At 36.9% G+C, this 144,179-nt stretch overlaps 2 protein-coding genes across 5 annotated transcripts; one reads left to right on the forward strand and one right to left on the reverse strand.

Moving 5' to 3' along the window:
• Window positions 1-4,265: 4,265 nt before the first annotated feature.
• On the forward strand, window positions 4,266-119,739 carry ATP8A1 (ATPase phospholipid transporting 8A1). 4 transcript variants are annotated; one of them, XM_064652933.1, is made up of 37 exons: window positions 4,266-4,523; window positions 14,719-14,833; window positions 16,642-16,741; window positions 19,223-19,321; window positions 23,876-23,921; window positions 27,828-27,868; window positions 28,867-28,940; window positions 33,476-33,545; window positions 34,134-34,261; window positions 38,543-38,654; window positions 39,510-39,675; window positions 41,557-41,684; window positions 43,322-43,399; window positions 47,169-47,257; window positions 47,783-47,827; window positions 50,387-50,459; window positions 52,434-52,539; window positions 53,704-53,786; window positions 53,981-54,030; window positions 59,384-59,453; window positions 60,484-60,568; window positions 64,219-64,358; window positions 66,204-66,342; window positions 67,181-67,245; window positions 72,497-72,669; window positions 78,727-78,910; window positions 79,017-79,127; window positions 84,098-84,172; window positions 84,294-84,416; window positions 86,891-86,969; window positions 89,194-89,255; window positions 93,157-93,213; window positions 93,702-93,809; window positions 107,479-107,567; window positions 107,972-108,064; window positions 114,863-114,954; window positions 115,260-119,739. In XM_064652933.1, the coding sequence occupies exons 1-37, from the start codon at window positions 4,475-4,477 to the stop codon at window positions 115,355-115,357; spliced, it is 3,495 nt and encodes a 1,164-aa protein (XP_064509003.1). In that variant the 5' UTR covers window positions 4,266-4,474; the 3' UTR covers window positions 115,358-119,739. The 4 variants fall into 4 exon arrangements, with proteins under 4 accessions (XP_064509003.1, XP_064509002.1, XP_064509004.1 ...); XM_064652932.1 differs by lacking the exon at window positions 28,867-28,940 and adding an exon at window positions 31,516-31,589; XM_064652934.1 differs by lacking the exon at window positions 47,783-47,827.
• A 3,857-nt stretch (window positions 119,740-123,596) lies between these two features.
• On the reverse strand, window positions 123,597-126,171 carry SHISA3 (shisa family member 3). The gene is made up of 2 exons (XM_064652936.1): window positions 125,856-126,171; window positions 123,597-124,971 (listed from the first exon to the last, which is right to left on the reverse strand). Exons 1-2 carry the CDS (start codon window positions 126,154-126,156, stop codon window positions 124,520-124,522), a joined length of 753 nt encoding a protein of 250 aa, XP_064509006.1. The 5' UTR covers window positions 126,157-126,171; the 3' UTR covers window positions 123,597-124,519.
• Window positions 126,172-144,179: the final 18,008 nt, after the last annotated feature.

Raw genomic sequence — 144,179 nt, forward strand, 5'->3', positions numbered from 1 at the left:
ATTCATCTGAGCTAAAATGGTTGCTTCTCTGGAACTTTTTGAATTTTAGATGTAGCTATATACAAAATTCATTAGACACTCCCCGTGGTATAAGAGTATTTTATGTATTACACTAAAAAAGTATTGGCTGAAATATTATGCGAGTTTGAGATTAATTGCACTGACACCAGTTGCTGCAGTATCCTACGAAGCAGAAAAAGACATATGCTAGAAATCCTTTCCAGAAAACTCTGGGAAAAAAGCAGAAGTTACCGTGTTAATTTTCCCTTACACTATTGTATGAAACCTGGCCACCTATTTTTTGTCAGTATATCTTAAAAAGAAATTGCATCACTTCATATGCATTAATAGCATTGCTGGAAAAATCTAGATTAAAATTTTATATGTGTCAAGTTTGTGAAAACTTCAAGCCTGCAAATCTCATTTACCCTCATTTACACATGCAGTCATTTTAAATAGAGTATTTCTTACTCTGGGAGGCTACTACAGCAGATATTTGGTATATCAGAAAGAATGGAAACTTCCATATTTTCTAATAGAGTAGGTGTTTATACCACATGCAAGAACAGATTTCAGTTGGTTTAAGTAGCCTATGCCACTGAAGGCCATTAGAGATGTACTGGTGAGATAAGACTGGCTCATCACAGCTCAGTCAAATCCATCAAAATATGATGTAGTATATTTTGGCTTTTGAATAAACAGGTATCCTTTAACAATTTTCCTTTACTAGCTCAACACTTCAGCTGTCATTACAAGACATTTTCTCCATCTGAAATAACTTGTTCTTCTCTATGGATATGCAATTTTTCAGCATATATTTAAAAAATAAGGGGTTTGTTTTCTTTTGTTCCAAAAGGTAGTGTATGCTAATAAATTAACGCTAATAAATCGCTATCAGTTCCACCAGAGCTTCCACATATTTCAAAATACACACGGAAATCAAAAAGCAAATTCAATCCAGGGTGTCATCTACTCTTTAAAGCAGAATATAGCCATACTATTTCATTTACACCTGTGCTGGAAAGCTGGACAGCTTCTTCTGTTTTGCAGTCCTGTCATGTATATTCGAAACAAGTGATGATCCAAAACCAAATATTGGCTTCCTGAAATATAGAGCATGCTCTCAGTGTAAACTGAGCATACTCTCAGCTTAAAAAGCTGCAGAAGCCTTTCCTGACCTGTTTGTATAAAACTAGAAGAGTAATGTGTGGACATGGAAACTGCTTGAGTGATATAGGCTCTATTTACCACAGAAGAGGTGAAGAGATGAAGCTCATACATTTGTTTTCCAAAGGAAAGAAATAAATACAAGAGCCAGTTGGTTCTGCTGGCAGATCTCAGAGCGGGGAAGGAAAAAGAGATAGAGGCTACTGGGCTTCTGGAGTAATGTTGCAGGTGGATGGGGACTGCTAGGAAACACAGCAGCTGAGTTTCATATATTTGGATGACATCTGGATGAACTGTCTGTTGTGTAACTAAATGGTTAAATATGTTTAGCTTACCATTGAGGCTTCATAGAATAAACACTGGGAAACTGGAGAATTTCTTAAGTGATGGTAAGATTTAATAAACTTACTCCTTTTTTTCAAATTACTCATACTATAAATTCAAAAAAGGCTTTTTCTTTCAAAAACAAATTGTGACACTAAGCTTTCATGATAACTCAAGAGTACACAAAAGTACTCAACAACAAAGCTAGAAATTTGGTTACTCTGCTATTTTGAGGTGGATAGTTGGCATTGTTAAAATTCAGAATTTCAAATAACACTTGGCAGCATTGTTTTAGTATCTTCTGTACTGAAGTGGGTACACTTCCAGCTGCCCGAAGGTATCAGTAATAAGCACGACTCGCCAGGGATCTTACAGCCAACAACCTCAAATTTAGACATAAAAAGTAATCCAAATGTGGATTTAAGTGGCAATCCTATTTGTCATCAGCATTGCAGTAATTTGGGGGGAAACACATGCTCGATGGCGTGTATATAGATTTCTAGTGAGTTTCACAGTTTCACTGTGGTCTTTTAACAGTAGTATAGCTGCTACAAATTGCAAACCAGCACCATCACCCAAGATCCTTTTTCACAAAAGGGCCTTATATATGCTGGGAGGTTTATATATACACACAGACATAGATAGATAGATAGATAGATAGATAGATAGATAGATAGATAGATAGATAGATAGATAGATAGATAGATAGATAGATTAGATAGATTAGATAGATAGATTAGATAGATAGATAAGATAGATTAGATAGATAGATTAGATAGATAGATAGATAGATAGATAGATAGATAGATAGATAGATAGATAGATAGATAGATAGATGGATAATGTTGAGTCTCCTAAATGACTGCTTCAGGCTTCAGTGGAATCTCAACAGAAAACTAAAAGCTGTTTCTTGCAGAAAGTAACTTGCATTGGCAAAGACTGCTCACGGCTGACTGACCTACACTGAGTATTTCTTAAAACTGAATGAGCAATGCATGTTGTTTCCAGGCATTTTGTTTTACCAGTAAAAACACATGAAGAGAGATCTTTCTACAATCTTTGTTTCTGGTTCTGAAAAAAAAACACTCAAAACCCACAAAAACAAAACCACAAACAATCCACTCAGATTTTTGCACAGGATGATGCAGAAAAGCATTCTCTTTTGAAGGAGCATCTCCAGAAGGTTTTTTGGCCTTTGGCTTGAAAGCAATCCACTGTATTTATTTTCTAATGCAGTTGTCTCTTCTTCCTCTTTCCTGATATCTGAGCTTGGCATTTAAGAAAAACAAATTCTTCGTTCACTTTTCTCCAAGAATGAAGCATTGCTTCACAGAACCACAAAATCCTTAATGCTGGAAAAAGCCTCTAAGACCACTGAATCCAACCATTACCATGATACTGCCAGGTCCACCACTAAACCATGTCCCTAAGCACCACATCTACATGTTTTGCTTGCTCAATTTATGTAGATTAAATTTATACAATTGTATCAAACAAAAAGACTGACTCTGTTACTATTAAGAAAGACTATGTATCTTCTCATAGTATGTGTGTATGCTCTATAATGAAATCAGCAGCAATGCTACATCTGTTATCTGTGTTATGTACTTTCTGGGAGACACAATGGTGGCCTTTAACGGACACGTCAGCCTCAAATCCGCTCAAGATTCATGGGACAATAGTAGCTTTATTCCATTTCATAACTTCCATTGTCCCCTAGGTAGTCAGTATGCTTTATGCCTGACTGAAACAGATGCAAAACATAATTACGCCAAGAAAGCCTCCAAATCCCATCACCTTTCATATTTTCCTCTCCGTCCTGTTTTCACCGAGGCACAGGGACAACCTGCCGCAGCCGCATTGCTCAGCCTGTTGCAGACATCCCCGTGTCACCCTCACTGGCTTGAAGCGAAAGTGCCGCTGCTGCTGCCTCAGCCTCGAAGCATCTGCGGCTGGGACCTCCTTTCCAACAGCCCACACAGGAGGAGAGCTTGGATTCACACTGACTCACGGCTGTCAAACTGCGGCATCCTGACTTAGGGGAGATTAAAAATAAAAAGCTGGGCGAGAGTTTGGAGGCGGCCTGTCAAATAGAGCGCGACACCAACCCTCTCTTCCACGGAATGAGGGCTGTGGAGCACCGTTTCAAATTCCCTCTCTGAATGAACGCCTCCCGGCCCCCACCGAGCCCCTCGCTCCGTTTACACCTCTCTCAGCAGCGTACGAGACCGAGGGAGTGAAGGAACACGCTCTGCACATAATCAGGCCGGGCAGCTCTGCACGCTCCGCGCCGGGCCTGCTGCCCTCCGCCCCGCTGACCTGTCCAGCCCGAGCCGCCGGGCTGCGCACGCCTGGCGAGGCCCCCCTCGCCCCGCCCGGCCCCCGCTGCTCCCTCCCCCGGTCACGGGTCCCCGCCCGCCCCCGCAGCCGGAGGCACCGGCCGACCTTCCCCGGGGCTTCCCCCACCCGCCCCCAGGGCCGGGCAGCGGCCCAGGGCTCGGCGCGTTCCATTCCCCGCGCGCAAGGGGTGGGGGGCGCGTCGGAAACCCTTCGCCTCACTCCGTGAGCGGGACACAGAGCACCGTAGTGCCGGTGCCCGCTTAGGCGCAGCCACCCGGCAAACCCGAGCCCGGGGGAATGGGGAGATGGCGGCGGAGCGCCGCGGGACAAGAAGGCGGGGGGGGGGGGAGGAGTTGGTAGGTTCCGGAGGGGGCCGGCGAGCGCGGAGCGCGGGCGCCGCGGCTGTCAGTGAGCAGCGGCGCCGCCAGCGGGGAGAGGCGCTGCTGGGGCGAGCCCGGCGCCTCGGGCTGCAGGAGCCTCGGGCTGCAGGAGCCGCCGCCTCGGGCTGCCGGAGGAGCCGCCGCCGGGACTCGTAGCAGTCGCCCCGGACCTCGCTGAGCGCAGGGCGCGCTCCGGAGCGCGGCAGGTGCAGGGCGCGCTCTTGGAGGGAAGCGTCCGCGCCAACGCCCCTCGCCCGGCGACGATGCCGGCGGTGCAGAAAACCGTGTCCGAGATCCGCTCCCGCGCAGAGGGTAAGAGCCGCCCGCCTCTCCGCGCCCGCTGGGAGGGACGGGGGTTCCGGCCAGCATTCGGCTCGGACCCGCGGCGGGGTCTGCGCTGCCTGGCCGGGAGGGGGCGGCGGTACCCAGTGTGGTGGTGCTGCCGCCGCGGGGCTCCGCACCGCGGCCTCTGGTCGCGCCGTGCGCCCCCGGCGGGCACCGACCCCAGCGCTGGGGCGTGAACGGTGTCGGTGTTCGTGTTCTCCGGGAGGTCTCGTATTTATGGCTGTCGATGCCATAACTCGATGTCGATGCCCAGTGAGCCCCGGGCAGCGTTTTGCCCCTCGGTGATTGCAGCGTTTCGGGGCGAGCGGTGGTTTCCTTTTCCCCGGGGCTGCACAGCCCGCCCGCCCCGAGCGGCAGCGGTGGTTGACGACCTGGGGTCCTCGGCCCGGGAATAAGCTGGAATCCCTCTTTTGTGTGTAGGATGTACCTGTGCACTGATCATCAGAAATAAAGGTTTCTGATACAGGGTATGTGCCTGGAAGCTTCGTACCGTGCTGGTATCTCGTGCCTAAGTGAGAGAGTGGGATTGCTCAGCCTTCAGATAAGGACGTGTCAGCAGCTGCCTTGTGAAAAGAACCACTGCAATGAAATTACCATAAGATTTATTGCACGCAAAAGTAAAATTTGAAATCACGGACCCCAAAGCAGCAGCCTCTAGGGACAACACAGCAGTCTGTGATTTTTGATTGCTGTAGGTAACAGTAGCAGTGTCCCAGTAATGACACAACTTCCTGAGGCAGGTGTGCAGGGTTTATCCCCTAGTCTGAAAGTTCTCGCACTTAAATCGTACATCAGGTTGATTTTTTTTTTTTTCTTTGCTTGGCTGTATGAGGAGGCAAAAACTTTCTCCCTGTATCTTCTTTCAAACAAATGATTTTTTTTTTTTTTTAATACTAGAAAAAGCGGGAAGAAACATAGATTGCAAATAGGCTGTTAGCTTGATGTTCTTTTTGGTTTTACTGTGTTACATGCCTTCCTCCCCCAAAAGTAGGTTTGTAGGAGGTCTGGCTCTTCCTCTGCCTGGGAGATGTTAGCTGGCAAAGAAATAGAAGAATGCATTTTTGTAAGAAGAAAGGAAGAATGTACATCCTTCCAGGGATGCCTTTGAAATGTGTTTACAACCAGAGCACCCATCCTGCTATACTCACAGTGATTAGTAAATGCATATAATGGGACTAGTTAAATTTCCAATTTTTCAGTGCTTAATTTCAGTTCTTTTCCACTTATTCTTGTTCCAGACAGTTGGTTTTCACTACCAGCTGAACAGTGCGTAAATAAATTGGGAAAATTGATGCTCTTTTTAAAATGATCTAATTACAGGATTCTTAGTGATTATTGTGAGCAAATGTGGTGTTCCCTAAAGGTAACTGACTGAGATGTGCAATTGCAGTAAAAGGAAAAAAAAATAGTCCAGTGTATTTGTTCAAGGTTGAATGACTGTGAAACAGTTGAATACAGAATTTAAGAGGCTTCTGAAAAATACTTTCTTTAGGACTGAAAATAGATATGAAATGTCTTTTAAGAAACTTAACTTTTGCAAAATAATGTGATGGTTTTTCCATCCTACCAGTAGAGTTAGACTTACACTATACTTTACTATACATGATACTACTTGAAGAAAAATAGTTTAAAATCTGTTACTGTTTTCTTAATCTTATATTAATGTGACACTTACTAGCTCATTTTATTTATTTTTATTTAGTTTATTTATATATCATTCACAATGAAACCAACATCAATGAGTCTCTTCCTTTTTTCTTTTTGAGATAGATGGCTTCCAAGTCTAGTTAGTCCACACATTTGGACTATGTAGCTGGTATTTCTAAACAGTTCTTTGTAAGTAAATGTTACTGTTTTCTAAAAAGAGAACTTTAGCACTCTGCAATGTGGGTCTCATCCCTAGCATCTGATAGGGACATATGGGAACTGTAAACCCCTAGCTCTGGCCATCAAGCAAGTCTCTTAGATAAGCACTGTGCAAAGTGATGATAAGGCTGCTTTCAGAGAACTCCACCGAAGTTGTACCTACAGTGCAGAGGTTTTACTGGCAGTGTCTCTCTGTGTTCTTTGGAAGTCTCTGGTAATACTGTAATCACAAACAACAGCTTCCATGAGTGCTGTTATGGTGTGGACCACTCCTTAGAGTAGCCCGAGACTTGTGGGGATCTGACAGACAAGCTTAATATTACTTTCTTTATTCTAGAATTTTTGCATTGTATCTTTGAGATTAAAACCTCATTTTTCTCTCCTGTCACTGCAGCAACTGATTTCTGTTTCAGAGACCTTTTCCGTGGATCATGAACTACCTTATTAGGCTGGACTGTCTTGACATCATCTCAGAACTAATCTCGTTGTCACATGAAGAGATAGTAATACTTATCTTAGTAAAAGTCAACTGTTATGCTCAGATAAAAGAAATCAAGTCAAAACTGACAGAACGATGTGCCCATGTATCATACCAAAGAATTGGTCAACAGTTGCACAGAAGTATTGACACTGCAGTCTGTAAATGATTGCAAAATAAAAATGGTAGGTGTTCTAAGGTCTCTAAGACAACATGTTACCTGCATAGAGAAAATAATTGGAATAAAAAGGAACTGCTGATTGTAAGCCGTTCTTCCAAACCTCTGCAGGTTCTTCATGGCTGATAAAAGAGAACCAGGCACGCTTAGAATCTTGTTTTAATAGATTTTTGTGTCCGTTATCCCTGTTGCAAAGAACACCTGCTGCACACCATTAGCCTAGGAAATGCTACAGTTCCAAAGTGGTATGTGTATCAATAAAGTCTTACTCAAGGCACAGAGGATCTGGCCCTCTTAATCAAATTTAGGAAATTGGTGTCATGTATTCTGCAATTGCAAAACACATGGGGAATCTTTGAGTAGTGTGGCCTACATCAAGGTTTATTAAATACAGTAACTGACTGTGGGTATTTTAGCTATATATAGCTTCACAGTTAATATATGCATCTATTAAATAATATGAAATGGAGTAATTCGAAGCATTTTTTTTCTTTTGAGAGGTTCTGGGAGAGTGGAATTGTTCTTGGCAGTTCTTATTAGGTTTCTCCAAAGATTGAAGCATTAATCCTTTTGCTCTGTGTGTTGGTGGAGCTCAGTGAACTATATTAGGTCATTTAGAAAGGGTAGAGATTTGAGATGCCATCCTGCTGTCTACCAAAAACAGTAGGTAATAACTCGCTCTTCATGTTAGTGAAGGTAAAGGCCTGTACGAAAACAAGGTGAAGCTGAACTTGTGCAAGATGAGATGACTTTCACATGAAGAAGGAATGTGTTTCGAAATTCTGTACTAGTCATCAGATTGTCTTCATAAGACTATCTGGTTTTGTAGTGCCTAATATATCCTTAGGTGTTTCTATGCATGGTCTTGAGTATATAGCATTTTACTAGATGTAGTGGATAGAGCCTTCCCAAATCTTCGTTCGCGAAGCCTAGCCATGATGAGATGTAGTACTCATTATAGTCACTTCTGTCTGATTTTTTTCTGCCAAGTCTGTTTTGCAGACTATGTTGAGATCCCTATGTTCCACAACAGGGAAAAAACTTGGTCTGTTTTTTTCTAGAATAGGCTTAGCCATCTCAGCAGTACCAGCAGGCTCAAGCAGGTCATTTAAATTCCCTTCTGTGCTCTGACTCCTCAAAAGGACAGACTGATGGGTCTGGTTCCCATTGCCTGTTTTGTCACTGAAGGTCTGTCACGGTATTATAACAAATAACTCCAAAGGCATCTTCTTTTTCCCTCCCGGAACTGTGCCACATTTTCAGGAATAAGAGCTAGCAAACTGACCATCCTGATTTTGGCTGAGATAGAGTTAATTTTCTTCCTAGTAGCTAGTAGAGTGCTGTGTTTTGGATTTAGGATGAGAATAATGTTGATAACACACTGATGTTTTAGTTGTTGCTGAACAGTGCTTACACTACATCAAGGACTTGTCAGCATCTTGTACTGCCCTGCCAGGGAGGAGGCTGGGAGTTCACAAAAATTTGGGAGGAGACACAGCTGGGACAGCTGACCCCAACTGACCAAAGGGATATCCCATACATTTTGCATTATGCTGAACAATAAAACTGGGGGAGAGTTAGCTGGGGGCTGGCAGCAGTCGGCTGGGCATCGGTCAGCGGGAGGTGAGCAATTGTGCATCTCTTGTTTTATGTATTTTTTTTTTATTGCTATTATTATTTTCCAATCCTATTAGTCTATCTTTATCTCAGGTCACAAGTTTTATCTTTTTTCTGATTATTCCCATCACTGGGGGTAGGTGAGTGAGTGGCTGTGTGGTGTTTAGCTGACTGCCAGGTTAAACCACAGCACTTAGTTTAATTAGTGAGTTAAAATCGTTCTGGTTATTTTGGTGAGGGTTTTCTTTTCCCCCTCCCCCTTTATTTCCATATTACAGTCTATCTGTATGCACTTTTGTCCATTTCTTGTAATGAAAATGAGACTGTTTTAAGGAACGAAAGCTGAAAGGGTTAAACTATCCTACCTAAAAAAAAAAAAAAAATTGAGATATGGAAAATATTTGGACAGTGTTTACTCTTTAGAATTACTGTTGTGGTTTTACTAATTTGGAAACTTTAAATCAAAACTGGCCTAGGAAGAAACCCTGCAAATACTGTGTGTTGGAAGAGAGTTTCTTCTTCCAGATTTATTCTTGGAAACAAAATATGGTCTTCAATAGGCTCTCTTGTTGGAAGAAGCTCAAGTTGGTGTGGGGAATTTTTTTTGTTTATTTGTTTCATTGGTTACTTATTTATTTGGAGTTTGTTGTTGAAGATATTCTTTCGCTGGCAAAACTGAAAACATGTATTCTATGCAAAATACACATTTTTCTCTGAATATTTTTTCAGGTACAGCTTGTACCCTGGGAAATAATTACCCAGTCTCCATATTTTCAGAATTGACAACAATTCTGTTTCAAATTTTTTTCTTACCTTTTCCCACCCTTGCATATGATTTACCTCCGTTCTTTAATATTGAACAGATTGAAGGAAATTCTTAACCAAAACAAACCTCAGTTATTTATTGAGTGACTTTGAATTAAAGTTGTGGTGGTTTGTGCTTATCCATCAATAATTTCCAAATTCTGTGTCCTGCTAGCAAATAGCTTTCAGACTGCAGAACAAAATATTATGTATGGTCATTCTACATTATGCAACAGCTTTGTAAATGAACTTCTTGATTAGGGTAATAGTTGAAATCCTTTGATACTAAAGCACATTTTTAATTGGTTTTGGCCCTGTAGGGACATAAAATAATAAAATAATCAAATACATGAGCAGAAGGTCTGATTTTGAATATTAAGAGGGAATTAGTTTTGAAACTTCACATTTCTGCATAATAAATTGTCAGAGTAGTACGATGTCTTTGCGTTTCCTATTCTTTTTAAAGTTCTGTCTTGCAACTTTTTTCAAGTTAGATGCTTTTCTGTCAGTGGGGACACCTAAGAACATATGTCATAGAATCTTTTTGATAATTCAGCTGTGTGTTAAGTAACAGCTTAAATCTGATTGAATACTAACTGCTGCAAGCCACAGCAGAGGATTAAAAGTCTTGGAATATATTTGTTCTTCTTTCTGAATGGCAGATCTTACTAGTACAGCATCACAGTTCCTATCTGATCTGTGATAATTGCTGTTTTGCTAGTTATAAGACTTAAAAATTATTACTAAGAGTTACTTCAGAATTTGTTGTGACCTTAAATTGTTGCAGCTTTCAGGCCAAAATGAGTGATGCTACTTTTGATTTTAAGCCTTGGAGCAATGCTTTTCTTACAACTTAGTGCAATGAACAGACAAGAAGCAAGTTAGGTTGACATCAGTTTAATATCTCTAGTAATAACTGTGTAGTAATAACTACACTTTTTTTCTAAGAGATTAGAATGACTGCTTCATCTTGAGTTATTACTTTCATTCTTCACACAGATTTTTCATACTCAGAATTTTGTAATGACTGATGCTTTGCTGTTGTCTGTGCATGTGTTGTGGTCTTTTTATTCTTCCTGTCTTGATTCTGTAATTGAGGGTTTTATTTTGTTTGTCAACTTTCTGAACATTTGGGTAATGCTCTTCTATTGGCTTGGAACCTTTTAGTGGGTTACAGAAGGGCAACCAACTCTTTTTAATTCTTCCTGTGTGTTAAATGCATCCTTTTCAAATGCACCTTTATGAGAAGTGTAGCTACTTCCACCAAGGGATGATCTGATGAAATTTCCTTTCCATTTTCAATTTTGAGTCTGCTTTTATTTTTCCCTGTGGTTACTTGTAGGCAATATTTTTATGACAGGCCTGCTTCTGCTTATTTGATTAATAGGCGGAGTTCATACAAGTTCATAGAATCATAGTATACTCTGCATTGGAAGGGTTGGAAGGGACCCACAAGGATCATCAAAGTCCAACTCCTGGCCCAGCACAGGACAACCCCAACAATCACACCATGCATCTGAGGAGCATTGTCCAAATACTTCTTGAACTCTGTCAGGCTTGATACTGTGACCATTTCCCTGGGGAGCCTGTTCCAGTGCCCAACCACCATCTGAGTAAAGAACTTTTTCCTAAAACCCAACCTAAACTTACCCTGACTCAGCTTCGTGCTGTTCCCTCAGGTCCTATCACTGATCAACAGACAGAAGAGATCAGTGCCTGCCCCTCACAAGGAAGTTGTAGACTGCATTGAGGTCTCCCCTCAGTCTCCTCTTCTCCAGTCTGAACAGACCAAGTGACCCCAGCCACTCCTTTATGGCTTCCCCTCTAGACCCTTCACTATCTTTGTGGTCCTCCTTTGGGTGATTTCACACAAACAGGGAAGAAAATGTCATCTTCTAGATACTGAGCTTTGTGTGTCAGTCAAGTCTGTGGGTACTCTAGTGAATATATTCTAAAGAGTAGGTAGGGAGGTGATGGGATATGTGTAACCTTGAAAACTTTCAAGGTAGCATAACACCTGGGGCAGGAGGGCTGGTTTTGCTAAAGCTGCAGAGTATAGAAGGCTAAGCATGAAGCTCAGAACTTAACTCCTAAGATTGCTTTTTAGATGAAAATTGAAAAAAATTAATTCAAGGCAGTAGGAGGGGAGATAGTGAATGTTTATGAAGTTCCTCAACACCTCTTTGCTGTCATATTGATTAAAGAAAAAATAAATGTCATAATACAGAGATATGAAAATACATGTCTATAGTTTGGCAGTCTTTTTAACAAACAGGTAGTAGATAGTGCTTAATGCCTGCTAACATTTGGTTTAACTCTATTTCTACCAGTTTCCAAGGCCTATACTGGCATCAGTTTTTAAATGAATGCTTTAAAATTAAAGTTGTACATTCTACAAATGCGCAAACTCTCCTTATTTCCTGGGCTTGATCAGGTTACATTGGTACTTTAGACACAATAGTTTCCAACTTTTCCACCTAAGTACTCTCACAGGAACCATGTCTTGTGTTTGCTCCCTGATGGAGCAACTGGGCAATGAGTGTACTGTACTCAGAATGAAGGTATGCTCACCTTCATTCAACTAGAAACCAAATTGTCTTAAAGGTGTACCTGTATCGATTTCTCTTACAGGGATATTTATTTATGGAACTGTGTACTGGCGGTTGTGCAAAGCCAGTTGTATGATGATTGTCACCCTAAGGAGAGGTAATGACAAGGACAGGAAATGGTCTGCTACATGCACCTGTGTGGTTCCTTGAGTCAAGGAGTGTTGTGTGGGCAGCTGTTCAGGTGGGCCAGTCTGTTAGGCTGGCTGCCCTTCCTCTGAAGAAACTTCTTGAGATACTGAATACTTCTTGATATACTGAAATTTGAATAGAAGTGTGTTGGATGTGTGCCTTTCATTGGGTGAATTGAAAGGAAAAAAATAGAGAAATTGCAGTGGGTGAATGTAGTAGTGTGGATTTCCTCTCTCATAATAGAGTCTGTGCGTTTTGAGTGGCAAATGGCATTAAATTAGAAGTTTTTCTGAGCCTTTGCACAATGTGTGGAGACTTGATCTTGCAAGTTAGTGTTTGAAATGTATGTTCTGGGTATAATAGGTAAGAGGCAATGTAGTGGGCCAGTGAACTGGAGGACAGCTTGGATTTTGCATAACCTGTTTGTAAGATTTATAGAACGTGCTAGAAATAAGCTTGAATTTTTCAGGTACAACCTCAGTTATCCTTGACATGCTATACATTCTAATGTATTAAGTTGCATTATAACAGAGGTTTTTTTCCTGTGTCTTCTCATTTGGCATACAGAATGAACAGTGTTTATTTAATAATCAGCTATTACACACACAGATTATTGGTATCACATTAAAACTTTATGGTGACTGGTTTATGCCATACCTGTTTTTACTGTACAAGCTCCAGCCTGAATAGACTGCTTACGCCTGTTATCTTCAGTGTAATGGCTGAGTGGTTGATAAAACGTTAGTGAAAAGCCTTGAGACAGAAGAATACTTTGCTATCCTCCTTTACAGATGAAAGTTGGGATGCAGGTTGGCACAAGATTCCTCAGCATCTGTAGAAGAATATGCACAAAGCTCAGCTTTCACTGGCTAGTGGAGGCAAGTGCTGGGAATGTCAGTGAGTCTAATAATACTATTTCGAGTTAGGCACACACAAAATTAATATAGTGATGTCACTTCTTTGGGAATAATCTGGCTAATGTCATGAAGAAAATTTGTAGCAAGTAAAGGAATGGTATCTCATTAACCAATGACACCACCCAATTTAGAGGCCACAGCTTCCAGGAATCATGTCCTTCCAGCTCCAGACTGATCCATCACAGTGAGCAAGAAATCAAGCAGAGGTGGCAGTAGGACTGCATGAAGCAAGGCATTTGATACTGTCCCACACAACAGCCTTGTCTCTAAACTGAAGAGATATGGATTTGATGAATCGACTTCTTGGTGGATAAAAAAATTGGGTAGATGGTTGCTCCCTTAGGAGTTGCAGTCAATGGCTCAGTGGAAAGCAGTGACAAGTGGTATTCCTTGGGTTGGTATCGGGACTGACACTTTTTAACATCTTTATCAGCAACATGGACTGTGGGACTCAGTGCCCCCTCAGCAAGTTTGCCCACTACACCAGCCTGAGTGGTGTGGTTGACATGCTGGAGGGAAGGGTTGCAATCCAAAGGGATCTTAACAGGCTTGGGAGGTGGGCCTGTGCGGACCTCATAAATTTCCACAAGGTCTTAAACTGAAGGAAGGAAGGTTTAAATTAGGTGTGAGGAAGAAATTCTTTACTATAGTGGTGGTAAGGCACTGAACCCATGCCCAGAGAAGATGTGGACTCCCTATCCCTGGAAGTGTTCAAGACCAGGTTGGATAGGGCTCTGAGTAACGTGATCTACTGGAAGGTTCCCTGCCCATGGCAGGAGAGTTGGAACTACGTGATCTTTAAGGTTCCTTCCAACCCAAACCATTCTATGATTCTGTGAATTAGCAAGGAGTCCCTGACAAAACTCAAACATAAAGGGAACATACAAGAGGTGAAAGCAGGGACAGATGGCTGTAGAGGAATAGGGAGGATAGGTTTAGCTAGCAAAGTCAGAGCCCACCTGGGGTTTAATCTTGTGAGTGGCTTGTAGAAGCCCTTCTTGTTGTTCAGATGTAACAGCAGGAGATGATGACTGTGGGAAACATGGGCCTGCAGGGTGAATGTGGCAAGAGAAGAAACTTGGAAACAAAGGACACAGTCTTCTCACCTTTAGTTTCTTGATAAGATCAGCCTTCAGGATCCACAGGTTACTGATATCAATTGAAAAGTTTGAAACAAGAAAGGCTTATCTTGGTGGAGGAGGACCAGGTTAGGGAACACTTAAACAAACTGGCAATACATGAGTCTGTGGGATTTGATAAGATGCAATCGTGAGCGGAGGGATGTGCCCTCTCTCATGAGACTGAGCTGGCAGGTCTCACTATTGGGCCACTCTCAGTTATCTTTGTGAGGTAAGGATTGCAGGGGTGGAGGGTGTAGGTTTTTACTAAGCCTCTTGACTATATTTGGAAAAACTTTTATGTTTTTTTCAGAGGTCTTTACTTGTGAGAAATGCAAATACATTGAGTTCACATTTGCAATAGATGTCTTTTTTGTGTCCTGAACTGCCTTGAATCTTGTGTATTTAAATTTCTTTATATGTTAAATCATGCTGTGTTTTTACAGGCTATGAGAAGACAGAGGATGTTTCAGAAAAAACTTCCCTAGCTGATCAAGAGGAAGTGAGAACTATATTCATCAATCAGCCCCAGCTAACCAAATTCTGCAACAATCATGTCAGGTATTAACAAAAACACTGGAACACTGCATGTTTCATAACAAAACCAAAAAGATTCTGTTTATTCCACTTCTGTCATTTCCTCTGACCACTAATTGCAATCTTAGACTCTGACGGGGTGAGTGAAGTGAAATGAGGAGACAAGTAGAGCTGTTTCACTCACAAACCTGACCTTCTGAATTTTTAAGAATGTGGTGGGGGAGGTATGGATGTTTTACAGCTGCACCATCAGCATGTCCCTGGAGGACAGTTTATTTCTTTGGGTTTCTGTTCAGTTCATCTTTGAACATATTCATTGTAGCTGAATTCCAATGCAAATGTACTGCACTTAAACACAGCATTGTTTGTGCTTTGGAAACGCTTGTCTTTTTCAGTCAGCCAGTTACAAAGATGCTGTGGTTGCTTATGAAACTAGTTTTGAATTTAAAGTTCAGGCTTTAGGGGCTCTGCTGATGGTTTATGTTGTGGTTTTTTTGTTTGCTTTTGATGAATTTTAACTCATACACTAAATACTCATAAGTAATATAAGTTCAGATCTGATAACATTCTCAGTTCTGTTGTTAAAATTCAAAGGAAATGAATGGCAAAAATATCTGTGTCCCAAGTAGGTGTGTTTTCTGAAGGTACCTTTGATAATGTGCAGAAATTTTGTAGACATGGAGAATAATGTGATGGGATTTTCCATGACCTTGAGAAACTTTATAATGCTGTTTGGTGCTGTATACAACTTGTCTTTTCTGTCTTTTGCTTTGTTACTTGACTGTGTTGAGCTGTTTTGCAGGATACATTCGTTCCCTCTTTAAATTGACTGTTTTATGCAAAGTTAAACTAAATGTTACTGACTTAATTTTTATAAGTTAAAATATTCTTACACGTTTTTTACTCATAAGTTTTTGGCATGTTACTTTCACATTTATTGTTTTACGACCTTAGACCGTGGCAATCTGTTCTTAAACAGATGTAAGGCTGACAAAGACCTGGGAACTCAAGCATTTTGTGATGATGACTTAGCAAAGATTGTTACCCTAGGATAAATTATATTCTCTTCTTCCAGGCTAGCTAAACCACACTTAATATCCAATATTTGTCAGTTTAAAATAAAAAAGCAAACTTTCCATTCAGTGAAGGGTACAAGTTATGTATTTTAACTGATTTTTTAACTTAAATTATTTCTTAAATGCACCATTTCAAGTTAGTTGATCCTGTTATTAGGTTTTTTGCATTGCGTCATGCAAACTCATACCCAGCACAGAAACTCCACATCTCCTCAATCTTGACTTTGCACCCTCCTTGTTACACTTGTTACACCTCTTTCCCCAACAATTTTGTCTGATCTGGAGCCACTGTGCAGTTGCCAGCCATAACCCTCAGGGCAGGGTCCTTGTCCAGACGAGGTAGGTAGGTGCCTGCCCTGCCAGCACCCTCAGCAGGGGCAGTGTAATTGCTTGACTCCTAACAAACCTTTATTTTTTTTTTCTCTCCTTTTTGCCTGTAACTGAAGGGCAGCAGAGCTTGACTGCTTCCCATGGAGCAGGCTGAGATGAGGAGAGACCTTCTTACCTTAACAGGGCAGCTCATGACAGTCTCTGTGGGTGGCAGGAGCTTCCCTGGGTGAGCCGGTTCATGGACATCTGCAGGATGTCACTGTGGAAGTCATTTAGTTTCACTTTAGCCAAAACAAATGTTTTTAGCACAGGAATCACGGAATCTTCTGTTTCATTTGAAAGCTTGTGTAACTGATAGGAAAAGAGTACATTTGAAGAAATTTTTGTACTGTAATAAAAGCATGTGTTTTTGTCTCTTTCTCTCAGCACTGCAAAGTACAACATAATCACATTCCTGCCAAGGTTCCTTTATTCCCAGTTCAGAAGAGCTGCTAATGCATTTTTTCTTTTTATTGCATTACTTCAGGTAAGATCAACAATAAGATTCTAATGTTTTAAACTTGCTAAGAGAGCATTTATACCATAGACAATGTTTTACAGAGATACTGAGATTCCTGTACCATTCTTTCTGAGCTAGCTGGCCTCTCAGAATAGCTGTATTGTATAGATGTACCTTTAATAAATGTTTGGGTTTATGGTTTATTTACTCCTTGGAGATAAAAAAAGGCACACAAAGATTTTTCTGTAAAACAGTTTAAGTGTAGCTGAAATACTATCAGGTGAAAAAGACTGTTATAACAGGAAAATTCTATTTAAAAATATCTGGCATACACAGAAAACTGCTACCTGTAGTTGGCATTTCTTCTGATGGAGGGCCTAAAAACCTGAACTTGATGAATTTTAATCCTGTAGACTGTTTTGAGGGACAGGAATTGCAGCTGAGAAATGATCATTTATTCTTAGAGATAAGGATTGAAATTGAGGCTGGGCAAAGAAACCCATTTGTGGGGTCCAGTACTGTAGCAGCTATTTCCCATGTACCAGCTGGTCAGTGTACTAGCTAGTAGGGAAGTACACAGTCTTTTCTGTACCACCACTGTAGCTTCATTAAGTGTGTTTGTAAAGTGCAATGCCTGATCCAGCTTACTGGGACTTTTTTGAAGTACCTAAGATTTTGCACATCTATCAGAATATTTTAATTTTGTAGTAGTTCAAGTTGATAAAGTGGATTGTGGTTTTTTTTACACTATTCTTTGGATGCATTAGTTGATAATGAATCAAAATTTAACTGTGGTCAGGTGCACTCATAATTACCATTGACTAGTTCTGCATTTCAGACATGTTTGATAAAAACACATTTTCTGCATAATTTCTAATGCATTTTTTAGAATGTGTTGGTTTGTTGGTTGTGAAGGTCATTGTGTAAGGGATCGATGTATAAAAAAAATATTACTGAAAAATGACACGTAAACTACCATGTGTACTTTTTTCCCCCTCACTTCAGATGTTTCTGTAAGTGAAAGTTGCTTCTGCTTTAAGTGCTTGGGGCAGTTTCTTAGGATACATCTGCACAAGTAGCTTACACTGTTTTCTAGGGGGGAAGAAGGTTCAGGGTTTCATTAGGTTTTTCTGCCTGTGAGCCTGTGGCTTCTAAATAAACATCTGCTAACCCCATCTGGCATCTCAGGCTAATCCAGTGGTCCAGCACAGTTCCTAGTGGTGCCACTGTGCACCTCAAGCTAATGACACAAAATATGAGGTTTCAGAAGCTGTTTGAGACTTGGCATGACTGGGTGAGAGGCTGGCAGGTAGCTGTTGGGAGTGTTAGGAACTGGAATGTTAGGACTTTCAAGCCCACTTTCTTGTGTCAGGCTATCAGTGAGACCGCGGTGTCGGGAGAAAGGGATAGGGGGTGATGGAATCAGAGTACAGGCTGGTGACCCTTTTGCTTTAGTATTTTGCATGGAAAATAACATGCAATTGGAATGGGAGTTTGGACATACATATAGGGAGGAATGAAGAGATAGGAATAGCTGAAGTGATAGATCCCTTTCCTTTGTAGCCAACACATAGGCACTTGCCCAACAGTAACTTCCTGCCCCATTTCCACTTAATTCCTTGAAAAATGTGGTCTGGAGCATACATACATATGCTATGTATGTATAACATCCTGTTTTCTTTCAGAAGTACAATGTGGTGGTAGCAAAAAGAAATGTATATAATTCGTAAATAACATTGGCTGTTTTTCAGGCCATTTTATGGTAAATTGAGTATGTCTTCTAACTGCATTGAGGCACCACTAGTTAGTGAACTCTTCTTGCGGAGTTCTCATTGTCATCACACTGCATTACCCATTATAAGTCTGTTAAGACAGCAATCCATTCAACTATCCATGTTGCCATTAAGAACTCTAGTCAGTATAAAAATAATTATAGATAAGCATCCGTGTATATCGTATAAGTAGCTGTATTGTCTCATCATTTATTTTAAAGTATACAGTCGCTTGCATCATCTGTGGCCATACCTTCATAACAAAAATGGGTTTTTTACAGTAGACTGGCAGAAAGCAGCTATTTGAAATTTGTCAGTTAATATCTATTATGATACAAAATATGTCATAAGATATTATAACTGTAAAGAAGCAAATATACCTTGGACTAGCATCCACTCTAACAAAAATCTAAATTGACAAAATTAGTTGTGTTTTGTAAATAACTATTTTCATTTAATTTGAAACACAGAAAAGGAAGGTGAATTATCTACAAACACTAAAACCTCTGGAAATAGTGCCATTGAACACTGTACTATTTAAAATTCAAATGTTCTTCTATTGTATCAGCTGCTTTTGAATTGAAGACAGTAAACTTCTCTTGGAAATAATCAGCACCATGTCTAAAAGTGAATTCTCTTGTCATTATTTGCTCAGGAAGTGCTGCTTCTTGTATTAAAAATGTGTTTTCAACCAGCAGTGCAAAAAATTTTTTTCTTTCTCTTTTGTTTTTAATAGCAAATACCAGATGTATCACCAACAGGCCGCTACACAACATTGGTTCCTCTTTTATTTATTTTAGCTGTAGCTGCAGTGAAGGAGATAATAGAGGATATTGTAAGTATTTAATAGCAATATTTTTAAATAGTTTTCATGTTTTTCATTTATAATATTGGAGAAATTTTACTACATAATTCTGTGTTGACCTATTCTTGCCTTCTGGATGCTTTTGAAAGCTTCTGAAGGTACTTACTTCCGAAGATGAAATCTTAGAAATATGGTGTTACAATTCAGAAGTGTGTTTACTGTATATAAAAGTGGCAATAGCGTGACAAAACAGTGACTGTTGTGTTTATTATATAGATTGCTTCTAGTGAAATAGTTTTTATTAATGAAGTACAAGCATATTTTTAAAGTGTGAACTAGAACCAAAGACTCCACAGAACCCAGTCAAGTGCAGAATACTGCCAATTTTCTATCAAGCAAGGACTCTGCTAAAAGAAGATTGGAAGCTACTGACTTCATCTCAAGTGGAATCTATTTTAAAACCAAATAACTGTTAAATATTTATTTGGTTAGAAAATTATTTTTTTTCCTTCCTCCATGAGCAAAGTCCTTTACTCCCACTATTTATACTTGTGAGACAGATTTTAACTCATTCTGTGAAGGAGAGACTAGACTAACGTTTACAGAATAATTCTGAGAACTTCTGGCTTTAGTCATTGAAGAAGGTAGGATTAAAAAATCTTTCCAGAATACTTTTTTAAATCTTCACTTAAGGTGCCTTTCAAAAATAGATAAGCCATCTGGAATTCTGTTGAGGATCCAGGATGTTGCACAGTCTCAAGCAGCTTCACTTGTCCTCCTGTGGTCCTTTGACCTTGGCTGGACACCAGGTACCCACCAAAGCCACTCTATCACTCTCCTCTGAAACTGGACAGGGGTGAGAAAATACATTAAAAGACTCATGGGCTGAAATAAGGACAGGGGGAGATCACTCACCAGTGACTGTCCTGGGCAAATCAGACTCAAAATGAGGAAACTAGTTGAATTTAGTACTAATCAAAATCAGAGCAGGATAATGAGAAGTAAAACAAATCTTAAAAACTTCTTCCTCCCCCCCCCGCCCACACCGCCCTCCCTCCTGGGCTTAATTTTATTCCGGATTCTCTACCTCCTTGCTCCCCAGCAGCTCAAGGAGACAGTCCATCACATGTTGTTTCTGCCACTACTTCCTCCTCAGGGAGAGGAGTCATTCCCCTGCTCCAACATGGGGTACCTCCCAGGGGAGACAGTCCTCCACAAACTTCTCCAGCCTGAGTCCTTCCCACAGGCTGCAGTTCTTCACAAACTGCTCCAGCATAGGTCCCTTCCCACAGGGTACAGTCCTTCAGAAAGAGGCTGCTCAGCATGGGTGCCCCACAGGGTCACAAGTCCACCAGGAGACCTGTGTGGGCTCCTCTCTTGATAAGGCCACAGGTCCTGCCAGGAGCCTGCTCCAGCGTGGACTTCCTACAGGGTCACAGCCTTCTTTCGGCATCCACCTGCTCTGGCACAGGTCTTCTTCATGGGCTGCAGGTGGATCTCTGCACCCTTGTGGACCTCCATTGGCTGCAGGGACACAGCTGCTTCACCATGGTCTTCACCACAGGATGCAGGGGGATCTTTGCTCCAGCGTCTGGAACACCTCCTCCCCCTCCTTGTGCACTGACTTTGGTTGTTTCTCTCCCATATTCTTACTCCACTCTTCTCTGGCCATAACTTCTTCTGCACAATAACTTTTTTTTCATTCTTAAATACATTGTCTCAGAGGCTTTACTGCCATTGTTGATGGGCTCAGCCTTGACCAGTGTCAAGTCCGTCCTGGATCCTGATGGCATTGGCTCTGTCAGACATGGGGGAAGCTTCTGGCAGCCTCTCACAGAAGCCACCCCTGTAGCCCCACTGCTACCAGAACCTTACCACGTAAAGTCAGTACACCGGATGGCTTTTTATTTCCCAACAAAGTAATTCTTAGACCTTTCTAAAAAGTGTCCTTTAGCTTGCTACTAAAATTACAATGTTTCACTTTATTGTGTTTAGAAAAATAGTAATCTATTTGGTTTAATATATTTTGATGAATGAGTACAGGTCACTCGTGTAGTTTTTGAAGTTTTAAAAATGGATTTTCCCCAGCTGTCAAATCCAGGTCCAAGCATCTCTTTATTTCTAAAGTCATATGCATAAAATCCTTAGTTTTCCTGTTGTGACTTTGCATGGTTTTGTAGACAGCAAGAGGAAAAGGCCTGCTCAGTTCCCATTTCTCTGGTCTGCTGCAATTTACTGTTAGTCTTTCGTGTCTTGGTCCTAAGTGTGATCTGCTGACTCCTGGTGGCCTAGAACAGACATGAAATGCTGATCCTTGTTAGGGAAGTGCCTCCACCTATGCCAGGCTTCCTAGGCTCTTTCCAGTCAATTCTTCTTGCATTGAATGAAAACTTTAAAAGAGCTGGGACATTGTCAACATGGAAGTGTTCATTCTTACTTATTTTATTTTGAGGGGGGAGAAAGGAAATTCAATCGCTGTTTCACTTCATACAAAAGGTGTTGGGATTTTCTGAGTACCTTCCTGTCCTCTCTCCACAAAAAGCATATGATGGAACCTACCTATCTAACTTGGTTAAAATAACTGAATCTTTTAGTTGATGTCTTTTGTATCTAAGGAATTAGTCTTGATGATTTGCCAAATCACTCTAGATGCCAAGAATTTCTTTATCTGCTTTTGTTCTGTTTTGGTTCTGCAGGTATGTTGTGAGGAGGACAAGGCATTAGACATATAATATGGCAAAGTGCCCTGTCCACAGAGGAGTAACATTCCTGTTTGTGGGCTGTTCTCTTGAGTTTTGGAAAGGGTTGCAGGTAGCATAGTCTTTCCCTGCACACAAATAGTAAGCTCCCTGAGAGCATTGTATTTGTTGCATTTGAGCAGAATTACAATGTATGGGCAGAAACATGATCAAGAGGAAGAATGTGGAGCTGGAAAGGAGGTTTGAAATGGATAGTGGCTGGTCACATGCTGCCTTTCTTGCTGATACAGTCCACTCAGTCTTTTCCTCAGCTACGTCTGTGAATTGATGGTAGGTAAGGTACAGGCACCTGGGTTCTATCAAGCTCCTGGGTCATAGAGTTGAGTGGTCCTGCAAGACACAATGAGGTTTCCATTAAATATTTTTCTTCTACTTGTCATTTCTAGTTTTTGCTCTCCTATAGTCAGCTTCTCCTTAAATACCTTTGTTGCTTTCTCTTTACATAAACAAAACCCCGTTTGAAAAAAAACCATAAAATCAATTCATGTTCTTTCAGATATTTTTAACCATTCTGCTGTTAATGCTTACAGACTTACACCATCTGTCAGTGTCTAGGCAAATATAAAACTGAGGCTGCTGCTACTGTACAAAGTGTCCTTTTTAAAACTATCTCATCCAGTCGCTTTTCTTTTGTCATTTATTTCTACCATCTGCTCTTTGCAACATGAAGTGTGTGGTTTGGTGCGGTGGTGGGGCAAGACAGGGATCAATCAGAATTAGTGGGTTTTGCATATATCAGCTAAACCAATAAAGTTCTCATTACCAAATAGAGATACCTAAGAGCGAGACAGCTTTACTGTTTTTTCCTGGGAAAGCTGACCACTTGCTGCATAGTAAAAAAAAAAAAATCAGCATTTTCCCTTAACCTTTACTTTTCGTTATCTCTCTGTTTCTTTGCACAGTGAGATATCTAGGATCTCCGGGAATAGTAATCTTCATCTAATATTAAAGCTTCTGGATAGGAACCCTATATATTGATATCAATAAATATACTTATCAAATAAGACTTTTAGCTCAAGAACCAAATGTTTCTTTTTTTGGAATGAAATCCCAGGAAGAAAAAGATGTTAGCAAAAGACATTATTCATGAACAGCATGTGTTTCCCATATATGCTTCAAAAGTGCTAGCAAAATTTGTGACATGCAGTGCTAGATTGTCGGATGTTTCCAGTGATTTTCACCCATCATGACTCAGAAAGCAACTGACATTAAACTGTTACTTTTCAAACTGGAGGAGATTTACCCTATGGGCAAATAAACATCTGCTTTGGTCAAGTTATACTTTCCCACTGATCAAGGGTAATATATCTGTTCAGTCAGACATGTTTTTGAAAGGAGAATCTGTTGATAATCTGTGAAAATCTAGTAAAAAAATAATACTTCAACTTTGCAAAGTGATAAGGTGGCCTTCTAAGAGGTGATAATTTAGAGTCATGTCAGTATTTTATTAGCAATAAATTTCTCAAGTAGATTGACTTATTTTTCTTTCAATTTACAAGATTGCTTCTGATTTTGTATTTCAAAGGCATGAATTCTGTACTTCTGTTCAAAAAGCCTACCTACACCAATTAATTATATTTAAATTAATTTTCCAAAACACTTGATTAGATAGTGATTGCACACTTGAGAGGGCATTCTAGTACAACACAATTAGTCTGGAACAGGGTGTGACTTTCCTGTTGATCATAACTATGCAAGTAATTAATAGTTTAGTTGGTTTACTGAGTAGAAGAGTGGGAGGGGTAATAGATGGGGGTTTTATTGAAAGTGTGAAAGCTTTATTTTATCAACAGAAGTCTTTAACCACTGTGCATTTTTGATTTAGAAAAGGCATAAAGCTGATAATGCGGTGAACAAGAAAGAAACTCAAGGTAGGAAATTTTTTAACCTTTTTAAGGGGGTGTTGAATTTTTGCAAATGGTAGTAATGTAATTTGCACTGCTGACAGGTAATTGAATGGCAGATTGCATATGCAGATTGCTTCAAAATTTGGAATGTAAACAGCAGTGACATTAGCCCCACAAAATAAAATATGTTCTGGATTAGGGTGAGAGGTTCCTAAGAAACTTGGACATTTACTCATTTAGCACAGGTGATACTGTAGCTGTTAAAAGATATAATCACCAGTACATTTATTGGGCCTACATTATAACTAAAAGTCTGCATTTCTGAGTAGCATGATTTTTTTTCAACTGGCTAATCTTGAATAATTTGATTTTGGACAACTGTGCAATAGGAAAAAAGAGTCAAAAAAAAAAGAATTGTCTTTCTATGCTGCTTCAAAACTGTAGATAAAGATGAATGGAGTTTTTTTGGGGTTCAGGTTTGGGGATTTTTGTATGAAATGAATATAATGGTTTGATTAGAGATGATGAGATATTTCACCAGTGTACCCTAACCAAAGCTTTGGAATGTAATTATTTTAAATAGATTTTGATAAAACTAGTATTCAGTCAAGAAATTCTTGTAGCTCAGAAAGTGAGGGAGATATTAGCTAGTATGTCCTAAACAGTCTTGTCAGGTAGAAAGCCAAAGTTTAGGTTCCTGCTTTGCTGCCTTCAGCTTTTCATGTCATTTGTTCTGAGGTAGGCCTCGCTTGATAGAAATGGTCCTGTTTTTATAAACAGGAGGACAAATGAGTGGCATGTGAATTTGACTGCAGAAAGTACAAAAAATATCACAAAGAGAAGAATCTTACATGCAATCCTTTTTAAATAAATAATAAACTTAATTCTTTTAGGGAGGAATGATTAAACAAGTGTTTAGCATTGCTAAATACTGGAAACATAGATTTTAAAGCTTACCTAAATTGTACATAAATCAACTGTAAAATTTATGGGGAATGGGAGGGCAAGATAACTTATGAAACTACTGAGTATGTAGCTCAGTAGAAAGTATGAGGAGATTGCGACAGAGAGACAAAACTATTGACTGAACGCACTGGGAATAGAAACCTCCAGAGGACAGACCTGGAGAAACAGATAACCTCTTAGCTATACATAAAAAATTAAGGAAAACTTAATGTAGACATCCAAAATCCTTTCATTAGTCGTTCATAGCTTACAACCAACAGTTTTGTTGGCAGTGAATCTTGAATTGCCTTTTCAATTTTTCCTTTTGTTCAGAGCGTACAAAATTTTAATAAAAGACTTGTTTTACTCTCTTTCCTGACTCTTCTTGGTTACCTCTCATTAGGGTCTTTGGTAACTGTTCCTAAAATTCCTGAATGTTCCATGCATGCAAAACAGCATTTTGGAAGTTAAAGGTGTAATGAAGATACATAAAATATTGCTTGCACTGAGAAACATGTTTCTTAAGCTAATGCAGGATTCACATAAGTACAGCAGTGATCCTAGTGTACTGTCAAAGCAATATTTAAATGTATTGTCAAATATAGTCTATTGTCAAAGCAATAAATAAGTTAATCAGTATGGTATTCTCTTACTTTGTTTTCATGTATTCAGCAGTTCTGTAACTCTGAAAAGCAGCAATGTGCATAGTACATTGTATATGCAGCTCCACCTTTGGTTGTCTTTTAAACATGAAATTGTTAATGAAACAGCATGTGCATGTACAGATGCTGTATATGGGTTTCCCTTCATCTTTCTGTTCCTTAATGACTGTATCTCAATTAACCTTAAGTAACTAGCTTTATAAATTTCCATTAGTATAAAAAACCTTTTGCAGAGGATTTTGATTTATTAGGCTGCATTATGCATGATTATACATATACAATACAGTAGGACATTATCAGACATTCTGACGTGATGAAATCTGCATTTCTGCAGTGTGGTGAAGTAGCCTTCTGTAGGGCAGATGGAACATGCTTTGGAAAGTTTGTTGTTAAGAGACAGGTGAGAAGTGGGAGGTACAAATGCAAAAGTGAGGCTGCAGAAGACTTTATGGCACAAGTTCTCTAACCATTATATAAAAGACATATAGCAATACTTCTCTTTTTGTTCTCATAAGAAAATGGATTTAACTGAATATCAGTGTATATTAATTGTGCTTAAAAGCTTATCGGATCAAGCTAGGATTAGAGTACTCTTGAGATTACAGGTGGCTCAGCATATTTTCATGACTCATCCATTTGAGAGCTGATTTTAACCAGTTAAACCAGCAGAAAACAAATCCAGAAAATAAAAATTATAGTGTCCTTCCATGTAGTGAGTTAACTGGCTCATCAGAGGATCCAACAAACACTGGAGACAGCATGCATAGAGCAGTGAGGGCACGAACCTTTGCGTGGGGGGACAGCAGGGCAGGTCCAGAATCCCCTTCTTAAGAAGCCCCTGGCCATGTCTAGTGACTTATTTACATTTCAGACCTGCAGAACTCCACTGGCAGTTAGTCTGTTGTAGCTATTGTTGTCTGGATTGCTGCAAAGTATACTTTTAATTCTCATCTGCTTGCACGAAGAAAATTAATTTGCGTGGCCCCCCGAACAGTATTGCTGACAAAAGGGAATGGAAGTAAGTAATTGGTGGCACAATTACAATTACAATTGGGTTCCTTAAGACAATGTTACAACCACTGTTACAATCACGAGGAATCTGTAGTTTTCCCACTGAAGGGAAATGGTTTGTCAAAATTGATTTTGTATAATGATCAGCTGATTGGTGAGACAGTCATTAAAATATCTTGCTTACTGTCAGAAAGGGAGATTGTTCCATTTACCATTGTCCTGACCATATGAGCACTAAAAAATTTGGGGGAAGGAAGGGAAAGAGAATTTATCTCTTCCTAAAGAATTATTGGGATATACGAGAAGAGGGGTCAGTCTGGACAGAACCTCCAGGAAGACTTAAATGTAAAGGCTATATGTATTCCCAGATTTTGATCCACTTTTTTTAAGTCTACACATGCTTGTGTAAGAGCTTGATCCTGATCAGGTACTTAAGATAAGCTTCCTCACAGTTTGAAAGCTGGAAGACACAGTGAAAGAGAACAATCTCTTAAAGCTATCTGAGTATTGACACATAGCAATGTTTTCATTTTCTTCGTGCATATCAGTCTTCAATAGCTCGTAACTGGGGCTAAAAAAGGGGAATTACCTTTATTATTCCCTGAAAACACAGTTTTAACAATTAACGGGCAAACAAGGCATGGGTTTTGTATCATAATAGTAATACTTAAAACTAGAATAGTGGAATGTGGATGCAATGTTAATTTCAACTATCAGGGGGAAATTATACTAAATCTTAAGCTAAATAGTGTGAGTTGGTTTGGGGGATTTCCAGTATGTTTAATGAGGAGGTGACGATGGTGATCCTGAAGTTTCTCTGATATGCCCATAACAGTAAAATAGATGAACAATAATAAGCCTCTTGGACCTTTTTACAAATCTTTTTATATGAATCTTTTTTCTATGAATCTCATCAATATTTTAACTGAGGAAAAAAAAAATCTTGAATTTATCCCCTTTGCCTCCCCACTAATTTTGTAACTTTTTAAATTTGGAACTTTTTATTCCAGTTACTAATCTTTTTTGGAAAATACCACATTATCATAAAATCTATATCAGATTTATTTGATTCCCAGACCCTCTAAAATGTTCTGATTGACTTTGTAGTAAGATTCTATGGTACAAAAACTGTTATAAAGAATATGTGCTGTATAATTGAAATGCTTGACCCAAATTCATAGAAACCAGGCATGCTGTAAAATATTGTCTGTATGAGATGTCTGTATGGCTTTTCATAAGGAATCTAGCACATACCTGTATGCAGTTAGATTGTACTACTGGAAAATTCTTTCTTTTTTTCCTTTTTTTTTAGTACTACGAAATGGTGCGTGGGAGATTGTCCACTGGGAAAAGGTGTGTGTCTTTATTGGTGGCTTTTAGAGCATAATGCATACTTAATATTTGCTTTATTTCTCGAAATAATTTTAAATTATAAAAATTAACTGATGTTATGGGAAATGTGTAATCTTTTGTATTTTATTTTTTGTTTATTAAGGTTTGCTATTAATGCCAAGGTTGTGGGTGGTCGATCCCTATATAGGCCATTCACTTAAGAGTTGGACTTGATGATCCTTGTAGGTCCCTTCCAGCTCAGAATATTCTGTGGTTCTGTAATTTGTCTCTCAAACATACTTTGAAGTCAGGTCAGTTTTGATGGCATGAGTCAGGCAAAACTGGTGGGCTTTAAGTTCAGTGAAAATAACTTCAGGAGTCTGGTGGCAAAATTATGCACTTGCTTGGTATTATTTGGTTTGCCAAGGCAAAACCTCTTTCTGGAAACTAGTTACTTTGTGTATTTGTTGAACTTCCTTGGCTTAAGTCATGAGAACTTTAAAAACTATTATGCAATACTTAGGAAGGAACTCTTAAAGGTAACTTCCAAGGACTGAATGTTATACTGCCTATCTAGTCACGTAGTCTTATTGGTTTCCATACCTAAAAGCTTGAAGAAAATTTGACCCACAGTAAATTGGAAGCAAGATTCAGATGAAGCTGGCTTATACCTTTGAAGAAGCAAGGATAAGGCATATAGTGTGATGCGACAAAATGGTGATCTTAAGTGAGATTAATTTCTTCTTTGGCTCAACTTCAGTCTTCCAATAAAGTATTTTACAAAACTAGCAAAAGTAAAGAGCTGCATGCAGAAGGTCAGGGTTAGGCCTATTAAAGATTAGGTTTCCAAAGAGTTCCAATGAATTTTGAGTACAACTCCAGCTGTACAATCTGTATTCTCTGTGTGAGTTTCTAACAGTCTTTTTAGCAAATTCAGCAGGTAAATATTTACTGTGCTTAAAACAAGGGGATTATATATTTTGTTTGAGACCATTAACCAATTCCCAGTTTTCTTTCAGGTAGATGTTGGAGATATAGTTATAATAAAAGGCAAAGAGTATATACCTGCTGACACTGTACTGCTCTCATCAAGGTAGAGATGCCCACTGATGCTTATAGTGTAGAGGCTGGTTTCTCTACCCTGCATTTATTTATTTGTTTATTTGTGATTGCTCCAAGGAAATAAAGAATAAACAAAAATGATGCTGTTTTGAAGTATAGTCTTTTGTTCATTCAGTCATGTATCATTTAAGGCAATGTTTCTTCTAACTGTGACAATTGCAGTTTTGAAATTACACTGGCATTCAATTTACCCCTAACAAAAATTTAGTTATTTGTTATTTTGTTGTTGGATATAATATAAAAAAAGCTGGTTTTCTGTCTAAAAATTGGACTTCAACTGCCATACTTAACCAGGTTGGCTTTTTGGTATGTACCCAACAAATTGCGTCCCACAAGTAAATCAAAATAGATGTACTACAGGGAACAAAAATGTTTTTTAACAGATATAGTCACCAATTTGATAGTTGAATCAGGAAAAAAAAAGTGAATATGAGATGTGAACCATCAAATTAGCACTCTCTTTATAAACTGAACATTCACTTTATTATCTAATATATTTATTAGTATGATTTCAGCACTGAAAGCAAGACTTAATTTATAGCATGTTATGCTGTGACTCTTTTACATGGACAATCAGAGGTTGTTTATCATCATTTCCTTGGACAGTTTTATTTAAGAAATCCACGTCTTATGTGGAAGATGCACATTTTTCAACATCTATTTGATCAGGTCAACAGACAACATATTCTAACAGTACTTTTTAATGAATAATATTTAAATGTGATCAGTTGTATTTTAATTTGTTTTCTGGCACAAGCAGAAACATTACATATATTATGACTATGATTTAGGTATAAACCCTCTCTGATCCCACTGAAGTTAATGAATCCACTCATACCTACAATTAATAAAGTTAGGATCTTACGTGTGTCTCTTGACAGACTGTAGTATAGACTAGTACATTGTTTATTCTGTCTTCCATTATATCTCAAAATTAAGTGTAGCTCTTTCTAAAACACTTCTATTAAATTATTATCAAATGTAAGCTAGTTGCCAGATAATACTGTAAATTTTTCCCACAGTCTGTCTTCAGTACTAATGTTTGTCATAACTTAGCTGGGTTGTTATTGAGTGTCCTCTATAAACCTTTTACTTCTGTACTTTGAGAAGCATTTATAAATTTTATTGGTGCTTCTCCACTAAGATCTTCATAGGCAATGCAACCATGCAGCAAGAACACTTGTTCTGTTGGCCTGATAATAGCTTCTGTCATGCTAACCCTGGTGTTTTGCAGGTGGAACAGATTACATCCTCTCTGAGCAGCTTCTTCATAATCTTCCTGAGTAATCTCCTAAATTTGAGTCTGTGCCTAGGTGTCTTCACAATTTTGCCCTTTTGGATTTGGAGGATGCTTGCATCACAGTGTTCTCCAGTTGTGGTTTACACACAGAAAAATACCAAATGCCTGAAAAGCCTACTTTACAAGCCTTGTTCCCCCTGAAGGAATATCACATGTTGATAAATTGAAATAATAGTTAGCTGCTATTTGACTTGGTCAGGACTGTTACCGTTTGTTTAACCTCACTTTAATGCCTTTATCAGAACGCATTATGTGTCCACCTATGACCATTACTCACCTTGAATTTTCCTGTCAGGTTTTCTTCTAGGATCCAGTTTACAGTGGGGACTCTTTGAATCATGATTGCTTTTCTGTGCCCAGTTCAGGCATTTCTTCCAACTAAAACTTCCTCATTAGTTATATTACTAGGATTCTGTTGCAGTCTTCCTTGCAGGAGAGAACCCTGTACTACTACATTACCTCTAATTCTGCCTGCATACCACCATGTACTCTCCTCCATCTCTCATCCCCACGTGGCCATGTATTCTCCAGGAAGACAGTCTCATCGATTTGCTTTTCAGGTGTTTACTGATGCCCAGTTACATCTTACGTTTCAGAAACAATGCAAGTCTATGGGCCTAGTTTTGGTTCAAACTAATATTTCATTCTTTTTACCAGCAATACTAGTTTTTGGAGAACAAGAGGATCTTAATTATTTTAGAAAATATGATTCTTACTGTGGAAGGACACAAACCACTGAGATTTAATTCCATATGGTTCTTGCTAGTTCAGTGTTCACAGAGATTTACAAAGCTGAAACAAAATACATAATAATTATCAGCATGTTTGCATGAAACAGGTAGTTGTCACTTGGCTTTTCTGAAAAGTTGATGGAAAATCTTTTGTTGTGACTTCTGTTTTTTTTATTGATGTATGGAGTGGCTAGAGACTTCATCAGTTGAGAAATAAGCATAACAGTTTTTTATTTTTACTGTACAATGTCATTGTGTTCTGCATCTTAAAATTGGTGCCTTACAGTAAAACAATCCACCTGAGTAAAAATGAAAGTGTTCTAGCTCTTTTCTTTATGACCTGATTAAAATAGATTTTGAAAAAATGCTCATCAGACATTTTAATTAACATGTATTTTTTCAATAATAATTTTAAACTCTGTCTTTTTGTCTTTGTTCTTTTGTTTTGTTTGTTGGGATTTTTTTCCCTTGTCACTTATTTTTCTGTTCTAATCATTTCAAACTGGGATGTGTAGGTGGCAGTAGGGGAAGTAGTGAAAGTGACCAATGGGGAACATCTCCCAGCTGATCTCATCAGTCTGTCTTCAAGGTTAGAATAAACTAGTTGCACAGGATATGTGTATGTGGGTCCTCATATACCAAATATGAACAACACTGCCATGTTGATAATCTCTGCTATGCTGTTCACCTTTCTTCAACAAAACCTACACATTTATAAAATTAGGAAGGGTTCAGTTGAAAGTACATATCATTAAAGCATAAACACATGCTAACACTCCAAGAAATGAGAATTTTTTTCAGTCATCTTTGTTTTTACACTATTCCCATGAAATTTTAGCAGACAAGTTTTCATTGAATAAACACAGTTAAACACCAGGAGAAATATATGTTCAATTCCTTAGAGCAAATTAAGAGACATATACATGTTTCTACCAACTCCCTATTTTCAGCAAAGAATATAGTTTAACGTTGGTAGGACTGGTAGAGGACCCTCTGCACAAACTTGGATATTGCACAATCTCTGCTGCATGCGATGACAAAAGCAGCGTTGTTGTTGTGTATTGTGACAAACTGCATGTTTCTTGGACACATCAGCTTTATGCTATTGTCTGCACTGTTACCACACTTTGTTTTTCCCTAACCAATCAATGGGCCTGCCTTGATCTAACTGTAACTTACTGTGGAGCAATCTGCTGCAGTTACTACAATTAAGCATGTGTCTCACTTGAAATGTCTTTGCTGCCTTATTCTGTTTTAAAAGTGCTTCAAGAAAATATTGTTTGTTTTTTATTGTTAACTAATAAAAATGCTAGAATTGTGATAATGTCTTATACGGGTGATTCCATCCAAACAATCCAAATAAAAGTTATTTATATTTTTAGAGAAGTTTGCCAAGAAGAAAACACAACCTGAAAGAATCTTATGATAATGATTTGTCACATTTTAATGCTTGTACTTTACCAAGTTATGTTAGAATAACCTACTTAACATGATCCTGCAAACAATCTAAAATTAGTTCATTTATCAGTAGCCACTGTTGCATTAATAAAGAAAATTTTAAAAAACATTTGATGCTTGAATTTCATGTTAGAAAGAAGAAAACATTAGAAGCTTTAAAGTGGTATAGAAAATAAAGCTTTATTCTTTTAAGTTTTATTGTTTATTTGGTCCTTTTCAGAATCAAAACTTCTTTCTGTCATAGATTTAAGTAGTAGGTGTTCTGTCCTCATGCCCAGAAAATGAGAGCTGACTGGAGTAACTCAGAAATCCTGACCTGTTAGACCTGTTCTTGATTATTATCTACTTGCAGAAAAGTAATTTTCTCCTTCTGCATCTCTGCTTTCCTAGTTAACAATTCTATCCTGATTGTAATATGATTTAAAAATCTGGAAATATTTTACAAAATCTAAAATTGCTGTTCTGTTACACATCAAAAACATTATATTGGAAAAGTTAAATCCAAGGAATAAGCCATTTCTGAGTATGTGTCAAATAGATGAAGTATTCAAGTAGTAATGTTGTAAAAAGTAAAACTTTTAGTTTGTAAAAAAGCTTTTGAAACTGCATGAGGAGGATATAATTCAAAAACTGTATTATATTATCCACAATGTAGACTTTTTTTTGTAAGAGAACCGTTTGCAAGAAAATTTCTGTGTCTGAACTACTGTTGCCTAGTGTAGTAGGCATTACGAATGCCACGATCACTTGTGCCCAGATCTTAATCCTGTGTATAAAGATAGAAAACTTTTGCTGTGCACAGCAATTTTATCAATGTTTCATCTAAGAAAATAAGGTTTGGCAAACTTTTCTGAAAATGTAAGGTACTGTTTGTTTTTACAGATTTGGCTGTAAATTATTCTAGTTCTGAAGATTTGATCAGATAAACCTGTTTGCATAAATAGGTATTACAAGATTACAGGAAGTTTATGGATTTCAACATTATAATTTAAATTCAGGAATTTTTTTTCTTAATAGTGAACCCCAGGCCATGTGCTACATCGAAACATCTAACTTAGATGGTGAGACAAACTTAAAAATTCGACAGGTAGGAATTTGACTTTTAAGAATATTGCTAATATTATTTTCGCCTATTATTGCTTATAAAAACATTTTATTACATTAATGCCCATTTTAGAAGACTGTGAAATTTTCATGGTTTGAATAAAAAGCTATGGGCTACTGGCACCATAAGAGCAGAAGAATGAATGGTTACTCCTAAGTCATTCTTTCTGCTTTGATTTAGGTATTATAGGTAGAAATGTAAGTAGTTTGAGTATTGGTTTTGTTTCTAGAGAATAGATGAGGCAGAAGCCCTGCAGAAAGCAGCTGATAGTGCCAGTATTGTCCATTAGGGACAGGTAGAGAATAGCAGTTTTTGAGTGGCTGCACTGTCTCTACGCAGGGACAGTCTTGCTGAGCTATGAGATGTATTAGACCCTGTCTTGATCGTGGTATTTTGAGATACTAAGGTGACTTTTTCACTGTAGCATCCAGCAGTGTTACAACAAAGTGTAGCTGGCCCATTTTGCTCCCACAGGGATACTTGTTTTCTGGTCTTGCACTATCAGATTTATACTACAAAGATTTATAATTACTGATTTCTAATGTCATGACAAATTAATTTTGTTTACAGGGTTTGTCACTAACATCAGAGATAAAGGACACAGAAAGCTTAATGAGACTTTCAGGCAGAATTGAATGTGAGAGCCCAAACCGACATCTCTATGACTTTGTTGGAAACATCAGACTGGATGGGCATGGGTATGTAAATACAAGGAGTAAGATTTCAGGAGATTCAGTCTATCAGTAGATAGCTCTATGTTGTTCAACTACTGAAGTTAAAATATGAATAATAAATCTTTTTTCATTTATTCCTTGCTAGACTTTATTCTTTTAAAAAACTAAGGGGATAAAACCTTGCTTCTAATGTCTACAGCTGGAGTTGTTGCACTAGTTGTCCTACAGAAAGCAATAGCTACTAATAATAGAAGAGAGTGCTAATCTGATAGTTCTGAAATATGTATGTAGTAACTCACTTAAGCATCTCATCTGTTATAGAAGCTGAATAGAAATAGTTTCTTGTCTGGTTTTTTTATTGTTGTTTTCTTCTGTTTAAGTCCAGAGTGGAATGCAGTCCATCGCTGTATACCTCAAATTCTTCTAATTTGGTAGCTGAAAGACGTTTAATGCCTTAGGTTACTGAAAGTATGTTCCTTTCAAAATAGACCACGTGCATTTACAACACACATGCTTGTAAAACTGCTTCAAAAATTCTTAAAATACTCAAGTGCTTACCAGCTACTGATATTTGGAGTCATCTGTGAGTTCACAGAAGATTCATTGCTAGATTCAGAATTATTGAGTTGTTCATTCCCAAAGATTTACAGTATTTCTTATTTATTTGGTAGGAATTTATTCCTCCATACCCAGTATTATTCATGTTTGTGATTTTAGACTAATACATGTAGTACTAACTAATTATTAAATACCTCTTTTTATCCCCCTTAATATACCATTTTTTATTTACTGATTTCTTACAGATCCATTCCAGGAGTTTTCAGTCGCAAGAGTGTGGATCTATTATAATTCCACTGTACTTGTCATTAAGAAGAGAAAAACATTTACCTGTAATTCTTCTCTGAAGGTAATAGTTATAACAGATCCACACATTCATTCTTCCTCCCTGGCTAGAGGGAAAAACACACTTTTCTTTTAAATCTAATAATTTAATTTTTAAAAATTGATTTAAAAAATAAATATTGAATGTGCTGATGGCTTTTATGGCTCAAGAATGTGTAGGAGTATGCCATCTGCTGGTCAAGTAATTTTCATTTGAGAAATTCTGTTTTGAAATATTTTCACTATAGCTCCTGTGCAGTAGGATAGTTCCAAAAGTGTGGCTCTAGTATAATATTTACCTTCAGTGAAAAAGAATTGCAGGTAAGTAACTCTTTTTGGATCCTGACCTTACTTCAACCTGAAAAATCAGGGATGAGTTCTTTTTCTGTCCATATTAGAGGTAGCACAAATTTATCTAATAGATATTTATTTATCCAGATCTTTAAGACCTTCCTACCAGATTATGTAGATCCAGCAGTTGTGATTTAAACTTTATCCACTACCATCTTAACATATTTGCAAAAGAAATAGAGGATACTGAAAATGTATCTCCCTCTTCTTTCACTTTTTGTAAGTCATTGGAGTGCCATAAATGTTGCATCTAGTTGACTTTTTCAGTCTTTTTCCCTTCATTGGAGAGCAATTAAAAAAAAAAAGTTTTGTTTTTTTCTTTTGGATACTCTGTGTTCCAGGAGGTAGAACACCACTACAGTTATTTTACCTTTAGCTAAATCTGTGGACTAAAAGAGGCAAAATTTCTCTTGCTATCCTCAGCTTTTGAGTGAGCTAACTCTTAACTCCAAAGTGTGCAACTCTTTATTAAGCTCGTGAATACAGAAGGATGTCAACTTGGTTTTACTCCATGAAGACAATTAGCTAGAGAAAGGAGAAAAGTTCTTTAGCCTGGATTAATTTGAAATTATGACTAGGATAATGGTGAGGGCATTGTGCAAAACAAGGGCAGATACTGGTTATCCAGACCTAAAGTAAATTCTTTCCTGAAGACATTCTTAAAATTTTTGATAAGAGTACACTTGTTAACAAAATCATTTTGGTATGTAAGCTTTCAAATGTGTCTTAGAAATTACCATCTCTTTATATACCCTTGACAGCTCTGTCAGGAAAGTATTCTGAAAGGATATTTCCCCGCTGAGAGCATCGCTTAGTGAATACTACCCAAACATGTTGCTGAGAGTCATTAGTTATGTCGAATACAAGAGAGATCAGATGAGTTGGATCAGTTTTGAGAACGCTGAGACTGGGAAATAAGACACTTGAGATCTGTCAAGTCATCACACCATGACCTCATTAGAGAGTGGAGTGTGATGACAGTGTTGAGGATTAGTAGCATAATATCTGGCAGATCTGAGCTTTCCATGCCCCTGGTTGCTTTGCCTTCTGTTTTCATCTCCTTGGTCTGTGCACAAGTTCTGTTGGAGACAACTTCCACTGGCTGCAATCCCAGTTCCCTTCTGATGTCTTCCCACTAAAAGACTTGAGGATGAAGTCCTGTCCAAGTTGAAGAATGGTATCCATCTGAGAGCCACTGTCCTGATGGAAAAAAAAATCAGTGTATTCTGCAATAGAAGGGACTTTACTACATATTCTTCACAGTTTTTAGAAAGAGAAAACAGAGGAAGATCAGGAAGTGGCAGAAAGAGTCTTAGAACTCACCTGATTCTTGAAGGAGTACAAGAATTAAGAGTTAAAGGTTTTGACTTCTGCTTTCCTCTCATTTATAGGAGAAGGGACAGAAAGTCTTTTGGCATTCCAGAGAAGGTCCACAGTTCAAAACGTTTCCAATTTATCTATGGGAGACTTGAATAAAGCCGTAGAGAGTTATTTTCCTTTCATCTTCTGTGGCATTTGTGTTAGTGTTAATACACTGAAAATATCTCATTATTCTTGGAATGATAGGTAATCCTTATTCCTTAACTGAAATGTCTGTCTTGTGTTGATGAATGATCCTAAAGCCTTAGAATGGTTCTGATCAAGGAATGCAGATAAATACAAGTGTAGAAGTAATCTTTGTTGGCAACAGGGGTCTCTCTTGATGATTCTTGAGTAATTCAAACCCCAGAGGTTCCTTTCATACTTGAAAGGACATTCAGTCTCCTAATTTTGCCATGATATGAACACATCTCAAATACAAGAGCAGCAAAGTTCAGTTTTAGAAAGTAAGTAAATATTGGTAAATATGTTTAATATCAGTAAATATGTTTTAAATTTCAGTTTTCTTTTCCAATACGTTCTTTTAATGCAGAGCCTGCACCTAGAAATTGTTTTCCTTGGCAATATCATTCAGCATTTCAGTTGCGGAGATATACTTTGTTGCTGGGGAGAACAATTCCTTAAACAGTCAGTATGCTCTCTGCTAGTTTCCTAGAAAGTAAGTGAACTAAGCTGTAGTGGGGTGGTGATTGTTAGTTGTTTGGTTTTTATAGAAAAGCACTCAAATATTTTTCCAGAATAATTTTTTCCTAGTTTCTCCAAGAACTGATTCCAAAAAACTTGTTTGTCATTGTTAATTTTAGGAGAGGAATAATGTATTGTTTCCTCTTTATTTGCAGTCTTTGAATCTTAAAAGGTTGTGTAAGAGGAGGGAAGGGGACATGATGATCCAGAAGAAATTATTACCTGACACTTGCTCACTGAGACTGACTGTACTCTCTGTGCTTCCCAAAATGTTACAAAATATCATGGCTTTCTCAGACACTTTTTATCTTATATATCAGAGATATAGTTGCTGTCATTAATCAGTTTATTTGTGAACTTCATAATGTGTTGGTTTAGAGACAGTAGTTTTAAATAAAAATGCCAAATATTAGAGCACTTTTGACAAGTCTGAACTGGTAGCTGGTATTTATGGAAAGAAAAGCGCCAAAATAGGGCATGATTGTCCAAAGAAAAGAGTAATAATGATCTAATATTTTTATATTTTAAGAAAAAATTGAGCTACATCATGAGGTCAGCTGTCTGAATTTAAGACAGTTAAATGTTTCCAGTGTCTTCTGAAGGTTTGTTGCTTCCTTACTCCATGCAGTTCTAAAAGAATAACGGAAAAAGGTTTACCTGGTTTTGCAGTTAAAAGAAAGTGCATGAAATATTAATGTGAATGTTAAATAATTGTGTTAATAAAGGATATTTATTTCACTGGAAGAGTGGATTAAGCTAAGAATTCACAAAATTACTTTGTGTGAAAATTGCTTTTAAACATCAGTTTTTTCAGGAGAAAATGTAGAAAAAAACTTTATAGTCATAAATCACAGGAAAATTAGACATTTTTAGGTTCAGTATGCTTACTTAGTAGTACCATATCAAAATTAGTAATCCATAATAAAAATTAAGTGGTAGTAATATTTTTGGAAACTTGTTTTAAGTTTGATTGGTTTAATGTTAAAATGACAAACTCCTTCCTTCTAGTACTGTTCCACTGGGATCTGATCAGATTCTTCTACGAGGAGCTCAATTGAGAAATACTCAGTGGGTTCATGGGATAGTTGTCTATACTGGACATGACACAAAACTTATGCAGGTTTGTCACTTGGATTTTCTCTAAACTGTTTTGCTACCCTAATTTACCATTCCACAGTACAGAAAATCCCTTCAGAAAACATGGCTTGATTCAATATAATAGTACAATGTCAGTAATAGAGTGTCTTTCGTATGAACTAAAACCAATAAAAAGAAAGCAAGTTCTTGGTTTTTTTAGTCACTTAGTCACAGAGTAGCTTTTCCACTAGTGAGCATATTAATTGATTCTGTTTTGTAACTTCTGTTTTGAAAACTGTTTTATTAGCAAGTTGGATCATCATAGTTTTCCGGTTCCTCTTTTTTTATTTTTGACTGCTGCTCCTAAAACTTTGGTGCTTTTCTTGTGGAGCTTTCTTTCAAGTACAAAGGTAAGCATTCTTGTCAGAAAACAAAATGAGGAGGGAAGAGACTGAAATTACTTTGCCTGGTGTGTTTTGAAATACCAAAATTGAGATGCATTTGTTGAGAAAAAAGAATGATTTCAGATTGGTCATGGATGTCTTATTTATTACTTTCCCTTTTTGTAAAATAGTTCCTTGGGAAAGTGTGTTTGTATTAGCAGTTGTCTTCTACAGCACTGATAAGGTATATGCACATTCATTTTTAATGCTTACTGATATCTGTTACTGTTATGAGTGTTCTGTGTGATTGTTTAAACTGCTTCTGACACAAATCTAAAGCTTTAATTCATAGATTTATAAGCTGCTTTTTTTTTTTAAGTAAAACAGGGCATTTTTATGATGATGTATTTGGGAGAATATTTAGAAAAGGATGCAGTAACATGTAATTTGAAAAGCAAGAACCATTTCACTGCATCTAATATTTAATAGCCGCTTTTGCTTTTTGTATTTTGCAGAATTCAACAAGTCCACCTCTTAAAATGTCTAATGTGGAACGAATTACGAATATTCAGATTTTGATTCTGTTCTGCATCCTTATTGCCATGTCTTTGATCTGCTCTATTGGTTCAGCTATATGGAATCGAAGGCATACTGGAAGAGACTGGTATCTTGATCTAAACTGTAAGATGTAAAATAATATTTTAGTATTCAATTGCCATTTGTATTTGGAAAGGAGGATGATTACCATCCTTTGCACAGTGGGTTTTTTTGTCACTCTCTGTTCTGGTTGTTGACTGAAGTCATTAGGCTAGGTATATCTCAACAAGTATAAAATTTACCTTGTTGTGCCACCTGAGGTCTTGCTGAATTCAGGATGGGTGAGATTTGTTGTTTGCCTCTACATCTTTCACTGCATCTCTGCAGCTCAGCAAAGGCTGTATCAGCACTCCACTGGCATGAACAGCCAGCTTCCTAAACATCAGACTAAAGCCACTTTGAGATATTAGCAATAGATTACATTTAAAGCTGCAGTGACTTTTCTGAGTTTTTAAACTCACTTCTCCTAAGAAGTGATGCTGTAGCTTTATGATTTTTAGTATACAGAGATATAGCTAATTATTGGCTGCAAACCTCAGATCTTAACAAATTTTTTGTAAAGACAGATAGAAGAGGCAAAAAGTTCTCATCTAACATATCCTGGACAGCTGTGCTTAAGACGGATGCAGGACAGTGTGATGTTATTTAGGCCTTCACGGCAGCATGCAACCTATTGACATAGTTTGACCCTCTGTGAGGAAACTAAATTTAAAGGAAGTTTTCATGAATATATTTTGTGGTCAATTATTTATGTTTCCTGAATTTCTTATTGTGGGCCTAAAGCCTTCATTACTTAGGCAGTAGAACCAGAACTAGACTTTCTGCTTCTGAAACAACAGTCTTGAGTACAAAGCTTCTGGATGTAGTCATCCAAGTAGGGATTATAGGTGTTTGGCCAATTTAAGAAGAAAAATCTTGGCATTCTGATTTGAAGGCACTCAAAGATTTTGTGTCTGCCTTTAGGATGAACTTTATTTACTAGAAACCTTGCTTCTTTTTAATGCTGAGGAAGAAACTTTTTTGTTTGGTTTTTTTTTTTTTCAATTAAGACAGTTTTACCAGTATCTGAATATTATTTTATTTACTAGTAGAAATAGGTAAATATTCTTCTTTAATCTTCTTTAATCTCAGTAGTCATTATTCAGAATATCAATGTCATGGTGAATGTTAGCTCTCTGTTTTTTTATGTATTTCATTTGATGCTGGAATTTATATTAATGAACATATCCAAAAGCTTCTCTCCTGAATCTTAGACAACCAGATCCACATTGCATAGGCAGTGGAAACCTATCTGATGCTGTTTTTCTGTGAGATATTTTTGAATACAGACAGGCAGGCTCCACCTTTTACCGTTTCGCTGTACCGGAGACCAGACTTTCCCATTCACATTCTCTCTGAGGTGCTACTGTTAGAGTTATCTAAAATGAATAAGTAGTATAAAACTGCTTGATATATATGCTAATATTCACATTTCCAGTTGTTTTAGAACTTCCATTAAACTCTCTAATTTCATCTCTTCCATTCATGGAGTGTGAATGTACCTTTCTCATAGTATTTGCTGGGTTGAGGGAGAGCATACAATGATGTGAGAGTGAATAGAGAAAAAATTCATTCCACTATGTATTTCCCCCTTTCACAATATAAAACTGTAAAATTTTGAGTTTGGCATTTGATTGTGTGTATAGATATTACCAGATTATGACCTTAAAATATAGCAAAAGAGGGAATGACTGGTAAGTTTGCTTTTCAGAAATAAGAGTAAATTTGAACTCCACTATTATAATAGAGATCCGTAACTCTGAGGAAGGTCATATTTATAGGCAAGTCATACTATAATTAATTCCAGAGTTTCTTCTTAAACTCAGAACATTTTAAAAATCAGCAGTTAATGAAATATTCTGAATACACTGTCTATATGTACTTCCAACTACAAATATTCATTTGATTTGCTCTGGTTTTTGGCAGATGGTGGAGCAAGCAACTTTGGATTGAATTTCTTGACTTTTATCATTCTCTTCAATAATCTTATTCCAATCAGCTTGTTGGTTACGCTTGAAGTTGTTAAATTTATCCAGGCATATTTCATAAATTGGGTAAATATTATTTTTATAATATTCTTTGACTTCTAAAATCAAGTGGTTTACTAGTAAATGAAATGATGGATTGCTTGTCTATGTATACCTTTTTTTCAGACTTTCTTTAAATGTACATAATAAAGTATGCTGTTTATTTATTATTACTGGACTCTGAGAAGGTAATAATAAATTGTTTTATTTATTACTCTTATACCTGCATGAGATTGATTTTTTGAAGCATGTTTTTGTGCCTTTTTTACTTTCTTGTTATTGATATTCAGGTATTAGTTTCATTCAGAATGATCAGAAGAAAGTGTTTTGCAGTCCTGGAGAGTTTTGTCCAGTTTCATTTCTTCTTTCTAAACTTACCCTGTGTTTTGATTTTTTTTTTGGCATTTTTCTGATTTTTTCCCAGCACCACCATAGTTTAATGGAGTGGGATTTTTTGTACAAACACAGTGTCTGTTAGTATTATCACTTAGGAAATATATAGACTTCATTTTGGCATCCTTTAATTTTTTTTCTTAATGAATTAATGAGGGAAAGAAGGATTTATTCTGTTTACTCTCTTTGGAGTGGGAGTGAGATATTCTCCTTAGAGCCACGTAAGCATGCCTTCCATTTTTCTGTTTTTTCCAAATGCAAATTAATCATTCCATTCAGAACACTTTAATCTGATTGCCTGATCAAATGTGTGAAATAGATTATTGTATGTGAGATATGTCACGAAGATATAGATAATAATGTATGTGGAGTAGCAGGTGAAGCATATGCTTTATTTTAAAAGTTAAATACTTTTGCGAGCGTCAACTGGTTTTGATTTCTTAATTTTTTTTGTCCTATAAAACAAATTGTGGACAAATAGGAGAATGCAGTTAAAATCTTCCTTTATATTCTGTATTTTAAAATAAATATTCAGTAAGACTCGCCCATTTTGAATGTGTAGATTTCAGCTGTTTATATCAGAAATATGAAAGGCAGTTTTAACTTCTCACCCCATTAACATTTAATTTGTCTTAATCTAGGTCTCTGGACATTTATCTTAAACATTTTCTCTGTGTGTGTGTGGATCATATTGGTGTGGAGAAGTTGGTCATCTGCAATCTATCGCACTATGTTGCTATACTTCACAATGTTTTAATATTTTACTGTATTTAAAAGTAAATTTTTATGTTTACTTTTTATCAAGTAAAAGAAAAAACCCACACCACTTACAATGTATCTTACATTTGTTGTGTAGTCTTAAATTTATCTTCATGTTTTTATCTCAAGATATATTTATCTTGATACCTAGAAATGCTTGGTTATGCATACAATAGAAATAAATAAGACTGCCTTCTTTCTAAGAATTAGTGTAGTATTTCTGCTTGTTGCTAAATTCATTTTAGATGCATGAGTACAACAGTTTTTCAATAATACAGATCACAAGAAATAATCTGAGTAAAATCTCTCATGAGAAAATCTTGTTTCTTCTGGGGACTCTTAGAAGTGACCTGACTGTGTCCGTGGCTTGCCATGTTGAAATAATCTTAAGCAGATCTATTCCTGTTTGGTCTTTTCTTCTACACTTGGCTTTTCTATTTATGTACCAGATTTTTTCTAAGAAGTTATGGAAGACTAATTTTTAAACACATATACTTTTTTTTTATCGGTAGGACATAGACATGCACTATGAACCTACAGACACTGCTGCAATGGCTCGTACTTCCAATCTCAATGAAGAACTTGGACAGGTAGAAAAAAAATTACTAGTTCTAACCCTGTGTATTGAAATTATTCATGTGAAGACTTGTTTCAAAGTATACTCTTGCCTTCATGTTTGCATATTTCTATTCTCATCGCTTTGTCAGATAGTTTTAAAAACACTTTGCAATATGAGCAAATTACATTTTTGAAACTAGTATTAAATGAACAATCACTGTATCAGTGTGGATGTGGTAATCACAGGAGATGGAAGTGCATCATTAAAATTACAAAATCAGAGGAATTTTGATCATTAAGGCTGTCTGTGGCATAATATTTAGTCTCAGTGTATACTGTTATGATGGTGCGTCTTCAGTATGTCATTTTTTTCCACACACTCTGCCTTGCTCAGAAGAGACAGTGAGTGTTCTCTAGGATTGAATCACAATTGTATACATGTCCTCATTTTTTGCCACTGAAGACTGGAAGCCGTGAATGGAATGGGAGCTCATGGCTGAATTAAGCCCTGAAAACTTGGGGTTATGGTGGGTTGACCTGGACTGGATGCCAGGTGCCCACCCAGCCGCTCTATCACTTCCCTTCCCAGCTGGACAGGGGAGAGAGTATCCATAACTCGTGGTTATGGATAAGGCAGTTGATTAAAGCAGAAGCAAAGCAAAAGCTTGCCCATGCAAAAGTGAAGCGAAAAATAACAAGTTTTATTCTCTACTCCAATCAGCAGCGATGGCCAGCCACTTCCAAGAAGCACACATAATGGTTCCTTAGCAGGCATAAAAGACTAGTGCATTGACCCTGGCTGGATGCCAGGCACCCACTAAAGCTGCTCTCTCACTCCCCTCTGCAACTGGACAGAGGAGAAGAAAAAAAACAACGAAGAATTCATGAGTTGAGATAAGAGCTGGGAGAGGTCACTTACAGATCACCATCAGCGGCAAAACAGACTCAAAGTGGGGATATTACTTAAATTTATTGCTGACAGGATCAGACAAAAGAGTGAGAAGTAAAATAATCTTAAAAACACTTTCCCCTCACCCCTCCTTCCTTTCATGTTCTCCCTCCTCCCCCTCAGCAGTGCTGGAGTTACAGTCAGTTGTTGTTTCTGCCACTGCTCAGGGAGAGGAGTCCTTCCCCTGCTCCTGTGGAGTCCCTCCCATGGGAGGCAGTCCTTCACAGACCTTTCCTGGTGTGAGTCCATCCCACAGGCAACAGTTCTTCATGAAACTGCTGTCCTGTGGGTCACTCCTCCATGGGGTGCAGTCCTTCACAGATGAGCTGTACCAGCATGGGTCCTCCACAGGGGCCACAAGTCCTACCTGGGAAAAACCTGCTCCAGCATGGGCTTCCCTCCCCACGGGCTGCAGGTGTCTGGCAGGACCCTGCTCCATCTTGGGCCTCCCACAGGGTCACAGCCTCCTTCCTGCATCCACCTGCTCCAGCATGGTCTCCTCTATGGGCTGCAGGTGGGTCTCTGCACCCCGATGGTCCTCCCTGGGCTGCAGGGGCACAGCTACTCCCCCATGGTCTGCACCATGGGCTGCAGGGCCTCAGCTCCGGTGTCTGGAGCACCTCCTTTCCTTCCTTCTGCACTGACTTCATTGTCAACATTCTGGTTCCCATGTTCTCACTCCACTCTTTCCTGGATGGAATTCTTTCTGCGCAACAACCTTCTGTTCTTAAATATGTTATCACAGAGGCATTATTACCATTTCTAATTGTCTCAGCCTTGGCCAGCGGCAGGAAGCCCATCCTGGAGCTGGCTGGCATTGGCTCCAGCAGACGGGGGAGGCTTCTAGGAGCTTCTAACTGAAGCCACCCCTGTAGCTCCCCCACTACTGAAACCTAGGCACAAAAACCTACTACAGGGGTTAATTTTTCATTTTGCTTTAGAGTTCTCTTTTAATACTGTAAAATCAGTTATACTTTTCACAAGAGATCACTTGTTGTATGTTCTTCCTGTTATGAAAGTATGACTTTGTGGAAGTGTGTCAGAGGCACAGGGTATTTCTAGAAACACTACACCTTATATTTGCTATTTCAGTCAATTGTGTTTACAGTCTTGCTTTAAAAACATGCTAAGCTTTTTGGTACACTGGTGATGGGAAACTGTTTCTCTGGAAAAATATTTACATGCTTGTTTAATTGAATTGTATTATAAACACAAGTATGCACATTGTTGTATTTCCTAGCCTAGAAGTTTTCATAACTAACACTTTATTGCATGAGAATGTAAAAGTTGTTTCTAGCTTTCCAAAAGCAATAAATAATAAGATAATTTTAGCCATATAGCCAAGAAGTCTTAGGGACTAATACTTAAGAGATGTACCTTTTGGGAAAACTAGTTAAAGGTTAACATGTTCTGTGACTGGTCTGCGTAGAGGACAGGGCCTGTGCCTGTACCTGCTGGGCTTAAGATTTAAATTCTGCTGGGCTGCAGAAAATTTTGTTCTTTCTTAGCCTTAAAAGGGAGTACAAGCTCCTCTAGTGGATAAGAGTCTCTGTTGAATCTTAACTTTCCTTCTCTTTCATTTTACACATTCTGTTTTTTCTGTCTCCGTAGTTGGTTATTCAGATTCCCAGACACATTCCTTCTTTTTGACTTCAGTAATTTTTGTCTTCATTTCTTAGGTTTCTCATAATTTTCCTTCACTATCAAGAGATAGCCAGAGTTCTTTGGATCTCCACTTTCACTTTTTTGACAGATTCTTAATTTGAGCAGATTTTTGTAGGGAGACCAGAGGACTCTATTAACAAAAAAGAGCAGGTTTCTGCTTCGAAATATATGAGGGCAGCACATAATGAAGAGAAGATTTACTCCAAGAGATCTTCAGGTTTTAAGAAAGCAAAAACTTTGGTGTTGGGAAAAAAGGTTTTCTTAGCTGCAATTCCCACTTTCCCAACCTGCCCCCTCCCCCCCCAAAAAAAAAACAAAACAATTTGAGGCATAAACCTGGCACAGAAAATTTCTTCTAACTGCTGATTTGGCTAAATCATAATCCCTTGGAAACATTATTGCTAATACATAGCCTTATTAGTTCCAGGTAAAATGTAGCTCATCCCTAATCAATAATCCTGGGATTTTTTTTTAATGAGAAATAAATTTTAATGAATTAAAGCTGAAGTTTACCTTTGACTAATAGAACCTTTGGTTCATCACAGATTACTTCATTTCTTCATATATTAACTTTTTTCTTAAAATTAGGTTTAAACTAAATTTAAATATATCACAGATTCTTGTATTTCAGCTTTGAATTTTAGAATACTTTAGTAGTTTCTGGAATGGATAATGTTAGGGAAATAGGAGACCTGGAGTAGGTAGAAAGGAATATATGTCCTCTATTCCTGTAATTTGACATTTCTAAACTGTTACTTTTTACTAATGTTTTGGCTTTAAGAAGATATTTCTATGTGAAAAAGATAGGTTTAGAAATGCATATAGATACTTTTTTTACCATATTGCCTTCTGTCAGAAATGTAATGTTTTGCTAGCAGAGTCATTGGTCTTCACTAGTTTCTTGCTCTTCAATAATGCATAGAGTGAGGGATAGTTAAGTATAGTGCCGTGCCCTGAAGCAGGTTTATGTTTCCTGACGTTTCAGTCGATTGATCTATTTGGAAATGGGTATGAAGGCTGTGCAACTGCCATGTTTATGTACTGGTTTTATTGTTGGGGATTTTTCTGTAAACTGTGAAAATTGCAGAACCAGTAAAAATATTTAGTGTGTTGATAGTCATGAGTTGTACTAGATGTGTCGCTAACTGCCAAATGTTGATGTATGGTGAATTTTATCATTCATTTAGGTCAAATACATATTTTCTGACAAAACGGGTACCCTGACATGCAACGTCATGCAATTTAAGAAGTGTACTGTAGCAGGAGTTGCGTATGGGTAGGTATTTTTATTCACTTTCTTTTATCTGTGTACCTCTGCCTGTTCATAGGCATCCATGCATTAATACTACTGTTAAAATAAACTTACACCTGACAACTAGCAGTCGGTTTGTTTGTGACTATGAAATGTCACTTGCAAGAAGTATAAGCACTTCTGTCACGACATCTCCTTTTGCAAAGAGGAACAAAAATAAAGTTGATATACCAAAGGCTTTCTGCTGTAAGGCAACTTCAGTATGCATGTTTTGGCTATCATATAGTCTGATTAATGTTGTTACAAAATAAAAGCCTGAGGGAAGACTTGCAAAAATTTGGAGTTTTTTAATTTATAAAGCCTCAAGAGAAACACCATATTTTTGCAATTTTCATTGCAACCTAGGCGCTACCAAATTAGTCTGTTGAAAAGGTTTTTTTTAGTAATTTAATTTCATTAACTACTTTTTTTTTATATGCAATCAATTTTTTTAGCATTTGTGATTCTATTTCCTCTCCCTGTTTCTATTTTCCCATGCTTCTTGTGCAGCCATTGCCCTGAGCCTGAGGATTTTAGTGTTCCTTCAGATGATTGGTAAGCTCTAAAAATAATTTAGTTTGTGGTGTTTTTTGAAGATTGAAGTTTAAAACCAGTGAATGATATTTTTAGAAACAGAGCTAAATGTGAAATATTTTACTACTCAGATGTTGTTTGAGCTTTGAATTGATGCAGACTGACAGTCTTAAACAAATTTGTGCCATCCGAATTCTGTGGCGTTAGGTTGTGTACTCTGAAATAGAATCGCTAATAGGATCACTGAAATACAGCACAGTTATTCTACTGGCAGTCCTGTACAATTCTGAATTGCTTATTAGAGAGAAACTTTTGTCGTTTATCAAAGTATGTGGTATTATGGTCACATGATCACACTTTTCTACTGTTAGTAATATGTTCGAAATAATTGCTAACATGTTTGGGAAAAAAATCCGTATTTGAAAGTGGAAAAACCAGTAATGTTATTTTTAATATTTTACTTTCTTCGGATAATTTTACAATATTAGTACTGCCTAGTTCTTAACCAAAACTGAGATTAGAGCACCCAAATACTCTTGGGACCAACATTAATCTCTAAATGAGGACCTCAGGAAAGAAAAAGTCCTGGTTTCCTTTCTGCTGCCATCTGCATGGTGCCTTCATCATACTTTCTTAGACTAAATATTTGCAATATCATTCAAAATACACTCAGATACTTCAAGGAAGAAATGTCATAATCAATATTGTATTTGTTGAAAGTGACAACAAGGTATGTCACACAAAATTATAATGTGTTGTCATCTTTTGTTTAAAATGTTTGAAGGAAAAGTAATCTTTGCTAAATTAGAATTAATAATCCTTTGTTTAGATAAAAAAGAAAAAAAAAAAGAAAAATTCCCCCCACAAAATGTGGTATGCATGCACACCAAAAATCTTACCTGACCTGAAATCCTCATTTGCTGTAGCAGCAAAATGTTTCCTAAAGATATGTGTGCCTAACTGCATGGGAGTGGTTCTATTAAAATAATGCAGTGTTTACATGAAATTAAGCATGCTTGCTTCTTAGCTATTTATGAAAATAGACTGGTTTTGACTAATATACACATAAAAATCTTTATAAGCACATCTGAAATGGATAAACTGGTATCTGAACTGTAGTTAAAGAAAGAACTCAAACCAGTACTTCACTTTTATAGGCATTGAACATCTTGTAAATACTTACAAAATAAGATACTTAGTAAATTTCTTTATGTATAAATCTATAGCAGTTAATAAAATCTGTTTGTGACAGTAACATTTCTAGTTCTAAAATTACTAATGTACTAAATCCCAAGGTTTTTAAATCTTTATTTTTTTTGTATTAGAAAGGTTTTCCAGTTTGATACAAACTGGATACTTGCAAATGTTTTTCCTTATTTTAGCACTGACAATCTGGAAAATTTCTGTCAGAAAGCTTTAAGAAAACAAAGCTTAAAGCTTAGACTCTGAACAAATATAACATGTCTAAAGATGTTAACCTTTGGCACTTCAAGATGTATTTGCCTTGCATTTAAAAAAGAAGTCTTGATGAATGAGAATGCTTCAAATTTCTCAGTTTAATTAGAGTTAGAAAAAGTAGTCCTTGTAGTGGCTGTGTAGAGGAGGTTCTGCATTTTCTATTCCTCCATGGTAATTAGTGCAGGATTAAAACAGCTCACTTTTGGTTTTCATATGGAATCTTTAGACTGCCTTTGATATATATGGCTTATCCTTGAACTTAAATCACCTAATGTGTTTATTCTTTTGTATGATTATGTGATCCAAGGCAAGACCCAAAGTAAATTGAAGAGGAAGAAAAAAAACAAAAAACCTTTCCTCCAGCTGGGTTCGCTGTTTTCTTTCACTCAAATTCAAATTCAACTAGATTGTCCTAGTACTCAACAGTAAGCTGCAGTAACAAATCTTTGTAGAAGTATCTACATTTTTGAACTCTCAGCTTCAGCCAGAATATTTGTGCATTTTGAGAGATGTTAGTGCATGGTTTTACTTCTCCAGAACCATCTCCTCCTTGCATCTCTTCAGTCCCTACTTCACCACTGTTGCTGTGTTTTCTTTATCAGTTTAATATGTTCCTTTTTGGTTGTAAGTAATAGAAAACAAACCCTCTCCAAGGAGACTTCTCTGATGTCTGAACTCATTTGTTTACCTCTTTCAGAAGCTATCAGACTTCCTTTTCTACAAATATTTAGAAACCTTTTCCAAAACTGCTAATTTTTTGATAAAATGTGATCTCTTTGGGCATTTATTTTCCTGAAACCCTTATACAATCTCATTCTAGAGATCAGAAGACAAGAGGGCACAGTCTTACATTGTAGATGTTATTTTTACTTCATCCTTCATTACCTAAAGTCAGCAGAGAGACTTTCCTGGGTTTAAATATATTTATATATATCAACGTTTCCTTAAATTAGATAAACTTTGGAGATGTGAAACAAGTACCTTTTCAATTCTTTTTCTTACAGTATGTGATTGCAGCCTTTACTGTAACAGCTATAACCCAAAATTTGTCTTTGAATTATTTGTATATAAATTGTTAAAATGATGCTAAAGGTGATCTCTCTTTTATTTAATTATTTCCAGGCAGGGCCCACAAAATGGAGAAGAAAAAACATTTAGTGACTCATCATTACTGGAGAATCTTCAAAACAATCATGTAAGTTATATAGAAACAATTATCATTGGTTTGTGAGATCAAACCATTGTTTTCAATAAGTTAAAAGATGATGCCCCTAGAAGGAAGATAAATACTGTATTTACACAAAATCAGCATGACCTCATGGATACTTTTATAATTGTTGCTGATACATGTTAATTAGGTCCAGCTCTTTTTTTCCCTCTCTTTTTTTTTTTTGATGGTGTGATTCAGATGTTATAAGTCTGAAGTAGCCTTGTGTTCTTCATTCTGTGTGTGTTTTAACGGTAATCATGCTGTTTATATGATGTCATGACATCCATTAAAGCTTTCAGGGTGAGTTAACTTACCATCCTGACATGACTTACCTAGGCTTATACAGGAGTCAAGAGTTAACCATATATATGGTAATATATAACAAGCATGTGTGTGTACATGCTTCCATTAGGTTAGACCTTCAGTTCAGATGATGAAATGAAACAGGCAATTTGGAGGCTGGCATTTGCCCCGAAGAGATAACACGTTTCTCAGGAAGTTAACAGCTTAGCTTATGAATGGACTAAGAAACAGTACCATTATTACCACTTTCTGTTTGTTGTTTGTACAAAAAATGTTTTTATCTAGTCATAACCAAGAACACCTACCTTAAACAGTGTGGAAATAAATTACTCTTTTCTTTCCGTGAAATGTTTCTTCCCAGGAGGCTAGTTCCAGTTTAACTGGCAGACCATGAAGCATTTTTTTGTTATAAATGGGGCAGTCTTTAATGGTAGACACCTGACTGCAATTCTTAAGTGTATCTAAAGTAGAGGGTACTCATACTTACATGCAAGGGCCATTTGTATTGTGTTAGCAATATAGATAGTAGCATTATTTGAAAAAGGCATTATCTATTACTGCCCTTGTTTAAGTGTCCTTGGTGTGCAAGTGTTGAATCTTAAAAGTTTTCTGGTAGATATGCAGTATTAAATGTGTATAATATAAACATGAGAGCTATAAAAATGCATTTTTAAAAATCTTTAAAATTCGGGCACACATTCGAAGAGAGGTTTCACCACTATTTTAAATGTGTTCTGAAGTGCTTTAGAAAAGAATGTAATTCAGCCTTGTGAATACCTCTTTGGGGATCTGGAGGCCCTCAGTGGAAGAGAACAGGAACTTGTTCCCATTAGTGTTTCTGCATTATGGAATTAAGTTAGGTTTTCAGAGATTATTGTATTTTATAGAGTAATTGTAATGTTATTCTTAGCCTGCTATTCTGAAATACTATAAATATGCTACAAGAAACCCTCAGCTGAGGTGGCAGCTGCTTTGAGGGGGAATGCTGGCATTTCTTTTAAACAACTATTCAGGACTCAGTTCATTCATTTTGCAAATGTCAGCTGTACTCATAAGATTCTTAGCTGTATTTTTCAAATCCAATCAACTACTCTGCTTATTTTCCCCTCTTTTGGCTTAATAATTTTAAATTTTTTTCAGCTTTGTACACTTTGGAGTGCCTGATACATTCATCTGAATGTCTGTCTTCAAAAGCAGACTGTCTGATTTTGCAGCATTTTCTCTGTGATTTTCGACTGCTACATCTTTCTAGAGATTCTTAAAAAGTGTTGTCAAATACAGTATTAGACAAAAGTAAAAAAAAATTCTTTTTAGTAGAAAACCCAACATCTAAAGAAACTTGTATGAATAAAGTAAAAATCTTTCAATACATCATTCAAACTTACCTTCCCTAAAACATGCTTCTTTTAATTATTCTATATTTCTTGTTACCTAATTTTGATTGTTATAATAGGAAATGCCACTAAATTCTGTTTATTTAGCCAGTATCTAAGTACAGCAGCAGGAAGTTATTCTGTATGCTAGAATTAGTTTTTAAAGGAAAGAGGAAGAATCTTTCATTAATTTTTTTTTTTACTATTATTTGTCCTTATCTATTATTACATTTTAGTTGTTTATTGCTTGAATGATTAATCCCACTCTCATGTCTTTTCTTAGCCAACTGCACCTATAATATGCGAGTTTTTGACAATGATGGCAGTGTGTCATACAGCAGTTCCAGAAAGAGAAGGTGATAAAATTGTATATCAAGCAGCATCTCCAGGTGAGACTCAAATAACTGAGTGAATATACAGTAAAGTATTCTATCAACTCAACAAGCAAATTTTATTCAGTTTATTGTTTTTTTGAAGTATCTTCCAAAATTAAAAAAGACCTATCCCTCAAAAAAGAATTGCTGTCATCTAGAAAATACATATGAATGTCCCATGGATTGTGTAACAGCAAAGAATAATTAACCATACAGCAGTACAAAGGTGTTGTCAGGTTGCTGTGGAATTCTAAAGGAACTGCTCAGATGTAAATAAAAATCCAGTCAGGAGACAGATTGACCGTGCTTGCAAACGTGTTCTGTACTTGGTAACCATGATATTGATTTAAAAGAGAGACTGTGTAATTGAAACAGGAATGTTTTTTGTAGGATAAAAATTGTGATAAGTTCCATTAGAGAGTGAGAAAAGATTATAGTGCAAAAGGTCTGATTCAAGCCTACTGTGGTTCACAGACAATTTTTGAAGTCAGGAAATGATGAAGCAAGGCAAAATGATTAAAATATGCTCAGCTCTGCTGAGCTTATGCATTATAAGTTATGATGGGAGAAATTAACACAAAGCTCAAAGGGTCTTCCCTGTCTTCCCCAGCTCCCAGGTGGCTATCTCTCTAAATTCTGTCCTTTAACAGCTGGAAGACAAGGGCAGAGGTAGGGCCATAAATAAAGCTAACTAGGTCATGGCAGTGTTTTATTGGGCATTGTAAGCAAATTCCATTGTGACATCCTGAGCCGCTTGGAGAGAACTGATGACTATTGGAGGCGAGGTTGCTGGTTGAAATGTTTCCTGACTGTAGACATCGAATTTATCTATGATTTACAGGAATAACTTAACACTCTTCTCTTCCAAAACAGAACTTAAAGAAAAACCAGGGCACTTGTCCAGTGCCCTGCTGAGGAAGGTTTGAAGAGGATGCTCTTCTTACTGAGCTGAGGGGGAACTAAAAAGTTCCTTTTAGGGCTTTTCTCTGAACTGTAAACTCATTTCATCGGTTTTAACAGGAGAAACAAAGAGTTCTTTCCAGCAGCACACCTAATTTTAAAATCCATAAGGGAAAAAGGAAGTCAAAAGTAGAAAAGCTTGGACTGTGTCGATTGAATCATGTGATGAACTAAGAGTTTTCTGGTACATTTGTAAACTAACTATTTAACTTGTTGCAGATGAAGGAGCATTGGTCCGAGCAGCCAGGCGTCTTCGTTTTGTATTCACTGGAAGGACACCTGACTCAGTAATCATAGAGTCTGTAAGTACATTAGAGTAACATTATAATTTAGTGTACTTACTTCTACTGTATTTAAATACTCTGTGAATAACTGCATCCTGATCCATATGTTTTGATATGTTGTTTGGCTGGTTTTGGTTCTTTTGCTTGAGTTGTTTTGGATTAATTCCTACCTTTTTTTTAATTTTGGGGTTGTGTTTTTTTTTATTCTTCAGTTGGGACAGGAAGAGAGATATGAACTGCTAAATGTCCTGGAATTTACAAGGTAAATGGCATGTTTTGTACTTAGTGTCTCTTTGTGAAAATACTTTATGAACCTCTCGCATGGATAAAAATGTTTGAATTTTTTATATTTTTACAGGCAAAGCATGCAGGTTGTGTAGCTTTTATCTCTGTAATGTGAACATACTATAGACAAAGCAGTGTACATGATTAAGATTACACTTCTGGTTTTATTGTAAAACATTCTCAGAGGCTTTTTCTTTTTTCCTGTTGTCTACTTTGTGACAACTATTTTTCAATTCTGCTTTTGCTCAAAGATTAAAAAAAATCTTTTATGTCAAAACTTAAAACATTTCTGTAAAAAGACCACATAGGAAAGTACTCTTAACTTCTAATTGTATTTCTGAAAGCCCTGGTGCCTTGTGATTTATTAAAAAGTAAGTGTATTTGTCTTGACTCATAACATTAAATTTTGCATTTGACCTTAAATAGGCTTGCATGATTATGACTTGTTTAAATACTCCATACTGAAACTCATTATCTTCTGAGCAGCATCACTACAGTGTTGACTAGTTAGTTTTCTTGGAAAATGAGTTTATCACAAACTTTGCTTTCAGTAAAAATGTTATGTGAAAGCTGTTGGAGTTATGAAGGTACACATAAGAAATATGGATGAAGTTTCACTTCTTAGGTAGAGCTGTTTAAACTGTATCCATGTATGCCGTCTGTGTTCTGTTTGTGTGGGCCCATTGCTTACTTTGGAACAGGATAGGGAAGGGATTTGCACGTAGAGGAAGCTCCTTTTTTTCTGATAATGATTACTTGTAATTGTGCCTGTGGAAAGTGATTGTTTTTTTCCTTCCTGTTCTATTATGTTTCCTGTGAGCTTAGCTAAAGAAGCGAAAATATCAAAAAATAAAACAATGCAAGGCAATATTGGAGAGACAGGCAGAAGATATATAGGTTGGGTGAAATCAGAGAAGTAGTTGCCTAGTAATACTAGTAGTAGTAATAATAATATGAAGCGCAATTAAAGATCACCGTAGTGAAAAAAAAAACGCTACAGAAAGTAATTTTTATAGTTTTGAATGTCTTGTAATGTCCGCTTGCAGTTAATTGGGTTTATATATTGTAGAGGACATACTTGAAATTTTTTAGATTTACACCATGGTTTCATTTTTTTGCAGGCATTGCTTGCACTTTCTTTTCTGGAAGGTTAGGAAGTATGTAGAGCAAAGTGGATTGTTGTTAACTGGACATCTGTGAAAGTTCATACTGCATTCCTGGAGTAGCAGTGAAGGATTCCTACTTTATTTCTGCTTGTGATTTCATAGATTATTTTTTTTAAAACTTCTGTATCAGTCTAAAATTTTAATTTAAACAGTGATACTTTATGAAGACAAGAGAATTGCTTTTAAATCTTAACCTTTGGAGGATTAGATATTTTTTGTGTACCAATCATACTACCTTATTAAGTATTCAATTTTTATAACTGGTTTTGTTATTATTCTGTAATATTTAGCTTTGCTTGGAACTGACTTGTTCACTAGAGGTCACCCATGCTCCACAGAAAGAGAGATTTTGACTCCAAAACAACACCACATTTGTATGGGCAGGAGCATGTACCTTCAGAGAAGTAATCTGTATTGAATAAAGTGTTAAGAGTTTGCAGGTGTTCCAAGTCTTTCCCAGAAAAAAATTCAAATTAATTCCTTGCTGCTTTCCAAAGCAAGACAGATGAAGACTCTATACAAGTAGAGTACAACAGTGTCAACATTTGATAGGATAGCCTTTTGGAGAACCGCTTTACAGAAGCAAAAATTGTAGGAATAATCAGTAGAGTTGTCATGTCTGGTATTCTCTTTTTTGCAGTGACTATAGTTGTGCCTGTGAAAAGAGAAGTAGACTTACACAACATGCTGATTATACTTTGTTCATAGCAAGGATGTAGCTGTCAGTCTTAACTGGCAGGTGAGCATACTGAAAGTATTGTACTGGTAGTCCTTAACCAGTTAACAGTTATTTCTAAAATGTAGTGCTAATCTCCGTGGAGCTGAGTTTAGGTTGGCTCCAGTAGTTAAGTCTGCTCATATGCCACAGCTGCTGTGGTACCTTAAGTTCTAGGAGGTGAAGAGTTGTTCAGATCCTCTGCTCCCCATACTGTTAGGGAAGGAACTGTGCAGTGTTGTGCCTGTTCTTTTATTCTGTCACCTGGAACCGTAACAAACAGAAAAACTGCAGCTGTCTCTTGGCTGCCAAAATCAGCTCCTAGGGTATGTATCTGCAGGTCAGGGGAAAGCAAGGCACTCTGTCAAAGATCCAGAAGCACAGCATGTCTTATGTTTGGTGTCATCCCTGTGCCAACTACATGCACTGTCTTTTCACCTGGGGCAGTGTGAAAAGGAATTACATTTTCAGTGTGTGATTCCTTGTGTCTTTAAGCATAAGTGGTGTCCACTATCAGTGCACAAATTGCACATCAGTCCTTGCATCAGCATGTCATTACTAGCAGTGCTACTGAATGAGGTTTTGATTTGTATTTGCTTGTTTTCTTAGAGGACTGAGTTACATTTTTAGCACCAGAATCAATTTTACTGGCAAATATTAAGTATATAGATAGTAATAATATCTCAATATCTGGAGTATGTACTGTTGGTTTAATGACTGATTTTCATCTGTATCCCTGGGGCATACCTCCATAGCCTAGCAGAAACTGTCTGTGATAGTTACAGTTTAAAGCTTCTTGTCTAAATTTTTGTATTTTTTATTTAGAATGCCAGTGTATTTACCTGAAGTACATACTAGTCTCTCCTGTCTTATCAGTTTTATGAATAATCCACATTGCCTTGGCTGTTGTACTGGGCAGAGAGAAGGCCTCCTAGAGCATTTTAGACCTTATCTCCTCTCTATCAAAGAGGTCCAGAATACACTTATCCTGTTTTGTGACTGAAGACTGATACTTTCTAAAAGTTAATAAAAGAATGAGTGGCTGACAGAGGAGGTACCAAAACCTCTGTAGCAGTGTTTGTCTTCTGTGGTTGTTTCATCTTAAACCAAGTTATTTTAGAGTAACAGGGGACCCATCAAGAGCTACTTCCTAAAGTGGCAAACCATGTGACTGAGGGAAGTGTTTCTGTCCCTTCAAGATGTTTCTGTACATTTGTGATCCCATGGCAGCTCCATGAGAATTGCCAGCTATTCTTCTTCCTTGTCACAGCCCAAAGGGTTACCCAGCCAGAAGGTATACAGAGATCACAACAGTGGGTTTGCAGGATTTGATAGCGCATAAGGACACTGGAGCTTTATTTTCTACTTTTTTTTTTATTATTACAAATTACTAAAAATTACTGTTAGTAAAGGCATGTGTACACACACAGCCCGAGAATGATTTGCATGGGGGTGGTTCTTAGAGAGTGAGGCTCCCTATTAGGTACAAGGAAGTCATTTGTGTGGGGTGCAGGCATAAGGGGGTGCAGGACACCACCATGTGCATCAGTCAATAGATGCTGCTAATTTCTGTTTATCACCTGGGATAGCCAAGAGATAATGGTGTGCTCTTTTCTCCCAGACCAGTTTTTCGTTTTCTAGATTGTTGTCAATTCCTACTTTCTCATAGTGTTTTCTCCCTTTTCCAGACAAGTTATAGTTACAGTTTCTTGTTTTGTGCATATTGATGGTATCTCAGGATGTCTCCAATTTCTAGGCTGGCAGGTGTTTTCTCTGTCACTGTTTCAGCAGACATCTTCTGTTCAGTATTTTTCCCTTATAACCAGGTCGCCTTTAGGGCTGCTCACATCACTTCTGTGGTGAAGAAGCAAAATAAAACAATGGTCTTATGCTGAGAGTTATTTGTAGTAGTGCAATTTTGGGGTTTACTGTAGTTCACCAGGAAATGGAAATAAAACTGTCACTGCAGTGAAAAGGCTCATAAAAAGTTAGAAGTCCTTGACAGTAACTCTTTGTCATTAGCATTATTGCAGTTTTACTAAGAAAGTGTATGTCAGTCAAGATTCAATATCTGTCTTCATAGCTAAAGTTTCAGAATGTTACAGGAAAACATTGGTTATTCTCTGATACATCTTCAGTAGAATAATAGGCAACTGTATGCAGGACTTTGAGTTTGCTGTCTTGTATTGCAACACAAGTACAAAACTGCTGAGTTTTTACCTGTCAAGAGCAAATATATCAAATTATTGTTTATACAAACCCTAAATCTGAGACTTGCTTTTATTTTAGGCAACTTAACTGTAGTTTAGATGATCTTAATTTTTCTACTGTTGTCTAATTAGATCTATAGCTAGAGATTGTGTCAAGGCTTTTGGAATTCTGCTTGTCTGAGGTTTTTTTGGATTAGGGGTTGAAAATGAAAAGGAGTTGCAGCAGTTAATGTCATTTGCGAAATATTCACAGTAACGAGGTAATTTAATATTGCTGTTCAGATGTCTTTACTTGAAGCAAAGTGCACGCACAGGTGGAATAGGAAAACATTTTCCTGAAGGTACTCTTCAGTCAGTTACTTCACCGTTAATTATAAAATTCTTTCCTCCACCTATGTCCATACATTCCCTTCACAGGATGTTTTACATGGCAGTCTGAACTTCAGGAACCATTCATACAATAATGCTCTTTGATGATGTATAAATGGGATGAAGTTCCAACAGGAACCAAAATTGTAAAAAGACCATTTATTTCCGTCTCAGTTCTGTATTTTACTGTGAACTGTTGTGTGAGAAATGTTTTGTTCCCTGAATAGTTTCTGTAGATTTATTTATAAAGTTGAAGTTTAAAAGAAATACATATTTTGACAGGACATGATCTCGAATCTAAGGAATGCTTGTTGGTGAACCTCAAAGGGAAGACAGAAGGCAGACATGGACATTCTCCATGCTTTCCTTCAACTTCTACCTCAGTTATAAGGACAAAAAAAATGCTTGGATCTAACAACTGAAAGCCAGAGAGTACTTAAAATTAGTCAAGTCCCTTTCCAGTTCTTAGCATACTGAAAACTTTGCATGATAAATGAAACTCTGGGATTACAGTAATAGGATTGCAGCACAGTACAGTGTGGGAAGGAGGTAAAAATGGAAACAGTCCATGATGCACTACCTCTTTATGATATTGGTCACAAGTGCTGTAAGATGCTTTTGTGTCATCAGTAAACAGTACTCAGACAAAGGTAAAAATTCTCAAATTTATTTTTATGGAAAAAAGGCCTACAGAAATATTGCCCCAAAAAGTAGCGTTCACTTTAATTATTAGACACTTGAGAACATAATTAAGAATAGATAGCCCTGACTTCTTATCCTTTGTCTAATATGTTGATATTATTAGGTAAAATATTGGTAAATGTTTATATTTACAAATCACCTTATATAGAGCATTTATTTCTCTTTCAGCTCTAGGAAGAGAATGTCAGTGATAGTCCGCACACCATCAGGAAAGTTAAGACTGTACTGCAAAGGAGCTGTGAGTTTTAATCTGTTTTCACTGTGACAGAATTTGTGCTATCGATACAAATACAAAGGCAAAACATTGTTATAATTGCAGTCAAAACGTTGAAAATGCAGGGGAAGGAATGTTGATGCCTCTTTCAATTTATATCATTTTGCTGGGTAGCTGTTTAATGTGATGAGCTAGTTAATGTCTTTTTTTACTAACTGCCTATGAAGTCAGTACAACAGACCTGTTCATCCTGTTCTTTGTACTGGACTAATACCTTTATGCTTCCTATTAATTGCTTCCTTCTGTAGTCCCAAGAAATTGGATGAACGTGTAAATGAATGTATTAGTTACTTGCTGGAGTAGCTGAGCATGAATTACTAGGTAGAAATAATAATCTAGCCTAACTTATTGGATGGGAATTTTAACCTACCATTGACATTGTGCCAGCAGTAAATTTTTCCAAAACCAGGACCTATGGAAAGGTATCCTAAACATAATGTATATGGGAATGGCAGAGTTGCTCATTTGTTCTCATTCTGTATTTTAAGTCAAGTTTGAGGGGGAGGGACAGGAAATCCAGTTCCTGCATGGTTTAAGAGAAGGAAGCTGATTGAATAAAAACGTCCATTCTGTATCATCTCAAGTGAAGAGAAGTAACTGTTGTTAATATTCTGTATATCAAGCTGGCTACTAAAAACTGAGAGTGGCATTTATGAAGCACTAATTTTACTTTATGGGCTTAATATCAAAAGAAGATAACATTTTGGCACTTTTCAAAATCATGGGAAATAACAGCAAAAAATGTGGAAGAGAAAAACTGCATTGTAGCAGAATTTCTAAATTTAGAAAATCTGAGGATTGGAATGTCCTTTTTTAACTTCTGAAACAAAATTACATCTGTTAATTTTTAATGCCTAAATAATACAGTGCCATATATTTTTCTGCCGTTTTCTTACATGATTTGTGTTGTCTACGCAAAAAAAGCCAACATTTTTTCTATGTGGGCTTTTATAAACAATCTAATGATTGTTCTGTGTTAATTTTTGTTTTGTAGGATACAGTAATTTATGACCGTCTCGCTGAAACTTCAAAATACAAAGAAATCACCTTAAAACATCTAGAGCAGTTTGCTACAGAAGGTGGGTTATATTATGTAATATAAAAATAAATATGAAATTTAGTTACTGCTCAACTTCTTAGTTTTTCAATTTTACATTCCTCTAGTGTTTCACTCATGTTAAGTTTGAAAATTATGTTTTAGTAATGCCTCCTTAAAAATAGAATAATAACTTCATGCTTAAAAAAAAACCGAAAACAACCCAACACACCCACAGAGTACACAGTGGAGTCTTTTAACCAAGATATATTTTTCCAGAGAGAGAGCAAACGCATTGTGCATTGTTTCTGTGACGATCCTATTTCCCATGGTCACCTTCATGTCCAACACACAGTGAATGCTGTAGTGATGGCACACAGGAAGAAGTAGCTTAAGTGAAGATGCTTGGAAATGATTAGTGTACCTTTTAAGATAGCTTTATGCTGCTTTGTTTCTGTCACCAGTCTCAATAAGGGAATTGCCAGCATTCTGTAATGGGGTGTTTTGGTATCTCTGCTGTTTAAATAACCACTTCTACAAAACAGTTGCCGAAGGTGGGGAACCCCTCTGTGAGGGTTCGTGAAGTAGGAATAGTAAGTAAAATTTAAAATACTGTGCAATTAAGATGATTGATACAGACAGCCAATTAGTTAATTACAGTGGATTCCACAGTACAGATGTGAGCAGAAAAGCAGACTGTAGAAAGGTTTCTGCATTCATGTAAATTGTTCTAGCACAGTTCCTAGATCATCCATGCCATCCCCCTTCCAGGTATCTTAGTAAAGGATTATAGTGTTGTACTGTGCAGTATAATAGTGTTTCAATTTATCAATGAATTGGTAGAGAGTAGCTGCAAGCAGAATTATAATAGTTATGGAAATCTGAATTGCAGTGGTTTTACCTCTTCATTTGTTTAATACACTTTTACTAGAACATTCAAATTATCCTTAATGTGTCTTAAGAAATAAGCTTACACTGGAAAGCAAACTTTATTAAAATACTTTCCTTCTAAAATACAGTCCTTACATTTGTTAAATGATGTCTGGCCAAATATTCTTATATCATCTAAGATCATTTTTAAGATGAGACTGGATGTGGCACTTAGTGCCGTGGTCTAGCAACCGCAGCGGTGTTGGATCAAGGGTTGGACTTGATGATCTCGGAGGTCCCTTCCAACCCAGCTGATTCTATGATTCTATGATCATTTTTCTGTCGTACATATGACTTCGATAGTTTTTTCTTTTGCTTTATAGTGGAACTTAGAGTTTTGATTAGTGCAGTCAGCAGCTTCAGTCTCTTGGTTCTATCAGTGACAGCAGAAGCAAGTCACAGTTTTGTTTCTTTTGTTAGTTTTTCATATGAAGATCTCTGCAGGAAACATTGGTTAGTCTTAAATAGTCCTAAAGTAGTAAAGTTATAATATATTATACAATAAAGTTGAAAGCAGAACTAAACCCGAACGAATTTGACTGATGGTACAACCCAAAGCCTCAGATACACACTGGGTTTCTATAAAGACTTAACCAGAATTGGTCAGGGAAAATTTACTCCAGTGTGAAGTTAGTTTGGGTCATAAGGCTATATATTTGGTTATAGAAAAGATAAAATTAGATCAATATCTGCTGTCCTGCGTGAATTGATGCAAAACTTTCAGTCCAGTTCTTAATTACTGTTCTCATTAAATCAGTGGTGAAACTCCTTACCAGTCATGTTGGACCAAATGAATCAACATAAAAAGTGAAAAATTCCACCCATCTTTAGAACCACTCTACATGCATATTGGTGTTAAGTTTGTTCAAGTACTTTTTGTATCCTTCTTTTCAACAGAGCGAATTGCTAACCTTTCAAAAGCATAGAATTCAATCTTTAAAAAAAAAAAGTACCTGTCTCTGGAATCAGTTAAAAAATTGGTATTTATTTTTGCATCAGATTTAAATTGCAGCCAGTGATGTTGCGAAGTTTCTTATGAGTATCCTTTCATGTGGCAGTACAGTATGTCCTTGGCATTTGCTGCATGCTCTTGGTGTGTTGTTCAAAAATGAAGTGGTTAGCATGGCTGGCATTTATAAGTAAGCATTTATTAAGCTTGAGTGTTAATGTCTGCTTGCATAAATAGAAAAAGTGTGTAGTTTTCCTGTTGTTCCAGTTTGTTAAGAAGCAGACTTAATGATATTTTTTTCTATTTTTGTTTTGGAAGATTCTTTTAAATCAAAATTAAAATAATCTTTTTAAAAATAGAAAAATTAATCAGGCTCTGATTTAAAAAGAGAAGGGAAATGTCTTGAAAAAATTGCTTGCTGACATTCCATACACTTGAATTTCTTTTCTTCAGTTTGTCGTCTGCAGAAAATATGCAGAAAGAATTGTGGAAATAGTATCCCTATTAGTCAGATATTGATTCTTTCCTCCCCTTCACCTATATTCATTGCTTTGGCCCTTGTTAGCATATCCTTATTACACATATTAAAAAGAATCAGTTGAGTTGTCAGCCTTAAGTTTACTCTCTTAAGTCTGGATGGTGAGACATTGTCTTCCTTGTCAAGGTACTAGGATTACACATGATTTTCATCCTGAAGATACTAAGTTATTCTTATATCTAAGGCACATCATGCCCAACCTCTTGATCATTTCAAAATTGCCACTGGTGCTGAGCTGTCCACAGTAGAAACCTGTGAACAAATAAAGATTGCATTTAGCCTGGTTATGGTGTTGTTTGTCTCCTAGACATTAGTCCTGCCTGTCCCCCTTCTAAATCTACCGGCCTGCAAGCTATGGCTTCATAAGACATCATTTGCCTAGAGCAATGCTCTTTTCAGTATATAAAAAATTATGCCAACTTCATGCTCTAGAAATCTGACAATTGTGAAAATAAACTGTTAGAGCATTCATACCTAGCTACTTCAACTGAATGTAAAAGAGAGTTGTCAAAAAAATAGGTATTTCTTAAAATCATAGAGTTGCAAATTCTCTCTGTAGTGCTTAATTCAGATTTCTGCTGAAGGAAAAAATCTTTTATTAATAATCAACTCAAAGATTGTAAAGTAAAATCTCCAAATGGTACCTGTACACAAAGATTTTATTTTAAGAATTTGGAAAGCTGAACAAATCTGTAAGATGGGAAAATTAAATTAGGGGATTCAAAGTTGGCTTCTAGATGATAAGTTTCAAACTTCAGCTGAGAATTTCCTAAGGATATTGAGGAGGGGTGAAGAGTGTAGTTGTTACATTATGCTGTATATTTTAACATCACTGCTTTCCAGAGTAGCAACATTTCAGTTCATAAAATTTTTACTCAGAAATATAATTCAATCTTATGGTTTTAATGTTCCTAAAAATCTTACGTACACACCTGTTCATCAAGTGTTGGAATTCCTTCGTGTTTTGTTTACAGTTTAAACTAGGTCTAATCTTACATAAAACTTTATAGATTTTTTTTCTCCTGAAGGACATCTACCTGTATTACATTCAACTACTTTGAAACTGTTACTCTGTTGAATAAATTTCTATTTATAGCACATTTTTACTTTATATATATTTTAAAAGTTCTTCAAGATGTGCAGCAGTATGTTGAAAATCAGGCACAAGCATACATAAAATACAAAGTAAATTCAGCTTTTAGTAGTTACATTGCAGGCATATCAGGGAAGGGACTAACAGATACTGAATCATACTTATTATCTGCTTTCTCTTTAGGCTTAAGAACTCTCTGTTTTGCTGTGGCTGAGATTTCAGAAAGTGATTATCAAGAGTGGCTAGATGTTTATCACCGTGCTTCTACAGCTATACAAAACAGAGCACTCAAACTTGAGGAGAGCTATGAACTAATTGAAAAAGTATGTGTAGCTTGCATAGCTTTCTGGGGTTTGGTTTATTTGGGGGGGGAAGATGGAGGGTGGGCAGAGGGATGAGCAGAAGAGTGGGTTTTTAATTATTATCCTTACTTTCTGTACCATGAAAAGTGAATCATTATTGAGGAATAATGCTTATTGAGGAAAAAATATCCAGCAACATACTGACAGTTGTATTGTGTAGTCCTTGAAGTTTAGATAATTAAAATGAACGAGATGTTAATTTGACAAAGTTTTTGCTGCAGGTAGCTATATTGCTAGAAAGTGTAGATTTTGAGTTGAACTACTGGTAAGCTTTTTTTCAGAGTTGCTCTATTATGTAAAAAAGTGTAATAACAGACAAACAACATTTGCTTAATTATATAATGATCTTGGAACCATGGAGTAGTCAAGATCAGAAGGGACTTCTGGAGGTCATTTAGGCACAAGTCCCTGCTCAAAGCAGGGCTAGTTTTGCTTGCCCAACATTTTGATGAAGTTTGAGTATCTACAAGGAGGGAGTTTTCCCAGCTGCAGCAGGTAACTTTTTTGATGCTCAACTAGTCTTTTTCCCTTTTTCTGAGTTAAAATTTTTACTGATGGAGGATGTGACTCTTGCCTCTTGCTCTTTCACCATGCATCATACATCTTGTAGGAAGATGATTGCTCTGCAAGCCCTCTTCAGTTAGCAGAAGGCAGCCATGGAATCCCTCCCTTAGCTGTATTTCTTTCCCATGTTAAATTCATCTTACTTCTTCAGGCACTCTTAATATAGTATGCTGGGGGGCCCTAAACTGTTTTTGTGTCCCTCTGTTGGACTTGCTCCACTTTATCAACCTGACTTGTACTGAAGGCCCACAAAGAGAGGTGATACCCAGATACAGCATCACAAGAGCAGAGCCTTGAGTTCCACTTGAGTTTCTGGCAACATTGCTGCTGGAGTAGCCAAGACTTCACTGCCTCAAGAAAAAAGAGTCCCATGACTCTTAAATTTATAAGAAAAAGAGGTGCATGAGAGCAATAGTTTTGATACTTACATTTGACGGGGGGTATTTTTGTTCTTTTCCTTGGAAAGTATAAGAGAGATTACATTAATGAAACTACTTAAAATTCAGAGCTTCAAGAACCTGCAGTGTTTAATTCATGAAAAAAGAATGAGGGTATATAGCTTCAGTCACTTGTGGGCCTTCAGTTTACATAGATGAGCAGTTTATCTAGGCATGACAAGACAGTCATAAAACTATGTAGCGTTTTAATGCCATAACAACCCTGCTACCATTACAAATTCTTGTATTAGCTGCACAAGTACTTTCTCAGTATGTAGTATGTGGGCCATGCTGCAACCAGGATTGCATGCTATTAGGTTTATAATGGTGTCATTTGCATTTAGCTAGTTTTAAAGGTATAGAAATGTGAAATATAAAAATGGCTGTATTCACAAAAACTGTATAGACTGCATAAGAGGTTAAAACCAAACATAATCAGGACTGTAACTGTAAGATTAGATGAATTGACAGGTGGTGTATTTTTTAAAAAAAACTGAAGTCATAATAAGAGAGAAATCAGAAAGGTGCTCCTCAGGAAAAGGTAGCTGTTGCTGAACAAGCTACTGAGCTTGTGAATAATTGGTTTGAGGGTCATGCTGTGCAGTTTGTCAAGCCACATAGATGTCAAAATTAAAGCTCGTAGGAATGAACTGGAAGTTCTTAATTGTTGATAGCAAATCTGATTAATGAGTTTAGAGACCATTAATCTTGTCGTAAATATGGGAAGTTAAATAAAATAAATGGGTGATTAAAACTGAATTTAAACCAAAAAAACCTGCACGTACAAAGTATTTTATGTTCACAGAACCTTCAGCTTCTTGGAGCAACAGCAATTGAAGATAAACTTCAAGACAAAGTGCCTGAAACCATAGAGACACTCATGAAAGCAGACATAAAAATTTGGATACTTACTGGGGACAAACAAGAGACTGCCATTAACATCGGTATTATATTTGCATTTATTTGATGGCTTTGTTACAGGTTTAGAAATAGTAGAAGCTTATGGAGTAAAATGTCTTTAAGAATGGAAAGTTATCTTTTAAAAATAATATTATATGTCATTCCATAATTTGAGTGTATATTTATTTTTCAGTCACTGGTAGGGGGAAAGTGGGGAATGATGGATTCTGCCTCTGTTAAAATAGTAAGAGCAAGAAAAGAGAGGAGGCAAAACAATAGGCCTTTGTACTTTTTATAGCTTATGAATTGAATTAAAAATACATTGGTTGGCTTTTGACAGTGAGAGGGGGTAATATTAAGAAAACATAAGTATTCTTAGTTTCCCTTCTCTATTTTTTCTTCTTTCCAAGAAAGCTAATAGCAACCATAATCTTAACTGAAGCAAAACTACATAGATGGTACAATAAAGTACTATAAGTTTTAGCATTAATCAAAGGTTTCCTTTTATTCTTTCTTTTTATTTTGAAGGAGGGGGGAAAAAGACTAATTTCAACAATGATAAATCTGTATTTTTAAATAGGGATACATAGATGTTGCTTTTAAGATTTAATATTATTTGCATGTGACTAAATTAGCACTTCTGCAGTAGACTAGATACATGCCTAAAATAAAGCCTTACTTTAGTCATATGGATCCTTCTTATTTCTGTTATTTCAAATCTTAAAGAACTTTATGTATGTGCATGATTTTTTTTACCATTGATTTCAGCTGGGGAAATCTTATGTTTAATTTTGTGTGTAGTTCTCTTAGAGGAAAAATGCCTTATTATATTATAATGGATTTTGTGGAACAGATTTTTGAACACCAAATCTTTTTTAACAGGTCACTCCTGTAAACTTTTGAGAAAGAACATGGGACTAATTGTTATAAACGAAGGCTCTCTTGATGTAAGTAAAATCTGCAAAGTTTTCAGTTAATGAAACAATATTTTACTGCTTAAAATATCCAGACATCATGATGGAGGTTGCCTAAAAAATAACTTGGAGTATCTGTTTCTCTGGAGAAACATAGAAAATTCTGCCAAAACCATAGTTTGGGGGTTGTTGTTTGTGTTTGTTTTGGGAGGTTGCTTTTTTATTCTTTTTTATAATCTTCATGCTTGGAAGACTGTATGGTCTTTGTGACCATACAGTCACAAAGTAACCATACAGTCACAGTAACAAAATGTTACTGAATAACTGGAAACAGTGTAGCTACTGCACAAATGAACCTTAGAACGATGGGCAGACAAATTCCAGGTGGTAGATTTCATCTGCGCAGGCACATGCTTCTACTAGCACCCACCAATACCCAAAAAACTATTCTAAGTTCCTTTCTAATGCTGTTTCTTACAGAATAGTTGGCATCTGGCAAAAATTGTTACTGTGTGATTAAACAGCTGAAATTGTACTCAGATGGTGAAGTACAAAGGTTAAAACTGCCAACTTCCACTTGTGCACTTCTGTACAGTGCTTTGTAGAGAATATATTATTTAGATAAAGTTGGAATGCAATATTAGTTGAAAAATCCCATGAGGGAAAAGAACTTAAATCCTTTCACCATCCTGTAAGGGAGACTTAAATGAACTTGGAAGAATTTCCTCATTGAGAAAACTCACTGTCCAGAAGGCTTCAGTAGGAAATCCTAAAATGAGGTTTGTTACTTCATATTGTGGTGAGGTTGCTCAAGATAAGACTTAAGGAGAGAAAATGAAAAGAAAATTTGAGAATCAGCGACAGTGCCTTAATTGAAGAATGCCGTGGTAGCATGTAAGAGTAGGCTACAACATGAATTAAAATACTTATTATTTTTTTAAATAAGTATTTCTTTAAATTTTTTATTCTCATTTAGAATAATATATTTCCAACATTAGTTAGTATGAATTTAATCATGATGCCTATATTTCAAATACAGATTGTCTTAAGGAACATATTTTTACTGATAACATTTAAAATTAAATCCCAAACACAGGACAGACAGAAGCTGTTGATTAATATCTGTTGATACAGTAAGCAACTTTTGACACAAGTAGCCTGTGATATTAATGTAGAGGCTCAAGTTTTCTTTTCTTAGTTTAGTTCATTGGATAGCTTTTGAAAGATTGCAATCATTGTTTGTTGAAAAAACAGGGAAGGTTTTTGATAAGGTCCTTAACTTTGCTTTATTTTTTCACTACCCAACAAATCTCTGAGTAAAAATTAGCCAATACACTTGAGACTTTGCTATATGAAAATGTTGATAGTTTCATAGGAGTTAGGAAGGTTGACTTTTCTTGGTTTGCATACTCTTCTGAAAAACAGTAAAACACTATACTGAGAACAGTGGCAGTAAGTGGATACTTCTTGTCATTGCTGTTAAAATAATAGTACATGTCCCTTGCATATCAGTGGCTTCTCCTAAAAAGTAGCTACCTCAGTTCTAATCCCTTTATTGACAGGCAGAGTCCCCTGTCCCTAAGACATGTAAAAACAGATTTAACCAACAAATACCTCCTCAATTTGGTCATTGTTATGACCTTAGCATGCAAGACAGAGGAGATTAGAGTAAAAAAATATATTTGTCCAGACTGTATCGCAGCTCTGTGAACTGAATTTACAAAGAATATGCTGAAATAAAAGATCCTCTTTTATATGAACCAACACCTCTATTTATGAAATTAAAAATATCCCAGACCCACCCACCTCTCTGCTCTCCAGTAGACATTGCTAGTATAGAATGGAAAGCATTTAGATATCTCAGTTTTTTGCATCATTATTTGTTTCGAGGCTCTACTTCCATGAACATCTGCTTAGCTTCACAAACAAAATGTGGTTTTTTGTTAGTAAGTTCTTACATAAAAGAGCACTGGATTTTATTTGCCTTTATAGTAATGTAATGGACTGGTAAATTTCAGTATAGTACTGTTAATTGTAGACAGAAGTTATAATATAACTTTATTCTTTTAATCATGAACTTAAACTGTAACTAGAAAACAGTTTGATTACCACTCAATTTCATTGAAAAATACTTTATGGAAATGGTGTCAAGTGAATAAGGGTCATTTCAGCATAGGGAGTTATCCCACAAAGGAATTTTAAATACAACAGTTTTACAGTTGGGGTAAGAGTTTTGTTTTCTCTTGGGGTTGGGGTAGGGTTTTTTTTATTTAATGTGTAGCATGCTTGGAGCTGATGGCATGTCTGCTTGTGATAAAAAATTACGGTCAGTTTAAACAGAGGAGTTCACCGCTAAACAATGTCTCTAAGTGCCACATCCACGCAAGTCTTCTGAATACTTCCAGAGGTAGTGACTCCACCAATTTGCTGGGCAGCCTATTCCAATGCCTGACCACCCTTTCAGTGAAGAAATTTTTCCTAATATCCAATCTAAACTTCCCCTGGTGCAACTTAAGACCATTTTCTGTCGCTTTTTCCCTAGGAGAAGAGATCAACCCCCAGCTCACTACAACCTCCTTTAAGGCAGTTGTAGAGAGTGATAAGGCCCCCAGACCTCCCTTCTCCAGGCTAAACAACCTCACTCTTGTGCTCCGGATCCTTCACCAGCTTCATTGCCCTTCTCTGAACTCTTTCCAGCACCTCAATGTCTTTCCTGTAGTGAGGAGCCCAAAACTGAACACAGAATTCAAGGTGCAGCCTCACCAGTGCTGAGTCCAGGGGGACGATCACTGCCCTGATCCTACTGGCCACACTATGACTGATACAGTCCAGGATGCCATTGGCCTTCTTGACCACTGGGGCACACTGCTGGCTCATGTTCAGCTGGCTCATGTTGACCAGGACCCCCAGGTCTTTTTCTGTCAGACAGCTTTCTAGCCAGTCTTCCCCCAGCCTGTCGTGTTGCATGGGGTTGTTGTGACCCAAGCACAGGACCCCAGCACCTGGCTTTATTGTACCTCATCCAGTTGGCCTCAGCCCATCGATCCAGCCTGTCCAGATCCCTCTGCAGAGCCTTTCTGCCTTTCATCAAATCAGCATTCTCGCCCATCCTGGTGTCATATACGAACTGACTGAGAGTGCCCTCAACCCCCTTGTCCAGATCATCAGTAAAGATATGAAAGAGAACTGGCCCCAGTACAGAGCCCTGGGGAACACCACTCGTGACTGACTCCCAGTTCCATTCACCACCACTCTCTGGGCCCAGCTATCCAGACAGTTTTTGACCCAGTGAAGAGTGCAACTGTTCAAGCTATGAGCAGACAGTTTCTCCAGGAGAATGCTGTGGGAGACAGCATCAAAGGCTTTACTAAAGTCTAGGTAGACAACACCCACAACTCTTCCCTTATCCACAAAGCAGGTCACCTTGTCATAGAAGGAGATCAGGTTGATGAAGCAGGAACTGCCTTTCCTAAACCTGTGCTGGCTGGGCCTGACCACCTCGTTGACCTGCACATACTGTGTGATGGCACTCAGTCTGTTCAATGACCTTCCCTGGCACTGAGATCAGGCTGGCAGGCCTGTAGTTCCTGAGACCCTCCTTCTGACCCTTCTTGTAGATGTGTATCACACTAGCCAACCTCTGGTCACCAGGGATCTCCCTAGTTAACCAGAACCGATGATAAATGATGGAGAATGGCTTGGCAAGCTCTTTGGCCAGCTCCCTCAGTATGCTTAGGTGGATCCCCTTGAGGTCTATAGACTTGCATGTCAAAGTGCCACAGCATGTCCCTGACCATTTACTCCTGGATTATGGGGATTTCATTATACAAAAGAAATAATAGACAGGAGGAATATGACTTTTCATGTGTTGCTTAAATTTCATTAGAAACTAAATAGTCCACTGAGATGGGAAAAAAATTAATACTTTCTTTACATTACAATATTTCTTAATGCTCTGGAAAATAGTTAATGGAAGTTATTGTCATTTTAAAGACTCTGTAACGTAATTCATTTCCATCGCAATTCCTAGTGAGGGAGAGTCAGGACACCTGAAGTTCAGAATTCTCCAACAGCCTAATTTCCTTCTAGATAAACCAGTGAATTTTTAGAAGACCAGTAGAAGCAAAGTAGTCAAAAAAACATGGACAACAGTGTGTGGAACTGGGAGGAGTACATTGGGTTGAAAAGGCAAAGCACTATCTTTAATTTCATTTCAGAGGGTTTTGAGATATTTAATTAGTTCAGTGTTTTATTTTTAGGTGCTTACACCAAATTTTGTTTATGTATACCTGACATCACTGAAGTAGCACAATTATTTGTTTGGTAAACTTGTAGAAAAAATAGCAACCTTGTTGTCATAGGATGTTACTGGCTTCCAAATTGAGTATTTTATAAGCAGAAGAGGGTTTTTTTCATCTTCCTTTCTCCTCTCCTTCTTACTTCTGGGCTATGAGGCAGGAAAAAATAGGAAAAAGAGTATGTTGTAGCTCTGTGAAGGCCTTTAAAAAAGAAATGCAACAAGCAATATTTTTTCCTCCTTCCTGACACTCCATGGTAGAGCTGTACTGTAGCTAACTAGATGTCAGTGACCTTTCCAAAACAGGGTGCTGCATAAATACAGATGAATGTATTATCTACTGAATGTAATCTGAAGTTAGTAGTGGACCACAAAACAGTGACTTGTGTAGGTGTGATTCGAACTGTCATTAGCAAATGAAAAATACAAAATACATTCCTTTATATAACATATACTTGATGTTATAATTGTTAAATTATGTTAAAATATACATTTAATGTGATAGAATTATCAGTTATAATGCATGTACTTATATCATGAATTATCTGTGTTTCCTTTTTGCTAAACATTTAGAACCATTTCATATAATAGTGAATAGAAGTTGTTTCTTCTGGTATCTATATATATCTGAATGGTCTCTTGCATGGATATATAGAAAAATTATTTAATAATGCCTTTTGGCAAATATTTATGGCAAGATTGTTTCCATTTAAAAAGCATTTAAAAGTTCCACCATAGCTTACGCCCTTCTTTTTTTTTTCTGCTGAGTGCAAGAGCAGTCATACACACCATTTCTACTGTGGTTTCCAATAGTACAGCTGTTGCAAATATTCTTTTCGTTCTATACTAATTGATAGCACAATCAATGAAAAGGCAATTTCCTCAAAAACCAAAATGCCAGTGTTTCTGATTTCACACCCACAAAAAAATCGGATTTAAGAATAGTAGGAATTAAAATTAATGGACACAATTTCTTTTGTGCAACAGGGAACAAGAGAGACACTTAGCCATCATTGCAGTACTCTTGGTGATGCTTTAAGGAAGGAAAATGATTTTGCTCTCATCATTGATGGTAAATCTCTGAAGTATGCTTTGACATTTGGAGTGAGACAGTATTTCCTGGATTTGGCTTTGTCATGTAAAGCTGTTATTTGTTGCAGGTAAGGCTTACATTGTTCTCTCTCTACATTATTTTTATTGACATACAAAAATTAAGAAACTAAAGTCATGAAATACAGTTGTTCAAGCTAAATATCTCCGTAAAGCAGTCTGCAATGGAGTCTACTTGTCAAAGTCATTCAGACTGCATATTTCCAGAAAAATAATTTGTAATCCATCAAGGGTAGTCTCAGCAAGGTTGAGACACTAATCTTGACCTTGAGTTGATGCTACAGTTAACTGCAGATTTAGAACATCTGTATTCTATTGTAGATCTTTCTCCACAGCCTTCTTCTCTGTAAATGGATTACACTGTGTAAGAAGTGCACAGAAATGTTAAAGGTACTACTTTGGCTGCTTTTTATTGCCTGAAGCTGATGGAAGCACCTTTTTAAATCATTATTATGCCTGGTTGTTATGGGATTCCTTTGTACAATGAAACCTTTTATCCTTTTCTGTAAACATCAACTATTACAGCTTCTATTATTCCATCAAAATAAATCAGATTAATTTGAAAAATCTATTCAAAATAAAGCTATTTTTCTGCCTTGCAAAAGGACAGGGAAAAACAAGTAAGGTTATAGTATCCAAATAATCATCTGGTTTATAGTCTTTCCATCCTTTCTATCAAACAATATGTTATGCAACCAAGAGATTTTTTTAATTAATTTTTAATAGTTAAGCTTTGTAACTGTGCTTTGGCCTGAAACACTCAGAATTTCAAACTAAGATCTTACTGTCTTTTAAACTGAGATCTTATACTGATACACAGTTTATACTGTGTATAAATATTTTCCTAATGGCAGTAGCCTTTCTGACAGGAAATTTAGAGCTTTGTGCTTGTTCTACTAAGTTGAGTTTTGCTCAGCATAATAACAAGCAGGAGATGCTTTCAAAAACATATTTCTTTTTCTTCTTTTTCTTTGATTTCAAAATATATTTTATGCCATTTGAAGAGATAATATTGCTTTTTCCCTTGAACAGTGGAATCTTTGAAGGATATTCTGTAGGTAAAGCTGTCTGTTAGTGTTTGCATTTTTGTAATGAAACAACTAAGTGCAAAATGAAAGTTTCTGGTCTGGTAGCATTCTCTCTGCCATTTTTACACTTAACACTTTTATAATATACTTAGGTCAGTTGGTTTCAATATATTTAGATATGTCTAAATATATGCTCTGACATATTTTGTGGTTGTTTAAAAATTGGCTACAGGTTTAAAACTAAAATACTTGCTTGTAACACACTCTGTTTTAATGTGTACTTTTTTAATATCACGTGCTTCCCAAAAGTCAAAATTCTGTCAAAATATTTATTCTGTTAAATGCTTTATCTTCAGTGACAAAAACTTAATTTCCTTTAAATAGTTAAAAACTGGCAATTTTTAATTAAGGTGAATCCCTTAAAAAATTATATATATCATCCTGACTAAACAAAAATATTGTCCCTTTCTTCCTCCATATAAAGGCAGTAAACATCTTAACCTCTCCTTGGTTCTAGAATTATGTATTACATCACTTTCTTTTAAATTTTCAGACAGTATTCACTTATTAAGAAGCATTTATTACTTATATCTACCCATAAGATTCACTGGTAACACAGATGAGACTGAGAAATATTCGGTTGACATTTCTTTTCAAAAAAGACCTGTATGGAATTCCAAGCAGATGTTTGGCTTAAAGACTTTGACTAACTTAATTCCAACTCTATATTAGTTTCAGAGCAATATTTGCGTGAAGAATGTTAAATGGATTATTCTGCAGAAAAAAAGTACAGCTAAGAGTGAGCAAAATGAACGAAAAATATTTTTTACTGATTTTACCATGAACTTGAGGCAATGAGAGTGCCATCTTCCAATTGCCCCTATAACATTGTCTGAAAGGGAAATAAGTCACTGTTCCTGTAAAGTTAAAAAGATGAAAAAGAAGTACTCGGATCAGGAATCTTCTGTATAAGTTGGCTGTAGCAAGTCTTGATACAATTCTCAACAGCAGTGTTCAAATAAAACGTGGCAAAAGATCATAGAAATTTTTTTTTCATGTACTTGAACCAGAGAATTTTTCAGAAGGGCTCTTGCCCAGAAGCTTTCATCCCAGATTTTCCGTGAGGAAAATCCTGAGTAGCTTTTTCAGAAGTCTGATAGTTTGAGTTGTGTTGGCCACTGAGTAATGTAATTACACAGCTACCTTTAATTTGAAGGCTTTATTATTTTTCTTTTTTCTTTTTTTTTTCTTTTGAAAAGTCAGACAATTAAATTTTATGCAACATTTTTCTCTGAGTCATTGCACTTAAAACCTAAGAATTTTACCTAACTGGCACAGAGTAGGATTGGGGTGGGTTTTTTTCAGCTGATGGATCAACACCCAAGTGTGAATCATGAGAAGGTGTCCTCCGGCAAATGGAGAGGAAAACCAGAAGAGCTACACAAACTCAGTACTAGTTAGAGTATCATATATGAGCAAAGACAAGCCTAGGTACCAGGTGCTCAGTTTCTCTTCATAACACAGGCTCAGTGTTAAGCACAATGGCTTAAGAAAGAGAGGCAACCACTTACTGTACCCCTATACTGGAAACTCAGTAATCTGTCTAATGTTGAGGTTTAATCTAGTTCTTAAAAGATAATTTTTTTACTTCCTAGAACTTTATAGGGTATGTAAAATGAAAAATACTGACATTTGCTTGAGAAAAATGGAAAATATATTCTTTTTTTTGTCTTTTCCAAGTGAGCTATGGACCTTATACTATTCCTTCGTATTTCTTCTGTGACACTAAAATTGAATCAAGTATGTCTGTTCCATAGTAAAAAGAGTGCCTTGGTGATGTGAACTGAAGTCGTGAAATGATACCATTGAAAGTATGATACCTAGTGAAATTGTGTGAATATGATGCATACATAAGATCTCATTCTACAAAAAAAAAGTAATATTAATGAATTTATAAAAAAGATAATGTGCTTTAATTTCAGAAGTTGCACATCTCTCTATGAAATACACACAGGAAGACAGATCATGGCCATTCAATTTTTTTCTTTTTTTTAAAAAATTTCTGTTTAAAATACGATGTTTTGAAACAGTTCTCTTTAATACATTTGTTGATTTCCTCAACATGGAGTCCTCTTTCAGCTTTTTAATCAGAGTTTCAGAGTAAGAGTTGTGATTGTTACTATAATTTATTGATTTAGACCAAATTTAATTCCTCATAAATGTTATGTGAATAAATGTGTGTATCAGAACATAAAAAGCATGTCTAGAAAACCTTGTTTTTCTCCTACAGCTCTAAGCTATGTTTCAGAATAATCATGTTCAACCTTGGGTGACTAACAAATAGCCTTTATATTAGTGGGAAAGACATTCCTTTCATTGGAAATTAATGTTGGTTTAGAGAAATTTGCATTTCTAAAGAACACATTCATCAAAATTTTTCAAATATTGTTTCTGCTTTTACCCTTATTGGTTAGCTTTTCACAAATCTTTGTAGCTCTGGATCTGTAGATAATAGCAGTGTGATGTCAAAGATTTGGGGTTTTTTCTGAACTTTTTCTCACTCTGCTGCATTTACTTTTTCAATGAACACAATGCAATTGGTCACAAGCTTCAGCTGTCAATTTTAAGAAAAAATTTTGTTTCCATTTTTAATGTTTGTAGCTTGCCTGTCATGTGATTTAGTTATGTTATCTCTGTTTTTTAAAATTGTTTTCTAATCATTTTCTAATTGCATTCGTATTCATACTGAATGGAAGGATAGCTAGTATGGCCATTAGTTTCAGCAATCATGTAATTGCTTGTTGTTTGTGCTTTTGGTAGCTGTGGTACAGTTTACTACAGATAGCTGGACAAAGTGATGGCCAAGCATTGTTATTGGTATCTACGTGCTTAATGGAAATAACATAATTGATGCCTCAGTGTTCTTTAAAAACATATTGAATATGGAGAATTGAATATCTTTCTTGTTTATTTGAAAAGAGATGGCAGTTTTGTTCCGTTTCTCAAGCTTTCTTTAAGGGGAATAGGAAGAAGTGTGATGAGGAAATTTATGCAACCAGTGGAAAAAGAAAACATTTCTTCTCAAATTGAATTAAGGATAAAAATTTTGGTCCAAATTGAGAGCAATGCGTTGTAACCTGTAATGTCAGTCTGTCCAGTGTCAAGACAGGCAAATCATTCAGCCTTAGCTGTAATGCCAGACATCAGTGGGTAGGCAGGAACATTTTATTATGCCACATACTGAAAAATAATTTGACTAATGTATATAGCCAAAGAAAAATTGTTTCCACAAGGTGGCTTGTTTTTATTATTGCCCTCATTAACACTGGTTTGTGATCTTAAAAGTCAATCAGTATAAATAGGGCAGTATTTTTTGCCACATACACTTACTGGATTTGATAGAATTCTTCGAACTATAAGTCTTTAAACTAGAAAACAACTTACCTATCAGGAATCTCATTAATAATATAATAGTATATTTTTTCTCAAGTATGATGAATCCTTCCAGTATTTATGTACTTATGAGAATGCAGCCTTTGGGACCCACAGCTTGCAGGAGCAACCTCAGCATTGCACAGATGCCACAATATGGCAGAATTTTATTGTCTGGTGGTAACATTTCTTTTTGTAACTGAGCTTGTGAGTGCCATACACCAGTCTTGGTTCAGGTGAGAACTCTACTCATGAACTCCATAATCCATGTTGCCTGGCAGTGTCTCAGTGAGCAGCAATTATTTAGAAGTAATTGCTCTTTTGTGATTTTACTTTGCAAATTTGTTCCCCTAAACTTATTTTCTTAATTTCTGTGGGTTTATTTCATTTTTTAACCTGGAAGAGTTAAGTCCAGGTTATGAGCATCCCTACCTATAAGCATTAACCGTGAAATTTTGTAACTGCTGGGGAAATCTTTCACAACCTGAATTGCCACTTTCCAGAAGCTTATGGTCCCAGGAGGTTTATTGCCTTGAGTGAGCATATAGAAGACTTGTAGAAAATTAATTATAAATACATTATTTTACCCCAGTTTTCAGTATTAATATATAGCCATCTCCACACAGGAGTCATGCTTTGGCACCCGAATTGCTGCCTTTGTAGGCAGCAATGAACAGTGGTTGTTTGGGAGACAGACTCATGGAGCTTTCTGTGTTTTATCTTGTTTCTGTTTGTACCATGAAACAAGAGGGGTAGGATTTTATCCTTGACTCCAGTGCCAGGCTGCATGAGAGTGGATTGCCACACTGCTTAAGGTTTACTCTTTGCCTTCCCCACCCTGTGAAACACAGCAGTTTTAGCACATAATTTCTGTATGTTATTTTCAGTTATGATGTCTCAATACTGCAAGGGCCAAATTCATATGAGAGTATGAACTTTAAAAGTAGAACTTTGACAATACAAAATAGAAGGTACACATGTGACACATACAATGGTAGATGTGGACAGAACTGATACAGTTTCATCAATAGAGCTGTTGTCCTTGGAATAATTTGTCCCAACTGTGGACAGGCATTCTCTTAATGACGGATAATTGGAACAGTCCGGAAAAGAACATGGGAGAAGTTACCAGCAGCTAATTTAAGTAGAGGATCAAGATTTAATCTTCAAAGTTACTCCCTCTAATTTATCAATGTAGAGTGTGTTAAGATAGTGGCAGTCCACTCTGTGACTGTTTGCTATCTATCTCTTAAATATCTTGTTGTCTGTGTATAAAATCTGTATTTAAACAGAGAAAAAAATAAAAAGCATAACAATAAAATGAATCCAATATCTGCAATTGTTGTAAGTTAATATTGGTAGTGGCAGCATCTGAGGTTCCTTCCATTACTGTGTTTTAGGGGCCCATTGCTGTTTGACCCGTGTTTCTTCAGTGCTGTTAACATCTTGCTTCAACAAATCCAAGTTTTCTGTGAATTTTGCTGGGAATGTGCTTTTAGCCCTGAAGGGCAATAACAAGACCATGTCTCTGATCAGGATGTTGATTGGCCTATTTTTATTACCTGTTCACAGAATATAAAGTATGTTGTGAAAGTACATTCATTTGCAAGTCCTGTATTAAACCTGTTTCTTTGCGTTACCCCTTAGGGTATCACCACTTCAAAAATCTGAAGTTGTAGAAATGGTTAAAAAACAAGTTAAGGTAGTAACTCTAGCGATTGGTGATGGAGCAAATGATGTTAGTATGATACAAACAGCACATGTTGGTGTTGGTATTAGTGGGAATGAAGGTCTACAGGCTGCTAATTCTTCAGACTACTCAATTGCTCAGGTAAGTCATTAAATTGCAAAGTACTACAATAAAGTATTTTAATATCAAATTAATATTGGTGTATGCATGTTTTGATTGCATGTTCATTCTTCTCATTTTTTTTCAGTTCAAGTATTTGAAGAACTTGCTGTTGGTTCATGGAGCCTGGAATTATAACAGAGTAGCTAAATGCATCTTGTATTGTTTCTACAAAAATATTGTCCTTTATATTATCGAGGTAATTTTACAGTACATTAAATGTTACTTCTTGAAAGTAAGAACTTTAATATTTTGAGGTTTTGATTATTATATATGGTTTTAAGGAAGCATTTTAACTGTCAATAAACCTACTAGTACTGTCTTTCTTTTTAATAATAAACTGATTAATATTAATGATTTATTTTACTTTGAAAACCCCAGTTGTCTTAAAAAATGCGTAATAAATATTCGTACTGAATGTTTGTGTTGCATAATATTGCTAGTTTATTAAAATTCTGTACCTGCAACATCATTACCATAATTAGGGGATACAGTGATGATTCATCTTAAATATATCAAGATATGTATGTGCTTAAGATCCTTGAGCTGGTGTCAGTAACTGTCCCGTTCGTAATCTGAAGCCCTTGTTAAGGTCACTGTTAAACTTCAGGGCTGTTGCTGTTCAGAACAGCGCCCAGGGTTTTTACATACATGTTTAGTTACGCTGTTGCAAACCTTTCACTTGCTGATGGGGTAACCGTGCCTCCTTAGGCTCTAGTTCATGAACAGGGATATTTTCCTAAAAGTAGCTGACCTATGCTTTTTCACTTGAGATTTTAGGGAGGCTGGAATCTTGTGAATAATACAGGAGCATGAGAGGACTGTGTTGGAATATGTGTATGTTTATTGGTAGGTGTGGTTAAAACAACATGTATAGCTATAGTTTTCATTATCTTCATGACCACATGGCAACCTTAAAATTTTGAATGGATTTTTAAAATTATTTTTAAATTTCCTCCGTCCCCTCCCTTAATTTTCTTTCAACAGCTGCTTGCTTTCTAACAACCAAATATGTATCTAGTATTTATGTTTATAATTGATTCAAACTTTACATATCCAATGATACTCTGGGTTAAAAATGTGGGGGAAAAATTAATTTTTTACAAAGCTTGATCACAAAATAAGTTTTATAGGTCAGTCTTATGTATTTTTGTATTAACAGGGTTAAGAGATATTCTTAAAACTTTCATAGTTTTTTTTAATGTATTTTCAAATTAGTATCTTAAACTTGCAGAGTAAGTGTTCAGTTTTACCAAAAGAAAATGCCTTATTTCTATTAGACCTGATGTAAATGTTATATTAATATTTCCAATTTTGATACTTATGTATGTGACCTTACACTGTTGTAATATCTGAAAATACTTCGGTTGTCTTTTTATGTACAAGTGTCGTAGCCAAAAGAGTGCATTTTTCTTACCATACTTTTACATTTTCTATTTTTTGTCTTTTTTCTCCTTATTGTGTTATTGATGCAAATAGATTTCAATCTAAGTGGCAGCAAGTTTGAAGCCTGTTGAGAAAAACATAAGTAGGAAGCTATAAAAAACCAAATTCACTAAAGATCCTTTTTTGCTTTAGAAGTGATGGCAAACTTTAGATCCTGTCTTTCAAAAGATGAATATCTACTTACATGGTCAGACTTCCAGAAGTACTGAAAACCAGTAGCTCTAGAAATATTTGGGAAAAAAAGTATTAATGTATATTTTGTGCTTATAGAAAAATACAAAGCAGTCTTTAGAACACACTAACTTATTTTTCTTAGTTTTCTGTCATTGTCACCTGCAAACACATTGTAAATTTATAACTTAGATATAAGTATCCCGTTGTTTGTATTCTTTGAGAAAAAAAGTTAAATGGAAGGTACAGAGATCATAGTCTGAAAATACAAAAGGCTAGAACAGGTAGTCTCTGCCTCATGAGTGGATGGAAGGACAAAGAGATAATTTTGATATGGGTTATGACCCTTCTATAAATAAAGCATGCAAGCATTTTGCCATGTACACCTTCTCTGGAAGACAAGATGACTTCTACTTGAATTCCTGTATACCCAACGTTTGTCAGCTCATAAAACTTTCAGTGTTAATAGCTCATGTCAATACTGTGAGTGAATGGGCAGAAATTCATCATTGAATGTCTCCAGAAAGGACAACTGCCAGTCTTGAGTCTCTCTTTTCAGTTTTTTTGTACAGATCAGGCGTGGGAGCAGAGAGCTCAATGAGTATTTGTAAGCTGCTGCTTAATATGCAGAAATGCTACATCAGGAAAACGTCTGTGAGGCTTTTGTGGCCACGCCTCCTCTGTCTTGAAGTTTAGAAAATAGTACTCTGAAAGGCATGTCTGGAAGTTGCTTTAAACAAGTTTCCTTTTATTAGCTGACAATAACTAAAAATACACAACTTTATTTAATAGATGCATATTATGTTTTTAAATGTTTTCTCATACTAATCAAGCTAGTAATGTAAAATATTCCATTTAATCTAAAATACAGCCTGTATTCTAGGCATTCATGAGCTGATATGAAATAAGTGTCATAGGTTTCTTTGTTCAGAAAACGGTAAAGGTCTGTAGTAATACCTAGACACAGCGATTCGTGCTTGTTGACATTTAAACTCCTATTCATAACAAACTAAAAGTGGGATATAATAATTTTTTACTACTCTGTGTCTTGATGCAATAGCTATTTAAATATGGGCCTCACCTTTTGTATGGACTAGTCCCAGTGACTTTAGAAGCTATATTCTGAAGTATCAGTATAAATTACAAGTGAAAACTCTGAATTTCTAAAAGACCATTAATGTGCATTATTAAGCTTCTACAGAGCATCACACTCACCTAGGATAAGCCTATGCAGAGTCTCATACTTATTTTGAAGGGATTGTCATTACCTTATAATGATGGTTGGGATTGAGATTGATCTAGTCATTGAGAACTTCTTTGTGGATTGGTTTTGGTTTTATAATTACCATTACTGCATACCTCTTTAAAACTACTCATTTGAGAAGTTATGCAAATCACCCTTCAACATAAATGGGACAAAATTTTCCTGTTCCTACTTTTCATTCTGCCAATTATAATAACTAGTAATGACATAAAATAACTGGTTTGTAATAAATAAAAAAGTTTACATTTTTAAAAATAATAATAATTTTGAAGATCTGCATATGTCATTCATGTTCCATGTAGGGGAAAATTCAAATAAAAAAGTAAAATACCAAGACAAACAGAAGAAACAGATGCATGGAGTTCAGATTTAAAGTTCAGTCAGAGATCTTTAAAGGTGACTGTTAGTAGTAATTTAAGTGATACTATGTAAACACATTGATTATACTAAGTAATTAGATCTGTAATGGCTTCTTTTTGTTCCACAAACTTTGGTTGATGGGAGGGGTTTATTTTTTTTCTCCCAAGCTCTTTTCATCTCACTGCTGAGTTTACTCACTTTCTGCTGCTCATGTCCATAACTGGAATTCATCATTTGGTTCCTGATTTCCTTTGCCTGGCATATCAGAATGCCCGTGATCATACTGAGACCCATATCATGCATAACCCCAAATACGAGCAGGCTGTCTGTGTTTACTCACACTGCTCCTGAGCTGCAGAGTTCAGTATGTCATGAGTTGTTCGGTATGTCATGAGTTACTTTAATGTATGCAAACTGCACCGAGTTCAGTTTGAAACACAAACAGCAGAAAGTGATTGTGCTCATGCCCAAGTTTTTTGCATCATATGGTTTGAAAACTTAGAAATACAAGGATTTTCCTTAAGGGCCATCTCATTTTAGGTGAGTTGGGAACCTAAATCTTTCCTTTTTGATGGAAATTTTATAGCTGTTGAACTATAGAATGGTCTGAATTTTCACTACCCGTTCACTTATGCGGTCTAAAATACTTTTTAAGAACACCCATCACCTGCCTTTCTGTATAGGGGTGCTAGATTAGTAATTTAGGTTATTAGCGTAGGACCTATATCTTAAGAGAGAAGTGTTTGAGTCTGCTCCTACATTATCATGTTCAACGTCCTAAAAACTTATTTTTTAGGTACAGTTGAACAAATAGCAATTTTGGCTGGATTTTACCTCTGATTTTTAGTGTTAATAGTTGTTGATTTTAGGGGGGTTTCCATCTCAAAGTAGTCATAAACATGTTCAGACATTCGATCACATGATTAAAAAAAGAATCTGAGTTGGGTCATAGAGTCCAGTCACCTGGAGGCCAGCCTAAGTACATACTGATAAACATACATATTGATTGTAGCAATGGGAACTGTAGGAAAGCAGCATTTAAAAATTCACTTGAAAAATGGGAGTCTTAAATCGAGTAGAGTGCTGTTTAGATGATTTTAACTTTTGTCACCTGAGAACTTATGTTTGTCCTAGACAATGTAGTTTCAGTGTAACTTGTTAATAAAGATTCATCAGACATGCTGCTTCTCCACTTTGTCATTGAACTAATACAAGCATGAAGAAGTAGGAGAAAGCATATATGCTGTGTGCTATGCTGAAAAACATTAGAAAATATATTATTGTACCTTTCAAATTAAATTTGATTACTTTCAGCCTTTTAGCAAAAAGTGATAAAAATTGTGCAGTAAAAGAAATACCCGACTGCCTCTCTAAAGTACCCTGTAGTTGACTTAGTGCTTGTTAACTAAATAGTTGTACTTGATTTAGTGCTCTGGTAAAGTCTGATCCTCTCATGACTAAAGAATATTGGTACAGTTTTTGGTTCCAAAGAGCAGCTTGCTCTATGACTTCTATTAGTTAAGAATTCTAAGTTAACAATGAGAAGAAGATGACTACTAATCTGTAAGCTCCCCCTCCATAACCTCATATTTCTCAGAATTTTAATTTCATTAAGAGTTAAGTCAGCTTAAATCACTCAAATACTTAAAGAACCTGACATTTCTTCTGAATGTCCCTCCTTTGAATGAACCTCCTTTGTTTTCATATTTACATGGAATTGGTCACATATCTGACTAGATTGCCTATTATCTGTTCTTGATTGCAATTTGGTTTTATTATTTATTTTTTTCATATGGATTTAAACCAAAACATTTTCAACTGTGTTGTAAATGTGTTCTAAAGATATTCATTTTTGCAAAGCTGAGGAAAAATCTGTTTATCATACCTTGCAAGACATTTGAGTAATACACAGTTCTAATCTTTTTCAGATCTGGTTTGCATTTGTCAATGGCTTTTCTGGACAAATTCTTTTTGAAAGATGGTGTATAGGTCTTTACAATGTGGTAAGATGATTTGTGTGGTTTTTGTTATTTTTAACCATGAAAGTTTCTTAACTAAGCAATCTTTAAGTAACTCCTTGCCTCTGAAGTTTTGCAATTTTACTTTTTTTAATCTATCTACTAGATGTTTACAGCAATGCCTCCACTAACTCTTGGAATATTTGAGAGATCCTGCCGAAAGGAAAATATGCTGAAATATCCAGAGTTATACAAGACTTCCCAAAATGCACTGGACTTTAACACTAAGGTAGATATTTTAAAAAATCAAATTATGGTAAAGCAAAAATGCATAGGAGTTCAATATATTTATCCTTTTTGTTCTATGCTGCTCATAATTAAAAATGGAGGGGATTTTTAATACTACTATTTCCACGTCTCCACTTGTCTGTGAATGGTGCAAATCATTTTTAGCTAGTATGGAAACGGACAACAAGCACTTTACTTTTTTCAGACCCGATATTTTTTTCTCTGCTGGTAATAAAGCTGTCTTCTATAGGCAGAAGTGATTAGACCTCACTGTCGCTTGGCTGTATGTATTTGTACTGTTATATGGAAATGGATTACTGAAGCCTGTGGAGAAGTGTTGCTGAGGACAATAAGAACTGTCATTAGATTTGTAGAGGGAGGGACATGGTACTATTCTTTGTCAATTTGGAGTTGTGATTTTATGGTTTAATTTTGAGTTTTGGGAAAAAAATACTGGGAGTAAGAATGTGTCAGGGTAGATTAAAAGGAATCAGACTATTTTTGGTGGGAAATGGATGACATTCATCTTAGAGAGACTAGGATAAGAAGTAGTAAAAGAATGTAGGAATCTTTAATACATAAAATATACAAAATTTCCACAGCATTGTCCATAAATAGTCTCTCATAAACTAAATTAAACTTGCTCCTGAACCTGTGTTTTCATGAGTATTTGATGTTTGTAAGAGCTCCTTCTGATTTTATTTTTTGTAAATATGATTATGGCATTTCAAGTAATATCATTTTATGTTGAACTTGGGGTCATTTTCAATATGTCATTGAATTAACAATGTCTAGATGTGATGATCTGTAGTAGATGTGCAGAGCTGATACAGCATGCTTAGCTTGCTTAGCTCTTATATCTATGCCGCTTGTGCTGTATAACTGGAGTTACCCCAATATGTATAGAATTATTTGTCTAAACTATCTTTGTTCACTGAAGCAGATGAGATTCCTTTCCTTCTTCTTCACTGCATCCCTTTACCTGCAAACACAAACTTGAAAGTTGTAAGGAGACATGGGAACATAGTGTCTGGCGTCACTGTGAATGCTTTACAAATATGACACTTTTTGTGGTCCCATTAATACAGACACTTTTGTGTTGTGATAGTTTTAATAACCAGTGTTAGTCATGAGTTAGAACTTGAATTTTTCTGTTTTAAGATAAGTCTTTAATATTTCTGTTATTACACAGATGTAGTGTTGACTTCATTGGAAATTCTGTGGCTGTTCCCATACAACACTTGCTTTGAGTAAACGTCTACAAACTTGCCAGCTACAAAATTCCCACCTATATAAGTTGAATAGTTGGTGTTAAAGATTTTACTGCCTTGAATGTTGATGCAGATATTTGTTATGGTAAAAGGGATCAAAGGTTATGAGGTCATGACAGAGGTTAAAGGATTAGCATGTGACAAAAAGAAGTGGTCAGGAAAATGGAAAAGTAGAACTAATTTTTCTTGCACCCACCTGTGCTTTCTGTCAAATAAAAACTTCTGGCAATGACATAGCAAGGAGGAGAGACAAAGGTTAATGAGTAGCACAAGTTAAATTTGCAAAGTATTTGCAGTGTCAATTGGATCATGCAACCTGGTGTAGTTGTATAATCTAACAAAAGACTTTGAGAGGTTGTGGAAAATGTGAGACAGGCAACTTAATTTCAATGATTTGAACACCTTAACGCTCAAAATAGACATCATCTAGTTACAATAATGGCCATAGTAGTCAAAAGTGTTGTTAGTGGAAAAAACATTATTGCTATACTGAAGGAAACGAGTTACATATTTTTTATTAAGTCATTTTATGTCACTATACAATGTATTATGGAAAGCATCAATGGACTGTTTATCTTTAACCTTAATACAGTTCTTTGCAGAAGGCATCTTTTACAAATTAAAATCATTTTGAAACTAAAATTTTGATTATTTAGCAAATACATGAAAGGAATTTTAATATGATAAAATTATGCTCTTCAAGAATTAAGCATGTAAGGAGATATTTACGGAAGATACTTTTAGTTGTCCTTTTTTAATTCTTTTGTATGTGAGGATACGTAGGAAGGCATATGTAAAACAGGTTTTGGTTTTTGTACCATCTAAATTTATTCTTACGTAAAATGCAAATTATAAAAACTATAGTCCTTTTTAATTTCCTGCATAGAATGTAGCAATTGTTCCAGTTGTCTGGTTTAGTTTCATTTTTCCGAATATTTTCCCATATGTTTATATTTTAATTTCCCTTCCAATTTGAAATTAAAAGGAGAAGATAATACACACTTTTTTCAAAGCATAAAAATAAACAAATGACCCATGAAGAGCTAAGAGGCAGAAGGTGCCTGTCAGTTATATTACTTCACAGTGGTGGCCTGACAGAAACACATTTTGTGAATCTAACACACAGCTAAAAAGAAAGGTCAGGGTTCACAGAGCTAGTTTATTGCAAATGGTTCTCATGGATTTTCTGTTTTCTCTTTCTTAGGTTTTCTGGGTTCATTGTTTAAATGGCCTCTTCCACTCATTCATTCTGTTTTGGTTTCCACTAAAAGCCCTCCAGCATGGTAAGTATTACGAAAAATAAAAATATAAATGTTGAAAAGTACAAAATATCTAAATATTATCTTTTTTATAAGGGAGGCTTTATAAGTACTAACAGTTTAGTGTGGATAAATTTAAAGATACCATTTCTAGAACTAGACCAGATGTGTATTTCAAATGTTTTATTTAAAGTGTTTATAAGTAGGAGTAATATTATATGTATATACATTTAACTATCTAAGTAAGGTTAATGCAAACTGAAACAAGATTGAGAAAAAGAGGTTGCTATTTAATCATGCTAATTTTTATATAGGCTACCATGTTAAACACCTTTGAGATCCTAAATCTCTACTGTCCCTTGTATTGTCTCTTACATTTTGTCAGCTTTTAGTGTTGTGTATACTTTTTCTCCTGTTACTTCAAGGGCATATTAATCTGCTAGTTTACATTTCCGTGAGTAGTACTGTGGCAGAGGAGCGGTGACACCTCATCTGCTCAGTCCTATCCGTCTTCTAGTTCAACTGTTGTATATGCTCCTGAGCTGCCAAAGGAAATGGGGTCGTTGAGAGGAAAGTGGTGTTAATTAAAAGAAACTTGAAGGCACTGCTTTCAGCGTGTGGGAATGTTTCAGGCTGGGGGAGCTCTCATAGGGGTGCAGTTTTGTTTTGCTTACAATTTGTGGGGAGAAAAAAACAAGTGTGTACCTTGCAGCTTTTCTGAAAATTAGTCTGCTTGGTTTCAGTGATATAGCCATGCAGTCTGCCGTGGCGTAGAGGGCAGAAATGTTCTCATGGACCTTTTGGAACTGTTGAGACTAGATAGTGAGACTGTCACAGCTTTTTGTGCCTGAAAAGGCTAAGGGAAAAACTTCTTGCAGAGTATTTTACACTCAGGAGACTCCTAGTGGGTAAAGGGAGGTATGTGGTGGCTTGTTTTCTCTGAAAGGCCACTCATATCACAGTGAGGTTTAGACAGCCCAGGAGGAATGAGGTTCCAGAATGTCAGTGCATACTCTTAAACCATAATCTCAAATCGAAACCAAAATCCCTGTTCAAAGCTGTAGCCAATCCATGCGAGAGATTTATGCATTACATGATGAAGTGTTTAATGAGTATATATAGTGGTGCAGAATAGAGTTCATGTGTGAAAATCAAAGCTGAGATTCTTGCACGAGCACTTGTGAGAGCAGTGTAGCACAGGCCTTCTCGGCCCACAAACCCTGGGCTGGAACTTACCTGCTGGCAAGGGGCCTCTACAAGTCTGAACAAATTGCCTTCTGCCTTCTCCTTTCATTCCTAGAGAAATTAAAGGTGAGTAAGGGAGCAGAATTGGGACCTGGGGAATTGTGTACGTGGTGAGGTGGTATAATCAGTACCTGGCTTGAGTCCAGCTGGCGCACGGAGTTTTGTACGAAGGGGATATGAGTGCAGAATGAAAGCTGATGTTAATTTAATCTGATGTCTGTGTGTGTAAAGAGGAAAGGGAAATAGTCCTATTAGTTTCTTAGGGAGGAGCTGATGAGTACCAGAGACAGGAACTTCTGAGAACAGGTCTCAGTTTCTACCTTCTCTTAGCAAAGAAGAGGTGCAGGAAGATCCTGAAACATGAAAGGAGGAATGGGAAGAATGAGGGATAGCTCAGATTTCTGCATAGAAGTGCTGAGTCCCAGCACTCTGGCTAATGGGCATAGACTTAGCTGCCTGCCTGTTCTTCTGTCTTATCCTCATTAAGCTCTTTACTGCTAGGTATGTATTGTTAAGCAGTGGAGTGGATGTTTGAGCAGGTATTTATTAGAATGTTGAAAATCAAATCTCGAAGATCATTAAAATCTCCTGGATCCATTCCCTTGATCAAATTTTCCAGTTTAGTCTTTAGTCTTGCTTGTCCACCTGTTTCATATCTGTAATGTGAAGATTTCAAACTGCATGTGTCGTAATAGAGTCTGTCAAGAAATACGTTCTCAAAGAATCAGTATGGATTTATAAGAGTTGTTTGTTGGAATTTGCTCCATGGTACCTAACCATTGTACAGTACACAAAACTTACACTCCGTGTATTATCATGTGGATATGAAAAGCCTTGCAAGATATACAAGTCATAGATCTCTAGTGTTCAACACAATTTAAGGTAAAATATGCTGCTAGTACAGGTATAGAAAGTGGTACCATCTCTTTTGTACCAAAAATAATACATATAGTGCTGTTGTGGATGTTTAAACATTTTTATTTTTATCGCTTTCCTTCTCCAGGTACCGTGTTTGGCAATGGTAAGACTTCAGATTACCTGCTCCTGGGGAACACTGTGTACACTGTAAGTCTATATTGGTGCTGGTTTTAACTCTTTAAAAGATGTGGGTTTATTATTATTATAATTATCTTCATAGAAGACTTGATTTAGTGTAGTGGCTTAAGAAGTCCCTTAAGAATAAGAAATGGCTCTTGAATGACTCTTTGAGAAGCTTTGAAATGCATTTGGCATTCTAATTCCAGTTTTTTAAATGAAGCAGTTTAATAAAGATGCAGAAGATACATCTGTCCTTTACTGGAAACTGTCTTTTTTTTTAAATTATGAGAATTATAATTCTCTAATTAGCATGCTTAGTAATTTAAAGTAAGTTTCTGTGTTGGAGAAATCTCAGGTTATTGGCTATCAAACTGATTTATGGACTTGTGAAGATACAATTCTGTTCTCTCTCTCTTAATTTATGATGGGGCCTTAAAAGAGGCATAGAGCCACACAGAACAAAGGTTTGTGGGATGCTTTTCAGAGGCAATCAAACTGCCAGAATTATACCTGGCTCATACCTGACAGTAATCTTCTGATACTCTCATAGATACTAGTCATTATTGTTGGGGTTTTTTTTCCTCCTAATCTTTTATCTCCTAGGATAAATTAATAAAGTTAAATATCTGTTTTTTACTTACTAGATACAAGTGTTACCCAAGAGATGAGGGTTTTCCAAGATCTCTCTTAGGAGCAAAATTAGATTCAGGCTTACTCTCTGTTCTTCAGTGTTAAAAGTTTAATTAATTTTTCAAGTTCCTGCTGTTGGCAGGTACAAAAAAGAAATTAATTCTTCCATCAAAGTAAGTGGGCTGTAATATAAATTCACATCAATATCAATTTCCTTAGGGAATAGGGAAACATCATACCTGAAATAAAAGTATTCTAGACACATCGTAGTCCTTTGAGAATGTTGCCACTGTTGACATCTCCTATGTTTCTTTTGCCAGTCAGTACATGGCCTTCAAACTGGTTCTTTCAGGCACATAGAAAAATTGTTCAAACATTCTCTTAAAAGTTTATTTGCTCTACAATTCCCTTTCCGTGTTCCAAAAGGCAAGCACAGCTTGTTTTGTCAGCAGTAGTTGCATATGATCATGCTATTAATCATATGATGCACTGGTTTCCATTAGGGGTGGACGGAATATCCTGGGTAAGTGTTTTCTATGCAAGTCTTAATAAAATTAAGATGTAAGGTCACAGTCATTGTCATAGCTCAGTCCTGACAGGAGTAGTTCAACTGGCACAGGTCTATTTGTATTATGATCTTGTAACACCAGGCAGTGTTTACAACACAGTCATTTATCTGAATGTCACTGCTTTCCTTGACATTGATAAATAGTTGATAAAAGTATCTACCAGAACTACCTGGTTTTTTAAGTGAAACAAGTTCTTCTTGGGGAGAGTTCACTGCTCTGGATTCTTGCCCTATCTACAAATGAACAGTTGTTTACTGTTATTAGAAGTTGCAACTTTGCTCAATTCAGCGAAAGTTTAGTTTGTATGTATGTATACATGAGTAACATAACTTCACCTGCCCTATCACCTATAGTAAGTTTCTGGGAGCATCTCCTTTTCTTTAATTGCTTTGCTTTACAAGTATCCCTTGTACTAGCCATCATTTTGTAGAGTTATCCCTGTACACTTGTTAAACCCAATTAGTCAACATATGGCTGCAGTCACAGCTGTAGCTCATTCCTGAATCCATCTCAGAACTACATCTTACCCAGGCACTCTGCTTTGGGCTTTTTTCCAAAACTAAGCTTGGCTCCAGGATAAAACAAGTTGCATTTGCTGTCCTAAGAGTTTACTGAGATCCTATGGAACTGAGTGTTCAAAAACTATTGCTGTGAATGTTGTCACCCAACAGTTAATGGATGTCTTGAAATCTTAAAGTACTGCAGCACATGTGAGTATTATCTGTGACATCAGCTGATTCACAAACACTGAAGACTGCCCTTTCAGATTTGTAGCAACATTTTCCAGTGCCTTCAGAAATTACTTAATTTCTGATATTTTGAATATGGCTTACTGTTTGTCAAGCTGAATCCATAATCACTAAAACAGAGGTCACAATGCAGTTAATCTGTCACCCTCTGCAACTGTGTGTCAACTAGGACAGCTGAAACTTCACCATCTTGAGAGGTTAACTTCTTGCTACTAACCTGCAGAGTGGCCAAGAATTTCCCAGGAAAACTCTACTTTTCTTCACTTCAGATTAAAAGTCTGGGGATCAATGAAGTTGTAATGGATGTATTCCTGCTCTTGCACAGGAATTCAAGAAGGTCTGAAGCATACGTGAAGTGTGAAGTGCGTGTGAAGTGTATGTGCAGTGACAGTTGTCAGTCAGGCATTGTCTTGAAATATCAAAATCATAAGGCTAAGGTACTTCTCATTGTTTGTACTGCTTTTCATGTATGAAGGTTTAAGAGATCTACGTTCATCAGTTCTGCAAAAATCAGTAAGAAAGGGATTCAGAAATTAATACAGTTTCGTTTCTTTTGATCCAGAAAGTCAGGAATATGGACTCATTCATATCATGTCCTGGAATTATTTCATCAAACATAAATTTCAAATATGAAAATTTTTGTACCACCATTTTTGAGAGGTCTTTTCTGAAAAAACTCAGTCTTTATACAGAATACTCGTTTGATTTCTTGTTTCCTGGGTAGGATTCAGTGACCTATTGTTAGTTTGGATCAAGGCAGGAGGAAGCAATAAAACCCGTGTTCTTGAGGGAGTCGCTGTGCATAGTTAGTGATTTTGTTAGGGGTATCAGTTAAGATCCCTTCAGAGATCAGTCAAAAAGAACATATTCACGCAGTGTGTAGTTCTTTTTATAGAGACCTGCGGTGTTTGTTTCATGTATACATTTTGTCTGTGCAATGGGAATTCTTGATCTCATCCTAAAGAAGGATGTTTTCTTTTCTTACAGCTGACTCAAGTAGCAAGCAAGTGTACCAGATGAGTTTGTTTGGGGTTTTTTTTTTTCCATAATTCATTTTTTTCACTCATCCTCATATAGCACCAGAACTGGATAGACTAAGCTAATTATAACACTCGCCCTTAATTTTCTTCTAATCAGATTTCATACATGTTCTAGGTAATGGAATTGTGGTGCTATGAAATTTTTTTTTTTTGTCCTTAATAGCACAGCAGTAGTTGAAATATTTTCAGAAATAAAAGAACAAACAGGGCAGAGTATTCTGGCAGATTTTGTATCCTTCTGTGCACAAGACATAGTGAAAGGTTTGTCATACATATTTAACTAGTTATTTTCAGCTTCTGATTGAAGTACATTTCTTCTGGATTTCTGAGGCTGCTTGAAGTTCAACTACAAACAAACCCGCTGACATCAGTGCTGCCAACCCAGCCAACAGACTAGATTTTAAACTATAGCTGTTATGTTTGAAGCTCTGTCTTTGTGACTTGGTTTTTCAGCCACATGTCTGAAGACTGCACATGAAGCCAAACTTGTGATACACATTCACAAGTGAGTTACAAAATGTAGTAACTATTTCTTGGCTAAACAGAAAACTTATTGGAGTGAATTTCAAAAAAAGTAGATAAACAATTTTCCTGGATCAGCTAGTCTTTGCTATGGGATTATAAACTGTTTTCTACTGCTCATCTGTAAATTAAAATGGAGCATGTTCTACAGGACAATAACGTAATGTTTTCAGAGACTGTTCCATAAAAAGCGTAAAGAAAAGAGTAAAGATGGGAGGGAATAATGAAAATTACATAACAGACTTATTCAACATGTTATTTGTATGCAGAACATATATACTGGAGTGTATCTTTAAATCTTCTAGTGGCAATTTACTCTTTCTTCTGTTTTCCTGGCAGTTCAACCAAACAAATAAATTCTGTATGTTAAGATTCCCATGTTAATTAAGAATATTCTCTCTGTCTTTCTCTCTTTAAGTTTGTGGTTCTGACTGTGTGTTTGAAAGCTGGATTAGAGACTTCATATTGGACTTTGGTAAGAAAATGTCTTTACCATATTCTCAAATATTTTGTAAAATGTGATGGATGAATAATTGTATTGTTTTCTTTGTATTGATTACATTATGCCCTTTAGCAGTTTGTCAGCCCTCCCCAAAGTAGCAAACTAAACTGTGGTTCCTGTGTGGAAGGACAGAATATCCACATACAAAAAATAATGCTTCATATTGAAAATTAGGACATTGGGATAAGCTTAATGTAATTCTTAAACTAGAAAAATCAAAGTACTCTGAACTTATTGTAACTGAATTAAAATTGGCTTAAAATACGGTAATATAGTATGCTGCTGATAGTATCATTTTCCTTTAAGAAATAGCTAACTGAAGTAGTAGAGTTAAATTAATAAAAGGCATGGAAATTTCATCCAATGTATCAAAATCATATTGCAAATACTAAGCAGCACAGATTATATTTTGTGTTACAATGTATCTGATGCTTGTTTGTTGTTTGTTGTTGTTTTAACAGTTCAGCCATATAGCTATCTGGGGAAGCATAGCACTTTGGGTAGTGTTTTTTGGAATCTACTCTTCTTTGTGGCCAGTCATTCCTATGGCACCTGATATGTCAGGAGAGGTAAAAGTATATTTTAACTAATATCTAAATGTGTGAAAAAATTATTGTTTTAGTCTTTACTACTGGCCTAATGTTTTCTGTATCCTTCTGCTAACTAGAGATGCATATGTCATTCCACCTTTTATACCTTCAATATGGTAGCAATGTTTATTTAAAATATAATGGATTTTTACTCTTGTGAAAATGGAGCTCAGCTAACAAGCTGTGAGTATGTGGTTTAATGAGGAAAAATAGACAGGTAAGCTCCTTTGCAGTTCTTGGGTAAGCTTTAATTTTCTAAAGAAAAGTCTTACCAAATCCAGAACACGGAATTACAGTGCTTATTTGTCTAAAGCATTTTTTTTTATAATGAGGTGGCACAAGCAGTTCGCTGGTTAAGGCTGTTTTTTCATCTTCAATTTTAAAAATTTGCCAAGTATTTCAAACTGTAAAATGCCTCAAAAAATTTGAGGTGCCATAACATTGCATGAGCTGCTTGTCATGCACACATTTCTTCTATTGATGAGCTGCTTGGAATGCATTACTGTACTGTATCTTTAACCTTTTGACAGTAATTACTGTTTTCTCTTTCATTTATTATCCCATTTGTTTAAACCTTCTCTGAATATTGCAAATTGGACTGATTCCATAAAAGGTGCTTATTTGCTGCCTGTACTGATCTAATTGGAACTGCAGTCCCAAATTCTTAATACCATTCAGTTCCAGAAACATCTGAAGTTTAATATTACATGTCTGCTTCTGGGCATGACCAGTACTCCCTGAGCTGAGATGTTCAGTGTGCATTCTCAGTGTGCATTCTCAGAAACTGAGAATAACTGCTTGTTTCAGAAAGATATTCTTCTAATTGCTCTCAAAGCATATCAACTAAATCAAGCCTTACACCAGTAAAAGAGTGAGTGCCTTTAACTCCAGCACCACTGTGATATAATTCAGCAATTTAAAAATTCATGCAGGATGTGGGAAATGTAGGTGTATCTCTCCCTTAATTGAAGGTAATTAAGACCCACAAATCCAACCTCCTGTATAAGCAATTACGGGAAAAAGTAGTATGTAGGCATTTCTGTAACTACTACATTTTAATGGAAAGCACTTAAGTACTTGGATACCTAAGAAAAATAATTAGAAATTATACAATTTCTTTTTGTTTTTCCTCGTCTATTATAATCTCTTACCTATTTATATATGTAGATTTTGTACATTACCACATCACCTCCCCTACTCAAAATCCATTCTGTACATTATTCTAAATTAAAGTGATTGAGGGTATCATACTTCAGCATTTCATATACACTGTATTTTGTAGAAATAACAGAATGGGTTTGGAATTTGGTGATTTTAGAGATTTTTGTAAAAACTTTATGATGTTTTAAGACAGCAGAACTTCCATGGTGATAAGCACACCACGCTCATTCTGTTTTACAGCAGGGCAGAAGGGCATGTTGTACTTGGTATGGCATAAGGATGGCTACTTCACTGTTGAAATAACAATACTTTACTAATTACATGTTCAAACTACAACGTTATTGTGAGAAAAATGTTTTTGAAGGGTCTGTAATTCCTATGAACTCGGGAAAACAGTTCTTCATAAAGAGATATAGCTGTCAACAAAAGTAACACTCTTGGGGTTTGAGTTCAGCATTGTGCAAAAGTAGTCTGAGTTATGAACCTAAAATCATTTTTTGTTTTATAAAACTTTATCTATACTTGAAATGGGTAGTCTTATTTTTTAGTGTGTTTGCTTATGCATGTATGTGTATATATAGTGGCTTTCAATGTGTGTACGTGCATGAAGTTGTTTGAAGGGGAGTGTTGTTGGCTGAGGTTGGTTTTGTTTTCTTTCTAAGAATATAGTTAGATGTCTGTAACATCAGAAAAAGGTCTCCTAAACATACTATAGAAGCTTATGTTAGAAGTTCTGGTCTAGCTTTTTTTGCTGCACTCTGTGTGGCTAAAAGTCCTGTTGATGCATACTGCAGCACAGATTGGAAGCAGGATTTTTGTATGCTCTCCTGGAACCCCCCTTACTGACTGGGTGGCCTCTGACAGGGCAGAATTTATTGAGTTTCTCTGAAGCAAGTCCAGGCCTTCTGTAAATATTCAGACTAAAAGATTCACAAATTTAACTGTGGAAAAGTTTGTGGTGTGACAGAAACAAATCCATATTGGCAAGTGTGCATGTACTGCTTGTCTAATTTCTTCAGATGTGTGAATCAGACTTGAAAAATTCATCCAAGTACATTTGGCAAAAGTTAAATGAGTGTGTCAAAAGTTGACCTCTACTTCTTAGCTTTTAGTCCATTTTGTCTTGGTCTGATCTGATAAATTAAGCTGAAGGGGATCTTCAAGGGGTTTTTTTCCCCAGATGTGTTCATTAAAAATGCCCCCTTTTAATAAACTTCAGATTTATAAGGAGAGATAGATAGATAGATAGATAGATAGATGAATATAGTTATATAACTGTAGAAAGTCCTTAGAAAGTTTAAATGTATTCCCTTTCAGCTCCTTTGAGCTGGTAACAACAATTCCGTCTTAGTAGGTTTATAGTCTTTCCAGTCAGTATTCTTGGCATAATACTCATCTAACCATTCAGTCCCAGCTAGATGATATGTCTCCTATAAACATCTTTTTCATGGCTTCTTTGAGATAGAAAAAACCTAATTAAACACTCTTATAAGAATTCAGTCTAAAGTCTTCATAGTAATGTCATGAAAATAATAAGATTCTTGCTGCTTATTCCTGGTTCAGTTCCAAGAAAGTAAAATTCTAATGCTATTGAAAGGGAGAGAAAAAGCATATGGAGGTGATGGAAAACTCATTCACTGGATGCAGAGGAATGTTTTCATCTAAATATTTTTAAACCTTTTCTTTTTTTAGCCATTCCTGTAAAATACTAATTCAGCTCTGATAAATGTCTTTAAATGGAGAATACTACAAGGTAATGTCCCAAGAAAAAAAATAGAGTTGTAATAGAAGAAAAGTCAGTTCATGCTGCGAAAACACTGTTATGTTTGAGCACTGAAGTTAGCAGCCCAGAGTTAAAGCATAAGAATCGTTGGTTTGGGTTCATCTTTTAATATCAAAGCATCACCCAATCACTTATTGAACAAAGAAGTATGTCACGTATTTTTGCAAGTTTTTCTGACTTTTTACACTAATTTTGTTTCCATCATTTTGTGCATCATTCCAGTTGTACAAAAGGTCATTAAAGATGGCTTTTACATACGTGTTGCTGTATGTTAGTAGTACAGAAGAAAAGATTGTAGAGTGCTGTGCTCTAAAACAGAAGACAGTGAAACGAAAAATTATGACAGTGCCAGCATTTTTTTTTCATTGTCTAGGCCACTGCCCCCATTTCCCTGGCACGTTCCTAATAGTATAAGTGCATTTTTCTTTCTCTCTCTTTTGCTCTGAATTTTCCCAAAACAAAATCAAAAAAGGACCCCCTTGATCCAAAATGCCCTGTTGATCTGGACTGCTAAGGCATCAAGACCTTTGTCTTCTGGTCATTCAAGATTGCTAGTCCCACACTGGACCAAGTCATCCAACTGTACACTACTGTTTCTCACAGTGTGGGAACTAGATGGTTCTCCATGGTACAGTAATCCTAAAACCTATAAATAGTGGAAACTAGGTTGCCAAATAGAAGAGTTGAAAGTTGGCTTCTGACTCATATAAGTGAGGTATCCTGGCACAAGTGTTCTCCTGATACAAATAACTGGTAGTTCTATAGCTGATCATCTGTTAGAGATTGATAATCTGGGTTATAGCAGCTGAAACATGTTTCTGTATTAAAATTCTGAAACCAATTACATCTTGTCAACCTTAAAGCAGTTTCTATTCCAGTTGTGGGGTTTTTTTCTTAAAAAGAGAGAGTTGTCCCAGGCGAAGAAAACTTCATTCATTTTCCCTGATTGATGATGTTCAGATGAAAACTGTCAGTTCACCATTGTCTTTCAGCAGACACAGTCTAGAAGAAAAAATGGATGAAAACTATGAGAGAAGCAACAGCTTTATGAAGCAGAAGAAAATGGAAAAATAGGCTGTAAAATTGAAGAAGGTTATGTGATAAAAAGGGATGATAACCTAAGTAATTATGTAGTATCTGTGGCTAGATCAAGTGCTGTAGCAGATCAACTTTGAGTCTTTTAGTAGTCTGAAATAAGACCTAAATATTTTATCATTAATTAAGCTGAACTGATTATTTACTTTCATATTAATTTGTTTGAACTTTAGACTCATGTATTTAAAAATTACTCTTTTAGAGTGTATTTGAAGAATTAAGGACTATAATCTTCTAGTCTTAGATCCTAAAAGACTAGGAATTCAAGTTTTATCTACTTATAGTAAAGTGTTAAAATACCTTTTCTACAAGGAGAATTTTGGTAGTAGTAGCAAAACATTATTTCTGTTGGGGGGAACAGGGATGCACAGTGTATGAGAAAGAAATACAGAAAATTTTTCAAAAGTTTTCATTGACTTTATAATAACTTTTCAGCCTCTGTAACACAGTCTTTGTTACATTACAATCTGCATTACATTTGCAGTAATGTTTATTCACTCATTTTTTATCTGTCTAGTGTACTTGTACTGTGTAGTATGGAAGCATGTAAACAACCATCTTTACAGGTTATTTTTTCAATATTTTATCTCTAAAGATTGTGTTTTTAAATATAGATGCACAACAAAGAAAGGGGGGAAAAACCCCAATATTCTTTGTAGATGTTTTGTGGCTAGATTTAACACCATATGTTTTGACCCCTTAAATTAAAAAGATGCATTTAATTTCAAAAAATGACATTAACAAATAGATAACTGAAATATACTTTCAATATTTTTAACAATTTATAGTATTTTCTCAGTTTTAACCAGATGTAGTTTGCATAAATTTTTAAAAGTAAGTGCCAAGTCTCCTCATATTTGATGAGTTATTTGCTTTGTAGGTGTAAATTTTTTCTTTGAAACTCTTCAATACACAGAAAACTGTTCTATGATGGTGAACAAAATGCATTTTTAATCTGTGATTCAGTGATTATGAGAAGTTTCCTTTTGTCCATGTTTTGTCATATTGTGCATTATGCATGCACAAATAAATGATGCTGTGATTAAATTGTTGTGGTTTTATATCTGTGTAGTCCTTTAGTCCTTTTGCAATAATTGCATAAACTAATGAAGTTTCTGTAACTTACATTATCTATTAAGAGCAGCATCCATTCATGTGTCAATAGGCTGTAAAGCTGCTAGAATCTTACAGTAATGCTTCTATTCTTGCAGTTAAAAGGGCTGCTTTTAATGCCACTTAAAAAAAAGCAGACTGATTTTTTAAATTGTAAATGGTGTGGTTATCTCTTTTCTTGAAAAAATATGGTTGTTGTCTGAGTTGAAAACATGTAATTGAGGAGGGGTGAAAAACAAACCAACTTGTTTCACACTAGTAAAGCCCCTTGTTACTGTTATGTGTTCTGAATTGTTAGGCTTCTTTTTATGCACCTATCTGATTAATAATTTGCTTAGGATTATAATACTTACTTGAATAAGAAATATGACATTGAGATTAAAAGCAAAAGTTCAGTATCTGCAACTTTTTAATTTATTGTAGTACTGTAGATAATGCACTGTAAAGTTCTCCAGAGCACCGTCTGTTTCTGCTCTGTCTGACCCAGGGGATCTATAAAACTACTGATGGAAATTGAAGTTAAGGAGCAAGCATGTATTTTACAGAATTTTAGATCATTTGATTCAGGTTTGCAGAATCCTTGTGAAAAACAATAATGGATGATTTAGCTGCACCATGTAGGAAAGATGTATTAGAATATACTATATTAACAGTATTAGTTTCTTAAATACTGCTTCTCTCTATATTATACCAAGTATCCTGCTTATATGGAATTGTGCTTATTAAATAATAGGTGTGCATCCTTTAATCCCTTTACTGCATTTTCTTTTACACAAAAATACCAAACGACTTCTTTAAAAATTTCGTTGTCCAGATACTTCAGTCTCTAATGAACAGGTCTTCTCTAGTGAGATGTTTGTCTAAAGTCTGATCCAAAATGGGGAATTTGTTCTAGTCTAATGGAGAGCAAAGCCACTATTCAGGCTAGTATACAATCATAGAACAGTTGAGGCTGGAACGGGTCTCTGAAGGTCATCTGGTCTAATGCTCCCAACGCTACACCAAGTTGGCCAGGACCATGTCCAGACAGCTTTTGAATATTGCCAAGGATGGAGATTCTACAACATTTCTGGACAACCTGTGTCACTGTTAGGTCACCCTCGAAGTAAGAAAGTTTGTCTTGATGTTCAGATATGTGTTTCAGTTTGTACTCATTGCCTCTTGTGCTATGACAGGACATCACTGGAAATAGCCTGGTTGTGTCTTCCTTGCACCCTCCATTCAAGAATCTTTCTCCATTGATAAGGTCCCCCTCAGCCTTCTCTAGGCTGTAGTCCCAACTATCTCAGGCTGTACAGATAGATGCTCCAGGCCCTTCATCATCTTTCTGGCCCTTCACAGGACTGTCTCCAGCATGTCCATGTTTCTTGTACTGAGGAGCCCAGAACTGGACACTTCTCTAGGTGTGACCCCATCAGTACTGAGTAGAAGGGACCAGCCTTGATGTCTGCTGGCAGTACTTTGTGTAATGAACCCAAAGATACCATGCACCTTCTTTGTCACGAGGGCTCATTGCTGGCTCATATGCAACTTGGTGTCCATCAGGACCACGTCCTTTTCTGCCAAGTGGCATTCCAGCTGGGTAGCCCTCAACATATACTGGTGCCTGGGCTTCTTCCTCCCAGTGTGCAGGACTTTGCATTTCTCCTTGTTCAACTGCATTGAGCCCATTTTTCCAGCCTGTTGAGGTTTCTCTTAATGGCAGCAGTGCATCTCATGCACCCTCTAGTGCATCTGCCACTCCTCCCTCCTTTTTGTGTCATTAGCAAACTTCCTGAGGGTACACTTTACCTCTCATCCAGATCTTTAATGAAGATGTTAAATGGAAGTGGACCCAGTATTGACCCCTGGGATATGCTTTTAATTACTTGCCTCCAGCTGCACTACCACTGGTCACTACACTCTGGCCATTCAGCTTGTTTTCAATGAACCTCACTGTCTCTTCATCCAGCCCATACATCAACAGCTTCTCTAGGAGGATCTTACAGCTTTTGTCCCACCAGCTGCAAAAGGTGCTGTTAATGGGTACTTGTCTCTTGCATTTTTAAAAACAGATGAGTGTTATTTTAATAACTTCTGCAGAATACAGCGTAGTAAATAAATAAATTTAAATGCTTGTATTTTTAAGAAAATTGCTATGGTGCTTTTCCTCAGTGTTAGCAGGGTGACTATAAATAACGCTCCTAAAATTTGAAAAGTAGTGATTCTCTGAGTTCTTCAACACAAGAGAATTACTGTGCCATGCTTTTAAGGGAGCCTGACAGATAACTAACTTGGCAATCTCTATTTCTAAAAATTGTCTTGTGTTCTATATGGTAAACAAATACCAAAGACTTTGAATTCTCACTTCATTATCACAAAACTTCCGGAAACTAATCATTCTTCAATGGCTAATACCTGGGGTAGCTATGTGGAGTTAGCCAGTAATTTATTTTTTTTTTCCCCTGTTGCACTGCTTGTTACCAGTCTGGGTTAAAATATTATCCAGAATTCTGTGTCTTCATTTCAGGGGGAGTAATTGTTGCACGAAATTTTCGGCAAGGGACTATTGCTTATTTACAGAGCATGTTTGAAGTACAGTTTTCAAGAACATTGAAATAATTCAACAGCAAAAGCCTAAGGTCTTCTTTCATAGTCAAAAATATTTCTCAAGCCCATTCTCAGCAAAAGGCCCCTATGGCATTATCCTACATATTTAGCACATTTTCATCCCCCTTTCAAGTTTTTTCCCAGCTTGTCTTGTACAGACCTGTGAGTCTTTACAAAACAACAATCAGTAATCTGTATATGTGTTCCCCTGTATACTTATGTGAACCTCTTGTTTAGTGAAATAAAATGTTTCAGTGTACATTTGTGGAGAATATTATTACTTCATAAAAATTCAGTGATTTATTGTTGTTTTTTAAGTGAATTCATATGATAACACATATCCATTTTAGTCATCTAGCCTCACTTGAGAGCCTAAAATTATGTTACCATTCTGATACTGGCATTTTTTTGCTATTTAATTATTTGTATTTAAAGTTCACTTTTAGTCTTTCACTTCAGGAATCCAAAACATTTGTAGAAGGGATTTTTCTTTTTCCATTTGATTCCCAATAGGTAGTTTCCATTTTGAGTCCTCAAACCTTCATGGTTTTATTGTACTTGGTCTAGTAGTAGATATTTGTTAGCCAGTCTACTGTTCCCAAATACACTTCAAAGATCCTTTTCCGTATTCAGCAGTTACATTCTCATTCTCTGAGAGCACAGGTACAGCAGAAACAGCAGAGCTGATCTTTGAACTACCAAATTTACCTTTTGGCTTACAATAGTCTGTCTCGATAGTATTACCATTCTACCATTCTTCTTTTTTATGGGTTAGTCTTTTCCTTCCATCAGCATATTATTGCCAATCACCTTTATAAACAAAAAGTTATGGGGTGGGGTTTTTTGGTTCAAAATGTTATTAATGGAATTGAGCACAAATCCCTGGTGTAGTTATGCATACAACTCTACTTAAATGATATTTAACTGCCATCTTTCTCCATATAAGCTTTCTCTTCTGATGAGGAATGGCTTCTGTTCTTTACAAATTCTAGTGAAATTCAGTGTTTTCTGTACTCTTTCCTGTTACACCTATTACAGTGCAGACATCAACCAGCATAGTAACAAACTCTGTAGAACTACCAATACTCACCTTCTCACTGAGGCTTTGCATCTCCTTTGCCAGATACTCTTTCTTGTCATCTTTGAATCAACTCAAATAGGTTTACCTGTGAGTCTTCTTTGGCGCAAAAGAGGACAATCTAGCTTTTTCATTAGAAAGCTAGTGTTCTCTGGTTACAAGCACGATTAAAAGTGTGATGAATATCAACTTGCCAGCACTTTGTAGCTTATCTAATTTCACATCCAGATGGCTAATTCTCTCTAATTTTCTAAAGGTTATTTTTCATATCTATTAGTTCAAGCTGTAGTGCAACCTTGTAAGCCAAACTTCTGCTAACGGAACCTTCTTCCATTCCTAATTCTAAGGGAAGCTTTCCTGTTTATTTGTCATTCTCCTCTCCAGCTTTTTTAGGAGATTTCCAGGTATTAAGGTTTATTGCGAAGCTTTTTTTTCTTTACTTTTTGCTTGCTTTTTATTTTGAAAGCATTTCCATCACTGTATCTGTCTAAAGTCAATGGAGATAGCAACTGATAATTTGTTTCTGGCACCATGATTTATTGTTGGTCTGTTTGGTGGGGTTTTTTTCCCAAATATGAAACATCTTTTGAGGTAACTTAGACTTTCATAAAATGCAGGGAAGGCATTAAATACCTACGAACTTAATTCACAAAATGAAAATGTGCAGCCACTCTAAGCTACTCACAAGAACACATAATAAGGTGCAGTCTTGCATTTCATATCTTTCTGGGCTCAAATGTGCTAATCTGACGATTCACAAACCTTAACTACCTCCCACAGTTAGATCTTTATCACCTGTGTTTTTTAAAATTTCAATTTATCCATCAGTTAAATACTAAAACATTCACCTCAAATGAATGTTTTCCAAAAGCCAGATTTCAATTTCTCTTGACTTTGCAACTTTTAGAATAATGCGTTCTGCTGAAATGGTGATTGAACAGAGAATTGTGTCGTCTGCTGTTCGACTTCGTATGGAGTAATCATAATTTACTGGATCAGGAGAGAAAATGTGCTGGCTTTTGCTCAGCCTGAGTGATTAAGGTCCTCTCTAGGAAAAGACGAGATGTGTATTCCAGTGAATACTTGGAATATTAAAATATTAATGAAAAAAAGTGACGGAACTAAGGACACATCTGTAGAAGAGAGACCTTAGTCTACAAGTACTTCTTGAAGCTTTAGGATTTATAGTACATGTCTGTGTTTGTGAGCTTCTATATATGTTTATTATTTACTACATTATTTATTATTTCTGTTTATATAATTAAGACAATCATCTAATCATCATTCTGTGGGATACAGCCCACTCTTCATACCTGCCTGCAGAGTGGAAATTGGTGATCTTGCAATGGACTATTTATATCCACAGCTGAAGAAAATGAGAGGAGATAAGGAAAAAGCAAAGGCATGTTCCTTACTCTGTCCTTAGTCATTTTTCTTGTTCACAGGAGATTTGTTAAAGTAAGAATTTATAGATTCTGCCTGCAAATATCTGCAGTTATTTGCTTCCTCACTATCTGATGCTCCCTTTGCTTCAGTACCTCTTACTATATGTTGCATACCGGTGAGACTTTGTATTTGCAGAAAATTGAGAGATTCCCTTTTTAATATACCTAATAACCAGAGTTCCTAATAGGGAGGAACTTAATTCTTTGGAATTCTGAGGAACATAGTTCTTAGTTAATAGGAACTAAGATATGTTTTTTAAACTCTAAACAGCAAAGAAAGACTAGAGGCAATACAAGAACTCACTTTTAAGAACTTCACTGCACTGGCAGTTAATGCAGATCTCTGTTAATGTTACAACAATAAGTACTTTGGTATATATGAAGGCAAACACATGAAGATAACTAAAACTAATGAAGTTATTTCTGTAGGTTGAGAAGGGAAACTTTTATTGGTTTGATGGTGTTGAGGAGGTATTATTTTAATAGCTCTGTAGTTTTTAGGAAGAAAATATGTACCTAGATGATACCTGAAATCAATAAACTGAAAAGGGTAAGCTTTTCTGCAGCAAGAATTTTACCAGTTTCATCTTTCTCTCCTTATTTTTAGAAGGCTTTTAAAAATCTGAGCCAGCAGTTTTGGCAGATCATTTCATAATGAAGAAAAAAGGAATGTTCTCTGTTCATTCTGACACGTAATTTCCTAATAGTACATCTTCATCAGTGCATTAAAATTGTTTTGCAGCCAGGATCTCTAATCTGCCACTAAGCCGCAAAAAGGAGTATTTCTCAGCCCTTTTTCTTTTTTAAAAAATAAAAGCTTATATAAAAATCTGTATATTGCACTTAATAAACAATGTTAATTTATTTTAGAAAATCATAATACTCAGTATGAGCTACACATAGAACAAATTATTTATTCCCCCAGCAGGATTTGTAAGTCCTACAATAAATTGGGCTTCCCAGCTCTCATTTTGGATTACTTCTGAATTCCCCTGGGAGCCACTTTTGTGGCAGATTCCGTTTGGTTTCACAAGGCCTAAAGGGAGAAGACTTGGCATAGACCAGAAATCTCTCACATTAGGAACAATTTGTAAACCACAAACAGAGGCAGCCAGAGTCCGTCCCCAGAACAGGCTGCTCCTGTTAGTGCCATTGTCTGAAAAGGATTGGTTTGCCATTTCCCAGATGACCTGCCTATGTGTAGAGAGATGTGAAAAGTTAGAGACAAAAATGTTTTCTACAGAATGAGGGGGGAGCTTTCTTGTACAGAAAGGAAGGAAATACCTCTGTGGGATTTTATTTTTTCCCCTCTTCGTCCAAAAAATACAAAGAGGCCCTCTGTCTTTAATGCGAATGTCGGCTTTAAATCTTTTAGGTTTGGATTAACTCTGTAAAAGAAAAAAATCTGACAGGCTTTCAAATATGACGCAGAAAAACTTTTTTTTTTTACCTCAATTCATGTTGTTCATTTGTAAAGCCAAAGGCTGGATGGACTGAATAGCAGGCGCCAGTTGTTCCTTCATTCATAGTTAGCATTACAATGGTCAGAATTAACATCCTAAGACCTACATTATCACTTTTGCTGTTTCACCAGCAAACATTTAATACCGGGTGGCTAAACGCAAGGACAGCTCTTTGCTACATTCTTATAAATTAAAAATCGTTATTAATAATAGGAAGGAAGAGTTGTAATTACTTCGAGTTTTATTTTTATGCTTTTTTTCCTTGTTTTTAAGGGAGATGTCTAATTGTGACTTAATTATAAAATGTCTTGCAAAAATGTATTTGTGACAGACATTTCCTATTACCTTCTATTTTAGAAAATGAGTATTTCATGAAGTATGTCAAAGTCATGTTTTGCTTATAAAGTGACTGTGCTAATACATTTTCTCCACTAGGATATTTTCTCTACTTCCCGATGCAAATTTTTTTTTTCTCCACTGAAAATGTGAATTATTTTATTTTGAACCTGCCACTGCTCAGTGTTTACACCTTACCTGTTGGCAAAAATAATTAGTAGAATCTCAGGGCAATATCTGTGCCGTTTTGACATAGCCGTGAAAAGTTTACCAAATTTTTGGTTTAAAATACAATTTAATGCTTTCCAAAGTATCAGTGTCAGTAGGAATTTGAATACAAAAACAAAATAAATATAACTTATATGAGAATTAGGGGTTTTTTCCGAAAATAATTCACTTCTGTTTTCACATATCTACCTGTGAAGTATCATTCTAAAATGTTCACATATGCATGTTAAGAAATTAGACTTCAGCTGCTGCAAGCTACTCGCATTTGTCTTCTAATAAAAACTAGTAAAATTTCAGCTTTTATATTTTAGTTGCATCCTGAGGTTTAACCCTTGAAAGAAATTAGTCTCCAAGTAATAAAATAAAGGATTTAAAAGGATATTGTTGTGCAGCATTGTTACTTTTAACCTCTGTACAATCTAATTACATTATAAAGGTATTTTTAATACTGACTGCAAAACAAATTTCCTGTAGTATGCTTCGTTAAGTATTTATCACAATCCTTGCATCCATAATATTATTATGTAGGCACTTGAGCGTGAGTTACAGGCGTAAATGCCTTTTTTCCTTTGCTGTGTATATGTTGTGATGTTTGGTTTGGCTTTTTAGTGTGTTTTAGTTTTTAGTATGTCTACAGACCAAGTTATGAACAAAAGAAATTCCTATGTATTATATAAAGCAGTGTATTAAAAAAATACACAACTAAAAATAATTATATGGTTTTCAAATATCTCACCATGTATTTATGTGTTAGATCTTCATTTAACAATATGTTGCATGCTCTTGTAATTACATAAATGGTTATTTTCTTAATTCTCATTTTTAAGGAATCTGTTTAACAGGAGTCTGTGGCAGTGTGGTACAGCGAGTTCTGTGGGATATAACTTTAATCCATCTTATAGTGCAGAATGATTGTAACAGTGTCCAGTACCCATATGAAGGGTCAGAAACAGTTACATCCTGTTGGGGTCACTTGCAAATAGGAAATTGTGCTCATAATGTGTTGACAAAGTTTGAGGGGGGTGGATTTTTGATAAATCTGATTTTAATGGAAATGCCCATAATCAGCATAGTGGTATAGAGCAGCATTGTGGTGGAGTAGATTCCCCCATGCAAAGAGCTAAGCAGTGTATCTTTCTAGCAGCTTATTAACATGAAATAGTGCTTACTATCTACTGGATTTCTGTTGCGACTCGGGATTTTAGAAAGGAGTTCAAGTTTTATTTCACATTAGACAGACCAGAACAGTTCATTTAAATTTGCTTTTCATAGCCTCAACAAAGTAATTGATATTTCTAAGATTTTTTTCCTAGTTCTTGTCATGACATCATCACATTTTGTGCATTTTTCCCTTCAGGCAGCGATGATGTTCAGCTCTGGAGTGTTTTGGATGGGACTTCTGTGTATACCTATGACAGCTTTACTTCTTGATATAGTATACAAAGTGTGAGTACAGAAATGCTGAGGTTTACAGAAGAAAGTAGTGACCTTTAAATGTGTGTTCTAATTACTAATATAATAAAAAGAAATTAAGATCAATTCCGATGATTATATAAAATTGTTTTTCACCTTTTTTGTTTTTAAAAAAGTTTATTACAAATGCTATTACTATTTTAAATGTTTCTATAATTGTAATTTCTTATTAATAAATATTTTTTGTGTTTAATTTGCAAGAACAGCTGATAAAATACCTTCTTTAGATTTGTTTTTTGATATTTCTTCCTGTAAAGCTTAGTTTTAAGTCTCGGAAAATGGATTTATAAATTGACTATTTATGTAAATGTTAAAACTGTCTGTTGTGCTTTCAAGAGAGTAAATCTGACAGTATTTACTTACATATATCCTTACAGAGTAAAGAGAGCTACTTACAAGACACTGGTAGATGAAGTTCAGGAGTTGGAAGCGAAGTCTGAGGATCCTGGGGCAGTTGTGCATGGCAAAAGGTGCTGTAAAAATCTGTAGAACGTTATCTTTAAAAAAAAAAAAACAGCTAAATATTTTAAGCCTTATACATATATCAAAGACAAAGGGTTATTTTTCAAAATCCATACGGACAAAAGGCATCTGTAAAGGGGCTTCAGGTCTACTGAGCCTCATGTTTTTTCATATGCTTACATGTAGGTTTTTACCAGAAGCTTTAACTGATGTGTTTCTTTGTAGCTGACTGTTTAGTTTCTAGTTATTAAGTATAGAAACTTGAGGTACGATTTTAATTTCGTCACTTTTTACTGTGTTAGCAGTTAATACAAAATGAGTTTAAACCTGTATTATTCACTAGTATAGTCATAAATTGGGCATAAGCACAAAAGAAAAATTAAATTTTTATAAAACCTGCTTGGTAGCATAGGGACAGACAACAAATCTGTCTAGGGTTTTCTGAAACTGAATATAATAACCTGGCTTTGTATGTTATGCCAGTCCAGAGCTAACTAATTTGACTAACCTATATGAGGTAAAAAAGATTTTTAACTTAAGACTCCACAAGAATTCCCTTGTTACATCCTCCTTCATGGACCAAGCAGGTAATTTGAAAAGGGAGTAGGTAAAACTGAACAACTGGACATTTTCTGTGTGCAAACTCAGCATAAAGGTGTGCACTCACTAAAATACTCCAGACTTTTTAACCCTAGCTGAACTCGTAGCAAGCGCTTGCTGAATGGAGTATGAGATGACAAAACTCCCCTCTCCCCCCCCTTCCAATTCATTAGTGCCATTTGGCTGAACTAGAGCTTTCTTTCCTTCTCTTCATTTTCATGAGTTTTGTGAAGTCTAAAAAAAAGCCAAAACTGCTGATACTTGATTTTCCTGTTCTTTCTTTCCTTTGGACTGCTGTTCTTTTAGTATCTTCATGGCAAAGAGCTTAGCCAAGGAGGCTTTTTTCCTACCAGAAAAAACACCAACAGTCATTTCTTTTATTATAGGTTCAATTTTCAGAAAGTACCTTTTGTTCATAAAGATACTTTAGTTCCCTTTCTCCTTCAATCTTACTTTATCCCTCCTCCAGTTCAGTGGGAATTAATTTACTAGGATTTACCAGGTTGAGATCAAATTACATCAGATACCAAGGTGATAACCACCATTTCTAATGGGGGAATATCCAGCTTGTGTGAGTGTTTCACAAGAAATATTTTGCCTCTAGTTGTGTTCTTCTCCCCCGGTAACATATACGAGTTCCAGGGGAGATGCCGAGAGACCTGGGAGCTTATCCCACTACTCTCGTGGAACACTCATGGAACACCTAGTCTAGTGTGGTGGGTTACATAAGAGGACATACCTGCATACAGTCTCCCATCAGGCTCTATATGCTGTCTTTGTAGCAGCAGCTTCAGACTGGAAGTACTGCAAAACCCCCTAGTTGATGGCAATTCCTACTTCGAGCCTACTTTTCCTTCATCACTGCAAGACCCAACTAGTGCTTGCAAGAGTAAGTTCTCTTATCTTTAAAGGTGATCTAAATTGATTATTAGGGATCCTTTTCTCCAGTGACAGTGCTCATTCAGGGAGATTCAGGGCAAGATTTTCCTCCGGATTAACCAAGTCATATATCAATGTGCTGAGCTTTGAGCCAGAAGCAATGTATGCTGCATATTTATTTGCAAAGAGCAAAAGTTGTAAAAGAATGAATTGCAGAAAAGAAAGCAGACATTAGTACTAGATAGTGATCAAATGGGAACATGTTGTGGATGTAGAAAAAAGTAAGGTAATGTACCTTTTTAGTATTCCATACCTGCATTCCCAAATTAAGCTACTTTAACAGCAGCTGTCTTGGCAGTATGCTTTTCCTTCATCCTTTGTATAGCATGTCTTCCAAATCCCTTCTTATATAGGTAAAATGAACTTGGTGTTTTCACCACTGGTTTTATAATTAGGTTTTTATCTCACAATTAAGTAGGTATAAGGGCTCCATGAGGGTTTTTAGTTACCTTCCAGAATGTCTTTCTTAGATCTATTCATTCTCCACAAAGTTATTTTTAGACCTGTACTTTTGAAGGATACAAACATCAAACATCAACATTGGTGCAAATCAGCAGATGCTACACAACTTAATATTTCTTAAGGGTTTATTCCCTCCATTTTTAAAAATTATATCTAAATTCAGGTAATAGAGTCAAAACTTCACTTTTTATGGAGAAACAATTCTTTGTTAAAGAAATGGTCTGATGAAGTGACTTGCTTGCATCTTCAAAAATTTGATTGAACTTTTGTAAACATTTTTGAGTCTCCTAAATTATAGAAGCCTAGATGAACTAGTTACTAGCGCATAGTAAGTAGTTAAACTGGTAAGGAATGTCCTCTACATCTGTTTTAAATATGTACATGCAACTTTTTTATTCAGGCTGTCGTGCTTTTGATGCAAGAACAAATAGTCATTTTTTTACAAACTTACTATGTATTCTTCAGGACCAGATATTTTTCCTGTGTGCATATCTCTGGAAGAACCTTTTTCTGTTGTAGCAGAAGAAGGGATTTGTTCTCATAAAATGCCAAAATAACCTAAGAAGATCACTGCTTGATTAAGAGGTAACTGGAAATAGTGGGAAAGATAACTCGGAAACTTTTCCACTCTGACTATTCCCATCTTAAAAATTCTACAACACAAAATAAGAGGCTTAGCTTCCATAGATAACAGGTCAGGATTTTTCTGTTGGCTAGTTGCTGTAATCAGTCAGTATCTGAGTGTTATACTTAGAAGGGGGCCTATAAAAAAGCCGGAGAGGGACATTTTATAAGGGCATGTAGTGATAGGACAAGGGAGAATGGCTTTATACTGAAAGAGAGTAGGTTTAGATTAGATATTAGGAAGAAATTCTTTACTGTGAGGGTGATCAGGCACTGGAACAGGTTGCTCATAGAAGTTGCACCAATCCCATCCCCAGAAGTGTCCAAGACCAAGACAGATGGGGCTCTGAGCAACCTAGTGGAAGGTCTAGTGGAAGGAGATTTGGAACTAGATGATCTTCAAGGTCCCTTTCAACACAAACAATTATAAAATTCTATCAATTATATTATTGTTAATTTTTTTGCTTTTTTTTTCAGCTAGAATATATTTGTTGCACATTTTTTAGAACTGTGTTGACCTCATATTGCATGCATTTAAATACAACTAAGATTGTAAGGCTTTAAGTTTTGGTGTCTTCCTATCAAAGAATCTTAGGATTGGAATTTTCTATTTAAATTGTAAATTTCCACTTCCAGTTGTTTTCTGAAAATTAGGATAAAAATTGACATTTACATTTAAATAATTTAAAATATTGTTCTTCAAATATTTTTATTGTATTTTAGCATGTGCTCTAAAACTAGGACATGATAATACAGTCTCAAAATCTGACATCCCTTGTGTTTTTACAGTGATGATTTGAAAAGGTATTTAAAACATAATCATCAAAGGCTTAGGAAGAGCATTGCTATCATATCTTGCCGTTTCAGTGTAAGGATGTTTAGTGAGATCTTTCCCCAAAACTGTCCAAAAGTACTTAATTCAGTTCTTCTGTAGACAAGACATTAAAATTTGGTTTATCCCATATATTTGTCAGTTAAGTAAGAATATTATCTTGAGCAAGAAGGTGCGAATTTTGCACAGCCACTTTTCCAACAAAAAGTAAACTTTCAGTTTGGCATACTGTTGACTTGAGGGTGCCTCGACAGCATAAGTAATAGAGCAACTTCAGTGGATGAACAAATTTGTGCCACAACGAGTGGAATTTCTATCACTGGAGCCATTGTAATGAAATGCTACTAAGCCAGTTCTACTTAAAATTGAAATGACTAAGGTAAAAAGATACTTTTTTGTATATAAACCATTGTTCAAAAAGGTTTTTTTCTGATAACATATATAATGCTTAAGCAGAAACAACAGTATTAATACTTACTACAAAAATATTTCTATTGTGTTGAATACTACATGGACTAACACTAACATGAATAGCAGTTCAAAATTGTGGAAATGTCTTTAGAGATATATACTGCAAATGCTGCATCACAGAATCATTGTTTTTAATTCAGATCACTTAGAAATTATTTTTAGACCTGATAAGTGATTGGTCAGGTATACATAAAGTAGTATTTTTTTTTTCTATAAATGTGATTAATTACCTGTAAAGGTATACATTTCATGTTCAAAAATAGTTAATATTCTGCTTGTCCATATAGGTACACACAATGAGCATAAGGGATTTAGTTAATATGATCTATCATTAGTTAATTATGAAACCATGTTTTCTGAGCTTCACGTGTAGATATTTAAATAGTCTTTTGAATGGCAAGGGTGATTCATAATAGAGAGCCCACAGGATTTCAAGTATAGAAAAAGAGCAGAATTTAATACCTGGATAGCTGGAAGCATTTTTCTTTTCCCAAGTGTATTTTGCACTTATTTTGTATTTTCTGTACCAGCAATCATATCTGTTCAGTGGAAACTTCATTATACATAAACTAAGACATGCATACTTCATGATCATGTAAACTTAAGGTAGTATTTTCACTGCATAGCATTTAAGCAATCTGAACATTTCACTCTGGAACACAAGGAAAGAATGATCATACCAAAAATGCTACAGTAGGCCTGGTATGTTTTTAATAAAACATTTTTTAATTAGAAAATAACACCTGTCAAAACAAACATTTCATAGAAATTTGCTGATTTCAACTCACATTATGAAGGGTTTCACAGATGTATTGCAAAGGAGATACAGCTGATAACTCTTAAGTATTTGCAGTCTTCCACCTCTTTGACCTCCAATCTTACATGAAGTTATTGATTTATGTATTCTCTCTCTGTATCCTTGTGGTTTAAATTTCAGTCCTTAATTTTTTATTAATGTTGTCACTTTAACAGCAGCTCTGAACTAAAAAGGAAGGCTCCTACACAGCCTAGAGGAGCAATGAGAATGGAAAAAAAATCCCCAGAGAGCTAGCTTTGAAAAACACTGAGAGTAAGATGTGTCCCAGTACTTCAGCCTCTCCATTCTTGGTTCAGTCAGCAGAGATGCTGACTACTTTCCTGGTATTGGTACCTAATTCCTTTTTTACAAGGAAGTCTCATTCCATCTTTTCATTCAAAACATGACAGCAGAAGCAGTTTCCCCTGCCTGTTCCCTTACCCTGTAGATTTTGCAGTTAGGATTTCTCTATGGGTGTGGAAATAGTAGATATGTTTTCCTTTTCCAACTTAGAAAAGCCAAGCTTTCACCTCCTGGTATATGCTTTAACCACCAGGCTGGAAAGGAACAGAAAAGGGAGCTAAACCATTAGTCCCTCCAGCTTAACCAGTGGTTCAGCTTCATATATAAGTATATACTCACTGAAGAAAGAACGAGCCTTTCTAATTTAATGGTTTGAATGGTAATCTAATGAGGAAAGCAATCTAGTTTCATTCCTTGTACCACTTAGTCTGGTTGACAGCCTGGAAAGGTAAGTCTGTTGAGCTAATTGACAAGAATATTAAAAAGTAATTTGAGTAATCAAAACTTGGTAACATAAGGTATGTGAAATTTGTTTTACTTACTACATCCTTACACAAGAGACAGCTTTGGTAATCTAGCAAAACCGTAACGAAATCAAATCACTGTATACTCAGAATAAACATAAGATACTTCTTCTTTTTAATTGAACTGATTTTTAGACCAGTTCACATGGAGACAGGCTAGATTTTTCAGCATTTGAAGTATTTAAATGATAGATAAGTATTTCTCTGAAACACATGATCTAATTCACAGTGAATATCAAATCTAGAGGAAGACGTTGAAGGGTTTGTGTGAGGGGGTTTTTAATATAGTCCCTTGCACATATTTAATATGTTATCAAAATTGTAGATTTTGAAAGCTTTATGAGCTATGGCTAGTCCACCTGTTATTTATTTAGTAATGTGGGTTTCTGTTTAAGAGAACTTTAGATGTAAGAAAGACGGGCAGTAAGGAAACCCAGTACTTTGCTACTCTGTTCACTACAGTTTGCAGCATTTAGCTGATGTGTGACTCTCGATTTAAAAAATGTTTAATACCCCTGCTTTCCAGTTGGGCTGGAATGGAGAGTCACTTGGGTCACACTAAAGCACAATAAACATATAACACAACAAACTCAGTAGTGCTGGGAAGGAAGGAGATGGGCTGAGGTAGTCAACCTTAGCAGTAATAGTAGTCTGTTATTTGGGTATGATCTCCAGAAGAACACCTTCTAGAGTTTCCTAGTGTCCTGCTAGAACACTTTTCATGGAAATAATATGTTTCTGTACATGCAGCTGATGACCATGAATGTGACTTTTCCTCCATCTTCTTTTCCCATCCCTTTGTGGTACTGTGTGAGTAGAGGCTAGGAGCACTCTCTGTGTTAGAAAAAGAAAGACTAACTCAGCCTGGCACTAATCAAGCCATGATACATCAAGGAAGACAGTGCCTTCCCTTCACATTGTGTGTTTCTAAAGGAGTCATGCTGAAAGCTTTACAGTATTCATTTATTTGTGTTGTCAGCGCACAGCAGTGTTTCAAACAGATATATTTTGTATATTTTCAAACAGATATTTTGATATCACTATATTGTGACAAGTAAAATCATTACCAGGGATCTGGACTTAATAATCTGTCCTTACACACACTTTTAATCATCATCTACATAATTCATTGGGCGCAATTTAAAAAGGGAAAGAATTGAACACTTTTCACTTAGTAATTCATTCCCATTGAACAGACTCAAAGGAATAGTGTAATTAGTAAGTAAATATTTTCATGTGTCCACTTTCTTTCTAGCTTAACTGAAAGAGCACAGCTACTGAAGAACGTTTTTAAGAAGAACCACGTGAACTTGTATCGCTCTGACTCTTTGCAGCAAAACTTGCTTCGTAAGTGTTCACTGACAAAAATTAATATCCAATAACACAGAAGTAAAGTTCTACCTTTTACTGCATTTATTTATAGTAAAGATGCAGTATCCTAAACTCATTAGACCAAGTTCTTTGCCTGTTGTTAGTTTCTCTTTATTCCTAAGATCATGCACAGAGTTTTTTCTGCTATTTTATAAGTGAAAAATTGTGTAAGAAATGGCATGGGTTTTTACTAATTGCTGAAAAGAGGTTGACCTTTGTTGTTTTTATTAAAGCTTTAAGAAAAAACCTTAATTGGTTTCTATTTTCCTTTATATCTGCAGATGGCTACGCCTTCTCTCAAGATGAAAATGGAATAGTTTCCCAGTCTGAAGTAATAAGAGCTTATGATACCACAAAGCAAAGGCCTGAGGAATGGTGAAGGAACACAGCTCGAGATTTAGGCCTTAGTACTTAGTTTTATGAGACAGGCTACTAGATCTTTGCTGGGAGCTGTGACCATGGCCCAGTTATCAGAGATTGAAAGATCTATGATGGTCTTGTTCCATAAAGTTTGGATTTGTGTATTCAGTAGACATAAGCACTGTGCAACTATACTGTAAAACACCATCTCTAAATTTTTTAACAAGTACTTGCTTAGTCTTTGTAAACAGATTGGAATTTACCTTGTATCTTGCCAGCTTGCTTATTTTACAATGAAGTTGAATCAATACTGGTCATATACTAGAAAGGCAAAGGTCAGATTGCTAAACATACCTTACATTGACAGATCAGTTAGCATCTGTGAAGGTTTTTAAGTGTTAATATATTTAAATACAGTTGATAATAAGCCTTTGATTTCAACAAGTGCTGGAAAAAAAGTATCTTAATGGTGTTAATTCACCTTCTTTAAGAAAGATTTTGAGATGTTCCTAGATGTTTGTGTCAAACTAACCTAAAAACATTTGCCAAAGAAATTCCATAAATGTTTTCTGTTGTTAGAAATAATTTGAAAGGAAATTATTTCCAGTCCTGATCTCAGAACTGCATGCTTGAGTCTCCATACTTGAGGAGAAAGTACAGTGAGTCTAATTTGAATGGCCTTTATGGCATTTGTTTTCAAAACTGCAAGTCTTTGCACCTTTGGCCTTATACAAGCTTTCCCCTTATTTTCATTAATATTGCTTATGTTGAATATGGCTGCCAACTTGTACACATTTTTTTCAATTTTTAAGAATTGCTCTGCCTTACTTCTCTTTAGCAAACAATTATTTTTGTGATGCTTAGTTGTATCTGCTTATACTGCAAGTTCAAAAGAAAGTTCGTTTTAACTTATTTTTTAAAATTAATCAAATTTTCAACATTTTTATACTAAGATTATTTTAAATGCATACATTGAAATACAGAGCAAAGCATGCCCTTCGCTAGTCTTTGGTATGTACTGATTTATTTGCACTAAAATCACTTCTTATGAAGGTGTGAAATACATTGCAGCAGCCTCTTTACAACTTATTGGTCATGCAGAATACCTATATACTCTCACCTTTAATTAAAAATAGAGACAAAGTGACTGCAGAAAAAGATATACACCTGGTATAAGAAGAAAAAAAGAGGGATGAGAACATGATACATATGATACATTGGTATTTCTCAGCTTAACACCCAGCAACCATCAGGTTTCAAACTAAGAAAAGCTACTGGAACTTCAAAATTTACTTAATTCTTGCAACTTTTTAGTCCATGTTTAATTCTGGGTTTAAAAGCCATCATAATTACATTTAAAATAAAATTTTCTATAGTAGCAGTTGGTTTTATTTTTAATTATATTTCTGTGCATTACATAGGAATTATGTCTTTTTTTCTTTCAATGGAGATCAATTAGATGGAAAAGCAGAACAACTATATCCCCAGTGATCTGTTAAAGTAAATATTTCCTCTTTGCTCTCCAAATTGTCCACTTTCAAGTTAGAAATAACAAGTCATCCAGTCCTATCTTTTCTCTGCCCTCTTTCATTCCTTCATACACTTACTAAAGGTGACTTTACCTCCTTGCCTTTCATCTAGCTAGACACCTAACATATCATTTATTGCACTCTCCAAGTTTCTTATGCTCCATTCTAAGAGAAACTTAAAAATACACATGGAAAGCCCAACAAAAGTCACTGTTGGAAAGTACATATTTAGGAAGGTGTATCAATGGGAAGGCAGTCTGCATTTCATATGCATGTTATGCAATGTCTTCCTCTCACTTTCCCGGAGTGATCTTTAAACAGAAAACAGAAGACACAGGGACAAAGGGAACGTATCCCACTAGAAACAGTACTGCCAGTCAGTCATGCAGACAAGAGCTGCCTTCAGAAAAGCCATTTCAGGCATAGATAAATAGATGGATCAATATGGGAGGGCCAAATCACTTGACCTAAGGCAAGAAAAAATTTGGGGGCATGCCCCTTTCCTAAAATGGGGTTCCCTGTTTTCTATCATCCAAGGGACAATGACCAACTTAAAAACATTTCTGAAATTAACCATGACGCTCCTTTATAATCTTTCAATGTACTTAACTCATATAAAATGACTCAATCCATACATACTCTCTTTATGAGTAATTTTTTTTCTGTTCTAAATGGCTTACTTGCTGATTTTTCAGAAAAGGACATGACAACTAAAATACTTTGTAAAATATTTACAATGAGATATTTACATAATCTTATTTATCCTATTAAATAAAATTCTGTCTTACTATTGTAATAGAGTTTGAGGAAAATAACACACAATATATCTCCAGTTAACTATCTTAAAAAGGAAGAAAGTGACTGAAACAGCTCTAATATCCTAAATTTAAAATGTCATTTAAGGTTTTTAAGATAGTCTTATCACAGCATTTCATCCTTATACCTTTGCCGAATTTAAAGTAGTATTTCATAAAGTGCATTTTTCATTTTTATTACTTCTGATGAGGTTTTTCTCCTGTCACTATATTTTTTATGATAATTAGTGGTTGAAAGATACCACTTCTTAAAAATAGCAAAAAAAACAGATGTGGCAAAAATTGTGGGCTTTGATTGCTCATACCATTCCATTTTAAAATATAAGATTATCTTAGCTATGTGTGCCCATTTTTAAATCAGGTCAAGTATACAAAATGCACCTTATTTTCATGTTAAATAGACAGTAATATAATCTATTACCATCCTGTTAGTACATCTTACCTTTGTTAAAATAGGAGGATTATGCTGATGTTTGTTTAAAGAAAAAAAACAATTTAGGCAAAAATGCTCCAAACAATGCCTATGTTATTATTGTTTGAAAATCCGAATGTGCATTAAATATAGAATTCACATGGACACTTCCATCTGTTTCATGTGCACTGCAAGTTAGTATTAAAAATTTCCATCTAAAAATTGAACCAGTGCCACTTAAAAATCGGGTATCTTATATAAATACTGTTGCTTGATTATTTTTAAATATATACATATATATATATATAATTATTCAAAAGAGAAGTAACTGGAAACAGATTTTGACAAACTTATCGATAATTTGTATTTGGAATTTTTCTTGCCATTTCTTAATTTTACACATATTTTTGCAAAGCAGTTTCAACAGATTTATACTTAGTCATCATTCTATTTGTATAAAATGATAAATAAAATATTTTGCAACACTAAGAGATAGCTGAAGATTCCTATACGTCCACATGCCTCCATAAAATTCACCATGTTACAAAGATGAGCATTAAGTGTCTTAAGACTTCTGTCACAACATTTGAACCCATTTTGAATTATGAGTAATTTGGCATATGTGATAAATTTAAGGAGAGGAGTTTTTTCCCTTTTTTTCTTCTGTGTTGTGTAAAAGCACTTGTAGTTCTGATGAATTTATCATTCTGTCTGCATGAGGCACTATATCTAAATGTGTTCTGAGGCAATGCATGGTGGTTGTTGATTCCTGGTTTTTAATGCCTTCGTTAAAAGTCTGCTCATAATATATTGAGAAGCTAGCGCTATTTAAGCAAATGAGTTTGTCAGTTCAGCTCCTTGGTACTGGATGTTTTCACTCGTAACAAAACTCAACAAATGACTTTCTCCTTCCTCCCCCCGCCCTCACTTCCCCAGTTTCCTAGCTGTTAACCAATAGATCTTTATTAAACAAAGGAATATTTTAGCATTCCAAACCTGGTTCCTGCTTATGCAAAGTGTTACTCACATAGGCTTCAACTGGACTGCCTGTCAGTATAAGCACTACTCATCTGAGCAATGATGTGCAAAGTTGGGTACTTTGGAGGGCTGATACTGAAATAAAAGTATATCTATGTGGAGTGTGATTTGTAATTGCAAAGCTGTGACCAGAACAAGACTTTTTTTTAAATCATATTTTATGGTGTTTCTTTAATGTAGAATAGAAGCCATAAATGCATCGATATTGTTTTTCTACTTCAGTGTAATTTTTCGTTACAATTTTCAGTGTTTGATATGTGTGAACCACTGCAGAAGCGGTCAGTCTGAAACAGCAGAATTTGCATTCAAGGTAAAGTGAGGTTTTACAGCTCCACTAGGCCATTACTGCTGAAACTGTCATGGAAATTATGAAGCTGCATGAATGAAGATTTTTTGACTCGGTGTTTATGGTAGTTTCTCAGGTTTAGTTTTAAGTGGATGTTAAATGCACTGTTTTTTAAATAGTTCTTTTAGTAACACATTCAGTTCTATGCAGTGTTAAATGTCATTTGGCATTTGGTGAATGTGCATGTTTTGAACTGCAAATTTTAAATGTTTTGTCTTTTAATTGTTAAAAAATGAATAAACTTTGCCATTAAATTAAGAAGCTTTGTTGACTTGATTGGTTGGAAGTGCTAGTGATTACTTTCAGAAGAAAATGTATCTTGTCACTCTTGGGTTTGAATTGTATAAAATGGAACATACCAGAAATAGTATTACACAAATACCAAAGAGTTCTTATATTTATTAAGGTAAACTGAAAAGTAGAAAATTGTTTTAAGGTTTTTTGTGTTGGGGTTTTTTTTAAACATTTATTTTGAGATGTCTTTTTCAGTTGTCATGTGAAGTCCAGAAAAGGTTTAAAAAAAAACCAACCAAACAAGGAGCACTGGTATCTGCAATTTAGTGACTTCCAGCTGAGCCCTAATATACTCCAGTGGTAATACCATATTTTGAAAGAGAAGTATGCAGTACCAGAATGGTAAGAGTGGGAATAAGGAAATGTCCCCTCCCTTTTCAGACGACAGTGATAACTACTCTATCCTTTGGCTATGATAATAGTTGGTATTTTGTTCCTGTAACAGTGCCTGCCACTGAATAAATATCAATATATCCAAACCTAAACTAAGTTTTGGTTGTAGATAGGCAACTGATTCTTTATATATGCACTAGACAATGAATTTATTTTGTATTCTGTCCAAGCAGGTTTGATAACAGATCTTAGATGTTGCTGGTTTCATGAGACCCAGTCTTTTAGTGGCAAAGCTGGTTTAAGGATGTTCCACCTCGTGGTATGGCACCACCTCTAATACACTCGCAGTCATGGGGACATTGAAATTTTTCAGGTATAATGATCCAGGCTCCCTTTCAAATCCTTTTCCTCCTTTCTTATGGCAAACATTATTTTTAAACTAAAATCATTTCACTGACCTGATATACACTACAGCCCCCTGAATTTGCACAAGTCATAGATGGAAAGAATAAAAAGAACAGAAAGGCATTTCTTGTGCCTTCGCTAATGAAAACAGGATAGCATGGAATTATAGCCTCAATGTAACTGTGAGTCAAAGCCTGTTTACATGGGTATTGTGGAGCAGTAGACACCTCAAAAGCAGACAACACCGTTCAGAGTAGTTCAAGTCCACACAGCACATCACAATAGGCAGCAAAACAGCACTGAAAACAGACTTCATCTCCTTGGTGTTGCTGTCAAGCTGTAACTGAACAGTAATGGCAAAATAATTTTGAAATTGTCACTTTGTTTTTTAAATTCAAGTGGGATTAGTACGACAAATAATCCATGAGTTTACATAGCCATGTACTATACTGCTTACCTAGTTTCAAAAATCCTTCAGACATTCTTGCAAGTACTTGTAATGTTTATCCTAGCACTGGAGAGTCTTGTTACATTTTGGAGATACCTGCTTAAGAATACCAAAGTGTAGAAACACAAAACAAATGGCATGTCGCTATTATTTGTAATCCACAGAAGACTTGAGTTTCATCTAAGTCATTACCAGGTAATGGCAAGCAAAGCATTTATTGCATCATGTATGAATGACAGTTATTTATTGTGTGAATATGCTTTCATTTTGATTTTAGATTGACATCACCCTAGTAAAAGGAGTATGAACTAACTCCAGAATTACAAAAGAAATAGTTAAATCTACTTTGTTAATGTGGCATTAAAGTAAGTACTGTCTGTAAATGTTACTTCTGATAGCAAGCAATTGCTCTTGGTTCAAGCTTACATCCAGCCCTTCAAACTGTTTCATTAGTCATTAAAACTCTCACCAGAATGTCATTTTTGTTCTATCAAAGTTTTAGGAAAATTTCCTGTTTCCTGTAAATTGTATGAGTATCTAGTGCCAATAGGTCCTTTTCATTAGGAAGGCAATTCAGCATTCTTGCCCACACACTGAATCAATCCATCTGGGTTGGAACCTACAAGCACAGGCAACAAGCATTTCCATCCATAGCCTGTATTCTGGCCACCTGCTTTTCTGTCCCCTTAGCTACTGTACTGTACCTACATGAACAATAATAGATTCTTTTTAATTTACAGATTCTTTTTTGTCTATCCATTTGCAGATGGTGCATAATCCCCACCTCACCTGCATCACAGGTAACCCAGTACAGCTATTTTAATTACACATGATCTTTCCCACCCTTACAACATCATCTGCAGGACTTACTGCACTCTGGCTACCAATCTGTGAAGTAGTTAGCACGCTGAAGTATTAGCAGGCTTATCTAAGTCTGATTCAGTGAAATTATTCCTGTGTGTCAAGTTTTTCAAGCATTTTATGAGAACAAACCCATTATTCAGCATCAGGGGAAGAACGGAAGTGGCTCAGATGTGTCTTCCTTGCTAGACTGAGTTTCACTCTAAATGGCAGACTTCACAGCCTCTCCTTAGGCTGAATAATCATTACAGTCTAAAGCTGTATGCAAGTGTATCAAAAACTGTCCCTATATTAAAGCTCTTGACTGCAGAGCCCACTGAGATTGTTGCAGTGAAGCAGCCTGGGCTGTTCGGTGTACAGCACCGAATGGAAATGGGCAGCGACTGAGCCTAACTCATTACTATCTTTGCTGCATACAGCCTATCTTTGATGAAAACACTGAATTTCAGCCACTCACCACCTGTGTCAGTTCCTTTGATGGCTTAATTATTCTTTAAAGGTAAATAAATTGCACCTTCTTAGTTAAAATTGATGAAGTGTCTGCTTTCCGAAGGGGTCTGTGTTGCCTTGGTTTACTAGATAGAGATTTTTACTAATTGGAGACTTACTATAAAGTCTTCATTATACTTGTAAAAAATCCAGTTTAATTGGTTTACTGTTTCTGCTGTATACAGGAATGGTCAGCAGATCTCACAGTATGCTTCCAAACAACAGGGCTGATACCTATTGCAATATTCAGTGATTTTTCAAAAAAGTTACTTGATGAACAGTCCCATATCTAGTAGCCATTCAAAATATGTGGGGAGAGTCCTATGAAACATCATAGGTGACCAAAAATTTACCTGCCCTTGAAGCTTGTTTCTAAAATAAAATTACAAGCCTGAACACTTACCCTTCAATTAACTTCCCAAGTGCTTAAAATCTAATTTTTAGTAAAACATATACGAGACTGTATATCATGATTTAGGTTGTAATTAACAATTACAGCATTCAAGCTAAAGTCTATTACTTAAAACATCATTGTGTACAACTTGTCTTTCTGCTTAGAAACTGCATTACCAGCAGTAATGTCTGTTGGATTGTAATGTTAATTGTGCAATAAAAAACATATTAAAAGGGTTATTTCAAAATATTTTTGTCGTAACTACTGATCACTAGATATTTGTTAGGAAAAAAAAGTATTCAACTCTTGAGGAAGAACCAATAAAGCTTTTCTAAAATGCTTGTAAGATAGGTCAGCTATAATGTACTTCAACAGATTCTATACACAGGGAGTTTAAGGCTGATAAAATAGGAAAGCTCAGCCTTTGATACTGTAGATTCTGAGCCACAGAATGACTTCGTTTGTTGACAAAAATAAGTATACAGAGAAGCCCTTTAATGACTGCATTTTTTTCATGTGTATTTTACATTTGCTTACTACATGTGTTTGGTTTAGATGCTTTTTTTTCTTCTTCCATTTGGTTTGTTGGTTTACTTGGGTGAAGGAATGTAGAAGGGCAAACAAAATTTATTCCTAGTGCAAGACGTTTAGTCTAAAATAGCAACTAATCAGTGTCGTGTTCACCACAGCTGCATGTAAAATACTTTAATGAATCTATTAGTTTGCGATATAATCAGAATTTTATATTATATTAAATCTGCACAACAGGTGCAGCTGAAGATGTAAATCATTTTAAAAAGCAAAATAAGCTATTTTAACAGGAAAAAACATAGAGTAGTTACACCAATCAGTCATCAAACACTACCAGTACAGAGTCATACAGATGACACAACATTTCAAACACACAGTTTATTGGTAATTTGTTTTGTGTGTGTGACTACTGAATAATTAGTGTTGTCAATGCTGTAAATACATTTTAAATTACAAGCTTGTCTTTACATTTTATACATGGCTAATTTTACAAAAAGAACTTCATGATCAGTCCAACTTACACCTTGCTGAGCAAAAAGCTGACAATAAATACTTCCTTCTGAAAAATGCTTTATGTAGAACACAATTCTTAGAAGTTATTGGTGATATTGCTGAATACATTCTGCTTCCCTTATAGGTAATTTGGCTACTTGAGACTGGCTTATCTTCAACTAGCCTAATTAGTACTAGTTTCATCTATCATAGTTAAAGTGTACTATTACAAATATGTAGTGTAAGTTCAGGTATGTGTATTTTTTAAAAATCTGTGCATTTTGATATCTAATAAAATTCTTCCTTTTCATTGCTCATGGAAGTAGTAAGAAGTCAGCTGTTTCAGGTATCCTCTTTAGTAAGTATTACTTCTCTCTTCTCAGGCTTATTGCTGCTTTATAGAACTAGTCTGATTATTATCAGTGGAATGCAGCCACTGTTTGTTAACTAAGTTAACTGCATTTTACCCTAGTAAAATGTTATTTATTACACTGTGAAATGAGTACCTTTATCCCAAAATGGTTCTTTTACTTGTCTCTAAACACATTCTGCACAAATTAGGCCGAGCGATCAGAGCAGTCCATTTTTAGAGCAACAGTTTGGGATGTTTTACAGCTCATTTGTAAGTGTGACCCAAGTTTGGGAAATGCAATCCCAAGCGAGAACCTGCACTTTTCAAGGGCAACTCACCCACGGGAACAGTTCTGACTTCTACAGCCACACAGCACGTCAGTGTGACACCCACCGGCAGTCCCTCTGCTTCTGAAGGCTGTGTTACTTCTTCCCAACTCTTTTCAGCTCTGAGTAAAATCAGAGCAGCTCTTCCCAGCCAGGGCAGGCTCTGGCTGGAGAGGATACCCAAAGTACGGTGGCGACACCAGAAATCCGGTTGGCTGGGTCAGGTGGACTGTGTGGGCTGTCTGGAAGCAGCCAGATGTGTACGGTGGAGGTGGTGATGCCACAAGGCACCCTGGCTCTGCCCGGGGGAAGGAGAACCTCCGAACTGAGCCGCCAGTTGAACTGGAACTTGTCGCGGTACTGGATTGCCTGGATGGTGTCCTGAAGCTTGTGGAGGCCAGGATCATGGGAAGAGCCTCGGTCTGATAGCTCCGCAGAGAAAATCGTATTGGTTGTGATGGTTGTTTAGGTCTCAAACATGTGCAACAATAAACAGCTACCAGCGAGCCCACAATAATGAAGGCAATAAATATTGATCCAACAATGAGGAATGGAACGTAGATTGGTTCTGGGAGAAGAAAGAAGAAGAAAAGCCGTGCAAATTAGTCGACTGAAATAATAGGTCTGCTGTATAGAAATATAAACTCCACAGCGTTTACAAAGCCGCGCATTTCAGTCCCACGAACACACTGAGCTGCTCAGAAGACAGAACTTTCAACCATTATCACTGAAACAAAATTAAAGTTTAAACCTTGTAGGTTCCAGGGAAATAAAAATTTCTTTCTTTTGACAGTTTTACTAGTTACCAAAGGTAAAAGCTGTTTATACCATGCTCTGCTTGCTGGTTCTTGGGCATTGCTCAAGAATCTCACTCCTGTCCTCCTCCCTCATTCCCCAGACCGTCGGGACTGTCTAATATAACACCTTGAATCTGCAGGCGAAGCTCAAATGCTGCAGATGCTGTTAAATCACTTCCATTTGAAAGGTGGAAGATAAGCGCAGAACGTCTGACTTGGGAAACCAGTATCCGTGTGCGCTGCCGGATTCCTTTTGTTTGGGAAACTGACGGTCCCTCGCACTGTGGGGCTGTGCCTGCAGAGCACCACTCTCACCTCCGGGAGCAACAAAGTTAAACAGGCACAGCAAAGTTTGCCGGTGCGAACATAAAATATAAGTGTGCCTTTCAGTCGAGATGCCTCCAGCAGCCGGTGCCCTCGGACCGCGGAGCTGACCCTCCCCTCTCGCACCCCGGGCGCCCGCTCTGTTTCCCGGCGCAGGGGCCGCTCCGCGGCCGCGCTCCCGGCGCCGCCGCCCCGTGCGCACCTGGAGCCGCGCCCGCCTCCTGCCCACCCGATGGGACGGGGCAGGGAGCCCCGGAGCCAGGCTCGGACCGGGGGATGCTCCGTGGGGACCGGCTCCCGCCCGCCTCGGGACGCGCGGCCGGGCACTCACGGGCGGTGACTCCCGGGTCCGGGGGCTCCCGGTCGTTGGTGCAGCCGCCCTGCTCCAGGCGAGCCTCGGCGGCGGCGCAGCAATAGCGCAGCGCGCAGGAGCCGCAGCAGATGGTGGCGGCCGCCGTGTCGAAGCCCTCGGGGCACTGGAAGCCCTCATGGTAGCCGCCCTGCCCATCTACCCATCCGTGGCAGTACTCGCCGCCGCCGGGCTGGCCCCCGCCGCCGCCGCCCAGCAGCCCCAGCAGGAGGCAGCGCAGCAGCAGCAGCGGCAGCGCCCGCCGCCGCCGCCGCCCCGCCATCTCCCCGCCGCCGCCGCCCCGCTGCCCGCCCGCCCCGACGGGGCGAGCAGGGGGCGGCCCCGGGTGCGGTGCGGGGCCTCCTGCGCCGCGTCCGGGGGCTGGGGGGCAGCTCCCCCCCGACACGCACACACCCGGCCCCCCCAGTCGCGCCCCCGCGGGGCCGCGCCTGCGTTCACCTGCCGCGGTCCCTGTCTCCTCCCGCGCCCTCCGCTCCCGCAACATCGCCCCGCACCTCGCTGTCCTCCCGGCCCCCGCGGCTGGGCCGGCCCCGCTCCTTACCTGTCGGTCGGATGGGGCTGGGCGCGGAGGGATTGGGGCTGCAGCCAGGTCAGCCTTAGCGTTCTGGAGGCTTCTTCCTCTCGGCAGGCCCCGTGCCTGGCCTCGGCGCGAGACCGGCTGAGCTGGAGTGCGGGAATATTCCGTCCCGCACACCCAAACGTGTGCCCCTGCCTCCCCGCCAGCCTGACGCCGCGAAGCAGAAGGGTCTCCTGCACTGGCAGTTTATTAAAGCAGCCCTGTACTTCTAAGGGTTAAAAAACCAAGCACAGCGCACGACTTGTTGCAAGGACCCTTTGCTTTTTAACCTGTTTTCCTTCCTGGATACTTTTTACACTCAAAGACATAGCAGCATATTCCCAGAAGATTTATAGCCTCTTTAAGTCAAACACGAGGCCCGTCACCTTTATTTTCCAAAGGGAGAGAGTGTGTGTGTGGGGCTGGGAAGGAGGGACACATCTGTTCATATGAGCATCCGATCCTTTTTCTTCTGGAAGAATAATTGCAAGTCACCAAGCAAAAACCACAAAAGGAGCTGCTTATTCATTTATCCTGGAGGAAAAAAAAATATTTTAAATTAACTGAGCAGATTTGGACTTCTGGTTCAAGCAAAGAAACATTTCTTAAAATGATGTCTCCCCTGTGTGCTATCTAAGAGGCACTCCTGCTCCAACGGTGAAAGTGCTTGCAAAACAAGCATTATATAAAGCCATGCTGAACAAAAGAATTCATTTTTCCTGTATCTGAACTTCCTGCCATAATTTACCACTGAATATGAATATGTATATGTATATCAGAGTCTGACCACTTGTCCAACATTTTGAATGCCCATGTCACTAATTTCCAGAGTTGGCAAGTTTAGTGAAACAAAAGGAACAAAGTGTGCTGTGTACCAGCAATAAAACTGTGCGCCCAGAACCATCTATCAAGACATTAGACTTCTGACCAACCCCTAAATACAGTCCACAAGCACAATATTTGTGTTTGTTTTTCTTTTAACTAATCTACTCTCTTCTTTTTTTTTCCTTCTGACCCTTTTTTCCCTATTTTGATTTCTTTAAGTGTAACCAGTACCACCAGATCAGAAAAGTAAACAAAAAACTTGTATAAATGAGAAATATTTTTCATGGCTATTTAACAGATATAGCTCTAGAAATAACAAAACTGGATTTTAAAGAAAAACGAATAGATTTTGAACGTGAAAATGTGATATTCTGTTCTCTTCTGCGTTTTCATTTTGAAACGATGATGTGAATTAAACTTTTACCGGCTGTCCTGACTACAAGTTCCTAGTTTTTATAAGCCAATGTTAAATATTAATATAGTTTTGCATTTACTTCACTGTGGTTTTAGAGCAAACATAACCTTCATGGAATGTTTTAAAATGTATGGTTTTTAAAGGCCTAATCCAACTTCCAGGAAGGTCAAAAGGAATCTCTATGTTGACCAGGATGAGGCTTGGAACAGGAGCTCAGTAAGGTCTTCATGGTGCATTTAGCTGTCTCAGGTGCAGAGAACAGAGGGACAACAGAGCCGTCCTCTTAAATCTGCCACATTTGGTGGGAATCACTGAGTAAATATGTCACAGCTCATATGTTGATTTTGTTAATTAATTCATCACCTTCAAAAAAAAAAAAAAAGTGGTCCGAAAAAAAACCTTCCAAGATATATATAAATATATATATATATACATACGCCTCAGATTTTAAGCTACTCTAGGAACTGCAGAGATATTGTTCTGAGGTGGGGGTGGGAAGGAAACTGAGGGGGATCCCAGTCCACAGACATCAGGAAGGTTTTGAGCTGGGTTTATTTCTCCTTACTTGTTCCATCTCTAATGCTTGGGTTGTTAGGCAGAGGCTACTCTCTGCTTCCCTCTTGTGTAAGGTAATGGCAGCTATACAGGGTTTCCTGCAAATGGGCACAATTAACATTCTCTTTATTTGAATCCCAAACTGCCCCATCCTGCAAGAAAAATCCTGTAAGATTTTCTTAATTATTGGATTGCAACTGTGTGTGTGGTTGGTTTATTTTTGTATGGATAAATGGCATTTCAATCACTCAAGTGGAGTTATTTCACTTCTGCCAAATAAAAGTCAGAGGCACATTGCAGTACTGCTTCTGCAAATACTACCAACCTGGAAAATTTGAAGATACATGAGGAGTTTTCCTATCAACTGCTGAGGTCTTAACTGACTTCTCTGGTCTTACTCTTTGCTTCCTCTGAAATACTGATGCAGTTTACAGAATGTGCTGTGACTCTGGAGGAGATGAATGGGATTGTTCTGACCTAGACAGTCAAAAAGCCTTTGCTTTGCTTCCCTTTTGTAAAGGTTGCATCTGGACAACCACATCCTTTAACATGCTAGCAGATTCATTTGCAACGATTTATGGCATTTGCTTTAAACTAAATCTGCAAATAATTAAGAATACAGGAAAAACAGTTGCAGACTGTTGATGAGCACCCTTCATCTGCAGTTTGAGGACACTGGGTGGCTCTAAGTTGCTCACTTTTGGACTGGGTAGTGTTCCTGCAAAGTACCTTTGCTAACTTTGCTTATTATTTATTCTTAGCTGAAGCCTTCCAGCTTCCAGGTGATATGTCATCAACTTAATTATATCATGTTCATTTTGAATGAGAAATAGTGTTTTTAAAAGCTCATATAGTTAATATTTTAACTGTTGTTGTTTATAAAGCTTAGTATTAGAACTAATGAAGTTGATATCATTCATGTAACAGGCAGAGAAGATAATTTCATTGTAGTTTAACATTTTATTATTTACCAGGCTTTTCTTACTGTCTCAACAGCAAACCTATGGGGAGAACACATTATAGTACTCCTCATTTGCCTCTGTGTGAGATCAAACAATTTTTCTTAAATTACTTCTGATCTCCCAAACACTTCTAAATAATGTCACACTTTTGTCTTGACTAAGGCAATGATAGATAAACTCAGCTTATATCTTGGTCATTTCACCCTGGCTCTTCATTAAATTTTGCTTTGAGTTTCGAAGAACAAAAGGGACAAGTTGAGTTACCAGCTTCTATAAACAGCCTGGTACAAGCAGATTTCCTTTTAAAAATAAAATCAAAATAATATACTATCTAAACTGTAAGCCCTTTAGCTTCGTGAGTTGCTTCATCAAGCACATAAGGACTGCGTTGAATAAAATCCTGTATGCTGCTCTTTAAAATGATATCCTTATTCTTGGCTGGTTGAGAAAACACCCTTCCTGTAGCTGCTTTGCTGGGAGAGCCACCTGCCAGGCCACAGGCATCTATGTCACCTGCCAGGCCACACACATCTCCCAGACTGGAAGGGCTGGCAGGAGCACTGGGATGTGCCGCAGACTGAGCCGCACGTCCCAGAAAGGAGGCTCCAGCTGCATCTCTGCTCCTCCTCTGACTGCAGAGCCTCGTCCCATTGCCTATATTGGCAAATTAAGATGGACCCATAAATCCCATAAAGTGTGTTTTGGTTAACTGAATCAAAGCAAAACATGGTGCTTTTCTTCTTTCTTTTGCCTTACTTCTTTTTCACTATTCTTTTGTATTTGGGAGGGAGGGATATTTCTGATCTGTTTTGGGTTGGGGGCGGCAGCTCTGACAGTCAACTTTTTATGATTTTTTTCTGGGATTTGACCAGCACTGCATGGTTTTCCACACCAGTCAGGAATATCACCATGTTTCTAGAAGTCTCTCAGGAATACTGGAGGGGTAAGGTTATGTGGGCCAGCTGTTAAAGGCAGCACCACTTACGTTTCCCCACAGGTAACCCATTGAGAAAGCAGTTTTTGGAGACAAACACAGATGTCAGGCTATCTCAGCCTAATGACTGTCAAAGTGAGATTAATCATGCTTTAAGTGCCTTAGGGCTCACTCAAGAAGCAGAATGTTGGATTACTGGTATCCTGATCCATGTACACACATATCGCAGTAATGGTTGCTTATCTGAAATCTGTGGCACTGCTAGGTGGAGGAGTTAGGCTCAAACTTCAGAAATCATCATTCTCCTCCTAAGACATAAAGAGCAGAAGTGATTTGCAAGCCAGCAATGCAGACATCCCTATTCAAGGAATATATTATCCTGGCCAACGCCCACCTATCCTTCAGAAGATCACTCTTGCCTTACTCATGAGCTCTGTAGAGACCACATTATGAAAGATGAAGAGATTTGCTTACATACAATAATTTACATGCACTGAATGTATCTCTTCTGTACAACCACAGCGGTGCTCTCTGTCTCTGCATCGAGGCACGCACAGAGCTGTTAGGAGTAGAAGAGCAAGGACAGATGTCTAGAAGAGATAGGAATTGGTGATCTTATGGGATGTGCAATCACCTTTACTTCACTCCAGCTGTGCCTAAAAATAACCTGTCATGGCTACCAAACAAGGTTTTCTAAAGAGGTGTTTAATTTTCTTTTAAACCAGAATTTCCTGTGCTTTTGAATTCAGAAACAGATTCTACAAGCAAAAATGCTCAATTCTAAAAAAATCCAATATGTAGTTACACTAACCACTAATAGAACAAGAGCCAATACAAACCTTAAACAAAAAGTAAAAAATAAAGTGTAGAAGTGACTGTTCTGTTGTATTTCTAACAGCTGTTTTCAAAGCACTGAACACGGGGACATGTTTTGACAGCCAAAAAAATTTGAAAAATGGCCACATTTTGACCACTACTTCACCTGAAAACTGTTAATCAGTTGTAATTTGGCACATAGTTCCTTCTCTATAACTTGCAGAGAAAAGAATGAATTATTGCTATTAAATAACTATGTTTTCTAACAATCTTAACTGCTGTAACCATTCTTAAACAGTGCCAAGCTTACCAGCTAGAGCTCGAGAGATCAGTATGCTATTGCCAGGCAATTCCCTAATCCCCCAAACAGTCATATTAATGGATAGTGCAACGAAAGGTCGGAGGAGAGAGATAGCATCAGTCAGACCCTCTTGGTTCTGCAGCAGAGTGTGCATTTCTTTTTCCTTGCAACAGAATCAATGACCAAAAAAAAGTGAAAGGATATGAGAGAACATGACATTTGAGTGTACAAAAACATAGAAAGAAAATGTGCTTATGAATGAAGACAACTGTTGGTTTTTTTCACTCACACTGAGAAAAAAATACAAACATTCAACAAGAAAAGGTGAATACATACCACTGCTTTTTTCTTTTTCTCCAAAATAAATAATGCTGAATATGAGGGCACTGTTTCAGTGCTTAATTAACAGAGTGCCTAATAATCATATGGATAAGTTTAAAAGTATGCAGTTTCCTTTTTTGTTATTATGAAATGAAAGCATGAGAATAACTGACAGTTAATGAAAAAAGAAATCTCCAGATGGAGATAACTACTTCTAGTTATAGAGTGATTTTAGCCTTAAGTAAGATGCATCCTTTACAGAACTAAGCAAGAGCTAGTTCTTTAGGATATATTAATATCTACCACTAGTGTTTTGCTTATTACACATGAAAGTTGTACCCAAATAACTCATCAGCAAGGTCTCTGGATCTAAAAGAATAATTCCTTTGTAGCACTAAACCTGGTAAACCAAACTGGTCCCTTACACTTTAGCCATCAACAAATTAGATAATTTTATTAAATATTTTAATAGTGCAAACAGGAATTTTTTTAAAAATGCTTGTATTACTGCTGTTACAAATTTAATCTGGGCATTAAATAGCAGTTTTCCAATGCTAAAAACAGGGCCAAATTCTGCATCTTTGAATATGGACGCATTCCCTCAATTCCTCTGATTTAGGTCCTCCAAACCTGCTTCCTCAGGCTACATTTCACCCAGGTGAGAACCACCCATCCAGGTTTGCATTTATATCATTGCATGTTCTTAAAAGATAGTTGTGTTTTGTTTGTTCATTGTATTTGTCCTGTCTTTGGTATGGCCTCTTAACACTTCCTACAAACAACAGATTTCCCAAAGTACTTAAGACATTTCACATCTGAAGAAATTAGCATTTGGTGACATAAATATTTTGCTAGTAATTTTTTTGATGGCAGATGAACATAGAGCAGTTGTCTTCATTAGGTTGTCCTTTTTTCTGAAATGATACAGAGAACTGGAAGTCCTATAAAGTGTTTAAATAGAACTCTGAATGTGCTCTCTAAATGGTATTACCCTGTATTTTCAGGCATGCATGTGCTTCTTCCCATGGCACCTTCCATCATATGAACAGCTGCCAGGTGTGAGCCTTTCCACTGCTGGAGGTGCCTGCAAGGTGGGCTGTGTCCCCTGGCACAGTGTATATGAGCAATTCTTCTGTCACTGTTTTCACTACAGCAAGTAGTGACTTTCAAACACTGTGTCCGCTCCCTGAGGGGCCTGGACCTCTTGCACCTCCATCTTTGTGAAAAAGTGCAATAACTATGAATTCAGTTGTAGCTCATGGTCGTTAGCACAAGGTTGCTGCTGCTCAGGCCTCAGCTTGAGAAGGATTGGGCTGGTTTGCAGTGCTTAACCATCCAGAGTAGATTTTCACTGGAGAACTTCCAGTGGGCAGCCACTAATGTGATGTATAGCCATCTTGATATCCCCTCTGCTTATGTCTCTGCTGGAATGGAGAGAAAAAGACTTTTACAGCAACACTGGACCTACTGGCTTGTTAGGGGCTCCTGGGTCAGCCTGGGAGTGATATATGCTCAAGCCAGACAACCCCATGAACACTCTGTCCTTTCCTGTCTTAGTCTCCACATCAACTTTCCTTGGGAAATAAAACCTTTGGGAGAACGAACAAAACCCTATCTCATGCTCACCTACATGCTTAGCTGTAGTCATCAGATGCCAATCCTGAAGCCCAGCTTCCAAACCCTCCTGGCTGGCATCAACTGTACTTCAGTGACACAAATAATAAATTAATTGTATCACTGAATCAAAACAGTTGTGAAGCCCGATTGTTACTCAAAGAAAAAAATTGTGTAGGAAGATATTTTTGAATGCAGAACCAGTACAGGCTATACTTTGCCATGTAGAAAACCTAAAAAGGACTAAATCTTTAAAGAACTATGAGTAGATTCATAGAATGTTTTGGTGAACACGTTAGTTATTTTGGAGAGCAGTAGTGTTGACTTAAAATATTTAGGTTTTGAATTTGACTTAAAGTATTCATGTAGACTGAATGTAGTCGTGTGTTTGGGGAATTAATAACTTTACTTCTAAGTATTACTTATTATTCTTATATACAACAGCCTGAGGAAATTTTCATTTGCTTATCTACATTTCCGTCTCTTTGCTTAGATTTCTTCTGGGATCTGACCTATAAAAACAGCTGGATTTATGATACTCTAAAGTTTACTGCAAACACTTAACAAATACTCCTATTTCAGATATGAAATTTATAGTGTTTAAATATAGTCTCCGATGTTATCATTTTTGCTGTTTACTGAGCAAAGCAGTTTTCAAGCAAATGTCAAGGAAGCAGCTAATAGGTAAACATGCCACGGAAAGTAACTGCACACCGCCATCTACAGAGCAGGCCGGGGATAGGACCGGTTTATCTCTGGGAGACATGAGAGAGGGTACTCATAACCAAAAAGTGTCACGGATTTTCCTCCTCTGGCAGCAGTATCTGTTGCTGCAGAGCATGCGTTGCAAAAAGGCCATTATTATACAGACTGTGCACAAGGAATAAGAATTGACACAGGGTGTGGAGAGTATTTCTCTGAATGATGTTGTTTATATTATCAAGGACATGTTCCGCAGAATGGCCAGGTGGAACTCTGCAGGAGGGCAGGAGGACTGCATATCCTGATCCTAGTGGGAGAGCTCCTGTGGGGATGCCAGGCTGCAAACCTCACAAGAGCCCAGTTTGTGCAGTGTGTTGCGAGAGCACCATGACAGATCCTGGCTGGTGGTGGAAGTGGATATTTCATCCATCAGCAATCTCTCCCTCCCCACTCCTGACCTGTATCTGTCTCTTTCCTGTTGCCTCTCACCTCGCCTCCCTGCCAGCCACTACTACTGCCCTGCACTTTTCCAAGAGCTGGAATGATCAGTACTGATTGCAGGACAGTCTTGGTCCCCCCTGCCCTCCCCCCTAGTTCAAATCATCCATACAACAAGGCTGCAAGCATCTGCTCAGGCACAGCCAGCAGCTTCATGGGGATGCTTCATGCAGTCCCAGGGAAGAGATGCAGGAGGGTGTTCAGTGTACCACACACATGGCTTATATTAGTAACACATGAGTAACATTCTCTCTCCCAGGCTACTTCTGTCAAGTGAAAAAAAATCAAAAGAAAATACATAACTGCAGAGTCCTCCTTTTGTTCCCCTCCTATATCTTCTATTTTGTGCAAAATTGTCCATTTTAAGAAGCTTTTGAAGGACACCAGGTGGCTAAAAGAAACTGGGAACCATTGTGTAGGGCAAAAGTAGACATAGAGGAAGAACCAGTGACCACCAGCAGCCCATGGGTTGTCCCTTGAAAATCCCCAATGCTCAGCAGAGCATACTCTGCTCATAACCTTGTTCCTGAGATCTTTGCTACTGGATGGCTATGAACTGAGAGCATTCCACTTGTGTTTATTGCTTTATTTACTGAGGCTGTTTGTACATCTCCTGTAGTAATAAGCCACTGGGTTTTAGACTAAGAAGTAGGTGGAGCAAGTGCTGGCACTAATATGTGCAAATACACTGCTTAGCACAACTGGGTTCAACAGAAGGATTTGGTAGTTTGCTGGCATCTCAATATAAATCTTTGACAACATCAATAATAGTCAGTAGCCTCAGCCCTAAATTACTATTTATCCAAATATAAAAAAAAGTCCTAAATTAGCTGAATCATGAGTCCCCATTAGCCTTCCTCTCAGAAGAGAAGTTAATATTTATCATACAGACTGTATTACTCACATTTGGCTTCCTTCAATGAGCTTATCTCATCTGGAATTGATGATGAATTATTATGAACTTGCTTTGGACATCTTACATCAGACTTTTGGCTCAGCGACATAGAAATTTCTCCAGGGCCAGATTGTTGACTTCAGTCTCAATTAATGATCACTTATTATCAGCTTAGTTCAAATGTTTGGTTTCTAACTTTTGGTTGCATAGTCTAAACATTTACAAAGTCCAGATAGACAGCTTTAACTTAAAATGTTATGATTTTGATATTGACTTGATGCCTTCCTGGCTGAGTGTGAAGATTTTGTTCTTCCATCACTTTGATTAATAGACCTGTTACAAATCCTATGCTTTAGAGTACCAAAGAGTGAAATGGACAAACACCATATAGATTAACCTAGTTAAGAGCTCATATTACATTTCTGTGAGAAGTTTTTTATGTGCTTAGAAGTCAATGCACTCTTTAGTACAATTTTCAAATTATGAGTTATTGTATTTCTCTGCAGTCAGCTGTTTGTCTTTTCCTCAGCCTAAACTTTTGTTCTGCAACTCGTATTCTGTATGGTTAAACATTACGCTATTACACAAGCACTTGAGAGTTCAATTTAAGTATCAGGAAAGTATTCTGCAAAACTCTCTGCTGGCAAATTGCAGGTCTTTACCCCTAAGAGTTCAGACAGGATAAAAACTCACATCTTTACATGAAACACCATTAGTTCTCCCATCATCTACCCAGTCATCAGGCATTCTCAGTGCAGATGCTAGACCATTCACAGATTTCATAACGTCTTGTTTCCACACTCTTCGTCAAATATCCCTTAGGTATTTAAAACATGCTTTGGGAAATCACAGTCTTTAGCAAAGTAAGAATAGAAATGCTCAGGTTCACTTTTACTAACATAGCTCATTTTGTCATATTGGTTTGTAATCAGAGATGCATCCATGTTTTGTAGACTCACTTTAATACTCTATTATTAATTAACCAAGCAGATTTTATCAACTCTTTCCTAAAAGATAATTTGGTTAACTTCTGGTAAACATGAGATGTATTTGAAATTGAAGAAATCTTTCATATTGTCAAGTTCATTGTACCAGGCAGGGCTTTTTATTTAGTTGGAGAAGTTGAATTGAGACTGAGACACTAAAACAATTTTATCTTGAAAATCATGAAAAAGCACTTCATATTTTTTGGTTTTGGTCATTTGAGATTCTTAAAACACTCATTAAGTTTATTAGTGTATGTTCTGGTATGAATACATGTGTGTTCTCTGTCTTGCAATCGCCAGCAGTCATAAAATGGAATTAACGTCTTAGTGCATACTTCAAGTTTATGGAAAGAATGCTGCAGAGAATTCCCATCACTTTGGTATGAAATATTAAATATGTTCAATTTTTTTAGTGAAGATTTCTTCATATCTTTCTCTAAAGATATAGCATAATAGGTAGTCTAGTTATCAGCTGGCCCAAAAACCCATGACACTTATAACTGTTGAAAGTATGAGGAGTGAACACATCTGCTCAGTTCCCTGTGCAGCCACGTGCAGACTCAGTGCAGACACAAAAAGGATTTGTAAATATCCTAAGACTTATTTGAACCCTTAAGTTAAATAAAACAGAAGCATCAATGTGATTGAAATTCTACATCCCACTGTTGAGTTAACGGCACATTGGCAGCAGGGAACTGGTGACACAAAAATCCCTGTGGAAAGTGTGAAGGTTCCTTACCTTGCTAGAGCTAAGACTTCTTTAAAGTGATGGCCTCTTGTGACCACTCTCATTCACAAGGCAGCCTAATCATACAGATAATTTATTTGTTTTGTTCCACTCTCATCTCTAATAAGTTTATACAAACCTTTCACTTCTGTCCCACTGTACAGGTCAGTGATATCAGATACTACCTCTTTATGTGTTCAAAATTCATGACTATTATCTGCTTATTAAATGGGAAGCCTGCCCTACCATCACTTGTCCTGATTAATTCCATGATGAGAAGTGGGATAACTGTTAAATCCTATCTTTATTGGAGTGCTTAGACCTCTTACATAAACCTTGCATAGGCAAGCCATAAAGGGAGGATTATTTTTACTCTGGCTGTAAGCACGAGTGCTCTGGCAATAACAGTTGTTGTATGACCGAATGTGCTCAAAAGTAGATGAAGCTCTGGGCAAGAAGTTAAAAACTCTGTCACTCAGCAAAAAGTGCAAAGTTACAGCAAGGCAAATCTAGATGTAATTTTCCTTCTGTATTCATGTATTTGTTTATTAGTTAGTTGAAGAGGTAAGAGTTATAGATGATAGACTTATAATGAAATATCTCACAACTTATGATACTTACCTGCATTCTTTCTTATTCATATGTGAGTTTGACTATCATAGAGCTCAGGAGATAACTTCAGAGTTATCTGAAGTTAACTTCTGAGATAACTTCAGAGTCATACTGCTCTTGGTCAGATAATCTGTCCTGAAACGGCAGATAAATTTTAATGGGTACCAGATTATTTTTCTCCCAGCTAGCTACACCCAGTATGATAATAATACCACTGGGGGTAGTTAGCAAATAGGCTTTGGTATTGCTGTCTGAATATTTTCTAAATCTCATTGACTAGCTCAGCAGCATAATGAAATATCTGATGCCTGTGCAGTTTTTCCTACAAAGAGCTTTTTCTGTCCTACTGGGATATCTTTAGAATAGAACAAGCTCTTTAAAATCCGAGTGATTTACAAACTTTCCCTTTTTTTTTTTGCTGCAATTTTTTCTGAGGAATCAATGTCCATTTTTTAAACTACATTATTCTCTGTCTAATAAAATCTGGTATTTACTACTATGAATTCACTTTAACACCAATAACATAATGAAAATAATCATCATTTGCAAAGGATGAGTAGCTCTGACCACATGGGTACCCCTAGACTTGCACTGCTGACAGTCCTGCCTCTCCCTCTGTGTCCAAGGGAGCCTGGCCGAGTGTCTGCAGTGTGTTCAGGACATTGCTACCTGACAACTGATGTTTGCTAATTTGCAACCAAACTATAACCACTCCCGGGGGATGTGAGTGTCCTTTCCCCAGTCATACACCTTAGGTAAAGTTCATTCATGCTCTAGGAATTACAGAGATAGTCTCTCAAGGTACCTCTGGGTATTCAGCCACCCCATCTCTCCCTCGCTCCATTAATACAGCTTCCTTAAAATAGACCTTTCCTTTACAAAGCTGCCAGAGTCCTCACTGTGGAAGACCATAGAGGCACTTCAGTGGAGACAGGCTGGTTGATCAAGCTTGGCTGTTTCAGGGTGAGCTTCTTGATGCAGTGTGTTCTTCTATGGTGATTCTGAGTTTTGGAGAAAAATCGTGCACTACAGACTCCATCATTAAAAATGTTCTTTGGACCAACTATGTCTTATCTATCTGGAAGACTCAGAAAAATTGAGACTTCTGAGTAATTTGCCTCAGTTTCAGCGCAGACAGAACCAGTGTGATTACAGGGAAGTATCCTGCCACACTCAAGTGCTCCCTGTGAACTTCAGTTAAAGTTGTAGCTTCTCTTAGACAAATAGCTGTGAACAAGATAGCTGCCTTCTGGCTAGATACAGACAGTACAAAAAATTGTGCTCAAAAAATAATTGCTGCTATCCATCATCTGTTTCTTGTCTCAAGAGTGATCGGCTGCATCTGTTCTCATTGGGTTAACCATGAGAAATACTACTGGAATCTTCCAGGACCTGATAACACAAAAACATATCATAACACAACATGGTGCTGGATACTAATATTTTTGGCCAAGGTGTCTACTTGAATTTCTGAGTAGAAGAAGGAAGGCTTTTTTTTTTTTTTTGCTTACTTATATGTGTCTCTCTCTTCTCATTCATCTCCAGCTCCTGAGACACTCTCATCTCAAACCATGACACCCACTCAGGCTGGATCTCTCCCAGAGGCACTGAGTGGAGTCTCCCAGACTTTCCCTATCCCCCACCCTCAACAAGCCTTTGAGGACCTACAGACCATTACCCTGCTAAGCCCATGCTCATGGCAATTCTGCTATGATTCAGCACTTTTCTGGGAGAGAAGAAGAAAGATCCTGGCATGGGCAAGGGGAAGCAGGGTACTCTAAGCATCGTCCCTCCACTTCTGGAGCATCATCCCTGCATGAGCAGGGCAGAAATACAGCACAACTAAGAAAAGTGGTGCAAGGCAATCTACCAGCCTAGAAGAGAGAAAAGTGCCATTTTATAGGATTTTGGTAACAAGAGGTTTCTTCGCACTTGAAATCACAGTGCTCACAGAGCATCTTTGCCCTCATCATCATTAACTGCATTGTAAAGGTGCTCAGAGGTGCCATTAGTGATGACGTATGAGTTGGCCAGAGATGTGACTGCATCACAGTTGTGGTGTGGCCGGGCTCACTCTCCCAAGCCCCTCTCCAAAGGTCTCCAACGGCACCATGGCTTGGTGAAGTGAACAGGAAGCTTCCCACAGGCTTGAGTAGGCTTCTCCTCAAACACCCTGAGTAGGTGTCTTGGGAAGATGCTGTCACCTGACTGACCACATAGTGACTGTCCTCTGGGGATAGCCAGAAACATTTGAGGAGTGGAAAAGAATAATTTATTTTTCTATATTTTTGGCGTCTGTATGTGTTATTGGGGGCACCGTAACAACCAATATCTTTTGCCATTGTCTTGGCTGCTTTTACTAATTTGGATTTTTAAAAATTTTTCTATGCAATGGTAAGTACATTAACCTTTAATTTAAAATCTTGCTTCCTTTTGAAATGAAAATCTTATATAAATTACCAAATTAAATCTAAATTATTTTCAGTTCAATATTTACTTATTTTTTAATTACTTTAGCTAGAGGCATACTTCTGAATTTGTAGGTGTTTGGATAACTTAATTTAAAAGAGAAAAACCAACTAGTCTAGATAAGAGAAACATTGGTCAAATTGTTCTGGTTGTGACATATGTGATACATAATGCTGTGTAATTAGATATTAAAGTGGTTGCTATGCAGCAGGATGTTTTATGAAAACGGGACAAATGTTTTTTAAATGTACCACTGGAAACCAGACAGATGGTAACCTATATCCCCAAGGAGCATAGCTGGGTTCTACCAAATATTTTATATGAATTTGAACTGTAGTGAACAGGAAAGGAGGGAATTTGTGATTATAGCTTAGCTTGCCATTAGTCAACGTTTGGCCAAATGTGCAAAGGATGCTTATATGGTGCTTAGTCTGGACAGTAGTATTTTCTGGGGATTTGTTCTTTCTTGAGCAACAGCAGAGCAGATGGCGACAAAGCAGATCTAGCAATAAATCATAGAGACAGGATACTTGAAGGAAGCAAGACGATCTAGAGGAACAAAATAGAACCCAGGGGATAATTGTTACACAAATACAGAGTATATTCCCACTAATTTTATTCATGCTTGGGACAGTACTTAAAGGCTGAGCATTTTCATGTAGCTTGGCTGTTAAAACACCTATTAAAATTTTTAATCAACATCCTCTGGGAGCACAACTTTTCAGGGCACATATCAAAAAAAAAAAATCTCAGGTATGTACTGAAACTTCTGATGACTGCACAATTTAAAAATGCCTGACAATCTTAAACAGGAACATGCCTTTTGAGACTCACCAGTTTTTTGACTCCATAGGATTCAGCTCTAAAACCATGACAGGCTTCAGCACTACCAAAGTAGTAGTGGGAAAGACACCTGCAAATATTCTGTGAAGCATAAAGGAAGAAACAGCAATCCCAGGAAGCAACATCTCAATGGACAAATTTTAGCCTGCTAGCAGCTGGATGGTAACGTTCTCTCCATTGCCTACGGGGGAGGCAGCCCAAAGCCCCATCTTGGCCAGAAGCTGATAATTCTCTGTCAGCCAGTCTGCAGCCTGACCCTGGGAATGGTGCTTCCCCACAGCTCCCCACTGTTTGCTCTCTTGCTGTCACCTGCATCGGTGTGACAGTCTCTGTCTCTGTCAGATCTGTAGTCGCACATAATATTTCACCTGGAGTGTTTATAGCTACATTCCCCAGGATGAAAGCTGCTGATACTGAGGAAGGCAATGGTGAGTGGTTCAAGGCCCTTGGTGGTAAAAGACCCTTTAGCCTCCCTTTTTTGTACTAAAGCTGGGCAGAACCCGACTTTCAAGAAATGTGATATGATGAGGAGATGCAAATTCCCAGCTTGCCAGGCTCAAGCAAAGGATTACCATTGCATTTTGTGCAATACACTACAGCTTAGATAATCCAAAAGATAGAAACTATCCATCAATTCAACAAACATTTTTCCCACAGATCTCCATATAAGATCACTCCCGGTGCCTTTCAGGATGCACCAGGGCACAAGCAGCATCATGCAGCCTTGACATGCAGTCAAGCCCAATGATCTTATCATTCATAAATATCAAGTGGTTGGTACTCGTGTGTCCCCTTGGATCCAGTGTCATTCACTTAAAGTTAGCATTTCCTCTAACCTGCCTCATCTCTGTGACACTGTGAGACAGCCCTACTATGAAGGATGGCTGCAGCAAGGTGTATTTGTGTGCTGCACAAAGGACTGTCACCCAAAGGAGCCTCTTCTTAGCTGATGAAGGACTAGGCAAACTAAAGACAGGACTACTGAGCAGGAGGATTGGCATTTTTGATGCAAAATGTATTATGAAAACGTATTTTTACAGCTCAGAGTACTTTTCAATCAATAATTATAAAAATAGAGCTATTAAACGCAGTTTTACAATATTGTAATGCCTCCATTTTCTTTTTCTGATCATTTGTTGGAATGACCTGTAATGTGAAAACAGGTAGAAAAGTGAAATAAGCCATTTATGGGAAGGGCTAAAAGCGTAGGGATTTTTTGATTTTTCAGTAGCTTGTACCCAAGTTTGAACAAAGAGAGCAACAAAGCTTATGTCTTCTGTCTGCACATATTCTTGTGTAGTGGCCGGAATTCAACTTTACATGGTAGACTTCCAGGAAGAAACAGCCTGATTTCCCATGTAGCCATATGTATTAAGCTCTACATAATCAAGACTTGAATGCTGAGATATATTTGGGATGTGATTGCTGATTTGTCCATTTCTGATTATCATCAGGACATTTCTGTATTAGCTAGATATTGCAGAAGTAGCATCCTTGGAATACTAGAATACGTATAAGGAAACAGAATTTCTACTAAATGACATGAACAAAATTAGTTTGATTGTAAACTATGTTGTGCAGACATATAAATAATTAGAAAACTTTGCATATTAGAAGTGGTGATGAGAGGTTCAGAAAGACAACCATTAGACAATCTTGGAGGGAGAAAATTTCCACACAAGGAAAAGATAAAACTGCCACCTGATGTGAGTGGAAGCAGAACTACAAGTAGTACTATAATCTACTTGACTCTGACTGATAGAAGCTCACCAAACCTCAGAGGGAGTGATTGTACTTGTGATACATCTGTATGCCATGATTTTACCTTGCACTTGTGTTTAGAATCTAGAGCCACGTATTCAGGCATGTGCTGGTGCATTTCATAGAATCACAGAATCATAGAATGATATATCATAGAATGATATTCAGGCATGCTGCTGGTGCATTTGGAAAGGCATCCTTCCCAGTGGAGTCCTAGCTGAGGTTGGGGACCAGGGAAGCACCTGGGGCACCCACAGGGTACACAGACACAAGGTCCCCTGGTCATTATGTCTCTTCTAAGTAAGGATGATGGCTGTCATGAATGTCACTGCTGGTAAAGGTGTAGTACAGGTGTATGGCTTTGCAACCATGATGGAGTCTCCTCTCCTCCTCTCCCCTCTCCTCCCTTTTCTTCCCCTCTCTTTTCTCCTCCTTCCTATCAAAGAAGGGATGAAAAGATAGCATGCAACAGAATTTACTTATTTCTTTTCATTTGTAAAAAGCATTTATAAGAGATGGTGTTGGAACAAAAATTTTGATGAGTCACATCTCAAATGCTTCACTTAATGTTTCCTCCATGATAACAGTAAAAGATCATCAGAGTAAGGAGGCTGAAGTTCCTGCATCTGAAATCTTGTTCATAGGTTTATCATTTAGTGCTGTACAAAGTCAGGGTCACACTAACACCTTTGATCCTCTGGAGTCATTAATTCCATCAAAATCAATGCAGCCAGACCTATTAAAGCTTGAGAACAGCAAAAAAATTACCACATCAGGAGGTAAATGCATTCTAACATGGTGGCACAACCTTTTCATTTGTGACGATAACTAAAGTTTGAGGTCAGAGATGTCCTTTCCTAAACTCTAATCCTTCAGCAAAGTCAATGTAAAGAGGAGCACAATATATGGATCCATATCCATTATTATCTGTTAGAGGTAGCTCTTTGTGACAGGGCTACTTACCTCTTAAAGCAAAGGAGGAAAGCTTTTGGACTCCAGACCTGGGAAACCACCACCACTGTTCAACAGAGGGGTTTGGGTAATTCCTGCTGTAGGAACAGAGGGAACATCCCCATGTCATTCATGAATGAGACCACTTGTAGTGATTTTACCTCCTTATAGTGATTTTACATTGCTGTAAAGTGCAGCATTAAAATTTTAAAAAGAGAGGCCATATAATAAATAAATTAAAAAATACTCTCTTAGTTTGAAAATTGTTCTCTTAGTCTGAGACATAATGATGACAGAGGCTACCAAGAAGCCACTTGTCCATAAACAATTTTTGTGAATAATAAAACTTATTTCATTTTACTGTTAGCAACTGGAAGCACAATTGCTTCTTTTCCTTGGAGTTAGCATTAAGGTTGGATTTGAAAGGTGCTGCTTCAGTAAATGAGTCGTACAAATACACTCAAATATCCCAGGAGCACTATTTTTAAGCTATGATTCAGTAAGATACTAGTTGCTGGTATAAAATTTTCAATGCTATCTTG

The sequence above is a fragment of the Pseudopipra pipra genome, chromosome 4, assembly GCF_036250125.1.
Source record: "Pseudopipra pipra isolate bDixPip1 chromosome 4, bDixPip1.hap1, whole genome shotgun sequence".
NCBI classification, from domain to species: domain Eukaryota; kingdom Metazoa; phylum Chordata; class Aves; order Passeriformes; family Pipridae; genus Pseudopipra; species Pseudopipra pipra.

What these genes read in the sequence shown, in the direction of transcription:
- ATP8A1 (XM_064652933.1), top strand. Translation starts at nt 4,475, where the DNA reads ATGCCGGCGGTGCAGAAAACCGTGTCCGAGATCCGCTCCCGCGCAGAG. An exon ending in AATGTCCTGGAATTTACAAG is followed by an intron (nt 54,031 to 59,383) that starts GTAAATGGCATG and finishes TTTCTCTTTCAG; the next exon opens with CTCTAGGAAGAGAATGTCAG. An exon ending in AGAGCAGTTTGCTACAGAAG is followed by an intron (nt 60,569 to 64,218) that starts GTGGGTTATATT and finishes CTTTCTCTTTAG; the next exon opens with GCTTAAGAACTCTCTGTTTT.
- SHISA3 (XM_064652936.1), bottom strand. Translation starts at nt 126,156, where the DNA reads ATGGCGGGGCGGCGGCGGCGGCGGGCGCTGCCGCTGCTGCTGCTGCGC. An exon ending in GGACCCGGGAGTCACCGCCC is followed by an intron (nt 124,972 to 125,855) that starts GTGAGTGCCCGG and finishes TTCTTCTCCCAG; the next exon opens with AACCAATCTACGTTCCATTC.